This window comes from Leopardus geoffroyi, chromosome C3, assembly GCF_018350155.1.
Source record: "Leopardus geoffroyi isolate Oge1 chromosome C3, O.geoffroyi_Oge1_pat1.0, whole genome shotgun sequence".
Taxonomy (NCBI): Eukaryota; Metazoa; Chordata; class Mammalia; order Carnivora; family Felidae; genus Leopardus; species Leopardus geoffroyi.
The window spans coordinates 71,475,898-71,612,218 of NC_059338.1; the positions used below are offsets into that span (position 1 = coordinate 71,475,898).

A 136,321-nucleotide genomic window follows, 5' to 3' on the forward strand; every position below is an offset into this window, starting at 1 on the left:
GAAACCTTAATTCCCTTCTCCTTCATAAGAGCCTGCAAGGCAGTTACAAAATATCCCTGTTCCGTTAGACTGTTTCTGTCCCATAGTTTTACTCCCGTCGTCTGTGCTGCTGGCACAGTTCCCCTACCTGAATTAGACGCCGCGTGGTCCGCTTTCGCTTTCCTCCTTGTTGTCTCAGGTCCCTGTTCGGGCGCCACTTGTCGCGACCGGCGCGACAAACACCGAGGTCAGGGTCCTGAAGGTAAGGGAATGCAAGAAAAAAGAGAGAGAAGAAAGTTTGGGAACAGGAGGGTCCCCTGGGCTGATGGCCCAAGTGATGGCTTTATTGTTTCTGTACACGATCTTTTATATCCAGACTCTTATGGGTCAGGCCATTCTAAGAATAAACAGGTTTCACATGATCACTGCCAACCAAAACATTTAGTTCTGTGTTTCTTGTGAATGTTCTAGACGGGTCACAACAAGACCTTGTTGATAAGATTGCTAGCAAAACACAGTTCCCATGTTTGTGTCTATCTGACTCGGGGTAGAAAAAGGGAGGTAGCATTACTGCCAACACCTGCAGACCACGGGCTTCAGGAATTAACTTTCTCAGCCTTGACAAGGCTTTCATATGCCCTTGAAAGTGGGGGAATGGGAGCAGGAACCACCGGGTTGGCTAAGTCAACAGGGAACCATTGCTCGACCCGGTCTCAGCCTGGCGCCGGGGCCCGGCCTCCCACACACACCTGAGATGCCACTTCACGGCCAGCGGGACCCCTGGGACAGAATCCACGAGCTGGGGACGGCTGGAGCTTCTGAAATCGGAGCCTCACACGCTGCTGGGGGCTGTGAGCTGGAGCAGCCCCCGTGGGGGACAGTCTGGCGGGGCTTGGACGGGTTCCACGGAGAACTCGCCTAACCCTCATCCACTCCACTCGTAGGTGGACGCCCCGAGGGAATAAGAACGCACGTGCGTACAAAACCTTGCACGCGAACGTTCACACAGGACCGTGCACAAGCACCAACACGTGGTGACTACCCAGGTGTCCAGCAACTGATACACGGGTACACGCGTGGGGAAACCCACACAAAGGACGACAGGTGACAGAGTGCTCACGGGCCGTGAGAAGGAAGGAAGTACTAACACGCAGAAAGGTGAACGAAGCTGACAGAGAAGACACATCCCCTGATGTGCGGACGTGACACGTCCACGAGCCAGGCCAAACACAGAAAGCAGGTGACCGGCTGCCCGGGGCTGGGGGTGGACAAGGGGGAGGGACACCTGATAGGCACATGGTTTCTTTGGACGTGATGGGAGGTTCCAAAATCAATCGTGGTGATGATTTCACAGCTCCGAATACGCTAACGCCCGTGGAGTTTTATACTTTAAATGGGTGAATTGTGTGGTATGTGAATTATGTCTCAATACGCTGTTATAGCGAAAATGTGGAGTCCAGTAAGGACATCCAACCGGTCACAAGGGCACTCCTCAGTGCCCTTCCGGTCCTGTGAATCACAGCCAGCGCAAGGCAGCCGGGAGCCCCACACCCTTCCTCCACCATCACATCCTGCCTCTGGGCTCTTGCCGTGTGCCACCCTGGAGCCCAGGGCTCCTCCGTCGGCCTGAGACTCACCCTGAAGGCTCTGCCACGTTCTTTCACTGACCCACGAGCCTTCCGTCCGGGGGGGGCGTAGGGGGAGGGGTAGGGTCTCTGTCTGGGTCTGTCCCCGGGCCAGGAGTCTGCGGTGCAGGCCTGAGGGCTGTGCTGGCCGAGGGCCCCTGGGACCGTGAGCACACCTTCAGCTCGGTGTGGGGCTCCCAGCTCCAGTCCAGCCCCTGGGGCCCATTTGCCAGTATAGACAGGGCGTTCTTGCTGGTAGCAGTAGGAGGCTCCGAGAGCCTGGGTAAGGCTGAGTGCACGTGTGTGTTCGTGCGTGTGCGTATGCGTCTCCACATGTGTGCACATAGTGTGCGCACGTGTGTTCACACGTACACACGTCCACCATGTGTGCCTGTGCGTGCACGTGTGTGCGCTTGTGATGAGGGAGCAGGGGGCAGGCTGGGGCCGGCGCAAGCTAGCACCCCCGCCCCCCACACGTGGGACATTCCTCAGGCACTCTCAGCTGCCCAAGGACAAAGGAGAGGACAGAGAACAAGTGGCCAACCGACAGAGATCCAGTCCTGCAGGACCTGAGTCTCCATCAGTTTACAAATATCTTAGTAAATTGCAAGAAAAAGGCAGTCTTCTCAGTAACCTCATCTCCAGAAACCCACAGACTCGGTTTCCTGGAGCCCCAACATCACTCCTCCGTAGTGACGTGGGGAACAAAGGCAGAAGGAAATAGGAGGTAAAACGAAATGTCCTTGTGACCTGCAGCCCATCGACAGGAAGCCGAGGCAGGTACAGAGTACAGCTTCTCCAGGAACAACCCTTCTAACTTCTTGTAAAGTTAATGTCTTACTAGGTAGAAAACCACCTCAGCTTGACAAGAGCCAGGCCTCAGGTATCTTAGGAGTCCTCTTTAGCAAATCAAAGGCCCTCTGGACGCCTCGCATTTGACCTTGCTCCCCCAACTTCATAGCATATGAGGAGCCACTCCTCACAACCCCAGGGCAGCTCTCCCTGCCCACGGGTCCTGGCCCCGTGCTTTAATAAAATCACCTTTTTGCACCAAAGACGTCTTCGAGAATTCTTTCTTGGCGGGGGGGCTCCAGACCCCCCACCGTCACCCCCAAACCTCATCACTTGTACATTTGTATTTGTGTCTGTACATGTTTGCATGTGTTGTGTGCATTTGTGTGTTGGCGGCTGCGAGGCCCACGGCTCCTACGTGGGGGCTCTCTCTCCTGCAGCCCTGCCTGTGTCTCTCCCTATTCCTGCAGGCAGTCCCCCCCCCCCACCCCCACCCCAGGGCACGGGGTCTGGAGCATAGGACCCAGGCAGGGGCCATCCACGGTCGGGCGAGAGGAACAGTGCCACACTGCCCAGGGCCACCACCAAGGGCGGCCCACTGTGAGCCCGGCTGCCCTGAGGCTTCCGGGGGCCACCGCCTCAGGTGGGGCGAGGTGGGGTGAGGCGGTGCGGGGCGAGGTCACCACAATTGCAGGTCCACATTTTCAGCTCTTCAGCAATAACCAAAACAGGAGGCCAATGCCAAGCGTAGTGCCATGACCTGGGCTCCTGACTCTATAGAGGACAGAAGTCAGCCTGAGAGGGCGGGGGTGAGCCTGTGGGGAGGAAAGGTGGAAAGAGTGGGAGGGGATGGCCCGCAGCCTATCCCCTCCCCTGGTCCCATTCCAGAGGAAAGGGGTGGCCCCCAGGACATTCTGAGGGCCAACGAAGTCTGGGGTGCCATTCTGTCCTCCTCCAGCCCCCTCTAGGTCACACTGAGGGAGATAAAGCCTGCCGTGGCCTAGGGGTGGGCGAGCCCTGGGGTCCGCAGCTAGGGCGGACACTGTGTCCCTGACAGCGTGCGGTGACCAGAGACTGGGAGCCTTCGTGCCTGGACAGGTCGGGGAGGCTGGGCCTGGGGGCGCCGCTAAGGTGCAGGAAGGTGGAGGGTGCTCGCTGCCACCAGGAACTCTGCCTGACCCCATCCAGGGGAAGGGGCCGGTGCAGGGGTGGGCATTGCTGGGGCAGGAGGGGGGATTATGGGCTGTTTGCTCAGTGCCCGGCACTGGCAGGTTTGTCTGGTGAGGTTCATCCATCCTGGTCCCGGAGAGCCTAGTGGAAATGCTACCATTTAGGGAACAGTAGACCAAACACTCTCCTCCCAGAAGGATCTGGCTCAGAGAGTATGAGGGTCGTGCTGTTTAGTGAGGGCTAGTGATGCTGGTGTGCAGCAGGGGTCCACAGGGTCCTCGAGGGCAGCTGTCTTCCACACTAACTTCCTGCTCTCTTCCCTCTGGGACGAAAGGCTTGGGGGCATCCATGGGGTAGCAGTCCCAGCCTGCCAACCACCTGTTCCCACCTGATTGGGTCACCTGACCCCCACCTGCCTGCAGATCTGGAGGGAAGGGGAGACCCCCAGAGGGGTGGGGGTGCTGGCTGGGTCGGTGGAAGGAGGGAGCGGCTCAGGCAGGACAGATTTGACATTTTGTGCTGTCCATCCTGCACCAGGCCAGCCCTGACTCATTCACAAGGTGACAGTTGTAGGATCCTCAAGAGAACCAACACAGGGCAAGTCCAAGAGTGTTCCCCAAGCTCCCGAAGGGGGATTCCATCTCAATCTTCAAGCACTCCCCTCCCCTGCCCTCATTTTGCCAAGGCCTCAGGATCTTACACCAGTCCCAGTACGTAAGTCACCCTGAGCCTGTCTCCATGGCCCCTCCCCTGGGGTGCCTCTGGCTGCCTTGTGGGAGAGGGAGATGTGAGCTCCAGTTAGAGTTCGGCAAGGACAGTGGCGGTGGGAGCGGAGGAGGGTAAGACAGAGCATGGACAGGGCTGGGCAGCACTTGGAAAGGGGCCAGAAAAGGCCCAGGAAGCAAAGATGGTTCCAGACAGATTCTACTTCTCAAAGACATCTGGGTTGGGAGGGATTCCCAGCGGGGTTCTGCAGCCTGAGTGCAGAGGCAGCCAACACAGGCTGGGTCCTCGGCCAGGCATGCCGCCGCCACAGAAGGAGCCCAGCGTCTGTCACAGTGCACAAGGTGGCATAGCACCCACCCCCCGGGGGCGCTTCAGCTGCTCACCTGGGAGGCAGGGCATGGCTCTCACCTCCAGCAGATGCACTTGAACCCCGTGCATGATCGTTGGCATGCGTTATATTTCCATACACGTTGTAAACCCACCATCTGTTGTTTTAATGAAAAGCTCCAGGAATTGCCTGCCATCCGTGTGCGGGGTTAAGGCACTCTTCTCCGGAATCACTGCAATTTTAGGCTACGTGCTGCCGCAGCAAGCACGCCTAGTACGTTATTAGCATCATTATTTATATTTTTATCGCAACTGCTTATTTTCATACTTTTTTTTTTTAAGGTTTATTTTCGAGGGAGCGTGAGCAGGGGCGGGGCAGAGAAAGAGGGAGACACAGAATCCGAAGCAGGCTCCAGGCTCCGAGCTGTCAGCACAGAGCCAGACGCGGGGCTCGAACCCATCAACTGTGAGATCGTGACCTGAGCCGAAGCTGGATGCTCAACCGACTGAGCCACCCAGGCGCCCCTCTACTTCTTTTAAAGCAAATAAGAAGTGAGAATTACAATTTACTAACAAATTTTCCATTTCCTGTTCTCTTTCTTCACACAGATGTTTCCACGTCCTATCATTTCCCTTCAGCCTGAAGAATTTCCTTTAACATTTGCTATTGCACAGGCCTGTGGCAAACACATTGTCCATTTCATTGTGGTAAAAAAAAAAATTACAACATATAAGCTGTCACACAGCTATTTCTAAGTGTCCAATTCAGTGGCATTAAGTACATTCACAGTGTTGTGCAGTCATCATTTCTTTCCAAAACTTTTTCATCGTTCCAAACAGAACCCTGTACCCACAACGTTTTAACTCTCCATTCCTCCTTCCCACAGCCCTTGGTAACCTCTACTCTACTGTCTCTAGAAATTTGCCTAGTCTAGGTATTTCACAGGAGCGTAGTCATACGACATACGTCCTTTTGTGACCCGTTTATTTTACTTAGCAAAGTGATTCTGAGGTCCACCGTTGTCACAACGGGGATCGAGAAGTAGTACATTCCTTTCCGAGGCTAAATCATAGTCCACTGTCTGGACAGACCACATTGTCCATCCATTAATCCTCGGGGACAGTTGAGCCGTTCCACTGACCATTGTGAATAGCGCTTCGTCCCCGCTCTCACTCCTCGTGGGTACACACGCAAGGTGGAACTGCTGGGTCATATGGTAATTCTAGTTTTGACCTTTTGAAGAACCTCCGGATTGTTTTCCCCAGCAGCGTACAACATTTGTACATCTGTTTTGCACTTGTTCCCGCTGATAAACCGGAATCTTTCATGTTTTCGGAGCTTCCCCGCCCAGGGACCCCTCGTTCCGGAGTTTCCTCTCCTGCCCTGGCCCACGGGGCAGCGTTAACAGAGAGCCTCTCCAGCGCTCGTGCCACCAGGTCCCCCCGCAGAGCCTCCACAGCGTAATTCTACGCGGAGAAGAAGCTGCGCTGCGGCCGAAGAGGGGTCCGGACTTCGGCTCCTCGCCTGGTCCCGCAGGGAACGAGAGCCCGTAGCACCGGAGCCAGCTACCGCCGCACCAGGTCCGAAACCACCCGCCTTCGGCCGTCTCCGGTCCCGGGCGCTCGCGCCCCCGGCCGGCGCGCCGTGCTGACGCCGCCCCGCCCCTTGCCCTGTGCGTGCGTGACCCCGGCTTTCCGGCGGCGTTGCCAGGACGACGGCGCGCTCCTCGCAGCCCGGCCAACGCCCTGGCCTAGCTGCAGTGCGCAGGCTCGGAGCTTCCGTGGGCCCCGCCCCGCCGGTGGGGAAACAGTCGCGCGGCGATGACGTCTCGGGGGCCCGGCCGGGCGTCGCGGACTCCGGAGATGGAGGAAAAGGAGCAATTACGGCGACAGATCCGTCTCCTGCAGGGTGGGTCGGGCCGGGCCGGGCCGGGCCGGGCCCGGGTCGCGCGTCCCTTTCTTTACCCTTCCTTACCTCACGGCGGGCCGCTGCCCGCCTCCCTGAAGGGGGTCGCTCCGCGCCCTCGGTCTGGACGGCCAGGTCGGGTCGGGTGGGGGCGTGGGTAGGGTCGGGGAGGCGGTGGGGAACCCGGAAGGGCATCCGGGCCGGCCGGGGTCAGCCCCTTGCCCGTTTCTCCGGACGGGTAGTGCGTGTCCTTCAGGCGCTGCAGCGGGTAGCGGCGGGGCCGTCGCTTAGTAACCGGCGGGAGGCATCCCCCCCCCCCCAACCCCCACGGGCGGGCACTTCCTCGGCGCCCTGTCGCTCTCGGTGCCACACAGTAGGGTGGAGAGCTTGACCTGGTGCCGCGTGGGAAAGCCCCTGGACGCCTCGTCTTGGCTCCTTCCCTCCACACAGTCACAGTTCTCTTGATATTCCAAGGCCTCCACTCGCCAGGCCTCAGTTTCCCATCTTTTCAATTTTTACACCCAAGTTGAGGTTTCTGTTCTGAAAAATTTCCGCATTTAAAGTTTTCCCATGAAGAGAAGACTTAAGGATTTGGAAAATGTGTATGGGGGAGAGTCCAGGCAGGCTGGTCCAGCCTGCCAGAGGCTTCTGTCACAGCTGTCCTGGAGTGTCACCAGGTCTGGACATGGCTTTTCTTGGGTCTGGGGACGGGACTTGTGGTGGGGAGCATTGTAACGGAGGACTTAGCTACTGGTTTGCTGGTTGAGGCCTAACTCCCTGGGGTGTTCCAGCTGAACCTGTACCCTTCCTGCCCCGGGACCGCTATCCACTGTCGGGCCTCCAGACAGTCAGGCCTCTTCTCCCCTTAGAGGAGGACGGTGTGACATTCCCATCAACTGTGGAGTGCCGACCCCTGTGTCACTTGTCTTACGCTCATTGTCCCGTGCGCCAGGCAGGGGGGATTATTAAGGAGTACTCCTGCCTCCTTTCCATCCGTGGAAAGCCAGAGGGCCTCCGTGGCTGACTGGCCCCCTTGTTGAGGCATTAGAGCATGGGGCCTTGCTGGTCTCTTCATATCAAGTGACATTTCACCTCAAAGCATTGTGGACCCGGTATAATACTCCCGACAGATTAGGAACATGAAGCCACAGGGGTGTGTTTTCAGTGTAAGCGACTAGGCTGGAAGCAGACTGATGGGAAAGGCTCATGGGAAAGATGGGCGGAGGGAATTCGGGCTGAACTGTCCTGGGGCCAGGCGGGGGCTCACGAGGGAGGTGGGGTCTGTGGGGTGTCTTGTCGGCTGACGCGCCTCCGGGGGACTGGGCTGTTGGCTGATTTTACTGTCAGCCTCTGGTTACTTGAGCCCGTGATTCTGCCTTCTCAGGTCTGATCGATGACTACAAAAACCTCCATGGCAACGCCCCTGCCCCGGGCACGTCGGCTGCTGCCCGCTGGCAGCCACCTGCTTACAACAGCAGCAGGGCCTTCGGTGCCAGCTACCCTCGTCCCGGCCGGAGGGGCTTCTCCCTGAGCCATGGGCCTGCATGGCGCAAGAAATACTCCCTGGTGAATCGGCCCCCAGGAGCCTCAGACCCGCCCGGTGACTGTGCCGCACAGCCACCTCTCAGGGCTGGGGGCAGCCGGGGTCCTGACCCCGCGCAGTATGTCCTGGAGAGGCAGGTCCAGCTGAGTCCAGATCAGAACATGGTTATCAAAATCAAGCCACCATCAAAACCGGGCTCAGCTAGCGCTGCAGGGGTCTCTCGGGGTTCCTTGGAAGGATGTGAGGACCCCTCCTGGAGCCACCACAGGCCTCAGGAGGGCGAGGGCGAGCCCCCTGGTGGGCAGCAGCAACCCTCGAGGCTGGGAAGAGCCAAGGGGAGCTGCGGTACAGAGGACCCCCTTCTGGTCTGCCAGAAGGAGCCTGGCAAGCCTCGGGTGGTAAAGTCTGTGAGCAGCGTGAGTGACAGCCCCTCTGAGCCCCGGCGGACTGTCAGCGAGAGTGCGGTTGTGGCCAAGGCACGCTTCCTGTCCCCCACCCTGCCCCAGCGCAGTGGCGCGGCTCCGGGCCGGACGGTGGGTTCACACTCTGTGGCCAGCTGTGTCGCCCAGCACCTTGGAGATGGGAGAGTGAATGCTGGCCACCCAGATCAGCCGGCTTCCTCCGGCTCGGTGGCAGGCCCAGCCAGAGCAGCTTCTGGACCCAGGCAGGCCCGGGAGGCCTCACTGCTCGTGTCCTGTCGAACCAGCAAGTTCCGGAAGAACAACTACAAGTGGGTGGCTGCTTCAGCCAAGAGCCCCCGGGCCACTCGCAGGGCCCTCAGTCCCAGAGCAGCCTCGGAGACCGTGTGCAGGGCCCCCTTTGGCACAGCAGCACAGGGGGAGAAGCCACAGCTCAGAGCTGATCCGGATGCCAAGCCCAGGAGGTCATCCGCGTCCTCCACGCTCGGGGCCTCCCCCAGCAAATACAAGTGGAAGGCGTCCAGCCCCTCGGCCTCCTCATCCTCCTCCTTTCGTTGGCAGTCGGAAGCTGGCAGCAAGGACCATGCCTCCCAGCTCCCATCTAGGTTCCCCCCAGGGGACAGACCGGCAGTGGGACCCAGCGGCTTGAAGCCCCTCTTCAGTGAGACCCCACTCTCGGCTTACAAAGTGAAGAGCCGCACCAAGATCATCCGGAGGCGGGGCGGCACTAGGTAGGTGCCCCTGCCAGCACCCCAGGGTCCTGTCTGGGCAGGCGGGGCAGGCCTGGGCCTGGCAGCTCCCTGCTGGGCATGCGGAGCGTGTGAGAGGGCTCACCTGCGGGGCTGTGGGAGGAGGAAGTGAAGCATCACCGGCTATGGGTCCAGCCGAGCGTGGCTGGTGGCGTTACTGTACCCAGTGCAAATGAGACTGGGGTTACTGGGGTAACCGGGGCTCAGCCAGTGACGACAGGGGGAGCCCTCCCATCTCCTGTTGGTGACAGACCAGAGGCTGCTGGGGCAGCTTCTGTTCCGGGTCCACTGGGTTTGCGGATGATGCTTTATACCCAGCTATGCACTAGGTGCGCAAACCCAGAGCGCACTGGGAAGTCTGCCTCCTTGGCAGCCAGGTGACCAGGGGAGTCACTGTTTCACTGAATACGGGTCGTTTCCCTGGCCCTCCACCTGCAAGGATCGTGCAGAGGCTAAAAAATGGCGTTGTGGCTCAGGTTTGGTCTGGGGTTCGGACTTCATCACGGCAGCTGGTAACTGCAAGGGCAGAGTCACTCTCACTGTGAGTCCCCTTTGAAGGTCCTTCCTGCTGTCTGACCTTGGTCCTTGGCCCTGCTCTCCCAGACAGTTAAAAAGTCCCCTGCCTTTTCTGGACGGTGGCCGGGGAAAAGGCACCTGTCCCTGATGTGGACAGGGGAGCTGTGAGCAGTAGCCTCTCCTGCAGAGGTGGCTGGGGGCAGCTGGTGGCGGCCCCTCCCCTGCGGTGGCTCCTTAGTGCTGTCCCCAGCCCCCAGCCCCACTGGAGAGTTCATCTGGCCTAGGGACACTGAGGGGACCTGGTGCAGATACACCGGGTGGGGGTCAAGGGTTGGGAGCAGCTCTCCCTCTGCCCCGGCTCCGGGCTCTGAAGTGGGGGAGGAGCGCACGGGCCGCTGCTGAGAAGGCGGGCAGGCTGGGACCTCCCGGGGTGATTCCACGGTGCTGGGGTCTGGATGGGCAGGGGTAGATGGGGAGAGCCGCCCTGCTGGGGGAGCCCGTTGGGAGCTGCCTGCTCTTTGTCTCTGCAGCCTTCCCTGCGACAAGAAGAATGGCGCCCCGCCTGCCGCCACCGCCAAGAGCCAGCTGAGCCTGCGGCGGAGGCAGGCCCCCCGGGGGAAGAGCAGCCCCGTCCTGAAGAAGAACCCCAACAAGGGCCTGGCGCAGGTCACCAGGCACCGGCTGTGCTGCCTGCCTCCTGGCCGGGCCCACCCCCCCACCAAGGAAGGTAGGCCCCGGGGGGAGGGGGTGCATCTTCTGCAGCTGCGCCGGCTCTGCTCGCCTGTTACGTACGAGCCACCTTCCCCGTCCCGAGGACGCTCAGCCTGGGGGGCGGCGGGTGGCTCGGGCCGGAGTGGAGGGGAGGTCCGGATGGACGTCTGTCCCCACAGATGAGCCGTCACACCGGGACGCTGCTCAGGGCTGGCTGTGTACACAGGCCCCTTTGCGTCCTGCCCCGGGTGCTGGGGGTCTCGGAGGCATGGGGCAGGGCGGTCCCTTCCACTCTCCTGCCGCCTGCATCCTAGCCCACGGGCACCAAGACTTTTCCGTAGTGACTTGCCACAAGGAGAGTGGGTCGGGGCAAGTGGAGATTGGGTGGCTGGGCCAGGGGCCTCAAGATGGTGATATTTCAGTGAAACTTGAGTACCAGGGATGTGGTGTGAGGCACCTTGGGGAAGGATGTCCCCGTCACAGGCGGCAGTGTGTTGAGTGGCCACGGCTATTCCAGATGCTTGCTCTGAACGGAGGTTGAGGGGAATCGGGGACTGTGGCTCTGGTTCCTGGTGGCTGACTGTGACCCAAGTGGGCCCAGCTGGTCCCAGCTTTCTGGGTCCTCCGTGTGCAAGCTCCCCTTCCTTAGCGGGTCGGAGAGCGAGCAGACAGTGTGATCTGGGCCCCAGATCCGCCCCTCAGGAAGGGCCGCCCTGGCCTGCTGCTCTCAGACCCGCCGGCACCCAAGCTGGGGTTTCTGCCTCTGGCTGGCCTGGGAGCTCCCTGCTTCCTGCCCTGCCTTCTTGGGGGCCAGAGTGCTCTGCAGAGCTGGGTTCCCGGAATGCCGGTGAGCATCCGCCGGGCGTCACCCCTCTCTGCTGGACCTGGAAACAAGTGTTCGTGGAGTTGCTGAGCCAGGTGTTGAGTGGGGCAGGGTTACACAGACCGCGCCCTGGGCCCCTCCATACCCTTCTTGTGTCCCAGGTGCAGGGTGTCCTAATGGAGGGGTGGGCGCCGAGGGGGTTTGCAGGGCATCCCAGGTGCACACACTTGACCTCTTCAGCCTGTGCTCTTGGTGTAGCTTGGCCGCCCTCCCAGGAGTCCATTGGGGCTGGCCTTGACTGTGGCCTGGCCAGGCCTCTGCTGTCCGTGTCCCCAAGGAGCCTGGTGTGGGGGCAGACAGGCCTGAGCCAGACCGTTGCCATTCCCCATAGCAGGCACCCCAGAGGAAGGAGCGCTATTCGTATGAACACTTCTCCTTTCTTGTTACTGAGGGCCTGCAGCCGTGGACCCCTCTCCAGATGGGGCAGGGGGCGGACGACTCTGGAGCCTGCCAAACAAAGCTGAGCCTTCCTGCCAGGCAGGTGGTCAGGTGTGCCGTGTGCACTTCCCTGCTCCCAGCAGGAGGACTCTGTGTGGCTGGGGGCTGGGGCGGGGGCTGCCGTGGGCGCGGACTGGATGGACCGGCGGGCAGTGGGCCTGCTACCGGAGCTGCTGGCTGAGGGGCCTCTGGGGAGAGAAGGACACTGGCCACATAGGCCGCGTCCTGGGGCCATGGCCTGGAGCTGGCACCCTCACATAGCGACCCAGGCCAGTATGTTCTAGGACACTCAACTGTGGCTGCCAGGTGGACAATGGCCTGGAGGAGTGAGGGGCTGACGGGGGTGCTGGGTCTGCGGGTTTATGGGCGGGGAGGGTCTGTGTGTCACCTTGGAGCGGTGCCCGCAGGCTCAGGCCCACGTGCTTGTGTACCTTGCTTATGGGGCCTGGGATGACCGTTCTCTGTCTGGGCCTAGAGCTTTAGCGGGTGTTGCCTGAGGACGTGGAGGTTGCCTCCTGCTGGTGGGGGTGTGTAGTGCTGTGTGAGAGGAGGAGAAAGGCTTTGGGCAAGATGGGGTTGGGGGGAGGGGGCTGACACAGTCCCTGCCTTGACGCTTCTCTCCACTAGGGGGCGAACGGATAAGTTTGTAGTTAGAGGAGAACCCTGGCTCCCCACTGCCCTGGCAGGAAAGAGCAGGGGTTGGGGGGTGGGGGTGGGGAGAGGCCTGTTGGGGGAGGGGCTTGGAGAAGCTTCCGCTCACTCATCCACTTATCCATCCCCTCCCTCCATCCTCTCCCCATCCATCCAACTATCTGTCCATTCGTCCATCCGCCTATCCATCCATCCACCTTCCATCCACTATTCATCAAACATCCATCAACCTGTTTATCCGTTTATCCGCTCACCCTCTTATCCCCCCCATCTGCCCTCCATCCCCATCCCCCATCCATCCTCCAGCCAGCCATCCTCCATTCATGTGTCCTCCACCGTCCTGCGTCTCCCCGCTTATGCCTCACCATCACCCCAACCATCCGGCGAGCATGCATCGAGGGCCTCTGTGCAGGGCAGTGTGCTGGCTCCCGTGGGCCCTGACGTGCTGGAGCCGCATCGTTGTCGTGAAGACAGACAGCTACTGGGCGTCGTAAACTAGCTGAAAAGCTCCTCTCAGGTGGTACAAGCGCTCAGAGGAAAGGGAAACGTGGGATAAGGCGGTGGAGAGCTGTTGGGATGGGTGGGTGGTCAGCTTTAGCCAAGCGGTTGGCGTCTCTGAGGAGGGGACATCCAAACAGACCGGCGTGAGGAGAAGAGAGGCGAAAATGCTGTGCCTGTCCGCAGGTGACGGGCACGGGTGGGAATGAGCTCTGCCGTGCTGCAGGAGCAGAGAGGGGTCTGTGTGGCCGGCTTCCCTGAGGGTGGGAGGGGCCGAGGCCAGAGGGAAGGCGGGACCCGATGATGGGCGGGTGGGGCAAGCCTCCGTAAGGCAGGGGGCGGTGACATGGGACCTCCATGGGACCTGCATGAAGATGCTCAGGGATGCGAGGTGGCTGTGTTGGGGGCCCCAGGAGTGTCCGGCAGGCCTGGAGGGGCAGTGAGCCAGGAAGAGCCTGTGGCCAGGTCAAGGAGTGGGGTCCTCATTCTCAGAAGTGGGCAGGAAGCTCAGGGAAGATGCTGGTGCACGGGCCTAAAACGCTGGGCACGTGGCTCCAGACATGCCACCCTGCGACCTGGAGACTGGCCGAGGAGGTTGTGGTGGGACCAGGAGTGGGGACGAGCATTCCCCTGGTTGGAGGACTACCAGGGAGTCAGTGGGTGGCTCCCCCAAGCACCTTCTTCTGCAAGGTCCACAGGCTTCCCTCTCTTGTGTCCCTCCTTCCCCTGCTGCACCTGCCTGTCCCCAGGCCAACCGCGAGCTGCCTCACACACAAGTTTCCGTTTACTGCTGTGGGCATTTGGAGTTCAGACCCTGGGCTCGGGCTCGGAGCCCTCCGGCTGTGCCTTCCTGTGGTGGACAGGCCGCTTTGAGGGTTCCCTTCCCCGTTTCCCCACACAGACCATTGGCTCAGGTCCAGACTTCCTTGGAGCAGTGTAGGGGAGGGACCTGAGCCCCTGTGGGCTCCTGCTGAGTGCGGGGGAGTGCGGGGACGGAGTGAGGACAAGGGTCAGGCTTCCTGAAGCTGCCCGCCCCCACCAAGGTCCCTTCTTCAGCCCTGCCGAACAGCCCGGTGGCCAGCAGAGGGCGTCCTTGCCCCTCTTATTCCTCCGTCCACCTTTTTCTGGTAATTGATTGCCTAATTTTCTCTTTATGTGAAAGAAAGCAGATATCAAGTAATTTGCAGCAATAACCTGCTAATGCTAGGCCAGTATCGAAACTCCCCTGTTCATTTCAAGTGGCAGATAAAACACTAATACATAATTATCCTTGCAAATTGGATTGTTTTAAATAACCAAAAGGCTACGGCCAGGAGAAAGCGATCCCATCTCCCTTGAGTTACTATTGCAGTGTAATTGCCGCGTTCAATCAATTTCCCTGGCATTAGAAATTCCATCACAATCAACATTAAGCTTTATTCATTGTGATGGCTAAGAGCCGGGCCATTTCTCCTCTTTTTCTTAACTGGCAAAATTAATCAGGGAAAAGATTTTAAACATTTACCCGTGCGAAAGAGGTCAGCTCTGCCACTATATTGCTCAGCAGATAAGGGGGCTAATAAAAAGAAAATTGAATTACTAATGATCACCAGGAACAGAGTATATAAAACCTGGCAATCGCCAGTTCAGGAAAAGGGAGAATCAATTTTCTTGGGACAAGGTGTGCTCATTTTTTATTTTGGCGCATATTATCAGCAATTTAATTTGAGAACGCATAAACAGGAGGAAACAGTTAGGGAATAATGAGCCCGGAGGTGTAAGTGCCGCAGGCTATATGCTGTACACAATTTATTTGGCACAACAGATAATCGCTTTAATTGAATTCAAAACTGCATTGTTCAGCAGCCGTGTGGCCGCTGGTGCCTTGGGCCTTGGGGACTGAGCATTATGAAGATCTTGCCCGACTCCTCCTCCTGCTGTCTCCCTTCTGCCTTTCCCTCGGCCTCCCCTCCCGGGCTCCCCTGCCCTCCGACCCTTCTGCCCGGTTCACCCCGAGTCAGACTTTGGTGGGGGGGGTGGGCCAGGTGGCCCCTTGGGGGCACCGTGTGACCCCCCCCTTCTGTGCTCCCCACCTCTCTGCCTCTCACCTCCCTTCCTCCACTTTTCTTCTGGGGATGAGTCTGTTGGCAGCTGGGGTATCAGGAGGTGACACTTGAGGAGGGGCCCAGGGGAGCTTCGTTTGCTGAGGATTGGTGGGGTCTGCCCCATTTTAGCTGCACAGAGACCCTGCTTGATCCGTCTCAGGGCGTCCAAACAGTGGAGAAAGCAGAGAGAAGAAAACCTCTCATAGACCTCAAGAACGGGTTCCGATTTACCACCCATGTAATTGTGGCAATTGGTGGTTCCAGCTTGTGGTGGTCACAGCGCACACGGCTCACGTTGGCTCCTGCTCTGTTGCAGGGTCTGGGTGTCTGGGCCAGCTCGGCTTGTCTCTGTCCACGCCGGGCCCAAGGCCGTGACTTGGGCCACCCTGAGGCGGCAGGCTTGGTGTGCGCCTGGAGTGTGGCTTGTATAGAGTGGGTATTTCCCAGCCCACTCCCACCCGTGCCCTGGGCCAGGGGGCTTCAAAGTGGCCGCAGGTCATGGGGTCCCTGCCAGCCACTTGCAAATGTTTGCTGTCGTGTGCCAAGGAAAAGCCATGGGTGGGTGGGCAGGTGGGTGGGTGGTGGTGTCACCTCCCAGAAGCCGCTTGGGTGGGAGGGCCCTGTGCCTCACCTGCTCAGGATGACGGTATTCTGCCCTCCTCTCCCTCCCCTGCTTCACAAGCCTGGGGCCTTGTGCAGGACGCCCCGGACCGCACAGAGGAGGGGCTGCTGTGGTGGGTGAGGGTTTGGCGGCCACGCAGGGCTGCGGGGGCAGGGATGCAGCTGGTGGGAAGAGCCTAGTTCTCGCGGCGGCCTCAGGGACAGACCAAGGCTTTCCCAGAAGCCAGGCCTCACCCTGCCACTTTGCCCCCAAACCTCTGTCCGCCGTGTGGGCTGCGTGGTCTGGAGAAACTGCTATCACCTGTTGCAGATGAAAGTGGGGTGTCCGCTCGCCTTAGGTCACTGGCAGAAAAGGCAGCTGTGGTCTAGGACCCTTGTTTGGGTCTTGCCGGGTCTTCACCATGCAGCCCGTGACAGTCCCCTGGAGCTGGTATGCAGCTAGGGGGATCTCTGGCTGGGACTGCCCGGTGCTGGGGGGGACCACCCCATGACCCCAGCCAGAGGTGGGGCACCTATTCCCTCGGTCCAGGTTTCTCTAAGGAAGGGCTCAGGGCGTGTCTCCCCACACGAGCTCCCTCGGGCCCTGCACCCACCCTTCCCCCAGGACCTGGGCGCCTCAGCAAGCCCCTTGGGTGGCCGTTCTACCTTCCTCCTGGCCCCGGAGCAGGGACACAATGCATGCTCAGTGGTGGACCTCCCTACCCCCCCCCCCCCCTCCCCTGGCTGGAGACGCTGCAGGCTGTCCTGCCCCTTGCCCATCCCCTCCTGGCTCCTCAGGCAAGTGCACCTGGCCCGCTGTCCTGGGGCTTGAAGGGCTGTCCCGTGGCTCCTGGAGAGGTCAGAGCAGGCCCTCTCAGACTATCTGGGTGTGCCCAGTTTGTGCAGAGACGTCTGCGGGGTTCTTGTTGAGCAGGCGCCAACCTGGGGGACTCGGGCTGTACCTTCAGGGGGTCCACCCATTGCCGGCTCGTGCCTCCAGCAGCCACTTGAGCAGTGGCCCGGGGAGTTCTCTAATGCAGTTCTCCCTTTGCTTCCTTCTTGGAAGGCCTGTGGCTCCCTGTGCATGGAAGAGGCCGGGGCTGGGCAGACAGGGCCCCCCTCTGGCCAGGGTACCCAGTGACCGGGACAGGGTGCCGTGGGGCAGGCAGTAGCACTGCAGCATCCCTCTTGGGAGGCAGCCCCAGGCCCGCTCGGTGCTGGGCAGGCCCGTGTGTAGCGTGTGCCGGTGTTAAGGCTGCGGGCGGGTCGGTGGGCAGAGGGAGCAGAGGGAAGTCCCAGATGTCGCCCTGGGCCCCCACGGGGAGGAGGCTCATTCTCACCACTGGTGCCGATGGCCATTGGGAGGGTGGGGAGCAAGGGGTCTGGCCAGCTTAGAGGGGGTGCGGTCAGGCGGCTGGGTGGGCCCTCCGAACTGGGTGGCCTCCCTGGGAGGCTGTCTGGTAGTGCCCAGACTCTAGGGCACGGTGCCTGAGGAGCAAAGAAGTTGGGGGCAGGGGCGTCACTGCCCACCCGGGGCTCGCCTCCTGGACGTGACATGGGCCTTTTGTGGTGGTTGGCTAGCTCTCCTCTACTGAGCTAGCCCGAGGCTGCCCGTTCCAGCCTTGGGGCATGGGAATCTTGCCGTTGACACCAGGGGCACCTCTGTCGGGCCCCAGGCCCTGTGCTGTGGTCAGGGACTTGGCACTTCTGGCCCCAGCCTCAGGAGGGCCCTGGCTCCTGCCCCCCAGCTGAGGGGGAGGAGGGAGGGCTTCCTGTGTCGCGGCAGGGGAGGGAGGGGGGCCAGGGAGGGCCCGGGCTGGGTGATTTTAAGGAGGGGTGTCCCTCCTGTGTCGCTGGGTGCTGGGAAGCCAGCCCAGGGGTTGGGGCCAAGGGTCGTGTCGGGGGGGGGGGGGGGGGGGGGGCGCTGCCCTGCTGGTTGAAGGAGCCGGGAGGTCAGGGGGCTGGGCGGGGCTTGGTGGGGGCTGGCCGGGATGGCTGCGGCGGAGGGGTCTGCCGTGGCTGGCGCTCACTGGTGCGTGGTTGTCTTGTTCGGCTTTACCAGGGTAGACGCCGTAAAGAGCAGTTAAATCCAGAGTCCTGCTTTCCTAAGGAAAAGAGAAAGTGCTGAATTAGGCGCTGCGAGAGGCAGCGGCAGCGATCCTGGAGCCTTGCATAAATTATCAGGCGCATCGGAGGCCTGGATTTCAGTTTGTCGCGGCCGTGCTAATGAATTGCTCCGCAAGGACTGGCGTGGGAGTGCGCGCGCGCGTGTGTGTGTGTGTGCGCGCGCGCGCACCGCATTTGCCTGGCTCCTGGGCAGCTTCGGAGCCCCGAGGGAAGCCGTGACCACCGCAGAGCTGGGGGGTTCTCGAGTGATGCCGTGAAGCCTGCCTGGCTGGGGCAGGAGGAGTGGCGTCCTCAGGGCGGCGGAGCTTGTGTCCCTGGGGAGCGGGACACCCCTCCCGTGGGCCTGGGGCTCTGTGTCTGGTGGTCGGACGCGCTCCGGGCCTCCTCGCCCACCGCTCCCAGCCCGGTGTGAGGGTCCCTCTCAGCCTGGTGGGCTCGCGGGTGCCCGCCCATCAGCGGGCACTGGGGTGCGGGCGAAGGCTCTTCTACCCCCCTGTCCTGCCACCTTTCCTGGGCCCAACCCCTCTCACCCCTAGGAAAGGGGGCCAGCTTCAGCGGGGGCCTTCTGGTGCAAGGGTGGGGGTTCGTTCACTTCCTGGAGGTGGGGCATGACCTTCCAGGTCTCTGGAAGTCGACACCTCTCCACAGCTGTCAGGATATTGTTGGGCACACCCTCTCTCAGGCCTGGGGTCTTGTTCCTCCCCCTGGGGCCCTGGGGCACCCCCCCCATGCCTCTGTCCCCCCCCATGGTACCCTCGCCATGGACACCTGCGGTAGCACCAGGTCCTCAGTGTGCTCAGGCCGAGCAGGGCCACGAGTGGCCAGAGCTCCACACGGATGTGGGTCCTCGTCAGGGGGCCCCCGCGTTCCCCCCTGACCAGCAGTGTCCCGTGCTGGGTGTCCACTGACGTCCCGGGGTGAGGTCCTGGTGGGAAGGAGGCACCGGTTTCCTTTGGTGCCCCGGCGCGGTGCCAGGCCGTCATGGCAAGGGCAGGGGGCCGGGGAAGAGGAGGCCTCTGGGAGAGGAGACAGCTCAGCCAGCGCCTCCTGCCCCTGCCCATGGGGCCCCGTGTCTTCTTGCCACTTTCTCCTCTCTGCCCCCAGGAAGCGAACGTCACTGAGTGTCTCCGAGCCCTAAGCTGGGCTAGCTATGCGGCCTGGCAAGGCCCCAACAGCAGGGGGTGAAAAGGAGGGGCCGACAGCCCAGGTGTGACTGCTGGTGGCAGAGAGAAGACAGAGAGAGACTGGCCAGCTGGCAGAGAGGCAGGGAGGGGGTGCCTGGCTGGGCAGGGCTTCCAAGGCCCAGAGGGTGGAGAGGGGCCCAGGACGCCATGGGGGCGCTCTGAGCAGAGAGAGCCCAGCCTCGGCTTTCTTCATCTGGGATTGCCTGGAACAGGGGGACAGAGGGCGCGGGACGCGTACAGCGGCAGGGGGCCTGCAGTCTTCTGACGCCTGCCTCTCCCGGCCCCAAGGGGGACTCCGTCAGTTCCTCCCGCTGCTTCATCAGCGGAGTGCTGGGAATGTCTTCCTGTTCCACCTCTGCCGTCAGGCTGCCAGTCTCCTGAGCCTTCCTGGCGCTGGGCTCTCCGGGAGGCTGCCAGAGGAGAGGAGAGAGCTAAGTTTACTGAGCGACTGCTGTGCAGACGGAGCTCGGGGTGACCCAGCTCCCGGAGGCAGAAAGTGAGGCCAGGGGTGGGGGTGGGGGTGCGCTGGGCCTTCCCTCTGTGGGCAGCAGTCTGCACCTGACTGTGGGCCTGTGCCCACTTCTGTGGCCTGCGGAGTCACGCCTCGGAGTGTGCCAACCCTCTGGGCTGCGTGCCAGCTGCAGAGCGAGTACTGGGTGTCCCTACGGGGGTGGGCCCTGGGCTGGGGGGAAGCTAACGGCCCCGGGTGTGGTGGCAGGCACAGGGGCTGCTGTGTGACCAGAGAAGTCCAGCAGGTGAGGAGGTGGGCCAGGAGAGCCCTGCTCTTGTCCCCAAGCCCTGCCCTGGGTCTGTGGTAGGAATCTGGTGCGAGCTGATGGCCAGACTGGCCGCCGTGAACGTGTCCTGAGTGCCAGATCCTAGCGCAGCGTCCGGGAGCAAAGCCGGCAAACTCCTTGTAGTCGCAGACAGACGGAGGACACAGAGGTCCTCAGGCTGAGTGGCACCCGGACTGTGGGTAGCCCCGAGAGGCCTGGGCATCCAGTTGGTAGTTGGCAACGGCCTCAGCAGGTTGGCCTCTCAGTGCCCCTTTTGTCCTGTGGGCACCAGGGCTGAGGTAGACCTGTCTTGACTGGAGGCTCATACCTTGGCCCTGGGGGGGCCGGGGGCTGTGGACCCCGCCTGCTGTCTGTTGCCCCCTGTGGCATTTGGGGCTGGAGCCAGGGCAGTGGGCTGGGGGCGTGTGCCCCAGCTGTCCCCTTGGCACGTCCTGGCCCAAAGGTTTTGCCTAACAGAGGAAGGGCAGGTGTGTGATTTGGAAGCTCCCCAGGAGCTCTCCCAGTGGAGCACCGCCCCCCACCCCTGGGCTACTGAGATACAGAGCAGAGCAACAGCCAGGCTCTTGCTCAGGGACGCTCGCCCCAGGGACAGGCGCTCACCCCCAGGGACGGGCGCTCACCCCCAGGGACAGGCGCTGGGAGCTGCCTGGGAGGAAGTGCCCCAGAGGCCTGGTGTTGGGGGTGGGGTTCTTTCCTGCTAAAGGCAGCTGGGTGAAGGAATAGGACACGTGGGGTGTGGGACACGGTGTCCCCAGGCTGGGCCTTCTGGTCTAGGCCTCTGGAGAGGGATTGGAGCTGAATTTAGTAGGGGACAGCAGTCCTGTGGTGTGTCCCCTTCTGTGGGCTCAGCTTCCTGATGGTTGTGTGCCTGGCTCCATCAGGGGGAGCAGGGCGAGGCTGCCGTCGCTCGCTCCCGAGGAACCCGTACAGAGAGTCCCCTCCCCGGCATACCTCGGCCGGCCCTGTGCCCACCCGGCAGCGGCATACCGTGGGACTCTTGAGAGCAGGCGGTGTGGCCCCAAGTCAGACCCGAGCTGCCCTTTGTGGTTCCTCTGCTTGGTGTGGGGCTTGGAGGGGCAGGTGGGCACCTCATGGAGGAAATGTGGAAGCGTGTTTTTCCTCTGGAGCCCTCCGCAGCCTGGCTCTCCTCGCTCCTCGTGTTGTAAAGGGGGCAAGGTGCCGCGTGGGCTTCCTTGTCTGGACCTGGCTCGGGCCACTTCCCCCGCACGGCATTGCCCCCTTGGCTTGTGAAGGATGGGGGAGTGGACCTACCGCGTCTCAGGCTGTCCTGGGCACTGGAGCTGGCTGCTGTGTGCGTCCCTGACTCTGGGCCCTGTGCCTTTGACTCTGAGGGGCAGCGGGTGGGGAGCTGGGGAGCAGAGACTGGAGGCAGGGGCCCCTGTTCCGGGTGCGAACTGCCCACACAGGCCACGGTGGGCCTGAGCTCGGACGCAGTGCCAGGGCACGGTGCCAGTGGCCTCAGGTCTCTTTTTTAAAATAGGCACGTGTTATAAGTTCCTCCTGAGCGTAGCTGTATCCTGCAAGTTAATTATTCATGTTTTCTCCAAATTTTTTTTCTAATTTTTCTTTGACCCATAGGTTATTTGGAAGGGTGTTCCTTCATTTCCAAACTTAGGAGGGCTTTGAAGTTCTTCGTAGTTACCGCTTCTAGCTTAGCCCCGCCTGTGTGCAGTGTGTGAGTTCAAGTTCTTTGGAGTTTGCTGAGACTCGTTTTAGGTCCAGCTTACGGTCAGTTTTGGTAAAGCTCTTGAGGAGAAGGGAGTCCCGGTCGCCGGCTGTGAGGCTGTGTGGCGTCGGGTACCCACCGTGCTCGCGGCTTCCGTGCTCACCGATGAGGCCGCAGGGAGGGGCGCCTTCTCCGCCCAGCCCCTGTGGCACCTGTGGTTGTTAATCTGCCCATTTCTCTAGTTGTCGACTTTACATTAAATATTTCGAGGCCGTTTCACTGAGCGCAAACCAGTTTGGAATCGCTGTACCTCCCTGGTGCACTGGATCTTTGCAGGTTGTGAAACGTTCTCTCTTGTTCACTGCAATACTCCTTGCCTTAGAGTCTGCCTTCTCTGATGCAAGTGTAGCCGCGCCTGGTTTCTTTTAGATGGTATTGTAAAATGCACGTGCATACGTGCACGTGTGCGTGCACAAATATCGTACGTGTGCCATGCATACCTGTGTTTACATTCAGCTTCCTGTGTATCACAATTAGAGAGTTTTTGTATCCAGCAAATAGCTGGATTTTAACTTCAGTCTGAGATTGTCTTTATTTAAATTTTTCTTTATTTTAAATATTTTTTTTTTCAACGTTTTGATTTATTTTTGGGACAGAGAGAGACAGAGCATGAACGGGGGAGGGGCAGAGAGAGAGGGAGACACAGCATCCGAAGCAGGTTCCAGGCTCCGAGCTGTCAACACAGAGCCCGACGTGGGGCTTGAACTCACAGACCGCGAGATCATGACCTGAGCGGAAGTCAGACACTTAACCTATTGAGCCACCCAGGCGCCCCTGAAATTGTATTTTTTTTAATTTATTTTTATTTTTTGAGAGAGAAATGTGAGTAGGGGAGAGGGGCAGAGGGAGAAAGAGAATCCCAAGTAGGCTTCGTGCTGTCAGCACAGAGCCCAATGCAGGGCTTCATCTCATGACCATATCATGACCTGAGCCGAAATCAGGAGTCGGATGCTTAACCGACTGAGCTCCCCAGGCTTTCCTATAATGTGTACTTTTTACTTAGTGATATCGATACTGCGAGATGTGTCGTGTGATTGCTTCCCAGGCAGCAGAAGCAGCGTGGAGTCCTTAAACTCTATTTCCCTCGCTCCCATCTTCTGTTCTAGAGCTATCATGATTTTAATTCTCTTCGTATTTTAGATTTCACAAAACGTTCTACGCATTCAGATTTACCTGTGTATTTATTTTTCACCTTTTCTTTGTTCTTTCTCCTGTTTGAAGAACACCTCTTAACGTTTGCTTGAACACCTGCAGGTCTGCTGAGGACCGTGCCTGTCAATAGACGTTTACGTGAACAGTGTTTGTTTCTGCCTCCGTCTCCGAAGGGTTTTTGCCGTGTGAAGCATTTGAGGATGGCAGGCGTTTTCTTTGGCGCTGGGGAAGGGTCTTCCGTTGCCTTCTGATGCCAGCTGTGGCGTGCGGGAAGCTGGCTGGCTTTTTTTCGCCGGCACCCGGGCTCTTCCCTCTGGCTGTGCCACAGCCCTCCTTCGTCTGGCTTGCGGCAGCTGCTGTGGGATGCTTAGTGTGCTTTTACTTACTCTGCCGGGGTTGGTGGTGTTTCTGGATACTGCAGCTTGACAGTTTTCACTTTTGAAAGTTTTCAGCCCTCCTGCCTCTGGTGTATTGCCTTTGCTTCACTCTTTTTTGCTTTTGGGGTCTCCGCTACATTTATATTAAACCCTTTCACCACATTCTGTGTTTCCTGTGCTCTTTTCTGTATCTGCCATATTTGTCTTTCTGTGCTTAAATCTGGACAGTTTCTTCTGACTCATTTTCTAGGTTGCTTGTTGTCTGTCCAGCTCTGTATAATCTGTTGCACCGTCTGGGGAGGATTGGGTAGCTTCAGTTATTTTTAAATTCCAAAGTTTCCATTTGTCTTTTCAAATAGTGTCTAGGTCTGTGCCAAAATTTGCAAATTTGTCTTCAAGCCCTTGAATACATCAGTCGTATTTAAAGTCCATTAAAAAAAATTTTTTTAGGGGCGCCTGGGTGGTTCAGTCGGTTAAGCGGCCGACTTCGGCTCAGGTCACGATCTCACGGTCCGTGAGTTCGAGCCCCGCGTCGGGCTCTGTGCTGACAGCTCAGAGCCTGGAGCCTGTTTCAGATTCTGTGTCTCCCTCTTTCTGACCCTCCCCCGTTCATGCTCTGTCTCTGTCTCAAAAATAAATAAATAAACGTTAAAAAAAAAATTAAAAAAAATTTTTTTTATAAAGTAATTTTTGCACCCAATGTTGGGCTTGAACTCATGACCTTGAGATCGGGAGTCACATGCTCCACGGACTGAGCCTGCCAGGAGCCCTCTAAAGTCCATGTTTGATCAGTCAGTCATCTGTTCAGTCCATTGCCTGAACAGATTTTTTTAAATATTGTTTTTTTAAATATTTGTGTTTTTTTTTTGTTGTTGTTGTTTTTTTTTCAATGTTTTATTTTTATTTTTGGGACAGAGAGACACAGAGCATGAACGGGGGAGGGGCAGAGGGAGAGGGAGACACAGAATCGGAAACAGGCTCCAGGCTCTGAGCCATCAGCCCAGAGCCCGACGCAGGGCTTGAACTCACGGACCGCGAGATCGTGACCTGGCTGAAGTCGGATGCTTAACCGACTGCACCACCCAGGCGCCCCGTTTTTTTAAAAAATTTTTTTTTTAAATATTTGTTTTTGAGAGAAAGAGAGAGAGCATGAGCAGAGGAGGGGCAGAGAGAGGGAGACAGAGAACCCCAAGTAGGCTCTATGCTGTCAGCACAGAGCCCAATGTGGCTCAAACCCACAAACCCTGAGATCATGACCTGAGCCAAAATCAAGAGTCAGATGCTTAACTGACTGAGCTACCCAGGCACCCCTAAAATTCTTAGTTCTGGGTCATGTCTGATCTGCTCGTGTGTCCGTGATTTTGTTTTTGTTTTTGGATTCTTTTTGTTTCTTTTTTGTTTTTAAGTTTATTCATTTTTGAGAGAGAGCACACGCGAGCAGGGCAGCAGGGTGCAGAGAGCAAGGGGGCGGAGGATCTGAAGCCAGGATCTGAGCGGTCGGCACAGAGCCTGACATGGGTCTCGAACTCACAAACCTTTTGGCTTTCGTGACCTGAGCCGAAGTTGGACACTTAACCGACTGAGCCATCCAGGTGCCCTGTTTGTTTGTGTATTTATTAAATGTTTATTTGTCTTGAGAGAGAGAGGGTGCATGTGTCTCATGTTGGGGAGGGTCAGAGAGAGAGGGAGAGAGAATCCCAAGCAGGCTCCACGCTGCCAGCGCAGAGCCTGACACAGGGCTCAAACCCACGAACCGTGAAGAGTTGAAGTCAAGAGTCAGACGCTCAACTAACTGAGCTACCCAGGCGCCCCTGTTTTGGTTTTGCTTGTTAGTTTTGGAGTTTATTTATGCAATCTCTACACCCAACCATGGGGCTCAGACTCATGTCCCCGAGATCAAGAGCCACCTGCTGTGCAGACCAAGCCCACCAGGCACCCCTGTCTGGTTATTTTGTGTTGAGTGGTGGGCATTGTGGACGGAGTTATGGAGATAATTCAAGGATGGATGATGTTTCTTCTCCCAGACGGGATATGGGGCCCTCGGGGAGGTAGGCCTGCAGAGTTAAGGGCAGTGTTGGTGGGGTGGGGGGTGCTCCAGGGGTAGAATGCCCCAGCGGGCTGGTCTGGCAGAGCAGGGTCTGTACAGGAGGAGGGGTAAAGATGGGGCACTGGGAGACCACACAGCCCATCCCTGCATCTGGTGGCCCACTTTCCTGTCTGCAGGATGGGGGCGCTGGAGTGCCCGTCCCATGCCCAGTGTGTGGCTGGGTGGGGAGGACGGGTGGCTCAGAGCATCAAGTGACCTGTGTGTTGGGGACAGGAGCGGCTCACTCACCTGTGGCCTCTGAGAAGTCTCTGGGGTGTAGTGTCGACAGGGCAGCCTGTGGGCCTCCTGGACGGTGGCCTTGTGCCTGCAGGCGTCTCCCTGCCCCAGTTCCAGGTCCTGAGAGGGACCTCCAGTAGCCATGCTCAGTAAGGATGTGGAGCCTGAGTGGCAGAGCTGGGCAGGCCTGGCGTAAAATGGGGGCAGTGGAGGCTGGGTGAGGGGCCTGGGGGGGGGGCACACTGCCCAGGGGTGGGCACTGAGCTGCTGAATGGGGTTGAGTGACAACTGGGAAGGTGGTGCCCATGCAGGCAGGCCCCCTGGGGACAACCAGGGAGAGTCTTGGACTTCCAAGGGTGGCCCTGGGGGAATGGCCCCAGTGCCCAGCCTGCCTAAGGGAGCTGGGCAGGGTCTCTGGTTCTAACCCAGGTCCTGACAAAAGTTGACTGCCTTCGGGGACACTCCTTGGCCTGGGTGGGTGGGGCCCCCCTGCGCGCAGGGGACGGCTCTGTTGGCATGAGGGGACCAGGAGGGTGGAGGGCTTCTCCCCTGCGGGACATGGGGGCTAGGGTGGGTCTTGGGGTTCCCGAGAACTCGGCCCTGCTCTCAAAACCTGTGCTGGGCCAGAGCTGTCAGCGGCTAGGAGACCGGGGTCTGGGGGATACTGGGCCCATCACCTCTGTGCACCCGAGGCCCCACTTCTCCTTGTGGGAGCCTCTGGGACACAAAGGTGGGAAAAAGGCTCTTTGCCAGGAGCCGGTGGGTGGGCGGGCGGGCAGGTGGCGGTGCTGTCCTTGGAGCCCCCCGGGCTGTGTCCCTGCAATCCACCCTGCTGCCGTGTCCTCACAGGACCACGCTGGGACAGATGGAGCCTCTTAGGATGGGTACCGGGATAGGCCTCCCCACGCCCCTGGGATCCGAGCTGGAACCCTTTGTGCTGCTCTACCAAGGGAGGGATCCCTCAGTGGCCCTGGAAAGGGCAGGGTCACGTGGCCCTCCGTGCCTCTACAGCTGTTGGGGCTTCCAGATGGTGCCTGTGTCCGTGGGGTCCTCTGCTGCTTATGACCCTCCTGCTTTCTTGTCCCCCGTCTTGGGTCCATGGGAGGTGGTAGTGGCCTCCCCTAAGGCCTCTTGACATTGGCCTGTTTACCGGTAGGGGCCCTTGCTCCCAGACAGGCAGCTAGGATCTCCTGAGGAGTGGTGGCAGGTGGAGCCCTGGGTGGGAGGAGCCTGAGGTAGCACCATTGCCGGGCCTTTTCTGGAGCCACCCAGGGCCACGCTTGTGACCTGGGGCTCTCCGTGCTCATCCACGTAGCCTTCCAATGATGAGATTTGGTCTGAATGGACAGAATTGATGGGATTTGCGAAGGAAATCTGTAGCTGCACGCACACACCGACCGTAAATCCCAGTCTCTTGTCATTAAGCGTCCGTTATTTGGTCTGTGGATGGGGAGACCGCCGCGCACCTCGGCTGCCCGGTGCCCTGGGTGCCTCAGTCTGGAACGGCTGGAGCCTGGAGGCTGGCTCCCGTTCCGAGGCAGGTATGCGGGGCCACCTCCTGGCCGCCGTGGACCCGCCCCCGCCCCCCCAGCGCTCACTGGCCTGTTTGTTGTCATTCTGCGGGGCTCTGCGCTTTCTAAATTAATTCTGGAGCTGTTGTGTTTCCTTTCACAGTGTATTCCGAGCCGCACGGATCTGTGATGGGCTCTGGCAGCTTTTCTCCTAATTGCCCTTTCCGCATCAGCGGCAGAGCGATTAAGTGGCGGGGTGCGAGCCTGAGCGCGGCGGGGTGCAGCAGCCTGAGAGAGCGCGCTCAGCGCTCAGCGGTGCGAGCCGTGCCCGCGGCCACTGCCCCGCAGCCCCGCCCCCGGCTGCCCGGCGGCGACCCGGCGGCTTCGGGGAGGGCGGTGCCTGTGGCAGCGGGGCGGGGGCGGTGAGGGGGGCCAGTGAAGCCTCCTCCGTGCCGTCGGAAACCACCTTCCCGACGGCCCCCCCCCCCCCCCCCCCCGGAGAGCGTGTGCCTCTTGGGCCGAGACCTCTCGCCACCGAACGAGGGATGGCCCGTGTCAGAGGTGCTTCCCGGCCAGCGACCGGTGTGCGGGGAAGCTGCTGGCCGGGCCCACACTGTTGTGGCGGGTGGAGATGTGCTAGATGGGTGGCGGGCCGGGCCTCTGGCTTCGTCCGCCTGTGTGGGGAGATGCTGGGGTCACCGGGTGGCCTGGTTGCCGGTCCCCTGGCCGGGCGTTCTCGAGGGCCTCCTGCAGGGCCCTGCTGCCTGCCAGCTCTGGGGAGGCCTGGTCCTAGGTCGCCCGTGAGCAGGGCACAAACCCGAGGGAAGAGTACCCCCCTCCCGATGCCAGGCCTGCCCCCCACGGTGCCCGGAACTGAAGGGACCAGGGTTCCTGCCCGAGTGCAGTCTGCCTGCAGGCTGTGGTGTGGCCTTGTCCCTAGAGACACGCTAGTTGGGGCCCTGCTGAGTGACAGGCTCTTGCAGAGATCAAGGGCCAGCAAGTTTTCAGCCAACTGAAGGAAACAGGCCTTTAGTCAGAGAGAAGCCCCTGTGGGTCCCCCGAGGCGCCGCGTGCCCTGAGCACTCAAGACACTTGCGGAGATTGGGCTCTGCTGAGACAGAGGTCTTGGGCTTTATTTCAGGGTTTCCAGTGCTGTTTCTGTCCCTCTCCCTCCCCTGTTCTAAGCAAAGGCTGGCTGGGAGGGGGAGCAGCTCCCACAGTCAGCACTGGAGGAACCTTAGGGGCCCGTGGCCGACCCCTTCCTAGAAGTCCCCCCACCCCCCCCCCCCCCAGCCAGGACCTGTGACCACAGCTCAGAACCACGGTGCCTGTGCTGTCACTGGTGAGCCTGCCGCCCCCCTGCTGTGCTCCCCTCTCCGGGCTCGCGCCCCGTGGGACCTGTGTGCGCATGTAGGGGACAGCTGGGCAGTGAACCTGGTGGCTGGCCAGCTGCCTCCTCTCTCTGGCTGGGGGTAGGGCCAGGTCCTCGTGTCTCAGGAGGGGAATCCAGGCTCAGAGGATGAAGGCGGGGAGGCTGAGGTGAGGGCCGAGCAGGCTCCATGGGGGCTGGGAAAGCTGCCCTGTGCCCCTGGATCCCCACCCACGGGAGGCCAAAGACCCACCAGATTCAGCTGGGTAGGGGCCTGCTGCCTCCCCATCTGCATCCCCGGGGGTCCCGGGGGGCACAGTGTGGGCCGGTGGAGCCTGGTGTGTCTGGGGGGTGGGGCTGACCCCACTGCATCTGGAAAGACAGGCTTGGGGCCTTGTGGGAAAACGCGAGCTCCCCAGCCGCAGGCCCCACTGCAGAATCTGGGGAAGGATGAGGAAGGGAACCGTGCTCTGTGCCAGAGCGTTGCTTGTGTTGGGAGGTGTGGGGAAGCCGGGACAGGCCCTGGGCCCCACCAAGCCCCCACGTGCTGGGGCGAGCCCTGCTGAAGCCTGTGGCTGTCCAGAAAATCACCGATGCCACGTGTTCCCGTCGCTGCTGAGTCTGCAGCTTGTGCAGCTCTGGAATGCTGACATGGGGGCAGGCCGGACTGCTGGGGCGCCCCCGTGGCTCTTGGGACCTGTTCTGCCCCGGCATTCTGGCCGCAGCGCAGTGGGGAGGCGACACTGAGCGAGGCCGCCTGTGTCCCGTGCCCCTCTAGGAGACGCCCCTGGTTCCTTCTCTTGGTTCTCTTCACTGCTTGCTCGTGGCTGCGTTCTCCTCAGCCTGGCCTCCGGGTATGTGCGTGTGTGTCCCGGTGGGGTGACGTCACCCGTGGGAGGCTGCAGGCCCTGGTCCCTGCGAGAAGGCCGTGCAGACGTCTGGCAGCTGTCAGGGGCCTGTTCGGGGGCCGGTGTGCCGTGGTGCGTCCGCCAGCCCGTCCCTGCAGCCGCCTGTGAGACGGAGTGGTCTGAGAGCAGCCCCTGTGGGCCGGTGGGCCTCTGTGCTGTGTCCCCACCTGCCCCTCTCTCCCTCGTCCCTCGCCTCTCTCCTCCTTACGCCCTCCCCAGCGCTCCTCTCCTTCCCACTCACAGAGCACCGAGGCCTCTATCTGTAGGGGAGCCCCCCTAAAGCTGCCCCCTGGCCTTACGTTGCCTCCTGCGGAGCCTCCCACGTGTGTGGCCCATGTGGCCACGGGGCCATCACTGAGGCCCGTGCTGCTGCTGGCCTGGTGGCTGCACCCTGTGCCGGGGCTGGAGGGCCCTGGGCAGAGAGGTGGGCCGAGCACGGTGGGGTGCCACCTGCCGGGCTGGTATGGGCAGTGCAGGTCCCGCTAAAGCCAACCGTGTCCCCAGCTCCTCCCTGCGGTCCCCTCCCCGGCCAGGCCCATGTGGCTCTGCTGGGCAGTTCTCTCTGCATGTGCGAAGCACGAGCCAGTTTGTACAGGCCTCCCTGTGCAGTAATGGAGCTAGGGCCCCCTGGACGTGTGGCTCCCACACTGCTGTCTCCGGCTGCCGTGGCGAGCTGTCTCTGGCCCTGTGGCAGCCGCGACGGACCCCCAAGCAGGACTCGGGGTGAGTGAGGCCGGGGCACACCCACTGCCCGGGTGTTCGCCTCCGTGGCCCGCTTGCTGCCCTGGCGCCATAGCCCTGTCACTGTGGCCACCAGAAAGGCAGTGGCCCAGAGGGAAACCGGGGAATGTCAGGAGAGGGTCCTGGCAGTCTGGGTTTTGTGAGGGGGACACATGGTTTTCTGTGAGTGACAGCTGCTCTTTCTAGAGGCGTTCTTTGCAGCCTCCCTGGCAAGCATCTCTCTTTAGCCCCAACACAGAGGAAGCAGGGGAGGGACCCTGAGAGAAGGTGCAGCTGTGGTGAGCGGGACGCTGTTCCCTTGCAAGAGTCCCCAGGCCCGGGCTCTGTGGGGAGCTGGGACCGCCGGCCCCTGTGAGGTCAGGCTGGTGGAAGGGCCCCCGGGCCTGGGCGGGTGGCCCTCATGAAGCTGCGGTTCCCTGGGGGCTGGGGCTGCTGCGTCTGCTAGGGAGACTCCCCTCCTGGTGCTCCCATCCCTGTGGGCGAGAACAGGGGGTCACTAGGGAGGAGGCAGGCTCTGCGTGCCCTTCCTCCCCCGTGGGCGGTATGGCTGCATTGGCTCTGCTGTTGGGATCGCCGTCAGCGTCCACAGGGAGGACAGGGCGCGCTCTGAGCCTTGCCTTCCCCCACACCAGCATCATTGCGTGTCAGACCTGCACCCGGGACAGGGAGCTGGGCCCTTCCCCGTCTCTCATGGCTCAGAATGTGGGGTGTCTGTCCATCTGGGAGCGGTGGGCCCTTCCCATCACTTTCTTGCCCACCCAGAAGTCCCCCCAGCAGCAGCTACCAGGCGGGGTAGATGGGCCTTCGTTTCATGGGCCAGGCTCTGCCCCCTTGGCTGGACTGGCCCTGCTTGAATGTGGGCCCCGGTGCTGTTGGTGAAGAGTGGACGTGGCCCTTCACCTGTCCCTGGTGGACTTGGGAGCCCCCACATTGCTCCCCAGAGCCTCTGGTCTTCTGGGTTTTCAGCCTGGCTGTGGAAGCGAATGCCTTTGTACCTGGTAGGCTGGCCTTCCCGTCCCTGTCTGGCCAGGCCCCCAGATGGAAGGGGCTTCGAGATGACAGAGCACTGGACTTTGGTGAGGCCACAGACCGCACGCTAGCCGGCCCGGTGCGGGGGAAGGTGTTGGCGGGCACCGGTCCTGCCTAGGTGGTGGGGCCTGTGGCCTCAGGCCGCTGCACTGGGCACATGAGCCCTGGCAGTGGCATAGGTGAGAGGCCTTGGGAGGAGACTGTGGCCCGCTCCTGGGCCTCTCCTGCTGGGCTGGCTTCAAGTCCCGTCCCCTGGCAGGTGTTAGTGGGGGGGGAAGCAGTGCTGGGCTCAGCTCCGTGTTTACCGACACAGGGGCTCCGGCAGGCGGCCCCCACCCTGTGCGTCGTCGCACCTGGGTCACAGGGAGGACGGGCCGCCAGCACCGGGCCCTGCCAGGCAGCGAGGCCTGTGCTGGGGTCGAGGGAGAGCAGTTGGCATTAGGCCGGCAGGACCGTAGGGTCATCTAGGCTCTGTGTCAGGCACAGGATGGGCTACCTTGAGAGGAGTTCAGGCATTTCCTGTGGCGCTGGCCCCGGAGTCCCTGCAGCTCCAGGTGGGAAGGCCTCGCGCAGGCTGGGCCCTGGCAGGGACCCGGGGGTCCCTCCCTTCCTGGGGGCGGGGTGGGCTCGGGGCGGGGGGGGGGAAGGCTGGGGGGTGCCCACCTGCCAGGAGAGGACCTTGAGGGGCTCGCTGAGCTCCCTGCTTCTTCCCAGTGCACGACAGGTCTTGCCAGAAATGCGTTGAATGAGCGAATGAGCAAGTTCCTGCCAGAACCTTCTGCAGGGGACACAGCGGTGTCGGTGCTGCCTTCCATCAGAGCCTGGCCTGTGCGAGGAGCTGGGGGCCGGAGTCCGCACCCCTGTGGCAGCACGCCCCGCGTGGAGTCCGCTTCCTTCTCAGGCCTCTTCCCTGCTCTGCGGTTGCTTTCCAAACGCTGTTTTCACTGTTCGCGTCTTAAACTTTCCTGTTGTCCTTGGCTGCGTGATTCCACGGAAGTGGTAGATGGACCTCAGGCCACCTAATCCTGGGGCTGTGAGATGGGCTCGCCCGGCTCGGTGCCTGGCTGTAGACGACGGACCTCGAGTATCATGGCTGTCAGCGTGGGCCTGGGGGCTGGGCCTTGTGTTCTGGGGGCTCCACGACTTGGGATCCAGAGGCCTGCACGCAAGCACGAGCACCAGTTGTCCTCAGAAGGGCTGAGGGGTCCCCAGGGTTGCCAAGGCCAGAACTGGGTTCTGAGCACAGGAGGGCACAGGCCTGTCCTGTGACCTGGGGCCAGGGGAGGAAGGGACCAGAGTGGGCCCCCTGGCCACGAGCTCTGCCTTCCTGAAGCTGGAGCTGAGCCCCCGGACCCGCCACGTACCATGGACAGACTCTGGTGCCCTTCGGGGGCGCCGGCCACTCCCTGACGCATGTGTGCTTGCCTGAGGCACTGGTGCTCCCCGTGTGCTGTCCTGGGGTGCTGGGGTCCTGCAGGGCGTGCTGAGCCAGAGTCGTGCCCTGCCTGGAGTGTCCTCTCCCTGCCTGGATTCCTTAGCTGCCTGCCACGGTGCCCCCGTGGCCTTCCCAGTGTGTGGGGGTGCCTCCTGACTTCCCAGGAGGTGCTGGGTCTCCCTGCCCCCCGTGCCCATGCCTGCGGCTGGGGGATTGGTGAGAGGTGCTCAGTCTCCCCCTTGCTCTGGTAGGTAGCACCGTGGTTAAGAGGGGAGGGACGACCCACCCCCATAATCTATAGCGACTGTCACGGAGCAAACTACTCCCATCTCATACAGATGGGTCAGGTGTCGGCACGATCGATGGCTCACGCACAATAATTATAGGAACTAGCGGCTTGTGTTGCTTGAGTGAGTTTAAGAAGAGTAGGGTCTCAATCTTTCCTCTAATAGGGCCCTGACAGTCCGTGGCGGCGTTGGCGCTGCGTCTTGGGCTGACAGTGTCGTCATTAAACACCAGGTAGTGTGGGACGACAGCGAACACGGCCCGCTGGGGGACAGGCAGCTGACAGCCCTTGTTTGTCATCACCGAGCCGCCCACGCTCCTCAGGCTGCAGGGCCGATGGCTGCTCGGTGACGTATGGCCTGTCGGGCTGCCTCTGTGATTTGATCATTGCTAACCGTTTGTCAGCGGCCGGTCCCCGGCTTGGATGACGGTGCGGCGGAAGGCTGGCGGCGAGCGCCTGCAGGCCGCGGGGTGCACGTGGGAAATCAGTGGGGCTGGATGGACTGCTGCCCCTCAGACCCCCCTTCCCGGGCCCTGGGGTCCCTACGGCTCTGTCACAGAGGGGTGTGTGGTCGGGTCCATGCTGATTTGGCCGGGGCGCCCTTTCCACGGGCTGGCCTCTGAGCAGAGGGAGCACAGAGCCGGCCTGAGAACTTCCGCGGGGGCCTGTGGACGCACTGGCCTCCGATGGCCCCAGGGTGCCCGGGAGGGTCTCCAGCTGCCCTGGCTCCTTGTCCCCGGCCACCAGCAGAGACGAGGGTCAGACCATCTGATGGCAGCGGGGCTCTTCCAGCACTGGAAGTGCTGGGAACCATCAAACACAGGAAAAGTGGAGTGATTTATTAGACTCATAAAAATTCATACTTTGTGATTCCAGTCATCCCACCACTGAAGCTTGTTAGAGCTCAGTCCTTGGCAGCTCCTGGCGGGTGAGTGCTGGGCGGGGCGCGCACTGCCTTCTGCCTGGGCTGCTGTCACGCCTCATTTGGAGAAGTGGACGGGCCCCTGCAAGCACATGAATAAGTGTTCACAGGGTGGGGGCTCTGTCACGGTTCGGCCGTGCTCTCGCAGGTGGGAACACGGCGGCCAGGTCCTGTCACCCGTGTGCTTCCTGCACCTGCGGGGCCTGGGTGGACAGCAGGGCACCTGTGCGACGGTACAGGTGGAGGTCTGTGGGCATGTTTATAGCGGTCTTTATGGGGCAGGATGACGTCTGCCTCCTGGCCGCTGTTTTCCAGGCTGGCGTCAGTGAAATCGAGATCCTCTCCTGTCCTTCCTGAGGGGCCTTGGGCAGAGGCCCCTTGGCCTAGTGCCGACCTGCCCCAGCGGGGCTCCTCCCTACATCTGTACCCCGAGGGGCCAATGTGCCCTGTCAGCTGTGCTGTTCGTCGGGCTTTGTGTGTCCTATGTGGAGGGCAGGAGGGAACAGAGGCTCCCCCTTCTGATGAAGATGTTCCACTAGAGCCGACCAGAGCCAACCCTGCCTGGGAATCAATGCCCTGCACACAGTGGAGGGGCCTAGGGGCCTGGGAGCATGTGGGGGGGGGGTGCAGGGAGAGAGGCTGGGAGCCTCGTGGGGGAACCCGGGAATCCCCTGCTCACAGTGGAGGGGCCTGGGGGCCGGTGGGGCGGGGGGAACCGCTTCTGTCTGCCTCCTGGCTTGCAGCCTGCCGGTGCCCACCTCCGCGTCACGTGGCCACCCGCAGGGAGCTGGCTTCTCGCTTGGCCGGCGGGAAGTGGTGCCCAGCAGCGCTAATCTCCCGCGCCCTTCGCCGCCCCGAGGGGCCGTGCTGCCGACCCTCACCTCCTGCCGCAGGTGGGGTGCCGCTGACAGAGCAGCTGGGAACAGCCTGGCGCGGGGCCTGGCGGGGGAAGCCAGTGGTACTTTCTAAGCCGCTGTGTCTGAGGCAGCGGCGGGTGGGGGGCGCCGGAGGTTCCCTGAGCACCCCGGCGTCCGGGCAGGGGGTGTGCTTTCGTGGGGCGGTCTGGCGGACGCTGCAGCTGAGCTCGGCTGCTGAGGGGCCTAGACGGACGGGCGGGGGATCAGGGAGGAGGTCGGGGCTGTTGACCAGAAAGGACGCGTGCTTCTAGGCTCACCAGAGACTAGTCTGCAGACGGGGCTGGGGGAGGCCGGCACGGGACCCCGCTGGCGCTCAGGCAGAGGGGCCCCCAGTCTGCAGGCCTGGGAGGCCCAGACGCCACCCCCCCCCCCCCCGCCCCGGCAGCCCCGAGCGCTCCGACACAGGTGTGGCAAGGTGTCCACTTACTGCCCTAAACGCGCTGAACCGCGAACTCAATTAGAAGGCAGAGATCATCAGACTAGAAAGGCTGAGCCGAAGCCAACGCTGCCACAGCGGTAGCACCGCCGTCCGAATGGGACCCGGATTGGTGGGTTCTGCCCGTGGTTCCAGCTGGGAGCAGGCCCAGCGGCTTCCTGGGGAGAGCAGCCCGCCCTGTTGCCTGGGGCCCTTGGCTGAGTCTTTCCCATGTGGTAGGCCTGGGGGGGGGCGGGGGGGGGTGGGAGAAGGGCAGTCCAGCCCAGTGTGGAGAGATGGCCAGGTTGTTCCTCGGTGTCCTGGAGGATCCCCGAGGCTCGCCCCCAGCCAGGGGGCACCGGCATCAGTAGAAACTGGGGCGTCGGTGTCCTCGCCCCAGGTCCCAGGGCTGGGTCCCATTCCGGGTGCTGATCTCCTAGTAGCACAGAGATGGGGGCCCATCTGAGACGGGGCGGGGGGGGAGGTGTGGACCAGCCCTGTGTCTGGACACATCCTTCCTGGTTAAGCGCATAACTGAAGGGTCTGGGCTTGTGCTGCAAAAGCCCTGGTGGGTCTCGGAGGGGCTGGCAGGCGGGCCACATGCGCAGGAAATGACCGCACACGGTGTGCGCACCTCTGTGCCGGCCCCGTGCGGAGCCTCGGGCGTGTGGGCCGGGCCGTGCGGTGGGACTGCGGTCAGAGCCGGGGGCACAGAGTCACCAGGGCGGAGTTCGGGCCAGCGTTCCCTTGGCAGCTACTGCGGACGCTGGGGAGCAACCGGCCTGAGGCTGAGTAGGGTGGGGAGGGGAGAGCAGGCCTGGGACCCCCTTCGGCGGCACCCGACCACCAGAGCCCGGACCCCACAGGCCTTCCTTCTGGCTGCTTCCTGCAGATGGTGTGCATCCACGGACCTTTCCTGGTGGCCTCTGGGGTCGGCTCACCCCTCCTAGGAGTGGGGCCCTTTTCACCCCCAAATGCGGCCCCGGTTCCACCGTCTCCAGGACCGTGGGGGTCACCGAGAGGACAGCTCAGATGACGTTGACCTTCAGAAATTCCGTAGTGGACAGGCGGTGTCTAGAGAGAGCAGGCACACCTCACTGTCCCCTCTGAGGCCAAGTGGGGCTTGGGGCCCACCCCACAGCCCTTCTCCGGGCCCCAACCCCCGGCCCTGCCCCAGGCAGACAGGACGTGTTGCCGCCGTTCGCCCCGGTCCTCTCGAGCACTGCCCGTCCTGCCCGGCCCAGGGCTCCGCAAGCAGCTCAGCTGCCCCGCGGGGTTTCAGACGTGAGGACACCGTTGCGCATTGAAGGCTTCTCAGCCGGTGCGCCTGCTGGTCTGCTTATGTTGCCGTGGCCGTTTTGCCAGGAGTGCGGCACACCCGCTGTTAGGACGGAGCCGGCCTCTGCCTGCAGGGTTGCTGTGACGTGTGGGTTTGTGGCCACTGTGCAGCCCACCTGCCACCAGCGGGGAAAGCGGCCCGCCCCTGCGGCACCTCCCGCTGCCGAGAAGACCAGGCGCCTCTGGGCTGACCTGCACCTCACCTGCCCCTGCCCCCTGCACCCACAGTCTTTCTAGTGGCTGGTCTCGGGTCAGGGAGGTAGGGTAAGGCCCTGGAGGGCTGGGAGATGCACCTCGAGCTGGGTGCGGGGAGCCTGCCTGGGCCCAGTCCTCCCGTTGGCTCTCTGTGGGCTCCTTGTTGCCTGCGCACTCTCCAGACCCGCCTGGCTTGCTTGGCCCTCACTTCTGTCCCTGTCACCGCCCCTGGGGTGGTACAGAGTCTGAGGGTGAGGTGAGGCCTTGGCCGCAAGTATGAGCCTTTTGCCAACCTGGAGGCGGTGTGGGGAGGCCCGGACCCCGTGCTAGCCGGCTGCTTCTTCATCCCCCGGGAGCCCCCAGGGCACCTCCCCGCTTCCTCCAGGAGAAGCCAGCACCCTGCTTGCCTGGAGCTGTTCCCTGCTTTTCACTGCCTGGGGCCTGTGGCTGTGCTGTCCCTTCTGTTTGGACCCCACTCAGGCCCCTCCCGGTCCTTCCAGGCTGGCGGTGTCACTGCTGGGGGCACTCGTGACAGGTCCTGCCTGCCGTGTGCACCTCTTTGCACCCCTGACCACCATCAGCTGCGGTCACGACCGTAAGCTGGCCGCTGATCTGAGAGCCTTGCTCTTGCTGGAGAGCAGAATTGTGTCCGGGGCCTGCCCCAAAGGCCGTGGCTCTCAGAAACTGCCCAGGGAAGAGGCCCCACAGGGGACGGGTTTGTGGGCATGCAGGTGCCCAGGTGCTCACAGGGGCCTCCCACCCTCTCTCTCGGGCACATCAGCGACCCCACTGCCAGGTGCTGTCCCACGTCCGTGCCAAGAAGGGGGCCAGGCTGGTTTCCGTGGCGCAGCCCCCTCCCTGCTCTGGCCCCTCTTGTCTGCCTTAGGCCAGGCCTCCCTCACCCAGTGCCAGGCCCTGGGCTGGGTCGAGTTGGCACCGTATCAAAAACTCCAGTTAAGGCTGGAAGGAAGACCTTCCGGAGTGAGTTTGGGTGCACAGAGCTTGCCAGTGGTTGGCACCCACGGGCCCTGGTCAGGTGGGGGCCCTGTGCCCATTTCGGTTGGGGGCTGTGGGCGGCCTGACGGGAGGCAGGTGCGGGTGGGTGGGGGCACTACCAGCCTACAGCAGGGTGACCAGCTGGGACCTGAGCCGACTGAGAGTGGACAATGGCTTCTGTGGCAGAAGAGCAGAAATCCCTGTGGCTTCTGAAATGCTGAGCCGCAGCACGGCCTTTTAGAGCTGTCTGAAGCCTGTTCGCAGATACTGACGCGTCAGGGTAGCTGTTGATGAAAAGCGGATCAGGCAGAGGAAGTTGAATCTCCCTGGACTGTGAACTGGGGAGCCTGGGCTAGCAGAAGCCCTTGGCCCCATGGCCACCCCACCAGCCGGGCTCCCCACCCTCAGCCAGAGGGGTCCCCCCCCCCCATCCCCCGCCCCATGCTGCCGTGGTCCCGAGAGGCCAGGGGTCTGGGGCCTGGCCTGGGGCCCCTCTTCCAGGAGCATGGCTTGGTTTTGAGGGTGCACGACAGGCAGGCTGGATTCCGTCTGCGGGCTCTGTCCAGTCCTGTTCACTGGCACAGGTGAATTCTGTGCTCAGGTACCAGTCACTCGCTTTTGCTCAGCTGTCCTGTCCCCCAGCAGGGATGGAGGGCTGGAGACAGCCCTGCCCTTAGTCTGTGCCTCCACCAGCAACACCCCCGCTGCCTCTTCACGAGGCCAGACGCTCAGGGAAGAGGCTTCTGGAATGGGGTGGGAAGCCGCTGTGGACAGGTCTCCCATCTTCATGGGGCCTGTCTCTGGAGGCCCCAGTGCCCCTGTCTGTGGGCCGTTGCTGGGCGAAGACCAGAGGCTGCTGGATGGGAGGCCACGGAGCCAGGGGCGCGTGGTCCCTGCCCTGCCCCCCCACCAGGCCTTTCCCTACGGGGCCGGACAGTGGGGTGCTGCTGGGGACACTCGCTCAGCCCTGAGTCTGCCCGCCTGTATGGGGAGCAGCCTCAGGCAGCCCTTTGCACAGTCTTCGTCTTCTCCTTATTCATTAAACAGTTGTGAAATTAGCAGCTCATTTTCTACCTAGTTATTGCCCTTTGAAGTTCCATAAAAATCTGAACTCCGTCTCAACTCCTGCTCTGCACTAAAACAGAGAGCTGTGACCTCCGTCTGATGGGCTCTCCTGTCTGGTGGCTGGTCAGGAGGGGGACTGGGGGAGCCGGGACGGGGCATGGCCCTCCCTTTCCTGCCATCTGCCCAGTGCTCTGGGGCCCTGGGAGGGGCTGGTGTGTGCCCCGCTTCCACGGCTGGATCACGGAGGGCAGGACGTGCTGGGGGCAGGAGCCAGGCTGGCTGGGCTCCGCTGCTGGATGGGTGTCCCGCCTCCCTGGGCCTCAGTGGCCTCCCTCCCTGCCACCACGCCTGCCCCGCGTGCCGGTGCTCGGTGCTCAGGAGGGCCCCTGGCTGCAGCCTAGTCCCCCCACCCCGTCTGGGGCCCCCGAGCACGGGCACGCGGGGGAGGCCAGCCCCCGGGCCGACTGTGCAGGCGCGAGGGCTCCGCTGATAGATGGGCTCATATCCCACTCAAATATGATGCCAGCAGTTTTCTGTAGTTCGTCTTCCATTGCGGTAGTAAAGTTTTTAATTAGGAAAGCTAATGAGATCGATTAGTCATTAGAAGTGACCTCTGCACGGCAGGGCGGAGAGGGCTGTGTGTGTGGGCCTGATAACGTGGCGCCCGGGCCTCGTTGGCAATAAAGGCACGAAGGGTTTGATTTGAGTGAAATGTGCCACAGGGAATACATCATGCGGAGAAAAAAAATTACAACCCTGGGAGTCTGTAATGAAGGGAATTAAACCCACATCCTATCTAAATAACATGATTATCTACACAAACCCTCCGCCAGCCGGGGGGAATGGCCGGCTGCTGGGGCTGCCTTCCCAGCCGCGGGGTCGGGGCGAGGCCTGGGCTCCTGAGCCACGGGGAGCAGGGCGGGAGTGTGCCTGCCACCTTCGCCCTGGGGCGGGCCTTGCTGCCTCCCACCCCAGCTTCCCGGTCCCTGTGTGCAGGCACAGTGTTAGGATCCCTGCGCCTGTTGGCCACGGGGGCACACACCCACCTGTGTGTTCTTGGCATGGGCGCCCTAGGCGGTCTCTCTGGGGTCACTGCCGTGAACCCTTCCGCTGCCTGTGCCTAAACTGCCCATTGAGGAAAGATGGGGGCCAGGAGTGACCAGCAGGCCAGGCTGTAGGGGTCACAGCCCCGCCGTGGGGCAGGGTGTGCCCTGCTGTGCCCTCCCCTCCCCTTGTTGCTCAGGACCATGGGGGGTGGGGCCTCACAGATGACAGTGTGAAGGAAAGGACACCAGGCTGACTGTTTAAGAGGAGATCTGCCTTGTTACTTTGCGTTTCCCAGAAGTGGTAATTGGGCACTAATAAGTAAAATGCAGTAAGTTAAGCAAAAAGTTGATTTTACAACAGGCCTGCGCTTTGCAGGAGTGCATCCTGAATACAGTTGCCTGTTAACTTGAATGCAGAGTCCAGGCCTTTGGGCGTGGGGGCGGGGGAGGGGGCTTCCTAGAGGTGGCAGTGCTCACATCCGGAAGAGGGGAGTGGGGCTGGGCCAGGCCTGGGTTCCCTATGCTCAGGACGAAGGGGGTGGGGCTGGTGAGTCAGCAGGGCTCCCGGGCAGGAGTCCAGCTGCAGAGCCAGGGCTGTGTGGCTCCAGCCGTGCCAGGGCTGTGTGGCACCTCCCATCCCAGAGCAGCCAGCGGCCGCTGCCTGGGAGGTCTGGGGTCAGGCGTGCTGTCCGGATGCAAGGGCCGAGGGAGCAGGGCGGCTGTGAGGGTAGCTTGGGGCCCAGATGACTTAGAGGAAGGCTCTTAGTTGGAACAAGCCGTTATTGATTTTCTGTGGTCCATTCTTGCTTGTAAGACCTTGAAAATTCAATTCAGCAAACATTTATCTATTGATGCCCACTGTGTGCGAGGCTCTCCCCTGCGTCCCAAGAGCGTGTGGGGTGCTCAGAGCTAAGGATCCACTCACTTTGGTCACTCAGCAAGATCAGGTGTCCCTGGTGATGCCATGTCGCCCTTTGGTTTTGCTGACCTTCTGTTTTCTCCCCAACTCCCTGGAGCTGCTGCTCTTGGAGGGAGGGAGAACTGAGGAGAGACAGAGACAGACAGAAGGGGTGAGGGGAGAAGGGGGGGGTCTCCCCTGTTGCCGGGGCGTCTGTCCTGGCCTCACCTGGATGTGTCGTGGCTCCCTTTGGTGGGCAGCTGCTGTGCGTCCCTGCGCCAGTCTGGTGACCAGAGCTGTGCCCTGCCCCTGGCACTCTTTGGGCCTTGAAGCCCACGTCCACCTCTGACAGGTGAAAGGGCCCTGCAAAGTCTCCTTGGTCTGGCAGCAGGTGTGCACCCTCTAGTCCGGGGCACTCGGGAGGGCTCTGACCCATGCCGTGTCCTGACCTTGCCGTGTGGGCGGATGGGTACCCTGGCAGAGGGTGAGGGGACACGTGGAGGAGGGGCTCTTCCGACATCCGGGCAAGGGGCACGGTGCCAGATACCAGGCTTGTCCTGCTTGTTCCCGGCCAGGTGTCCCCTGGGTGTAGTGGGTTCTGGCGGGCCGGGCAAGCCTGGAGAGGAGGTGTGTGGAGCCAGGAGCTGGTTCGGGAGCCTGGCTGTGGGCTGGAGTCTGTTGGGTCTAGGGCTCTGAAAGATGGGTTTTAGATGCTGTCCATGATTCGTAACAGCTCCTTGCAGGCCGGCAACGGGGAGGTTCCCGGTCTGGTTCGGGATCTGTGGGTTCTGGGAGGGTCTAGCGGAGCAGGCCCGGGTCGTGGAGCGCTGGTCCGTGCTGTCGGAGGAGCCAAAGGACTGGCACCTAGCGGACTAGTGAGGGGATGTGGGGGTTTGGTGCCGCCCCGTGCACTGCTCCCTCCGGGCCACCTGGGGCCCTGGCAGCCTTTGGCTGAAGGGTCACGGGTCTGCTCTGGTGCTGATGCTCCGGCAGTGAGACCCTGTGCGTTTTCCTGGGGGCCTCACCTGGCACGCACGCCGCCCCTCCCCCCCCCGCCCCCCCCTCCCGCCCCCGCCACTGCCCGATGGCCTGACCCGGCATAGCGTCTCTGTGAGTGGGAGCCCCAGGAAGCTACCCATGCTGGGGTGCTGTGCAGGCAGGTTGGATGGGACGAGGAGGAGCCCGCAGGGAGCCTGGGTCCCAGCGCCGGTCCGAGAGGGGAGCTTCCGGAGAGGCTGCCGGCCGTGGGCTGGGTCACGAGAGGCTTCGGCGCCCCCGTCCCGCGCTGCGTTCGCTTTAATTATCTGGGCAGTTAGAGCTGTATATTATGCGAGCCGGGCAATTAGGTACGTTCCTCGAAGCTGTGGAGAAATTGCCGGCTATCAAGTGGAGGGGAACTCGGGCAAAACAGATCCCTGTTAATTGCATGAACCATTCAGCAAAAGAGAAGCTGTGGTGTACGTACATCCCCCGCAAGATGTTATGAAAACATTGGTGATTAAATACATAAATCTGCGTGAGCATGTGCTGGGGGTGCCCGGAGAGGGAGGCGAGCAGTCTGCACCCCGGCCTCCTGCGCCCTCCTGCGGCCCCCTCCTCGCTACTCCTGGAGGCTCTGGGGAGTTGGGGCCAGAGTGGGGGGTCCTGAGTCTGGGGGCTGCCTGCTGAGGGGCACCAGCCCATGGTGCCGCCCCAGTCAGCTGGCCCCGGGGCGCTTCTGCCGCCCCCCCTGCCCACGTGTCACTCGGCATCCCCAGTGCCCTGTGTCTCAGGACTCCAGGCCTGTGCCCAGCCCTCTGGAGCCTCGGGCCCCTGGGTGCTCTGGGGCTGTGTGGGGCGGGGCTGGAGTGAGTCGAGAGGCCCCCTGCCGAACTGCACTGACCCCCTCTGTGTGCGTTTCCTCTGCAGCGTCCAGCGTGCACACCCTGCGGACGCCTCCCACCAGCAAAGTGATCAAGACCCGCTACCGCATTGTCAAGAAGACGCCCGTGTCTCCTCTCAGCGCCCCCCAGTCTCCCCTGTCCCTGCCCTCTTGGCGGTCACGGCGGCTCTCGCTGTCCAGGTAGGACGCCCTCATCCGGGCTGCCGTGGGCCTGGGGCCTGTAGGGGACCGAGCTGGCCACACAGAAGTGCTCGGTCAACAGTTTGCCGGCCGTGGAACAGGCTAATTTTTCTGTGTAGCAGTTTCTGCAGCAGACCTACGGCCAGCCTGCGCATGCCGCATGCACTCACGGACGCACGCGTGCACTCACGGACACACGCGTGCACTCACGGACACGCGTGCACAGACACGCATGCCCTCCACTGCTGTCTGTAGGCTGTTAGCTGGCAGGGGACGTCCGTGGGGGAAGCCACCATCTGGACAGTTGAGGCCACACCGGGCATTGTTCCACTTCATGGAGAAACTTCTGGTTAGAGGTAGGGCCTGAGCCGCCCTCTGGGAGCTGTGGCCCATCTTTCCTTCGGCACACGGGGCTACGGCCCTCTCCATGTCCCCCGCAATGGGTGCTGCCTGCACCCCACCCCCCAGTGCTGCAGCCTTGCTCTGGGTGGGCCGCTCCTGGCTGAGGGCATATAGAGTGGGGACGGTTCCACTTATTTTCTGGGTGCCCTGGCCCAGAAGTGGGGAGGGCTCTGTTGGGGCAGCAGCTTTAGGGGATAGAAGTCGGGGGCCCCTGTTGTGAGCCTGCTCAGCCCTGGGGCCTCAGGAGGCCCGTCGTGGGGGGCATGGCCCCTTCCTTTGCTGAGGTGGGGGGTGGGGCGGCAGCTCTGGTGGGTGAGTGAGAACGGGGCGCCCTCTGGGAGCCTCTTCCTAGGGGAGCAGAGTGGGAGCTCCCTCATCCAGCGTCAGCCTCCACCCGGGTGCGGTGGGCACTCTGGCCGAGGGCTGTGGACAAGGGACCATTGTGCCCCACGGGACTGGACTACACAGTATACTGGGCAGGGGCTGTCCTGCTAGCCCACCAGGAGCCCCACCACCTGCTGGCCAGTGGCTCCCTGGCTCTGGGGCTGTGAGAGGAGGTGCTGGCCCGCTGGCCTATGGCAGGGCGATTGGCCCACCCAGGCCGTGGCACCCACTCCCTCCTCCACTACCGCGAGGCTGCACTGAACTTGGCCCTGCTGCTGGTTTTTCTGGAGGCAATAGCTGCAAGTATATTTTAAATTAATTTTACTGCACTTTTTGTAATATTTTTGTTTTAAATAGATTTATAAGTATCTTGGGGGCTATTTCTACAAATTTATGAAGATAATTTTCACTCTCTCGATAAGGTTAAATTTACACCTGCTATTTCCATATTAATTCACAGTGCTAAGTGGGTCTAATTTTCTTCCGTTCTCCTATCTAGTGAGCATGGCCTTTCCTAATGCAATTTCCCCCTCACTAAATCACTGTGATCGGGAGTCATGATCGAGCTAAATTAACTTAAATTAATTTACTTAATAAGAGCCCCAGATCATCGTGAATGAGGTTCAGATTTATTGATCTTGCTCCCGCCTCCCCTCCCGCGGTCCGAATTCCGGTCCCGCCTCCCCCAGGGGGCGTGGCGGGGGGCTGGGGAGGCCCTGTGGGGGTCACTGAGCAGAAAGGGGTGGCAGGCCCTGTGGGGCGAGGCCTACTGGGGGGGTGGCTGGGTGCACCCGCCCTGGGCTGTAGCCGCCTCATAACCAGGCAGAACGTCAAGTCCATTAGGTGGGGAGCAGCCCAGTCGGCAGCAGGACAGGGAACACTTGCCTGCGCCTCAGTGTGGGAGTTGAGCAGGTGGGGGTGGAGAGGGCGCTTGTCCATATGCCGTATGGGCAGGTCTGCGAGGTCTGACCTCCCGGCTCAGGTAGGTGGGATGGGCCGTGAGGGGAGGTGGGCCTCGTGCTGTGGGCGCCGTAGGCCCGGCTCAGAACGGACAGGCCCGGACCCAGCTGCCCACCCTGCTTGGCCACGGCTCCCCCCGGGCCGGCTGCCTTGCAGGGAGGGCCATGGCTGTGTGGGTGCCCCGGCACAGGGGCCCGGCTATGGGTGGGGCGGGTAGGTGTGGTGAGGACGCCGCTCTGGTTGGCTCTGTGCCGCCCTGTCCCAGGCCGTGCTGGTGTCAGACGGCTCAGGTCCTGTGGCCCTGACTCGTGCGCGATGGCTGCGGGCTCAGGTCAGCTTTGCGGGTGCTCGAGGCTTCCAGCGCTCCCTGTGCGTGCAGGCGTGACTGGGCCCTACCCCCCAGGACGGGTACACGTAATCTGAGGCCACGTGTGGAGGCTTTGCTTAGTGGGGTCTCCCTCCACCTGACCGCTTTACTCCAGGTCTGTGTTACCCATTGCCAGGGCTCCGGGACACACCCTGAGCACAGAGTCCTAGGTTCTTGGGGGCCAGGCCCCCGGGCTTCGTGGGCCTGCAGAGTAGGGTGTGGTGGAGGCCGAGGGCTGAGCGGCTCAGGTCCTGGGAAATGTGGCTGCCAGCGGACTGGGCTTCCTTTGCCCAAGGTCAGCTGGACCCTGGTGGGGGGTGGGCTTCCTTCTCAGCAGAGTGGCCGCCCGCCAGCTTCCCGGCCTGTCGGCTGCGCCCGCCTGGACTTGTCTTGTTGAGGCAGCGGAAAGGGCCTGTCTCCAGGGCCGGCGGCCAGTCTGGTGCCCACTCACCTGCTACTTTCAGCTCCATCAGAGCTGGGGGCTGCCTGTGTGCGGTCGGTGGGTCCCGGGAGGCTCTGGCCGACTGGCCTGGCCTGTGGCCTTGACCTCCACCCTGTGCATCTGCAGGCTCTTCAACTTTTCCCTGGGCATGAGGAGGGGTTGAGCCGGTGGCTGGGCGCAGGGGTGAGAAAGCAGGTCTTCCCGCCGGGTGGCCAGCCTCAGCCCAAGGCCCGTGAGCTCTCCTTGGCCCTCCTGATCCAGATGCACCTCAGAGGGGAACACCCCTGGGGGGTGTGGCAGGCAGGCCCCAACAGTCCTGGAAGTCTCAGTTGGCAGTGTTGGGGACTGGGAGACACAGGCGGGAAGTAAGTCAGGTGACCCGGTGGCCGAGAGTGCCGGTGTTGGCCTGGGTGGCCCTGGATCCCACCCTCCTGCAGACGCCCGCTGTGGAGAGAAAGCTGTGTATATGTGTGTGTGGAAATGCTGCCGTCGTGGGGGAGCCTGGGGAGCGCCGCTGGGGAACACACGCCGTGTGACCCTGAGCGGCAGGAAGGCCGGGGGGCATAGCTCCCAGAGGCCCCTGGGGCTGCCTCACTGAGTGGCCAGGTGTTCTGAGCAGGGCCGGGGCGGAACCTGGCTTATCAGCTAGATAGATGGCCAGTGGTCGTGGCAGGTCCGTGCCCTCCCTGTCCGGAGGGATGATACCCCTCGTTATGGCGAGGGGTTGCCACATTCGGTCCTGTGCCACAAGGGGCCTGGCATCAGAGCGAGCGTGGGGGCAGCAGGGCCGCTGCCACTCTTGCTCCAGGCAGATGGGGCCGCTCTTCCCGACTGCCTGGGACTATGGGGTGCAGGCCCCTCCTGGCAGTGGCTGGTGGCCCCAGGGACTGTGGGTGGGATCGCTGCGGGACCCGCAGGATGTACGGCTGGGCCCTGAGGACCGCACGCCGCTGCTGCCCAGACCGGCCCTAGGGTGTGGGGTGTCTTGGGGGGCGGCGGAGGCTCCCGCCGAGCGAGGGTTTAACGTGTTTGTTCTCAGGTTTGTGGATTTGCCTGTGCCCTCGGAGGCTTCCAGCAAGTTCATTAATCTGAACTGCAGCTGAAACGTGACTTATATCCCTAAACCGCCTGTCACTTTTCACTCCTTCCAAACTCATTTGACGTGAAAGTGCGGGGTAAACAGAAGCCGCTGAGCTCAAGCAGATGAGTCTGGAGGCCGCTCCGTCCCAACTACAAATGGCGCTGTCACAGGGGCTGCCGCGCGCAGGCCCGCCTTACTTTATTTTATTTTATTTTAGCGCCTGTGCGGTAAATCTTAAGTAATCTCTGGTTGGTTTGACGAGGCTCGGGCTGCGATTTTGAAGGCTCTGAAATGTGTCTCCAAAGTGATGTCTCATTAAAGAGGAATTCAGCCTGAGGATGGGCTGGGCAGCACCCCCCACCCCGGGGGGTGGCTGTGGGGTCCCGTGTGCTTCCCCCTCATGCCCGGGCCCCCCCCCCCCCGGACGCCCAGGATCTCCCTAGAGGCAGCGGGGCCCGGCCCCGGCCCTCGGGCCACTGACGCGGCAGGCTCTGCCTCTCTCTCTCCGTTCCGGAGGCTGGCTGTCTGAGGTGAGGGTGCCGGCGCCCTGTCCACGCTGCAGGCAGCTGCTTCCTCAGCGTGTCCTCGTGTGGCGGGACGGGGCACTCTCTGAGGGCGCCAGTCCTGTCGGGGGGCCCTGCCCTCATGACTTTGTCCAACCCTAAGCACCTCCCAGAGGCCCACCTCCGCGCGCCAGCCCGTTGGGATGAGGGTTTCAACATAGGGATTTGGGGGGGCACGGCGTTCCGTCCATCCAGGGAGCATCTGCTGTGAGGGAGCCCCCACGTGAGGTGGGTGCCTCCTCCGTGTCACGGCCACGCCCCAGGCCCTCACGTGTCTAGTGAGGGCCCTGCTCGGCCGTGTGCACACAGGCCGCTCCCGCTCAGCCCAGGCCAGGACCCGTGATGGGACTAGTAGAGAAAACTGGGCACCCCGTCCTGGGCCGGGTGCCCTCTCTGCTCACGGCGCTCTCCTCCCGTCAGGAGGAGAGCGGAGAAATGAGGCGGGAGCCCCCACAGGGTGGTGAGTGTGGTGAAGCGCCAACAGTGTACCCGGGACAGACGGGTGCTCAGGGAGCCCAGAGAAGGCCGGTCTCGGGGTGGGGCAGGCGTGGTCAGTGTGGGCCGTGTTGCCAGGGGAGGGAGCCCTGCTCCTGGGCCGGCAGGGGTGTGGGGGTACAGCAGGGGGGCTGCGGCCCTTTCTCCTGCCGAGCCCCTTCCCTGGCTGTGACCACGGGGTTCGGGCCCAGGGCGTGTGCCGCGGCCAACCTTCTCTTGACTTGGCTGCCATGCTCCTGGGCATGCCTTCCCGCACCCCCACCCACTCTCTGACATTCCTTCTCCCCCGTGCCCCAGCCGCGCCGTGTGGGCTCTGTCTGTGCACAGCCTGTACCGACAGCCTGAGAAGGTGCCAGGCCAGGCACGGCTCCCACTGCCCATGAAAGCGCTGAGTGACCGTGGCCAACGCAGCAGGAGTTTGAGTTGGTTCTGGTACGAACAACAGTGTCTACTTCAAGCGAAGAGAGATACCTGGCTGATTTCGCACGGGTGCCTATTTGGGCCCGGCCCGCTCTGCGCGACGGGCAGTCGGCGCTCCTGGTCTCCTGTCAGATGCAGGGGAGGCCTGGCCTGCGAGTGTCTGGGGTTCCGCCCATCTGGTGTGCCCGGGGAAGGGAGGGCACCTCTTGTGCCGGGAGACAGCAGGTGGGGAGGAGCCTCGGCGTGTGCTGCGGGGACTGCCCTCTGCCCCACACAGGGCTTTCCTTGCTGGACTCAACGGCGGGTGTGCGCCTGCGTGTGGCGGCTTGGGCTTCGTGTGTGTGACCCCCGGGAATGGCCTGTCCTGTGGGCCCTGGGGAACGGCTGCCGTGCACTCTTCCGCTCGATGGTGACAGGAGAGCCCACGGCAGCTTGCTCACGGGCCCCTGACCCTCTCCAGCCAGGGAGAACGGGGCGGGGGCATCACCGTCCACACTTGGGGTTCCCAGTACTGATTGGGGTGGCCAGACCTGCGTGAGGTGGGGAGCTGCCGCGTTGGGCCCAGGCCCGGGGCTGGTCCTGCCGGGGCGACCGGCGCCACACCAGCCCTCCTGGTCCCTGTCGCTCACCTCCGTGTCGGCAGTCCCCTCAAAGGGCAGTAGGGAAAGTGAGGTGAGCCACCCACCTGGCATGAGCCGCACAGTTGGCTGCGTTGACATCCAGGTCAGGAGCTCTGACTACACAGTGACACCGCGAGCCCGGGGCTCCCGATGGCTCTGATGGGGGCTTCCGAGCGCTGCGTGCTGCAGAAGACAGCCCCCCGCCCAGGCTGGAGCTGGGGGGGTGGGTTGCGGCTCTCAGCTGGGCGGTACCTTGGCTCCTGGGTGTCGCGGTTCGGGTCGGGCCCTGGCAGAACAGGCGGAGGCCCCTAGGAGGTGGCTGTAGCGGCCCCTCCCAGCCCTTTGCCTTGTCCGCCCGCTGTCCGAGGTCTGTGGCGGCTGCCCTGGATGGGGTCACCCTGCCTGTCTGGAAGCTGTGGCCCAGGAGAGGACAGATCCTGAGCTGGTAAGTCGCAGAAGTGTCCTGGGCCAGCATGCCCGGAGGTCCGGCAGGCCCGGGCGGTGGGCTCTCCTGGGCCTGTCTGTCGCCGTGCATCTCAGCCAGGCCTGGCTGTGGTGAGAGGGACGTGGCCAGGCACGGAAGGGGTCTCCCCCGGCATGCACAGCATGCAGGAGACCCCGAGAAGCCTGAACAGGCAGAACAGGTTCGAGCGCAGAGGCTTGACGAGGCCCCAGGGCCTGGCCTGGGGTAGTGGGTGCCATACTCTGGAGCCCATTGGGCAGCCTAGACTTGGCGGTGCTGGGCTCCTGCTCCAGGGCGTCTGGACTTGCTGACTGCATCTGCCTCTGCCCAGCCCTGCGGATGTGTTCTGTGGCTTGTGGCCTGAGTGGGCCGTGTACTGCCCCCCTCCTGCGTCATGCCCAGTACGTTGCCTGGATGGTGCCCGTTGCCGCTGACCACCCATTGAAGCCCAGATGGTGAATTCCAGGGGCCGCCGTGGGGGTCGGTATGTTGGGGAGGGTCAGGGTGGGTCTGGGGCTGTCAGAGAGGGAGGTAGGGAGAGGATAGTCACAGCATCCTCACAGGTTTCTTGCATCTAATTTTTGGGGGTAAACACTTTGGGTAAAAAATTTTGGGGTATGTCATTTTGATATACTTTTGCACGTACAGAAAAGTTGCAGACCTTGTATTGTTCGCCTCAGTTCACTGACTGCTTATGCTTTGCCCCATCGGCTGTGTCATATTTCCCCTGTGTGTTCATATACGACCATTTGGGTGGAATTTGCAGACCTGGTGCCCCTTGACCGGGCGCTGCAGTGTGGTCCCTGAGATCCGGGAGGGCTGCCTGGAGGCAGAGCTGGTGTGCAACCCCACGGCGGTTGGGGGTTGCATCTTTTCAGCATCCTTGAGGCCGGACCGGCCCTCAGCCTCGCTCCGTCTTTCCTGACGCTGATGTTTTGGAGAGCGGAGGCCAGGTGCTTTGTGCAGCGTCCCCGGGCTCGGACACCTCCTTGTGAGGAGACTCAGATCTGCCATTTCAGCAGCAATGTCACGGAAGTGCTGGGTGGCCTGGAGGACCTGGCGTCTGGCTGCCTGGTGCCGGGGGGGGGGGGTTGGATGACCTGACTGCCTGGCTGGCGGCCCGTGTGGGTCCTCAGGCGTTCGTGGGGAGGCGTTGGCCCTGCGTACGGCACCCTGTTCTCTGCTGGGCTTCACCCGTGCCTTCTAGACCCTTCGTGACTTTAACCCTGTGTCCTTTTGTACTGGCTGTGTGGCATCCTACCAGGAACCGCTGTCCCTTATCCCCCGTTGCTTTATGTATTTGTTCATCTGTTTATGCTAGCGTGGCATCGGATTCGTACTGTATCTGATAGGCTGTAACCTGTCACCGTCGTGACTCGTCCGGCCCTCAGTCTGTGCCAGCCTGGGCTTCGGGGCCCCTTCTGTGGCCCGGGTCCTTTCCACACGGGGCGCCCCACGGAACTTTCACTCTGCCAGCTCGGAACCAGCCGCCTGTCACAGAACCTGGCTCCTCGTGGTGCAGTGGCTCTTGGCTGCCCTCAGTCCCCCACAGCCAAGGGTCTCATGGGCCTGGGGTGACAGGGGCACATAGCAGGGCCGTCCCGGCTCAGGGTGTATGTCTTTGCCCCCTGGCCCCGTTGAGTGCGTGTGTGGACCCAGCACCCGGAATTCATGCCATACTGCCAGTTCCGGCTGGGCACACTTCCTCCTGCCTTCCCCTGGGGCGTATCTGTGACTGTCCCCCATGGGGGACACCTGCTCAGTAGAGCTTGACGTCTGTGTCTAGTTCTTCTCGGCTGACATGGACGCCCGGGGTGGCGCACGAGGCTAAGTGTCCGGCTCTGAGCTTTGGCAAACGCCGCCCCTGTGCGGCTCGGCCCTCCGTCGACGTCGGGGTGTTCTGTCGCCCAGAGTGCTTCCGCGCTGTCCCCGTCGGCAACCCACACCCAGGAAGCCCGTCCCGCCTGTCCGCACCGTGGATTTGCAGACTCTCGAGGCTGGATCTGGAGCGCTCCGGCCTCTGACCCTGGCATCAGCACCACACAGCTCGTGGCCCAGGCCCTCCTGTTGCTCCCACCCCTGCTCGTCTGTGCTCCTCCCGGTGGACGAGTGAGTTATTCCCACTTCGGGACGGGAACCAAGGCAGCCGACTCTTCTCCCCTGTCTCTGTGTAGACCCGTGTTCCCGTCTCCCCTCAGTGCGCGCCCGGGAGTGGGGCTGCGGGGACGCGGGAGGGTGTGTTTGACTCCACGTGAAACCGCCAAGCCTTCCCCAGAGCGGAGGTGTCCTTTCTGTCCCCATTACGGCACGCGGTGTTACGGTCTTTCTGATTTTCACATTTTCCGTGGCAGCATCTGGTTGTGGTTTAATTTACATTTCCCTGACTTCCCACGATGTTGAGCACTTACTTGTGGGCTTACCTACGGCCGTTTGGGCTCCTTGGCCCATTTTTGAGTTGGTTTGTCCTTTGTTCTTGAGCTACGGGAGCACATTTGTTTCCGGCTGTGTGTCTTCCCTGCCAGTTCAGGCCTCCCTGGTTGAATGTGGCCTTGTCTCTTGTCCTGGAGTCTGGTGGTGGGTGGTAGGGGGGCCCTCAGTCCTCTGGGGGTTGTGCCCCCGTGGCTGCCGTGCTGCCGGTCTCAGCCCCGAGTTCCGTGTGCAGAGTTAGGGACACCTCCCCCCGGGGGCTCTCACCTGGCCCTGGTCTCTGTCAGCATGGCTGTGCCCCGATTCCAGGAGCCTCCCAGGAGCCCTGGAGGCTGCGGTCTCCCTGGGGGACCTGGAGCTCCCCAAGGAAAGCCCGGCCTCTCAGGGCTGCACACAGGGGAGGGTGGGCTCCCGCGTGGTGCTTGCGCACAGGGCACCTTTTTTTTTTTTTTTATTTGTTAATGTTTGTTTATTTTTGAGAGAGAGAGAGAGAGAGCGAGCATGAGAGGCGGAGGGGCAGAGAGAGAAGGAGACACAGAACCCGAAGCAGGCTCCAGGCTCTGAGCTGTCAGCACAGAGCCCGACGCGGGGCTGGAACTCACAGAGTGCAAGATCATGACCCGAGCCGAAGCCGGAGGCTTAACTGACTGAGCCACCCAGGCGCCCCAGCGCACAGGGCACCTTTGCTGGACCGCACCCTCGGCCCTCACACACGTCCCTCTCCAGCCCGGGGCCCCGGCCTGGTCAGAGCACAGCCTTTCTTCCACGCACGGGGACACCCGTCCACTACCGCCTGTCCCACTGCCAGGCAAAGAAATGAGAGCGGGAAGTTTGGCCTGGGGATGACAGGCGCTGAGGCTCTGGCCAGAGACCAGGGCAGGGCCTCCCGTGGGCCCCAGGGCAGGGCTCTGGGAGGGAGCCTTGGGGGTGACCCCCGGGCCCCGCCTGCTTCCCCATGCCGTGCTGAAGCAGGCCTCCTCCGGCAGGTTTTTTAGAATTTTATTTTATGAGAACAGGCGGTTACGGCTCCCCAAGTACCGTAAAAGTTAATGTGATGGCCTCCCTGCGCCTGTGCTCATTTTTATAATTTTTTATTTTATGAAACAGGACAGGGAGCTTAGTGACTTATTACTATTCATTTCGTTTCAATGCAGTAAATATTGATTCAGTTGGGGGTTTTCAATTTAAACCACTCGGCGATTATATAAAATATTACTGGCCTCTGAAATTATGCTTACCGATCCCTTCGGCTGCTCATTAAGGAAGGAGTGCAATTGTAGGTCCCTCTGCCTTCATCATTCTAATAAATGGGCTGAGGTGTGCTTCTGCTCGGGAGGTGCTGCAGAAACCGCTGGCGGGGGCCTGACAGCGAGGATGCAACTCTTAATTTGGAAGTCGGTTCAAAGCGCGCCTCGGTTATTTATTTATTTCTCTGTCTGTTTGAAGCACGCAGGCCTTTCAGCTGTCAGCAGCCCCGTGGCAGCAGGGCTGAGCGCGTCCTCCGGAGGCCGGGACACCTGCTTGTGCCCCTCGGCACAGTGTGGGGCCGGGGGCGGGGGTGGGGGGGTGGGGCGGGGGTGGGGATGTGGGGTTGGCCCGGATGGGCGCTGAGGCCGGGACACCGTCAAGGGACACCTCATCTCCCTCTGGAAGCTCATCCAGAGGAGGGGACCTTTTCCCAGTGACACTGGTGCCCAGCCCCTCGCTGCAGAGCCGGGCCTGGGACGCAGGACCCCGAGGGGTGAGGAGAGGGCGTCTGGGTGCCTTCCTGCAGCCTGTGCTCACGGTCAGATACCTGCCCAGTGTCGGACAACACGTCGAAGCCTCCCCGGAGCCCCCGTGGCATCAGGCCCTCGGGACACCAGCACAGGCCAGCTGGTCCCTCTGGGTCTGGGATCTGTTCACACGTTTGGTCCCTGTCCCTGCTTCTAAGATGGCCCCATGTGGTGATGGAGGACAGTGAGAGGGTCAGGAGTCCAGGTCTGCAGCCCCCAGGAGAGGCTGCGCTCGGCTGGGCCAGCACAGTGCCCCGTGGCCCCTGTGCCCCCCCAGCAGGGGCGCCTCAGCCCTATTCCAGGCTGCTTCCTCCTTGGCTCTGTCGGGGGTTGGCACGGGGGTTGGGGGGGTATTGGCATCAGTTGGAGGATGTTCACGTGGGGTGGGGCTGAACTGCCATATCCTTGTCAGTCTGAGCCTCTGCCCGTTCTCCTTAGTGGTCACGTGGCCCCTGTGACCGATGTCCCGTCCCCCCCCGCTCCGGTGTTTGTGTCACCACTTGGGGCGTCGCTAGCCTTGGGGATTGCTGGTGTCCGGCCTGGGTCACAGACATCGTAAAAAGTATTTGTGGTGAGACCATGTCAGAGGTGGCTCCTGGGCTCTGTCTGTGGATGGCGTGGGCGGGGAGGGGCCCCAGAACAGGCCTGATGCGGAGGCCTCGTGGGACAGGAGGGTGGCAGACACCATGGCCCCCCGCACCCCTCCCCCCATCTGCTCTGTCTCAGGCTGGGACCTGCCCGTCATGCAGGGCTGGTCACCTCCTCTGGGCCCGTGGTGAGCTGGTCCCTGGTATCTGTGTCCCAGAGGGCCATGCTGCTGGGTTGGAAGCCCTGGTGGAGCTGGGGCGACGGTCGGGGCAGTGGGGCACTCATACCAGCACGGCCTCTGTCATCGCCAGCCCCCTGGTCCTGCTGGTCTCACGTGTGTGAGTGTGTCTCTGGTCTTCTAGCCTTGGCCACTCTGTCTTTGGTCTCTGCCCTTCCCCTGTCATCGCCTCCACATGTCTGTGTCCCTCCCATCCCTCCTCTCTGTCCCTGCTTCTCCGCAGACACATTTGTCCCCGTCTTGCTCCCACTGCCTGGCACTCTTTGACTCTTACCGTGGGGAGCTGCATCCTGGTACCTTGGCCATGCCGTGGGTTCCAGAAACAGGGAAGGCGGGCTTCCCAGTGAAGGAGGGAAGCCAGGACAAGTAGGTGTGCGGGGATTTCGGGCCTGCGTGCGCACGGGGCTTGGCCGTGGCTGTGAGGCGGGTTCTAGCCCCTCTGGTGGCCCTCCTGCCTCCCCATCGCTGTGCCAGCCCTGACGGGTCCGCACTCTCCCCAGCTGTCTCCCACCCCTGACGTGCATGGGCCCTGGGCCATCTGCCCCTGGGTGGCCCTGTTGGCAGGCTCACTCCCCCTCGCCGGGGTCAGCCGTGTTGCCTGCTGTAGCGCACGCACTGTGTTCTTGATCCGTGTGACACGCATGTGGCTGCTTTCCTCTCTGGAGACTGGCTTGAGTGGCCGAGTCCTGCCAGCAGCTCTGGGGGAAACGGTAGGAAAGGGGCTGGGCCGCAGGCACCTCGCCCCCTTGGGAGCAAACCCTGAGGAGGACAGGACCCTCTAAGAGCTACTGCTGCCATGGCTAGCCCACAAGCCATGCTGTGGCCTCCTGTGGGCCAGCAGTAACCGCATCGGCCAGGTGTGTTTCATGACAACATGAGACCGTCCCTTGGTCTGCCGGAGGGAAGCTTCATTCTGAAAACAGCAGGACCGTTGGGAGGGGAGCCTAAGAAGGTCCTGGCAGGTATCTCCCCATGGAACCTGGGGAAGATTGTCCTCAGGTTGTGCCTGGGCCCCTCGGCCACGCCTTGCCAGCACCGCGGGCCCTCGTGACAGCACTGGTGACCCCTGATGTCCCTGCAGATGAGGAGCAGAGGAAGCTGAAAATACTGCCTCTGACAGGAAGAAATAAAACGCCCGTGTCATCCAGTGGTACCTGGGTGCCTTACACAGTCAAACACCGTTTTAAATATCACTTTCATCCTGGTTTTAGAGGTGGTAGTAAAGCATCACTCGCATAATCAATATCATATTCAACTCTTTGCATATATCAACTCTTCAGCCTGCTCTTACCCCAAAATATGGCTCCCCTCTCGGGGCTGGGCCAGGGCCTGTGGAGACGGCGAGGGAGACACTGCTCCAGGGGCTGGGGGGCACAGGAGAGCGGGGTCCTGTGTCAGCCGAGGTGTCGGGGCTCACAGCCACTGAGGACCACGGCCAAAGAGCTCCGATAAGCACGTGCTGGCCTAGGTGGCCCGGCTGCCACCGCATCCCAGGGCCGCACTGTGGCACCCACAGGTTCTCTGGGGGGAGGCTCCTGTGGGGTGCAGGACAGGGCCAGGTGTCTTACCTGTGCCAGGGCTCTGGCAGTTAGCCTCACCTCTGCCTCCCTGCTCCCCACCTACCTTCCCCACTTCCCTCCCCCACCCCCACCAGTGGCATGGGGCATTGTCCTTAGGCATGGGACTCCATGAGCCCCTCCTCTACTGCCCTTCCTTCGGGGGCCTTCCCTCACCCTTCTGGGCTAGGACCAGGGTCTGCATTGCTGAGGCAGGATACAGCCCATCCATCGCCCATCCCCTCCTCCCCTCCCACCTGGCACCCTCTTAAGGCTGTCCGAGGGTCTCTCTGCCACCACACGTGCAGACTGGGAACTGGGAACGGCTCAGGGGTCCTGGGGATGTCTGAGAGGTGTTCTGTTTGGGTGGATGGGGGCCGCAGCTGCAGAGACCCCTGCGGGCCCTTTCTCCAGCTGCCCCCCCCACACCCCCCCACCCCCCGGCAGGGTGACCACCATGGCCAGGGGGAGCCCTGACCCCAGCTTGTGCTGAGCCTGGCTCGGGGCCCGCACCTCTGGTGCCCCTATCTGAGAGCCAGCGGGCAGGTGCAGGGTGGTTTTATTTTCCTCTGACTTTCCTCGAAGTCAGCAAGGTTTCCCTGGCTGCCCCGCCCACTCCCCAGAGTAAGGAGCCCCGGTTTAATTTGCGGTTAGATGTCTGTTAAGATTGCGTCCACTTCCCAAGTCAGCACTTAATTGGCAAGGCACTTGATTTAACAGCGTGGGAGCCTCCACCGGAAAAATGGCTTGAATAAATCACCGCCTGACGCCAGAAAATAGATATAATCTCAGCATTAACTACATTAATAGTAGCAGGAGCCGAATTAAGAAAGCCATAAAGCATAGGCGGGGGAGCATAAATTATGGCCCCAGCTCTGTCCCCTAGGCGGGCCTCTCTCTTCTGGGGGCGGGGCAGGCCGAGAGCCGGTGGGTCTCGCCCGGCCCCGCCGGCCCCGCCCCCCGCCTCCCCCTCCCCACCCCGACTGCGGTGGGCGGGGCCGGGCCCGAAGGCTTAGCGCCCCCTTTGCCCCCCGCGGGTGCTCTGAAGCATTCCGCACCTTGCACACACGCACACCCCTCCCCCTCCCCTATCCCCAGCTCCTACTTCGGTTCGGGCCTGGCCAAGTGCTTTCCACCTGGAACGTCCTCTGTCTAAGGCTGTACCACCAGGTGCTAGCGCCTGTCATCCACACAGTGCTAGAACAGGGAGTGGGCGCGACTCGGGCTGGTGCCAGACTCCGCTCCCACCTGACTCACGACCCCCGCTGCCTCCACGTCCTCCCTGCGACACGTGGCCTTTGCCCTCTGGTCTGCAGACTGGAAGGCTACTTGGAGGAGTGGACATTTGTCTTGCTGGCTAGGTGGACACACCTGGATCACCAGCTGGGCACCCTTCAGGCCTGGCAGCTGCAATTCCTGCTGTCATTGTTCTTCTGCCCGCCAGGCTTAGGCTGGTTGGGGGGGGGCCTGCAGCGCCCCCACGGGCCTTCTCCCACCCTTTTCTGCCCAGCGCCCACCCGCTGCCAGAGGCTTTCCAACTGTACTGGAGGAGAAAGCTGTCCGATGTTAATTTCAGTTTTACTTGTATTCTTTGTCAAGTTCAACATTTTAGATATTTACCGTTCATTTGTCTCTGGCCTGTTTCTGACAGGTTTGCAAGGCTCTTTGAGTGCTCAGGCTGTCACCCTGTTTTATAGACGGTCCATCGTTTCTCAGTTTGAATTCTGCCTTCCAGTTTTGTTCATGAGGATTTTTAACAGATCTTTTTGCTTTTCCGTGTACTTAAATCTGCCAGTCTCTTAAGACTTAGCCTGTTGATTGGTGTAGAACAGGCTTCCCCACCTAAGATTACACAAGTTCAGTTACATTTTCTTCTAGTGCTAGGGTTTCAGATTTTACACTTAAAGCTTTAACCTACCTGGAATTTATTCGGGAATATGCTGTAAGATTAAGGTTCAAATTTAATTGTGTTTCATGGCTATCTGGTTGTCTCAGGACCATTAAATATCAGACTTTTCTGTTATTTAAAAATGACGCCTTTATTGTGTGGAAATGCTTGTTCCTAAACTTGGCTTTCTGCACAGATCTCTCTCTTTAATTTTCCTTTGCAAAACGTTCGTGGTTTGTTTGTTCGGTGGTCGGTTCTGTGGCCTTCTGTCCTGTGTACCCACCACTCAGGTCAGGTCTCCCACCCCGGCCCACATGGTACCCCCGCCCCCTCGGCCATTGTCAGGCCACGCCAGCCCTGCCTCCGAGTTCTCGAGTCCCGGGGGAACGGAGTCACACAGTACGTGCTGCTTGGTGTCCGGCCGCATTTGCTCATGTTCGTTATGGCCTGAGTGACCCCACGTGTGGCTGTGTGTGGAGCTGGGGCCTTACAGAGGTCATTGAGGTTAAATGAAGTCAATGGGGTGGGACTCTTATTTGACAGGATTGGCGTCCTTCTCAGGAGAGGAAGAGCCACCGGGGCTCTCCCTGCAGACTTACAAAGGACTTGGGGACAAGGTGGCCTGTCAGCAGCCAACCATGCTGGATCCTTGATCTTGGACCGTAAGAAAAGAACTGAGAGAAAATCGATTTCTGTTGTGTACGTCGCCCCGTCTGTGGCTTGAGACCCCGTCGTTCCCGGGCCCAGACGCGTCCCCGTGGGTAGCAGTAGCTTGTTCTCCGTCCAGGCGTGTGGACGCACCACGGTGCGGTCACTGTGTTTTCAGTGGGTCGTTCTAGCCTTGCTGGGCGTGTCACCGAAAGCTCGGAACCCTCGTTTCCTTGGACTTGCTGCCTCAGAGGGTGGGGGTGCTGTGTGGTCGTCGTAAGGCCGCTGCCCTGCAGGGGCTGTCCTGGTCGGCACAAGAGCCCCCCATCCTCACCAGCACCTCCTGGGCCCTGTCCTCCCCTTTGTGGCCACGCTGGTGGACCGTGCTGGTCTCTCACAGAAGTCTTAATTCGTGTGTCCCGGTGACTTACAACGTCGAGCATCTGTCCCACCTTAATGTCCGCTGTTGTGCCCCTTTGTGAAGTGTCCCTTGGAGCCCTTTGTGCCCCTTTTTATTGATCTGCTGGAGTTCTTTACATATTATGGATCGTTTCTCAGATCTTCTCATGGTCTGGGGCTTGTGTTTTAACCGTGTCTGATTTATCAGTCTTTCTTTTATGAGCAGTGGTCTTGTGTCCTGTGTAAGAAATATTTGCCTACCCGAACGCCATGTTTTCTTCTAGAAGTGTGACTAGTTTACCTGTGATTCTTCTTGAAGTAACTTCTACTTGTGATCTAAGGTAGGGGCCACGGTTCCTTTGTGTCCCCACAGAGACATATTTATTGAAATGAGCCCTCGGCTGTGCCAGAGTCCAGGGGACCAGAGACCGTGCCGTCTCTGGACTCCGCGTCCTTACGACTAACCTTCCTTGCCTTCATCGCTCCTAAATGTTTGTTCCTCCAGATGAACTTGAGAAACCTAAGCTCAGTTTCTCAGCCTTCCCCAGCCAATCAGCCTCCAAAGCAGCAGAGTTGCATTTAATTTGTTTTTAGGTTTATTTATTTATTGGGGCGCCTGGGTGGCTCAGTTGCTCAAGCGTCCGACTTCGGCTCAGGTCATGATCTCACGGTTGGTGAGTTCCAGCCCCACATCGGGCTCTTCTCTCACAGTGTGGACCCTGCTTGAGATTTCTTTCTCTCTCCCCCTCATTCTCTCTTCCTCCCCACCCAAAATAAATAAATAAACTTCTTGTTTTTGAAATTTTTTTGCTTATTTATTTTTGCGAGAGACAGAGTGAGCACACACGTGGGAGAGGCAAGAGAGAGAGGGATTGAGGGGATCCGAAAAGGGCTGCCCACTGCTGGCAGGGTGCCCTGCATTTCATTCTCCTAGCCCACCCACCGCGCAGGAACCCCGCCCACCGCGCGGGAACCCCGCCCACCGCGCGGGAACCCCGCCCACCGGCGGGAACCCCCGCCGCTGGGCTGCTTGCTTATCCCACCTGTTCGAAGTGTTGCGGGAGCGATGTTCTAGGGCTTCTGCACCGCCGCTGGGCACACCTGCTGGGGTTGCCCCCATGTTTAAGTGTGTTGCTTTCTTTCGTATGCTCCAGCCTGCTCTTGCGGGGGTCTTGGAAGGCTGTGCCTCTCCCGCAGTCCCCCCGAAGGCAACTCCCTGTTCGCCTTCTGGCTCTCGAGCGTTGGCTGTTGAGCTCATGCGCCTTTTCCTGATGTTTGTGTGGTGTCTGCGTGGCCCGCTGAAGACACCGGCCCCTTTCCAGGGGAGCCAGGCTGCACTTGCTCTGTGATCCCCTCTGGTTGGGGCGGGGGGGGGGGGGGAGGCACCTGGCTTTTCCACCCCCTCAGTCCATGAGTCCCCTCAGGTGGACACGAGGGCTCCACGACGGTCAGGGCTCCTGGCATTCTGTGTGGGTCTCGCTATGTTTTCATTTTGTCACGTGCCTCTGGCGTGGGCTGCTCCCTGGCATCCCTCAGCCCAGCTGTGTCCAGATGCTAGGGCCCCTTCATGACACATGCAAGCGTGGATGCCCTAGGGGGCCACCCTCGAGGGGCAGGGGTGGCTCATGTGTGAGACCAGGGGTGAGGAGGGAGTGCTGTTCCAGGTGGAAGGTGCTGGAGGCGAGGGGCACAATCTTGGGGGTGGAGCTTGCAGGGGGGATGTGGAGCACGGGTAGGGGTTCAGCCTGGGTGTGACTGTCCCTGTGGGTGTCCTCAGTCCTGCACTGCGGTCAGGAGGGTGGTGGACAAGACGGGCCAGGTGGCTCAGGCCGGGTTCCCTTAGGAGCTGTCAGCCAAGGAGCCAGTGAGCCAGGTGGGGTCTTGACCTCCTGAAGTCTTCGCAGAGAATCCTGGGCAGGAGGTATGGTGGGTGTGCTGCTGCCCGAATCGCCCTCCGTTGGCTTGCCCCTAGCGTGGAGTGTCTGCCTGATGCAGTTCTGGGGGCTGGGGGAATGGTCAGCCTGAACTGCACATGCCCAGCAAACAGGGCGGGGGGCAGGGGGGCAAAAGAGAGACGGTGAAGGGGCAGGTGGAGAGAGAGGTGCGGGGGGTAGACAAGGAAACAGAGAAAGGGCCGGCCCTGCCCCTCACCCGCTGTCACGGGCCAAGGCGGGCCTGGGCCGATGACCTCGCCGGTCTGGGGCCCTGCCCCCGCCCCCAGCCTGGGCGCCCGCCCTCTGCCCCTGGAGCTGGACTCTGCTCCAGAATAGGGCCACTGAGGCCCAATACCTGGTTTTTGTAGCTAACGTACAAAACGCCAATAGCTTCAGCTGAAATGGATTTTTAAAAGTGTCATTTTATGGAGAATTTTACTTTCCATCTTGTTGTTTATTAGGCTCTTAAAGGGAAAGCTTGTAATGCATCCATTGATCGAAATACCAATTGAATAGATGTGAGCGCATAAAACAGTCCCGGCCCCTCGTAATGGAGCCGCGGCATTTGTAACGGAGGCAGCACAATTAGCACTGCCCACCGGCACGCCGCTGGCCAGGGGCGCCCTGAATCACTGCCGTCTGTTACTGGGGAGACACGGACAGGGGGTTCCTCAGAGCAGCAGCACCTCAGTGATGAAGCCCTCAGGTCAGCCCCCTGCCCATACCCCCACCCACCCTCCGATTCCACCCAGGCCTCAGCCTCCACCCCGGACCGGCCCCTCCCCACCAGACAAGGCTGCCGCTCCCCCGCCCCAGGTCACATAGTGCCACCCCCCCCCTCCCCCCCCGCAGCTCCCACCCAGGCCCCTGGCCCCTTGTCTGCTGCGGGATGTGTCCCGGAAGGCCAAGCCGTCGGCCTGCCTCTGCCCCATGGTGGCCCGAGGACGTGTTAGGAGATCAGCGCGCAGAGCCCCCGGCTAGGCACGGAGCCCCAGCCCTGACTCACCGGGATTGGGGGTCCCTGGAGCTGGCCGTGGGCCACATCGCCCTGGGGGGGCCCGTTGTGTGGCTGGAGGAGGATCTTAGGAGACCAAGGTTGCCACGGTGGTCATGAGGCCTGTGCCATCTGCCAGGTCCCTGGCACTGAGCCCTGTTTCTGAGACTCCTGCCTCTGGCCTGCACTTTGGCCCAGCCTCTCACCTCCCACCCTGCCGGTCCTGCCTGGGCCCCTCACCTGAGACACTGAACCCCTCCCCCTCAGAAGTCTCCCCATAGACCGCCCAGCATTGGCGGCCCCCCCGCCCCCTGCCCTGGCTCCGGGCCGGGCACACGTGTGAGCGGGGCGCCGGGTGCTGCTCTGGGGGCAGAGTGGGCCGCGGCCGGGCGGGGGGCAGGCCCCTTGCAGGCCCGTGTGGGCGTCCTCAAGCCCCCCGAGCCGAGCTGAGGTGGCGCCCGTCAGCGTTTCCGTGGAAAGCCCACTTAAGCACTTTGCAGCCTGTCACGGTGGCGGCTGAGCCTGACCTACTTGGGATTCGCTGTGCAGAGCCGCCTCCCCCGGGCACTGCTTCTGCTGACGGCGCACTCCCTGCTCGCCTCGAAGCTTCGCAGAACCGTGCTCCATTTCCTGAAAAATGCTTCCCCGGTTGTTTTCTCTGCTCCCCAGCCCGCCTGCCCGCCTCCTGCTTGGTCACCACTGGCTTGGAAGGCCTGACCTAGAGAGGCCGCCGGGTCCTCGGCCACGCACTGACCCTGCCCCAGCCAGCGGGGGTCGGAGGTTGAGTTCTGGCCAGGAGCCTAGCGGAGCCCCTCTGCTGGCACCCGCGCCCACGCTCCTGTGTGTGGTCACCTCGGCCCTCTGCCTCCCCCAGCTCTGCCCAGCCGGCCCCGGACAGTGGCCACAGCCTCCTGCACTGCACCCACCCGCCGTGCTCACGCCCGATGGTCTTTCCAAAGGTCCGCGCTCCCGTGTGCTCCCGCCCCCGCCCCCAGCAGCACCGCCTGTGCGTTCGGACCCCTTTGTTGTCAGGGAGCCCCTGCTGCCCGTTCTCCCTGCCCGACTCTTACCTGAACCGACCCCAAGAGGGCCACGGTGCGGGGGACCCCAGGCAGCACCCAGCCCCTCCCTCCTGGTGTACCTGTGCCCAGGTCAGGGGCACCGTGGTGAGCAGGGCCCGGTGCGCCAAGCTGTGATAGAGCACTGTATGGGGCTGGCGGCCCGTGACAGCAGGCCGTGGGGGATCGGACAGGCTCCCTGAGGTCCTGACCTCTGAGCTTGGTCTCAGGGATGGCCCGGAGAACAGGCCTAGAGGCCCATGCAAGGAGGGGCCACAGTGCCTTCCAGGAAGCAGAAGTGTCTGGTGTGTCTGGAGTCCTGGCTGGTGGGGGGGGGGGGGTCTGCGAGCCCAGCTGGCAGGGTCTCCTGACGGAGCTCCCCATGAGGAGAGCGGGGGCCGCTGCAGCGGGTCAGGGGAGTGGGGGCAGGACTTGGTCAAACATGCTGTTTTCAAACCAGCTGGCGGGACAAGGTGGTGCAGGGACCCCAACAGGGAGCTCTGAATCAGGGTGGGCACCCGGCTTGCATCTGGGGGGTGAGAGAGCGGGCCAGCTCAGGTGAGGCGGGTCCCTCGGTGACTGCGGTCACTGGCTGGGTGAGGGTCCCTAGGGAGGGGAGGGGTCTGTGTGGAAGGTGGGGGGGCAGTCTGTGGGGCCATCCCGACTCCAGGAGCCCTCGCTGAGGGAGGCAGGAAGAACCCACTGGCAAAAATGCCTCCGCGGGCCTGACAGCGTTCACTGCGGGCAGGTGGCCACCGGTTCCCACCAGTGACTTTCCATCCAGGTGCGCGGCCTCCGGTCCTGCACACGGATCTGTGCGTAGCCTTTGTGTGGCCCGTTGGCCTGGCCCTGTCCCCCAGTCTCGTGGGCCCACGTGGGCTGTGACGTGTGGTTTCCTTGGGGAAACCTGAGGACTGCCGGGAGCCTGAGTGGGGGCTGGGGTCCCCTCAGCTGCAAGGTGGCTGTGTGGGGCAGCCTGAGATGGTATTTGTTGAAAGGTGCCTTTGGGCCTGGTGGGGAGGCTCCTAGTTTGGGACGTGCGCTGTCCCGGGCTTCTTGGAGGTTGGGACCACCCCACCTCTGCCCCTCATCCACTTGCACCTGAGCCTGCCCCTGGCCTCCCTGGCCTCACCGGCTGTGTCCTCAGCCCCGGGTCTGGGGGCGGGGGAGCCGGGTGCGCCAGGGCCTCAGGAGGGCGGGCAAGGTCCTTGTGCTCACGTGTTTGGGAGCCTGTGTGCCTGTCTGCCCCTCACGTGCACGTGCTCGCTGGAAGACACCATGAGTGGGCCCGTCTCCGCAGGCCCAGCAGGCAGGGGCGCCCACATACAGTGTTGGGGGCTGCGTGGACCCGTTGTAGGCAGTGTCCACAGGAGATGCCCAGAGGGTGGGGAGTGTGGCGTCCAGGGTCAGGAGATGGGCGAGCACCGTCCTCCCTGGCTTCTCGGGAGAGCGGCCCTCTCTCTGGCCCAGACCCTGCCGTCCCTCCTCTCGGGCGCCCCCGGGGGGTAGCCTCCGTGGCCTCAGGCTGGAACTTGCCAGCTGCTCCCCAGGCAGCAGACACGTGGACAGCTTTTCTTTTTAAACCTACTTCTGTGGTGTGTGTGTCTGTCTCCCCATTACCACTGCTTTTCATTTAAAATGTTATCTCCCCCCACCCGTTCCTCGTGCCCCCCGGGGGGGGGGGCGACGGGGCCCAGCCCTCACCCTGGTGTAGTCAAGGTTATGGTGATAAATCCTGGGGCATTGTCACTTCTATTCGGAGTAAATTGGCTGGCCGCTTTCGGGCTGAAGGAAAGATAATTTGCTGTAGTATTTCAAATGGATTAGAAATGGATTTGAAGGGAAAGTTCATGCCTCCCATTACAAAGGCGAGAAAGAGGACTATCTTAAGGCACGGTTCCCTCCCTGGCCTTCATTATCCACGCTTAATACCTTTCCTATTTTCCAGCGTTAATGAAATTTCCTGGCGGCGTGGGCCTGCCGGACGGATGGGAGAAGCCTTTAGATCTGAGGCTCCTGTTGTAGAAAAGGAATTACAGGGCCCGTGCCGCGAGGGCAGGCGCGTTCTCCGGGTCCTTGGCCCGGCTATTATCTCATTAATTTTATCCCCTCTTCTCAATACAGTTGGTTTCCAAAGGCTGTCCTCTCCATTAGGGTAACAATTTACTGGAGTGCCGTGACACCCAGGCACTGAACAGCTACAAGGCAGCCCCTGCCCGCCCGGCGCCTGCCTGGCCACAGGTCCCAAGTCAGCGAGTGGAACCAGCCGGGGTGAGGGAGGGGGTCCTGTGCAGCTGCAGGCTGGGCTGTGTGCGGGCAGGTGGGCTTTCCCCAGCCCAGGCCAGCCCTCCCCGAGTTCTGTGGCTGCGTCCACCTCCTCCAAACAGTCCTGTGGCACCATGGGGCTCCTGCGTGGGCCCCTGGAGATGGTGGGCCCTGGGGCTGTTCGTGGGGGCAGCCCCGCACCCTGGGCCGTGCGCCCACCTGTGCATAGACCATCCACTCTGAGCCAGGGCGTGAGAACCGAGCTGCTAGGCCTGCAGCCCTGCCAGGTGGCCCGTGGTCGTCCCAAAATTGCCATTCAGACCCAGGGGCGTAGTTTTCTGGGGGGAGAGGAGACCGATCTCTCAGTCTTGGTCCTCCATAAGAATAAGTGTGGGAATAATCAGCAATGTGTGAGGTATGCCTTGTAGCCAAGAAAAACCACGGAGGGCACTTCTCCCAAGCAGGGCGTTGGGTGTGTCCAGTGCCTAGCCGGAGCTAGCACTAGCTAGCTAGGAGGCTAGCTAGCAGGCTAGGCTCCTCCTAGCCAGGAGCGTGTCCCTGGGTCCCACTCTCAGGGGGAGCCGTTAACCCCCAGACTGAGGCTCTTCTGTGTACAGAGCTGTGGGATGGGCCTGGATGGGACCACCCTCGGGGCTGGAACACAGTCTATCCTGAAGCTTCTATCTCCTTCTAAACTGAGAGCCTGCCAAGCCTCCACCTCCACAGGTCCCTGCCTGGGCCTGGTCCCTGTCTGCGGCTTCACCTGTGTGACTGCCCCAAGGAGTGGTGGGGTGTCCCTCGGCCAGGGGCACGTGCCTGGGGGTGAGCTCCCTCACCCCTCGAAGGGCTGGGTTTCTGGGGCATCTGGGGAGGGGGGTGGATCCTGAGGTGCCGGGCCCAGGGAAGGGGGTGGGGCACGTGTCTGCCTGCCCACCTGTCCCTCATGATTTGTGGCGTCCTGTGGTGTGGATGGGGTGCAGGTATGGTGGCGGCCCAGGAGAGGAGGGTCTGTGCCCCGAGGCAAGAGGCAGCTGAGAGTGGTGCCCTTATTCTGGTAAGCGACAGCTGTGCCATCTCGCTGCGCAGCCTGCTGGGCCGTCTGGGGTCTGGCCCTGAGGGCTGAGTGTGCTGTGTGCGCGGGCTGGGCTTACTGCCGGCGCACTCGAGCCCCGGGGCTGCAGAGCGGAGGCTTCCCAGCTGCCCCTCCCAGTAGTGACACCGCTGAGGGTTCTGGACGTCGTGGGGCTGGGGGCCAGGGCTGTTGGCGGCCCGTTGGCCTGTGGCTGAGCCAGCTGTGGTGGCCACTCGCCCTGGGCTCAGTTCTCAGTCGTGGGGTTAGGACTCAGGCCAAGCTGTGCCCTGTGCACAATGACCCCGGCGCCCGCGGAGGGTCCGGAGCCACCTCTGAGCTCACAGCGTTCTGCGGCAGGTGCAGGCACACGGGATGGACCTGCCCGGCCCCACCCTCCTCATACCCCGGCCTGGCCTCTGAGCCGGCCAAGGGGACAGGCAGGTACTCACTGGACACATCGATACCCCGAGACCAGGGTGGGTAGAGCTGGGGCCCCAGGGTCTGAGGAAAGCCTGAAGGTCTGTCTTCTCCCCCCAGAGGACACCCCCCCCCCACCCTGCCCTCTTTCTGCCAAGATGTACCCTGTGCAGGGACAGCTGGGGCCTGTAGGGCACGCATGGCACGAGCCAGGCCGGCCGCGGTCCCTTGGCAGGACTTTTTCCCAAGATTGGTGTCTGTGAACTTGAGTTTTAATTAAGGGAAACTGGGTTAAGTGCCGTCGGGCTGCGGTGTCCTCGGCCCTCGCTGCCTGGCCTGTCCTCACACTGAAGCTGTGGGTCTCCTGAGCTCGGCTCGCTTGCGCACAGGATCCGTCTAACGTGTCCTCAGAGGCTTTGGCTGGCGAGAATCACCCCCGAGTTGCAAAGAGACCAAGGCCCAGGGGGCCATGGGGCCATGTGGCCATGTGGTGAGGGTGGCGTCAACCCCCCAGCCGCGATGCCACCACCCCTCCACCAGCCTGGGTGCCGCCGGGAGGCCCCGCCCCACCCTGCCCCGCCCGGAAAGGGAGCTGCAGGGTCGTGGGGTGCGTGGCGGCGTGAGGACGTTGGAGAACCCGAAGGGAAGGCACCATGGCGCTGCTCTGGGCCTGTTCACCAGGTCCCCGCTGCCGGTGGTGGTGGTGGTGCCCGCGGCCAGGCCCACCCTCCTCACGCCATGCCCTCCTGCTGCTGGCAGGCACCGGCACTCACAGCCCCAGATTTGCCAGCGGGGTGCAGTGTGGACGCTCGGTGGTAATAACATTATGAGCAGAGCCTGAGCTAATATGGAATTAAGGTCAATTTGCATAAACAAATTGCTGCTGAAACGTGTCCTGAGGGGGAAAGGCCCCACACCCTTCTGGAGTCATGAAGCTGGCTAGTCTCCATGCCGGGCGCCCTGGGTGGGAGGCCCTTGTCCCCTCATTTGGGTGGCAGCTTGCCCGTGTGACCCCTGGGGGGGCGGGGAGCGGGTGGGCCAGAACAGCCTGGGGGCCTGCGGCCGCCGCCCACCACAGCTGTGGTGTCTGCAGGGGAATGTCTCTCTAAGTGGGGGCATCCAGGGCCTCCTCCCGATCCACTCCGCCCTTGGCTTCCCCGGGGGCTGCCGGTTTCTGGCAGGACGGGGCCCAGGACCCTGTGGGAGGAGAGTTTGGAGGGAAGGAGTGGGCAGGTGGCCACCAGGGCCTTCCCTGCCCGGGTCATCCACTCAGCGAGTCCCTCAGGCTGTCCCACACCCCTTCTAGCATCTCCCGTCCTTCCCCCACATGGCTTGCCTGCGTGGGGGTCTGTGAGGGTCTCGATGCTGGGCTCTCGTGTGGTGGATAGAGGGGCGGGGCAGGACTGGCCTTGGGGCCTGCTGACACCAAAGCACCTGCTGTCCCAAAGGCCAGGCTGACGTGGGCTGGAGCAGCGTCTGGGGGAAGATGTTCCCAGGCAGTGGTGACGGCCACCAGTCTTGGTGTGGACCTCAGGAGCCTTCCCCCCGCAGTGGACCTCCCTCAAGAGACGCTGTCAGAAGGCCAGGGCCTGGACGGTCCCGTGCAGCGCTATACATGATGGAGGGGGAGACTTGTCCCCTACCTGTGCCCCTTCAGCCTGGCTGAGTGGGGTTGGGGACAGTGGGTGACGGACTGCGGGCGGCTGGGGCCGGACCGACTGAGCATTTCTCTGTCTCTGCAGGTCTCTGGTGCTGAATCGCCTGCGCCCCACCGCCGGGGGTGGGAAAGCACAGGCCAGCCCCCCTCGGTGGAGGAACAAAGGCTACCGCTGCATCGGAGGGGTCCTTTACAAGGTGTCGGCCAACAAGCTCTCCAAGACCTCCGGCCGGCCTGGCGGCGATGGCGCCACCAGGCCCCTCCCGCGCACAGGTGAGGCTCCTCGGAGGTGGGGGCCAGGAAGCCTTTGGGTCTGGCTCCTGACTCCCCACCACGCGTCGTCCATAGTGGGCAGCTGCTGCGGCTCGCCCATGACCCCATGCTCCCAGGGAGCCAATCCCCGTGAGCGCTTCCCAAATGGGCCACGGCCCGGGCCGGGAGTTCATTTTCCCCTTCAGTGCTTGCCGGGCCCCCATAGCCGTCCCTGTCGGAGCCGACGGGGCAGCCGGAGCAGCCCGGGCACGGATGGGGAGGCCTCTCAGCCCCCACGTCCCCTGGGGAAGCCCCCGCGTGCACTGCCTCTCGCTCGGCCGAGCGGGCCCTGATTTTCCACGTTTTGCTCCTGGACAAAGGAGATGAGCCAGGTATGGTGAACACGGTCCTGGCGGGCGAACACCTGGGGCCACGGCGCCCCATAATCTCATTGGCAATGCCTCCCGCTGTGTCTGGAGGCAGCCGCCACTGCCACCACCACGCATGCCCCCGCAGCCTGGGGAAACAGGCCGAGGAGAAGGAAATGCTTTGGATTCGCTTATTATACAAATTAACTAGAAAATATTTTGGTTTCAGTCCAATTTTACCCCCATCCTTTTCTGTCAAGAAAAAAAGGGTGAGGTTGCAGGCAGTGTGGGGCCTGCAGAGACCCAGCTGCTCCTGGCCCCCACCCCCCAAAGAGGCCTGGACCAGGGGCGAGGCGGGCGTTGGGACCATCTGTAGCTTGGGGGCCCTTCCCGGAAGCCCTGCCCAGCTGTGTCCCCAGGGCCTCTGTACGTGGGACTAGGGGGTGGGTGGCGAGGTGCACTGGGCTGCCCAGGAGAGGCACTGGGGGGCCCGAAGGCCACGGCTCTGCTCTGTCTCTCTGCCTCAGTTTCCCCATCCCTTTCTCAAGGGACTGGGCTGTGTGATCTGAGGGCCTTTCCACCTTGGCCTCAGCTAGCTGCCCAGCGGAGGAGCAGGTACAGAGCCTCGGCTGGGCCTCCTTTGGGGACTCAGGCCCCAGGGCATGCCACTGTGGGTGAGCAGACAGCCTCCTCCCCCTCAGCCAGCCCATGGCATCCGTGCTCATGGTCTGTGAGGCCCCACATGTGGCCGCCGGTCCTTCTCTGGGCTGTCCCTCCCGGGCTGCTGTGTGGGGTGGACGGAGCCACAGAGGGCTGCTGGGCAGCCTTTCTGCGGAGTGATATTCTGGTTGGGCCCGAGCGATAAGGCCCGTTCTGCTGACATTTCCTCAGCACCCTCACCTCCTGTCGGCCCCGGTGATGCGGGGGGCTGCTTATTCACACCGGGTGTGAGGGACTCCTCCCTGGCCCGACCAGACATCATCATTGGCCATCCTGGCATTCACACTGTCTACAGCAGGGACCCGAAGTGGGTTGTGGTTTGGGGCTGCGTGTGGGCCGCTCCACGTGGGCCCTGACCTCAGGCGGGCTGGTTGGGCCTTTGGGGGTGGGGCCGCACCCACCACCCGGCCCCTCGAGTCCATGGTGGGAGGAGGGGCACCTGGAGGCAGAGAGGAAGAGGCGGGTCTGTGCTGCGTGGCAGCCGCTTGAGGGAGGGAACAAGAGAGGCGAGCCAGAGCTCCCGGGAGACCCCTGGCCGCCCGCCGCCTTGAGGTGGGAGAGCAGAGAGCAGAAGGGGCTGTGGGGCTCCCCCTCCCTTCCCGGCATAGGCTGCACCACACCTGAGCAGACGGCTGTCCTGTGTCGTCTCACTGCGGAAGGCGCCTCGCTGAGCCCATGCCCCTGCAAGTGCACAGCCACACAGCATTCCAGTCTCCTCGGGACACAGAGCGGGATAGAGCTACGGCCTCACCGCGCCGGGTGTCCCGGCCACCTGGCCTCGGGCCATAAAGAGAGGACGCAGGCCTCAGGGTGCAGGCAGGGTCCCGGGAGCCCCCCCCAACCCCAACTTCAGGGCAGGCGGGGGCCGGAGGCGGGACTTGGAACGCAGACCACTGGGTGGCGTGTCCCGGGTATGAGGCAGAGCTGGAGCCAGAACCCACCGAGGACCCCCCCCGTGCCCCTCCCCCCCCCGCCGCCGCCTCCAGCTCCAGCCACCCGGACCCCTGACCGCTTGCTGTGGAGAAGGTAGGCCGCCCCCAGCTGCAGGAGCTCCCGCTGGCCAGTGGCCTGCTTAGACGAATAATAATCAAAGAAAGAAATCTCTCCTTTTCTGTCAGCAGAACTCTAACCCCGGCAGGGAGGTAACCCGCCCCCGTCCTGACTCTGGCTCCCAGCTGCTGGGCCTCTCTGGGACAGTGTTGGCCCCTGGTTGGGGTCCCCCGAGCCACGGGGAAGGTGGAGGGCACCCTCCTCCCCCCGAGCCCAGTGACCACGGACTTCCCTCCTGCTTCTCAGGCCTGCCCACCCGCAGGGCCCAGCCCTGGGGGCCTCTCCTTGTGTGGTTTGGCCCCTGACCTGGGTGCACCCGGGTGTGGGCTGCGGCTCGTGCTCCACCAGGCCTGGCGTACGTCGCGGACCCAAGAGCCCGCTGGTCCCTGCCGTGGAGCAGAGGCCCCAAGTGTGTCTGCCAGAGCCACCTCCCCCGGCCTAGGCTGCGGGGCCGGCCCCCAGCTCCCCGAGGGAGGCAGACTGGGGTAGGCTCCCTGCTGCTCGTCAGCCACCACACACCCCTGGGCAGGTTATCCAGTCATTTGTGACCTGCTGACCCCGCCCTGTGCTAAGAGGGCACAAGAGAGGGCTGGGAGCCACGCACCCAAGGCCCCACCCCGCTGCCTGCCTCCCTTCCGGATGCCTCTTCCTGGGGCCCCCTCCGCCGAGGGCCACGATTTCCTGGGAATGGCCAGGCCAGCCGGGGTGCCACGGGGCTGCAGAAGCTGGCTGTGCTGCCTGGCCACTCCCTCTGACCCCAGAGCCCCTGCCGGGGCTCGCTGGCCTGTGAAGGGGGAGGCGCTGCCCGGTGGGGGCTGGCAGGGGTGGGGCCGCGATGCCAAGCTCGCCGGGTCTATTTTGGGAAGATCCCCGGCAGTGCAGCTCTCGGAAGGCTGGGCACCGCCTGCTCCGCGGTTGCCGACAGTTTTCAGCCGAACCCTGCAGCGCCCGCAGCGCCTCGCGGCATCTTTTCCAGCAGCTGCTTTATGTGCATGTTTTAGCACCGCTCGGGGTTTGAACAGTGCCTCCCGCTGCGAGCCCCACACTGGTATCTTTTTAAGAGCAAACCACGGAAAGGGGAGTAAACCTGTCCCTTCCCCGCCCCGCCCCCTCAGACACCAGGCCTGACAGGCAGACACATGTTGACCGTGGGCCCTGGCAGGAGCAGATGGCGCCACAGAGGCACCGGCAGCCTGGGTGGCAGCCCGGGAAGCCGCGCTCCCAGCAGCGATCAGATTGCACTCCGCCATCCCCGGGGCGGGCAGGTGTGCGAGCACCCCGTGCCACCTGGACTGGCCTCCAGCCGGTACCCCGGGACCTGCATCCCCAGCTGGGGAGCCGGGACTCCGCTGTGGCCCCGGGCCGCCCAGCTCCTCTCCGCCCTGCTCCCCACTCCCTGCTCTAGAACCGGCCCCGTTCCCGTCTCGGCCAGCCCCTGGGCCTGGGCCCCTGGGCCAAGAAGTTCCTTCTCAGTGGGGGTCTCACCACGCAGCCCTGGAGCCACCCCGCTTCAGCTTGAGGGGACCGAGGCTCAGAGAGGGGCAGACACTGGTCAGGGGACGGTGGCCCTGAGAGGGCACATGGAGTGTTTGTGTGGAGTGTCCACTGAGTGGTTAGGGCTTGGCAGCAGGCTAGATGTGGAAGGGGGTGCCTGAAGGTCCAGCCCGGGGGCCACATGCAGTGTCAGAATGCTTGCGTGACCGGGTCTGGAACTCTGGACGGGACTGAGCCGAGCGGGTCCTGGCACAGGTCGTCCTGGGGAGGCCGAGGGAGGGGCCTCTGGGTGGCTGGAGGGCCACCTGCCCAGGCCTCCCATGCAGCTCCGATGGGGGCGGCTCAGAGCCAGGCAGCTTGGGGACATCCCTTTTTAAGCCTGGGATGCTTTGTCATTGCCTCAAGTCCCTAGAATTTCTGAGTGATGTCACTTCTGCCTCTTGCCACCGGATCCATTTCAGCAGCTGCCTGTGGGAAATGGAATCTGGGAAGGTTCACATGCGTGTTTGAGGAACATCTGAGCGGTCTTGGGCCCTGCCCGGCCCACCCTGGTCCTGGGGGGCAGTGACCTCATCCACAAAAGGGAAGCAGGGGGCTGTACGTCAGTCTGCACTCCTGCCCTCTGCCTGCACAGGACAGACATTGCCCACCTGCCCCTTGTCCCCTGGCTTTGAGCATCCTGTCACCTGCTCCCTTCTCATCACCACCGTTCACTTCATGAACAGCTCCCCTTTGGGCCACAGTCAGTGACCTCAGAGAGGACTTGACGGGTCTTTGCACTTAGGGTTTGGGGGAGTGGGCACCCGCCATGGCCCACGAAGGCCTCCGGGCCGGATGTGCTTGTCCGGGGCCTGTGTAGGCCCAGGTTGGCACGTACGTCCCTGTAGAGCCTGGGAGTGAGGACGTCAGGCTTTGTGGCCACGTACTTACTATTATATTTTCATTTAATCCTTTAAATTCATAAGAATCGTTAGTGGCTACTGTGAAGCCAGGTGGAATTTCTGGACCCCACTCAGGTCTCGTAGCCCCAGCCCCTGCCCCCGGCCAGGAGGGCAGGCAGTCTTCCCTGGGAGGCAGCAGTGCCTGAGCCGAGAGCGGGGCCCAGGGGGGAGCTGCGCCCAGTAGGTTGGTGGGGAGCAGGAGAGCCAGCTGCCCGCGGGCCTGACGTGACCCGGCCTCTTGCCCCACAGGCCGGTTGGACCCTGCCAGCAGCTGCAGCCGCTCCCTGGCCAGGTACGTCCCTCAGGGTTGGGCTCGGGGCTCACGGGATGGGGGTGAAGGGGTCCCCTGGGCTCACGCACCTCCGCCCTGTCCACAGCCGGGCCGTGCAACGCAGCCTGGCCATCGTCCGGCAGGCGAGGCAGCGGCGGCGGAAGCAGCAGCAGGAATACTGCATGTACTACAACCGCTTCGGCAGGTGCAACCACGGCGAGCACTGTCCCTACATCCACGACCCCGACAAGGTGGCCGTGTGCACCAGGTGAGCCTCTGGGGCGGGGGCCGCAGAGGTCCCTGCCCACGCCAGCCCCTCTGACCCTGTTCCTCTCATTTGCACAGGTTTCTCCGGGGCACGTGCAAGAAGACAGACGGGACATGCCCCTTCTCCCACCATGTGTCCAAGGAGAAGGTGAGCCCCCCCCGTGCCCCCCGCAGGCACTGCCCCACGGGTCTCGGCTCAGGAGCCAGCTGTGTGGCCACCGCTGCCACGTGCCCAGGAGCAGCGGCCTCCAGCCGCCCCCCTGGGGTGGGTGCCCAGCAGCGGGCTGAGGCAAGGTGTGCCGGAAGGAAGGGCAGAGGAGGACAGGCAGGTGCACCGCTGGGCCCCTCCGTCCCGGGCCCCTCCCCTCGGCCTCAGTGAGCACGGGGAACCCCTCTCAGCCCCCCACCCTGCTTTGGGGCCGCGGCAAGGTTAGGGGAGGCGGGGTCGGGCCGAGGCTGCTGCCGCTACAACAGCTTTTCCCCTTGAGGAACTTGAAGAGAATCAGCATTTTTCTCCCTAATAGAGCTTCGAAACTCTGTTGTGAGCAATTTGGAAATTCACGTCGAGTTTCAGGTTCATTAGCTCCGGCTCCGAAGCTGGCGCACATTCCGAGCTGTCTGATGTGGGCGCCCGCACGAGCGCCCTGAATTAATGTTATTGTTATTTGTGTGGACGTGGTGGGTGCAAACAAGGTTAATTGAAACGAGGATGCAGCTTCCTCTCGGTAACGGCCGTGCTGACAGCTAGGAGGGGCTCCGTTGGCTGTGAGAGTTGGCTTTATTATCCCTTTTTATTAGAGCTAATTTGGGCTCTATATCAAAAGCCACATTAAGGGAATTGTCTGCAGCCGCACCACCAGCAGCCCCAAACGGGCCGGCCCTTCTCCCCCGTGCGCTGCAGTTAAAAGACAATTAAAAATAAACTCTTGCACGTTAAATCACCCTTTGTTTCTTTGCTTTCTCCCTCATTCCCTCACTGGCCTCCCCTCTGCCCCCCACCCCGCAAGGCTCCTGTGTGGGGCCCCTGGCAGGCCGGCACCAGACCCCGGAGTGCCAGCTGGTGGAGACCGACTGGGGGCCGGGGGCTGCGGTGGGGTGCATGAGGGGCGGGTCCGACAGGAGAGGAGAGGAGAAGAGAGGAGATGTCCCAGAGAGACCCCCTGGAGGGTCAACAGGCCTGCCGAAGGTGGTGGGGAGACCCCCTAGGGGGTGACCAGACGGCCCAGGAGGTGGCCCGGGGAGGGGCCCCAGAGAAGAGTTGCCTGGCAACTGCAGAGGTCAGGGTGGGCAAGATCAGAGACCCCTCCTTGCTGGCCCTCAGGCTTCGGTTTCCCCCTATGGGGAGAAAGTGGGCCGCCTCTCTGTGTCCCAGGGGCCGGGGGGTGCTGGGCCACACGGGTCTGCCCAGGCTGCCCACTCCATACCCACCCCAGGTCCCCCTGGGCTCACCTGCTGGTTTCCGGGGCACTGGAGCCAGGCCCCTTGCCAGGCCTCCGCGGTGCCAGCCTGTGGTCAGCGCAGCCCAGGCTGCTCCGGGGCACCTGCCTGCCTCCCCAGAGTCCCTCCACAGGCTTCCCTGGGTGGAGTCAGGCCTCCGGCCCACAGGTGCTGCCAGGTGCCCAAGCAGTGGGGAAATCTGCTGGACCTTCCGGGCCCTGTCGGCCACTGCTCTACCTAGAGCCCCCGTGCTCTGTCTCCCCCTGACCCTCCAGCCCCTGCGCTTTTAGACGCCTATCCCACCACGGCCCCACTGCCTGGAAACTGGGGCCGTCTCAGAGCAGGTGACAGGCTCAGGTGACAGCACATCTGGGCCTGAGCCCCGCCTGGATATCCTCGCCTGTGCCCTGCCCCGGCGGCCTTGCCTTCTGGGGAAGCCAGGGGTCTGTCTGCCTTTAGGGCTGGCAGCCCCCACCTGGCCTGGCCTCAGGTGCTGGCCAGCACTGCGTGTCCCATTTCTCCCTTGGGGGTGCGGTCTCCAGCCACAGTCTCCGCACGGCTCGTGCCTGGCCTCGGAGCCCCAGGCGGTCGGTCCTTCAGGGGGGACCCACTGCCTTACCTGTAAAGGGGGGCAGGCGCCTGATGGAGGGCTGGACAGGCGCTGTGGTAGTACCGGGCAGACGGGGCCCGTGTGCCCAGAGGTGCTGCAGGGGCCTGCGGGTCCTCACCACCTGCTCCCTTGCCCCCACAGATGCCCGTGTGCTCGTACTTTCTGAAGGGGATCTGCAGTAACAGCAACTGTCCGTACAGCCACGTCTACGTGTCCCGGAAGGCGGAGGTCTGCACGGACTTTCTCAAAGGCTACTGCCCACTGGGCGCAAAGGTGAGGGGCGCGGGAGGGTGGCCGGCAGCCCCCAGCCCCCAGCGGTGGACCAGCCACGCTCCTCCGAGCCTTCCTTGGAGCGCATGGAACCCCAGGGTGGCGAGGGTAGAAGGGGCCAGTGTGAAGGGATTAGGGAACTGGGTCGCAAGGGCCACCCGCAGGCTAGCGCCTGCTTTGCCTCCTGTGTTCGGGCCCATCACTGCTGCTGCCCTCACCTGTCGGCGAGGGGCTGCTGTGCTGGGGCTCCCCGGCAGCTGAGCACCCCGGCTCCGTCCCGCTCTCCAGAAGGAGCCCCTCCTCTTCTCTGTGGCCCGGGCCTGCCAGGGCAGCAGTGCCCTGGGCTGGGAACCCCAGGACGGGCCTCTCTAGCCCCTGGTGCCCCGAGAGGGAGCCTCCTCGCCAGTGCTGAGACCTGCAGTCTGGACTGTGGGGGCACTGGAGCTGGGACTTCCTGGGGACCGCCGGTGGGCAGGGCAGCAGGACTGGGCCTGGGCAAGGGGAGCGCGCGTCAGTGCGTTTCACACCGCGGGGCCCGTGCCCCTTCCCTCCCCGCGTCCTCTCCCTCCTGCCGCAAGGCCAGGGCCCAGGCCGGGCCGGGCTTGGCAAACCTGGGGACCTGACCCGCAGCTGGTGGGTCACTTTGAAGGACCCCCAGAACCCTGGTGGAGAGGCCGCGCCCCATGGGGCGGGGCCTGGGAGCGGCTCAGACCAGGGCCGGGTGGGCTGGGGTGCGGTGGCAGGACCCCCGCGGAGGCTGTGCGTGATTACTGTAAGATATTCCAATTTAAATGAAAGTATCAAAGTGATATTTAAGTTCTGCTGCTGTTAGTGGAAGTGCTTACTGTGTCCCTTTCGGCGTGTCGGTGCTGTGGCTGCCACATGATGGATAGCAGCTTGTAATTATATATGGGGGAAAGCGCTGAGCAGGCCAGATCCAGCGGCAGGAGCGGCAGCAGCCTGGGCCGGTGAGGGTTAATTTTATTCTCTAAATAATATAAAAAGTGCTGAGTCGTCGCCTTGTGCCTGAAGTACAAGTCCTCAAATGGGCCCCAGAGAGTTTATAATATTCCACTGAATCAAGTGAAATTGTTAACCTTGCTTCATAAAGCCACGGCTTGTTAAAGAGGCGCGCTCCCTTTTCTTGTGAATAATTTAGGCCGGGAGTAAATCTCTGCTCCCTTCCCTTTTTGGGGGCCACACCGCCGCTCTGGACAGCTCAGAGGTCAGCCTCCGCCCCGCCGACCGGGCCCTTGGTCTGACCCCTTGCCTTCGCTCAGGATGCACTAGCCAGACGACATGGGGTCGCAGTGGGTTGTCTCTCCACGGTCCCAGTGGTGGGTCCCCACGGCCGCTCGACCTAGCATCAGCCAAGGTGCCCTGCTTGTCCTCTCTCTGGGTAACGTGTGTGTGTGTGTGTGTGTGTGTGTGTGTGTGTGTGTGTGTGTGTGTGTGAGAGAGAGAGTGAGTGCCCGGCCTGCATGGGGTGCCCAGCCTGTGTGTCAGTGCCCGGCCAGTGCATCAGTGCCTGGCCTGTGCGTCAGCGCTCAGCCTGCGTGGGGTGCCCGGCCTGTGCGTCAGTGCCCAGCCTGTGTGTCAGGGCCCGGCCTGCGTGGGGTGCCCGGCCTGCTTGTGGGGCTCCTGGCAATCAGCTGAGTTGCTGGGGACACTCCCACCACGGCCCCTCCTGTCTCCTGATGTGCCCTGCCTCACAGAAGCTCTCGTGTCCTCTGGCTCCAGAGTCACAGGCTGAGTTTGCATGGCTGTCATCAGCGATTGACTCTGCTGGCGTACTGTTCTTAGGCTGAAATCTGTCCGGTGTGTGTGGGTCAGAGTCCTTCCACCATCCCCCTGCCGTCCTGTTCCAGGACCTGCCCCCTCCCGGGGCCACTGGGACCCTCTCCATCCTCCTCCTGGGTTCAGCTTTGAGGCCACAGTGTGGGAGGCCTGAGGGAGGCCCTGGGGCAGGGGCTCAGGCCCTGGCCCCCCTCCCCGCACCCCCCCCCTTCATCCTGCAGGGCCTCAGTTTCCTGTTCGGCAAGATTGGGCTAATGAGGGTCTCGAGGGTCTGGGGGACTGTGGTGATTAAGGCCCCATCTGCCCCCTTCCGAGTAGGCCTGGGGCAAGAGCAGGTGTCACTGACTTGGCTGTGGTGTGAGGTAGGACATCACTTAATTTTCTTCCACACGGGGGGTCCTGTCCCCCAAAACCACCCGTGAAACCACCCCTGTCTCCACTCAGCTTTCTGTGCTGACGGCTCGGAGCCCGGAGCCTGCGTCGCGTTCCGTGTCTCCCTCTCTCTCTGCGCCCTCCCCCTTCAAAACTAAATAAACGTTAAGAAAAATGTATTGAAGCCCAGCTTTATTGAGGCCCAGTGCACACATCACCTGGTTCCCCCGCTGCAAGTACACAGTCTGCTTGCCAGAATCCAGGTTTAGGACGCACGTGTCCGTCGCCCAGCAGCCCTTCTGCCGTCCATAGTCAGTCCCACCCGCGCCCCTCTCCTGCCAGGCACGAGGAACCTACCTCCTCTCTCCGCAAACTCGTGTGTTCCTGGGCATTTCATATATTGAAATCTGCGAACACATAGACTCTTGTCCAGCTTCTTTCCTTCCTTTTTTGTTTTGTTTGTTTGTTTGTTTCTTTGTTTTTTGAGAGAGAGAGAGAGAGAGAGTAGGGGAGAAGGGGAGAGAGAGAGGGACAGAGAATCTCAAGCAGGCTCCACACTCAGCATGGAGCCCAGCACGGGGCTTGATCTCACGACCCTGGCATCATGACCTGATGCTTAACTGAGCCACCCAGGTGCCCCTGGCTTCTTTTACGTTTTTGTTTTGGGGGGGGGGGGCGGGGGGGGAGGTTTAATTAAAAAAAAAAAAGTTTTTTTTTAACTTCTTTTAACGTTTATTTATTTTGAGAAAGGGAGTGAGTGGAGAAGGGGCAGAGAGAGAGAGAGAAAGAGAGAATCCCAAGCAGACTTCACACGGTCAGCGCAGAGCCTGACACGGGGCTCTATCCCACGACCCTGGGATCATGACCCGAGCCGAAACTAAGAGTCAGACGCTCAACCACCCGAGCCACCCCGGCGCCCCTTGTGGCGCCCCTCTTTTAACATGATTTTGAGGGTTGTCGCATTGTGGGCTAGATCAGGCCTGTGTTCTTTCTGTGGCTGAAAGCTGCTCCGTTGTGCTTGGACCACACCGTGGCATTCGTCAGTCAGTGGGTGGACATTTGGGTTGTGTCCAGCCGGGGGCCATTTGGAACAGTCCAGCTGTGAAAGGTGTGCACAGGTGTCTCTTGGGTAGACACCCGGGGGTGGATTTGCTGGGCCACGTGGCGACTGCGGGTTGGACTTCCCGAGAACATGGCCACGGCAGTCCACGTTCCGACCAGGAGCGGATGAGGGCTTCCTTCTGTCACGTCCTTGCCACCACCCGTCCCTACCTGTCCTGCGGCTTCGGCCTTGCTGATGGCGGGAGGTGGCTTCTCACGTGGTTGCATTTTGCGTTTTCTTGACGGCGCGTGATGCTAGACGCATCGCCACCCCTCCATCTGGTCTCCAACAGCTTTGACATCTGATTCACAGAGCATACAATTCACCTATTTAAGTTACAGTGCAGTGGGTATTAGTATGTTACGTCATTCATTTTTTTTGATTGCAGTAAAATAAAGATAACATAAAATTTGCCATTTCTGTCTGTATGATTCAGTGGCATTAATCGCATTCACAGTATTGCCCAGCCGTCACCAGTGTCTATTCCCAGACCTTCTCCGTCACCCCAAACAGAAACTGTAAACGTTCAGGGGTGCCCCCCCCATTACTCCCTCTGGGCCTTGGGCGCTGACTAATTTACGTTTTGTCTCCGTGAATCCTCCTGGTCTCAGATACCGGATGTAAGTGGAGTCATACGGTGTGTGTCCTTTTGTGTCTGGTTTCTTTCACTTCACGCAATGTTGTCAACATTCATGCACAGTGCGGTCTGTCGGTGCTTCCCTCCTTTTCGTGGCCGAGTAACATCCCAGGGACGCCTGGGCCACTCCTCTGTCCATTCGTCTTGGGATGGACACTTGGGTTGTGGCTTTTGGATACCGTCGCCGACGCCGCTGCGAATGTTGTCACGTAACGTCCATTCAGATGCCTGCTTTCGCTTCCGTTGAGGGGACCCCCAGGAGTGGAGCCGCAGGGTTGTGCGGCAGTTGTGTGTTTAGCATCCTGAGGAACCGCCATACTGGTTGTGCTGTTTTGCGTCCCTACCAGCAGTGTGTCGGGTTCTTGTTTCTTCGCATCCTCACCAAGGCTTTGTTGGCCTCACCCCTTTTCCTAAAAGCCACCTTCGTGAGTGTCTGCTTTCCCCTGGCAACTGATGATGGGGGCGTCTTGTCAGCTTGCTGACCGTTGGTGCATCTTCTTTGCAGAAATGTCCGTTCGGCTCCTTTGCCCACTTGTGAATGGGGTTGTTTGGGGTGTTTCGCTGTTGCTATGGACTTCTTTTTTTTTTTTTTTTTTTTTACGTTTATTTATTTTTGGGACAGAGAGAGACAGAGCATGAACGGGGGAGGGGCAGAGAGAGAGGGAGACACAGAATCAGAAACAGGCTCCAGGCTCTGAGCCATCAGCCCAGAGCCCGACGCTGGGCTCGAACTCACGGACCGCGAGATCGTGACCTGGCTGAAGTCGGACGCTTAACCGACTGCGCCACCCAGGTGCCCCGCTATGGACTTCTTTTATGTTCTGGAAATCAAACCCTTACCAGGAGAGGATTTATGACTGTTTTCTCCCATTCTGTCTTTTTATTCTCTTGACAGTATACTGTGAGGCACAAAAGTTTCTCCTTGATTGAGAACACTTTATTTTCTTCCTATTGCCTATGCTTTTGATGTCATATCCGAGAAATACTTGTCAACCTGATGTCGCTGAAGCCTCTCCCCATGTTGTGGTTGTGGTTGTGGTTGTGGTTTTTTAATACGAGTTTAATAGTTTTAGTCCTGAAATGCAGGTCTTTGACCATTTTGAGTCCATTTTTGTGTGTAGTGTGAGATGAGGGCCCAACGTCGGTCTTCCGCTTGTGGACAGCCGTGCACCTTCCCCTTTGAGTGGTCCTGGCACCCTTGTTGACATTCAGCTCATCATATACATGGTGGCTCGTTTCTGGGTGCTGGGTCCTGTTCCATTGGTCTCGGTGTCTGTCCCGAAGCAAGTATTTTGATTACTGTAGCTTTATAGTAATTTTCGAAGCCAGGAAATGTAAATTTCTCAATTTTGTTCTTCTTTCCCAAGATTATTTTGACCTTTTGGGGTCATTTGAGACTCCATATGAATTTTGGGATGGACTTTTCTATTTGTTTTTTAAAGACCTTTGGGGGGCGCTCAGGGGGCTCAGTCGAGTGTCCAACTTCGGTTCACATCACAATCTCACAGTTCATGAGTTTGAGCCCCAGGTTGGGCTTACTGATGTCAGTGCAGAGCCCAACTTCAGATCCTCTGTCCCCCTCTTTCTCTGCCCCTCCCCTGCTCACTCTCTCTCTCAAAAATAAATAAAACATTAAAAAAATAAATAAATTTTATAAAAGGCCTTTGGGATTTTGGTAGGGATTGCATTGTATCTGTAGATCACTCTGGGTGGTATTGTCATCTGGACAATAGGAAGTCTTCCAGTCTACGAACATGGGATGTCTTTCCATTAACTTAGACCTTCATTAATTTCTTTCAGCAGTGTTTTCTTAGTGTATCTCTTGCCTCCTTGGTTAAATTTATTCCTAAGGATCTTACATTTTTTGATGTTACTGTAAATGGAAAATTGATTTTTTAATTTCCTTTTTTTTAGATTGTTCATTATAAGTGGGTTGTGATACGTTGATTTTATGTGTGTGTTGATTTTATATTCCAGAGTTTTGTTGAATGCATATATTAGCTCTTACAATTTTTTGTGGATTGTTTAGCGTTTTCTATACATACGATCATGTCATCTGCTAACAGATAATTTTCTTCCTTTTAAATTTAGGTTTGATATGTATATACATACACGTGTATGTGTGTTTTCTTTAATTTTTATTTATTTATTTTGAGAGAGAGAGAGAGAAAAAGAGTGCATGAGTAGGGTGGGGCAGAGAGAAAAGGAGAGGGAGAGAGATAGCAAGAAAAGAGACAGAAACAGAGAGAGAGAAACAGAGACAGAAAGAGAGAGAGAATCCCAAGCAGGCTCTGTGCCATCAGCACAGAGCCCAGTGCGGGGCTCAGTCCCATGAACCATGAGATCATGCATGACCCAAGCCAGAATCAAAAGTTGGATGCTTAACCAACTGAACCACCCAGGCATCCCTATGTTTTTAATATTTATTTAGCCTAATTGCTCTGGCTAGAATTTCTAGCACTGTGTTAGATAAACGTGGCAAAAGGGGGCATCCCTGTCTTGTTCTTCATCTTAAAGGAAAAGCTTTCATTCTTTCAGCAGTTAGTACGATGGTAGCTGTGGGCTTTCAGGTATGATTCTTATCCTATTGAGGAGGTTCCTTTTCTAGTCCTAGTTTATTTGATGTTTTTATTATAAAAGGTGTTGAATCTTGTCAGATCTTTTTTGCATCAATTGAGATGATCATGCGGTTTTTTTTCTTCCTAAATTCTACCAAAGTGGCCAATCAGGCATACCGACCACCTCAAATCACAGTTACATTGGCTGGGTTTTGTATGTTGAGCATCCCACTGCTGAATTCAGCTTTCTAGTATTTTGTTGACGATTTTTGTATCTGTATTTGTGACGAGCATTGATCTGTGGCTTGCTTTCTTGTGGTATTTTTGTCTGGTTGTGGTATCAGGGTAAAACTAGCTTCACAGATTGTTTGGCTGTTTGTTGTTAGGAAGAATTCCTTACTCTTCCGTTTTCTGGAAGAATTTGAGAAAAGTAAGTGTTGGTTCTTCTTCACATGTTTAGTAGAATTCACCAGGGAAGCCCTCTGGTCTTGGGCTTCTCTTTATTGGGAGGTTTTTGATTACTGATTCGATCTCCTTACTATATATAGAGCTAGTCAGATTTTCTTTTTCTTCTTGAGTCAGTTTTGGTGATTGTGTATTTCTAGGAATTGGTCCATCTCATCTAAGTTGTGAAAATTACGTGTGTAGGGTTGTTCGAAGTATGCCCTAATTATCCTTCTGATGTCTGCAGGGTCTGTAGTGATCCCTGTTAATTCCTGATATTGGAAATTTGTGACTTTTATCTTTTTTCTTTGCTTTGCCAGAGGTTTGTCAATATTATTGATCTTTTTAAAGAGCCAGCTCTTTGTTTCATTGATTTCTCTTATTGTTTTTTTTTTTTTTTCTTTTTGGTTTTATTGACTTCTGTTCTTATCATTACTGTTTCTTTCTGTTGCTTTGGTTTTATTTTGCTCTTTTTCCCCCCCTAGGGTCTGACGGTGGGAGTTAGACTATTGATTTGAAGTTTTTCCTTTTTTTTTTATGTTTGTTGATTTTTGAGAGAGAAAAGAACAGGGGTGGGGCAGGGAGAGAGGGAGACAGAGGATATGAAGCGGGCTCTGCACTGAGAGCGCAGAGCCCAACACGGGCTCAAACTCACAAACCATGAGATCATGACCTGAGCTGAAGTCAGATACTTAACCAACTGAGCTACCCAGGTGCCCCTGGAATTTTTCCTCTTGTATATGAATTTAGCTAGCTGAATCCTACCAGTTTTGAGATGTATTTTCATTTAGTTCTGGTTGTTTCTTGTTTGTTGTTTTTTTCGTTTTTGTCCACCGCACCCCCCCCCCCCCACCACCACCGCCGCCACCACCTCGAGACTTTCTTTTTGATCCACAGGTTATTGTTTTATTTCCAAGTGTTTGGAGATTTTCCTAATATCTTTCTGTCATTTTTTTTTTTAAGTTTATTTATCTATTTTGAGAGAGAGAGAGAGAGAGAGAGAGAGAGAGGGAGAGAAGCTTCCAAGGAGGCTCTGCATTGACACAGTGCAGAGCCCAAAGCAGGGCTTGAACTCACGAACCGTGACATCATGACCTGAGCCCAAATCAAGAGTTGGCTGCTTAACTGACTGAGCCACCCAGGTGCCCCTCTGTCATTGAGTTTTAATTTGAGTCTGTAGTGGTAAAGAATACCACTGTATGATTTTAATTCTTTTAAGTTTCTTGGACCTTGTTGTATGGCCCAGGATATGCTTTATCTTAGTATATATTCTGTGAGCACTTGAAAAGAATATGTATTCCAGTCTTGTTGAGTGAAGTGGAGAGTTTTATAAATGGCGATTAGATTTTGCTGGTGAAAGGCACTTTTGAGTTCTTCTATGTCCTTCCTGACTTTCCATTAATTGTTGGAAGACTGATGTTGAAGTCACCATCTGTCATTTTGGATTTGTCTCTCCTTTCATATCTATCAGTTTTTATTAAATGTATTTTATAGGGGCGCCTGGGGTGGCTCAGTCGGTTAAGCGTCCGACTTCAGCTCAGGTCATGATCTCGCGGTTTGTGAGTTCGAGCCCCACATCGGGCTCTGTGCTGACAGCTCAGAGTCTGGAGCCTGCCTTGGATTCTCTGTCTCCGTCTTTCACTGCCCCTCCCCAACTTGTGCTCTGTCTCGCTTTCTCAAAAAATAAAATAAAATAAAATAAAATAAAATAAAATAAAATAAAATAAAATGTAAAACTTTCTGAGGGTTTTAACAACAACAAAAAAAATGTATCTTATAGCTCTTTTATTTGGTGCATGTAAATTTAGGATTGCTGTTTCTTCTTGTTGGATTGATCCTTTTATCAGTATGAAATGTGTCTCTCTGGGGTGACTGGCTCAGTCGGTAGAACACGTGACTCTTGATCTCAGAGCCGACCATTGATCTCAGGGTCGGCTCTTGATCTCAGGGTTGTTGAGTTCAAGCCCCACATTGGACATGGCATAAAAACATGTCTCTCTATGATTTTCTTTACTCTAAAGTCTGCTTCAGGTGGTATTCATGTGGCCACTCCTGCTATCTTTTGATCCATGTTTGCATGATATACCTTTTTCCATCCTTTTACCTTAAGCCTACCTATAATATTGCATTGGAAGTAACTTTCTTATAAACAGCAGATAACTGGGTCATGTTTTAAAATTTACTCTGCCAATCTTTTAATTTGTATATTTAGGCCATTTACACTTAATGTGATTATTGCTATGGTAGGGCTTCAGTCTGCAATTTGACTTCTGTTGGTTTCTGTTTTTTGTTCTACTTTTCATTTCTGTCTTTTTATGGGTTACTGGAACAATTTTAGAATTTTGTTTTGATTTATCTGTAGTGCTTTCAAGTGTGTACATCTTTCTGTAGCTTTTTTAGTGGCTGCACTAGGCATTGTGTTGTGTATCCATAACTTATCACAGTCTACTGGTGTAGAAACCTCACCTTCCTTTATGTCCCTTTACCCTTCCCGTCTATAACCACCTTACATGTGTCCTCTACAGACATTTAGAACCACAACAGACACTGATAATTTTTGCTTCCGTAATCAAACATAATTCAGGAGACTCGAGGAAAGTCTGGTATGTTTACCCGTGGTTTGGTTATCTTGGCCTGCCTTCCTGTCGCTCCAAGGCTTGTCTTTTATCGTCTCCTTTCTGTTTAGAGAATGTCTATAGTCATGTTTAGGGCAGATCTGCTGGTGACAAATTTTCTTGGTTTTCCTTCATCTGAGAATGTCTGGATTTCCCCCACATTCTTGAAGGCTATTTTTGCTGAATATGAGATTCTGAGCCGATAGTTCTGCCCCTTCAGCTCTTGTAAATGTTATACCGCCTCCTCTGGCCTCCATGGTGCTTTAGGAGAAATCCACTGTCATTTGAACTTTCCTGCACAGGTAAAGAAGTGTCACTTCTCTCTGGCTGCTTGGAGGATTCTTTATAGCTTTTACAAGTTTGACTATGATGCAGGGTTTCATGGATTTCTTTGCTTTTTACTGATTGGGGTTCGCTCAGCTTTCTGAATCTGTAGGCTTATGGTTTTTGCCAAGTTTGGGACATTTTCATCCATTACTCTTGAGTTCTTTCTTCTTCCCTTCCACAGCTCTGGATGCATGAGAGTTGTGTTCCCACAGGCCCTTGAGGCACCATCCATGTTTTAAAGTCTGCTCTGTGTCACTCAGATTGGTTAATTTCAGTTGCTCTGTCTTCTGATTCACTGACTCTTTCCTCTGTGCCTCCCTTCTGCTGTTGAGCCCTTACAGGAGTCTTTTTTATTTCGGTTATTGTGCTTTTCAGTTCTAAAATTTCATTTGGTCCTATCTTACATCTTCTTTTTCTTAGTTGAGACTTTCTATATTGTCATCGTTTCCAGCATGTCTTTAATTGCTTGTTGAAACACGTTTATGAGGGTGCCTGGCGGGGTCAGTCGGTGGAGCGCGTGACTCTCGATCTTGGGGTCGTGAGTTCGAGCCCCACGTTGGATGTAGAGATTACTTAAAAATAAAATCTTAAAAATAAAGAAAAGAAACACATTTATCATGCTCCTTTAAACTCTTCATCAGATAAGCCCAACACCTCTGCAGTCTCATCCCGACAGGCGCTGATTGTCTGCAATTGCAATTCCATTCAGTCTGAGGTCTTACCTTTTTCCAGTATGCTGAGTCCTTTTCTGTTGAAACCTGGACATGTTGGCTGTTACAGGGGTCTGGATCTTGTTTAAACCTTCTGTTTCAGCTGGCTTCCTGCGACACCAGGGGTGGGATGGGAGTGGAGGTGGTGACGCACCCCTGCCAAGTACAGATGGAAATCCAGGTTCCCCACTTGATCTCCACTGGGAGGGGAAAGGGCCCCGCAGCCCTGATTCTTCAGGGCCTACTCTGGCCCCACCCCAGCAAGGCAGGAAGGAAATCCTGGATCTGAAGGTCCGTGGGCCCCCAACAGCCTTCTGTCCACCTTCAGAGTCTTCCTGTCCTTGTCACGTGTGTAGACGTCAGAGCCCAGCACAGACAGTCATTTACCGTGTTTAATAAACTTGTCATTTGTAGTAATTGTGGATGTACCCAAAAGCTGCAGAAATGGTGCAGAATCCCCACACACCCTTCCCCCGGCCCCCTGCTCTGAACCTTCACCACAACCAGCACCCGACCATCAAAACTAGAGAGGTAACACTGGGCGTATTGCTCCCGGCTTGAGTCCAGGCTCTGATTGCACCTTACCCGGTCTTCCACAATTTCCATTTTCTGTTCTAGGATATCACATTGGATTCGGTCACCAATTTGGGGGTGAATGACTGAGTGAATGAGGCAGACCTTAACCTAAATAGCCAGGGAATGGATGAGGTAGATGCCTTCGAGAAGGTACAGCGAGAAGGAGGGGTGGAGAGGGAGGGGAGTGTGGGACTGTCTCCAAGGTGGGGAAGGGGTGGCTTTGGTTCTGGAGGGTGGGAGGGAAGCCAGTGAGTCACTGGGGACAGGACTGATGAGCCGGTTCTTTGGTGTTGCTGGCGGTGGAGGTGGGACCCGGCCCCCTGGAGAGCGGGGTGGCAGTCTGAGGACGGAGATGGGCTGGCACGACCCGGGAGGGGTGGGAAGGCTGGTGGCTGCCGTGGACGAGCTAGGTGGCAGATTTGGGCCGAGCCAGCCCACCCGAGTCCTGTCCCTCCCGCACCAGCTCTTCTGCAGTCCTGTCTGGCCTGGAGCAGGCAGCCGGTGGGGCCGGGGCCTGGGAAGGGAGCAGGGACCCTGGGAGCCCCTCGGTGACTGTGGGGGCAAGCACAGGTGGGCAGTGCGGTCGGTTCTCATGGCCTCTCATGGCCTCACCCCTGTGAAATGGAATGTGCTTCACCAAAGGCAGGCCGGAAGGCAGGCTGGCGTGATGCAGGCTCCGCCTCTGGCCCGCGGGGATCGGGGCTGTAGCGCGTCACTGGCAAGGCCCTGGCCCGGGTCTGGAGGGCACTGGTCTGCTGTGGTGGACAACTGAGATGGCTTCCAGGCGGCTTCTGCCCGTTCACACTCATAGACCAGTTTTCTTGCCCGCACTTGGTGACGTTCAACCTCTGTTTTTCTTTTTGACCGTTTGAAGGACAAAAGGTTACCTCATTGCATTTTTTAATTTGCCTTTACTGGATTTGATGAGGCAAAATGCCTTCCCTGCGTTTGAACCTTTTCTGCCTCCCTTTCTGAAAACTAGGTGGGGTTTGTTGGGGTTTTTTAAATTTTTAATTTCTCTTTAAATGCCTATTTTATTTTTTGAGAGAGAGAGGGAGAGAGAGCACAAACAGGGGAGGGGCAGAGAGAGAAGGAGACACAGAATCCGAAGCAGGCTCCAGGCTCTGAGCTGTCAGCACAGAGCCCGATGCGGGGCTCGAACTCACAGACTGCAAGATCATGACCTGAGCCGAAGTCAGACGCTCAACCGACTAGGCCACCCAGGCGCCCCCTGGTTTTTTTTTTGTTTTTTTTTTTTGTTTTTTTTTTTAAGTGAGGGTGGGGACGTTTTTCCTCTGGGTTGGTTTCCTCTTGTGGATTCACAGGAAATTTATAAAATCTAAATATGAACATAAAAATACATAAATATGAAACATTCTGGACGTTAATCTTTTGTCAGTCATATAAATGGCAATTATCTTCTTTGTAATTAGTTTTTTTCCTTTTTTGTGGTGTTATTTTGAAGAACAAAAGTTCTTAATTTTAATGGAAATGACTTTATCGGTGGTGAAGGTTTGCACATCTGTGTCTTGCGGGAGAAATCCTCCTCCTTCCCCGAGCCCCTAGGCCGGCCTTTCACATGTGGGCCCGGCCCCTCTAGTCCCGCCTGGGACAGCTGTGCTGTAGGGTCGGGCCCAGGGCCGTCTGTCCCTGTCCCCGGGGTCTGCAGGCAGCGCCGCGAGGCGGGCTTCCTGCCCTGTTCCTTATGTACCCTTGAGCCGGCTGGTGCTCCGGGATCACTTGAACTTCGCGGTAATTCCTGGTCATAGATTCTTTCACCTTGTTCTTCTCCACAGCTGTTTTCACTCTCCTTGCCCTTTTTCCTTCCAGAAATATATTGTAGATCCAATGTAGGTTAAAAAAATAAAATAAAAAGTTGGAATTTTTATGGAGATTGTCCTGAATCTCTGTCTCGGTTTGGTGAGAATTGGCCCTTGTCTGCCGGCCCGTGAGTGAGCCGGGCATCTGGCTCTTATGTAGGCCACTCGTGTGCTGCCTTTTACCAAAGTTCTTCTGTACCTTTGTTAGATTTATTTGTCACTTTTATTATTTTTATAAATAACAAATTAAAAATTCTTATTTTCTGAACGTTCATGGGTATCTAGATGTGGAATTCTTTATATTCATTTTGTTTCCAGGAACCTTGCTGAGCTGTATTAGTGATTGTTATAATTTATCCATAGATTCTTTTGGGTTTTCCTAAAGAAATGTATCTTCTGCAAATAATGGCCATTTCTTCCCTCCTTTGAGTTCAAACTTCTTCTCTTTCTTTTTCTTGTCTCTACTCTGGCTATGACCCCAGCACCATGTACCAGTGATGGGAGTGGGCTTCCACCCTTTCCCTGTGACAAGTGATGCTTTTGGAACATTCTTCTCAGAAACCCTTTATATTAAGCTAAGAAAGTACCATCCAATCAGTAATCTGTTAAACTTTGAATTCATGCTGGATTTATTAAATACTTTCTGTAGCTGTTGAGGTGATCATATGATCCCATGTGTTGAGTCTGTTAATGTGCAAAATTCTGCTTGTTGATTTTCTAATGTTAAACTAACCTTGCATCCTTGAGGCACACTCATCTTAGTCCTGGTCTGTTAGTCAGGATACGGCAGGACTCCCATTTGTTTATAATGTGTGTGTGACCTTTGAACCCTCAGGCATGAGTGCAAATGGCCTCTGGTCGTTTGTGATCTCATCGGTCAGGTTTTGTTTTTAGGAGTGCCCCAGCCCTGTCACCGAGTTGAGGAGCGTCCTCTCATCCCTGTTCTGTGGACCAGTTCCTGCAGGGTTGGGTAGTACACTGAATATTGGTAGAACTTCCAGGAAAACCCTGGGCTGGAACTTGCTTTATTTTTTAACTACTGGTTCACATGCCTTTATGGCCATAGGAGTATTTGTCCAGGTTTTATTTTTTTCTTGACAGTTTTTCTGGAATTTGTCAGTTTCATCTGTGTTTTCAAGTTCATTCGTGTAAAGTTTCTTCTTGATGTTGTATCGGTAGCGTTTTGTTGTTCAGCAGGGTCACCAGCTACGGCCCGTTTGTCCTTCCTCGTGTTCTGTGCTGACCTCTTCGTCTCCCAGTCCGTCTTGTTGGACAAATTGGTTCATTTCTTCAGAGAACCAACTCTCGGCTCTCTTGGGTTTGCCCCTCTTTTGGTATTTCTTTCCTTTCTGTTTTTACCTTCTGTTTCCTTCCCTCTGCTGGGTTTGGGCCATTCTGCTGTCCCCGCGTGTCGAGCAGGAGCCTCTCTGCTGACAGAAGCCTGCAGGCTGCGACCTGTCTCCCGGCGCGGGAGCTGCTCCTGACGCGTGGCTCAGTACTGGCGCCCAGTTCTCACCGTTACCTCATTTCCGTGATTTCTTGTTTGACCCGTGGAGAATTTAGTAGCGTGTTTCTTCATTTCCAGGCCTTTGGGGGGTTTTCTGGGGCTCCTGCGTGGTTGTTTGGCTTTGCTCCCGCATCTGTGGGCTTGGTCTGGACGAAGATGTCCGGCCTTTGAAATTGGAGACTCCGTTTGTGTCCAGTGTGTTTCTGAGTCTTTTTGTCCATCATTTTCCTTTCTTGACGGCCTGTGGATGGTTTGGGAACATTCTGTACCTTCGACCCTCGAGGTGTGGCTGTCCCAGGGAGGGGGCCAGCTCAGACCAGCACCATCCAGTAGGCCAGATGTGAGCCACACGTGAGATTCTGAGTTTTCTTGTGGCCACCTTAGAAGAGTAAAGCAGAGCAGGTGAAATGAATTGTATTAACCCGACCCGTCACACCTTTCACCACACAGTCACGGAGGAGACATCGGTGTGGCCTTTTACGTTCACCCTTATCTGCCGAGCCCGCAGCACCGCCGTGGCTTGGAGCCTCCGTGTGGCTCGTGGTCTCCACACGGGACAGCATGGGCCCAGCCGCCCGCCGGCTGCCCCCCGATATGCACTCGGCATCCGGGTCATCTCTTGTCTGGTGCCAGGCTCTCTCCACCCACCACTCCCCTGCAGAAGGGCCCGCCGCCCGCCCTTGCCCTGGTACACCAGTGCCCTGTACTCTCCTGGTCTTAGAGCGGAACCCACGGCGGCAGGGCCCCTGCGTTTCAGGACCCTGTGTCCTGAAAGCAAGCGAGCACACATCAGCCTTCTCTCGAGGGCAGGGGGGGCTAGCTGGGAGGGGGGTGCAAGTGTGCGTTTGGGGGTCCTGCTGCCCAGATGGCCCCACCAGCTCCAGCCCCCTGGCATGAGCGTGAGGGGCTTCCAGTCCATTGGTGGCAGCCGAGGGGCAGGTGTGGGGCCTGAATGGGGCCAGTGCCCAGATTGTGCTCAGAGAACGGGCACGCACTCCGCGGGGTCCTCAGCCAGGCTCTTTGTCCTGGGTGCTGGGAGCAGGGACCAGGTCCAGGGCTCCGGGGACGGGCTTCCAAGAGGCAGGTTTCAGAGCTGTTGCCACATATTTTCAAGTGGTTCAGCCAGCACACAGCCTCCCGGACTGGGTGTGAGCACTGCGGCCTGGCTGCTTGAAACTCGGCTCTGGGCGGATTGGCGGGGCCCCTGCAGTGGGTCCTGTCAGGACAGTGTCTCTCCCGGTGGCTGGTCCAACACGAGGGACACTTGCTACATTCCACACACACACACCCCCCCATTGTGCCCCCTAAGACTGGCCATGGGCAGGGGCTTCCTGGCTCCCTGTGGGCCTGGTGGGCGGAGCTGAGGCCCCGTGCCTCACGGAGCACCTGCTGGATGGCGCGTCCCAAGCCGAGTATAATTAGCCGCCGTGACAGGTGGGGTGGATCGGGTGTGCGGCTGGCCTCGGCCGACCTGGGCACCCCTGGGCTTGGAGCCTAAACCCCATGCATAAGGTCCTCCACGCATTGAGCCTCCCCCCACGTCTCCATCTTCAGCCAGGATGGGGTGCTGCGGTCCAGAGAGGGGATTAGTGGCCTGAGAATTCCTATACCAGCCTAGGAGACCCCTGGGCCAGCCCGGTCCCTGCCCTCAGTCCAGCCCAGGGCCCTTCTGATCACCCAGGGGGCACGGGTGGGTGGGGGCGCAGGCTGCTCTGGCCTGGGGGTTTCAGCCTTCCAGCAGGAAGTCTCTGGCCCTCGGGCCCCGGGGGACTGAGCAGGCAGGGCCGCCCCGCCTGGTGCAGAGGCCTTGACCTGCTCACCCGGCTGCCCTCTTCCCCCCCGCAGTGCAAGAAGAAGCACACGCTGCTGTGCCCCGACTTCTCTCGCAGGGGCGTCTGCCCCCGGGGCGCCCAGTGCCAGCTGCTCCACCGCAACCAGAAGCGCCCTGGCCGGCGGGCGGCCTCAGCCCCGGCCCCGGAGCCCAGCAGCACGTCACCCAAGAGCAAGGCCGCCTCCAGCCACGGACCCAGGTGACGGGGCCAGTGGGTGCTGTGTGTGTAAGCTTGGGACAGTGGCGGGGGGGGGGGGGGGGGTTCCGGAAGCAGTCCCTCCTCACGCTGGGAGACCATCCTCATGGGGAGACCCTACACCCCATCCCAGCCCTTAGAGCTTCAGACCCAAAAAAAACCTCAGTTCAAAGTTGAGGATCCAGTGACCTCCAGAGGTGCCCCACCCTACACCTCCAGGCTGGACAGAGCCAAGGACATCCCTGGCCCGGACCAGCCTATGTGGGAATGCCCAGTCCCTGTCCCATGGAGGAAGGTGGTGGCTTCTCAGCTACCCACTCCCACTCCCCAGGAAAGGGAAGATTCTGGGTGATACTCGTGGCTGGGGCCCCATGTGCTCACCTGTCCCGTGAGTGGACTGTGGCAGGTGAGGGCAGGGTCACTGGGAACCAGGGCTCACCGGCCAGGCTCACCCCAGCTGCCTCAGGCCAGAGGCCCCTTGTCGTCACCGGCCTGCCCTCTGGGGCCGAGGGCTGGCCTCAGACCTGGATGGCGACGCCCGGTGGCTGCTGGGACAGGTGCCACATAGCTGGTCGGCTAGTGCCCTCCGGACTCCAGCCCTGCCGGGCAGCCACCCACCCTCACACTTCTGCTCCCCTTCCTTTCCCACAGGAAGTCCTCGGCTGCCCAGCGCCCCACCAGACAGACGCCCAGCTCCCCCACCTCCGTGGCTGCTGGCTCAGCCTCCCCTCCCTCCTCCCCAAGGGTGTTAGCTGCAGCCTCGGGCTCTCCCCTGTCAGCAAAGCCTCCCTCCTCCCCCTCCTCTTCCTCCACCCCCTCCTCTTCCTCCCCCCTCTCCCCCTCCTCCCCCACCCCTCCTTCCCCCTCCCTGTCCTTGGACCAAGAGGAGCTGTCTCTCCGGGAGGAGGCTGCCTCTGCGGCGATGAGCTCCAGCAGCCTCTCCAAGCTGCCTTCCTTCATCTCCCTGCAGTCCTCGCCGAGCCCAGGAGGCCAGCCCAGGGCCCGGACCCCCAGGAGCCCCCCAACTAAGGACTCAGGTAGGCAACTTGGCCCCTTGAAGCCCGGCGTGGCACGGCCGGGGGCTCTCTTTCAGTGCTTCCCACAGCCCCACCGGGTCAGGACTCCCAGGTGTGGCCCGGATGGTTCGTGAGCGCCCTGCATGGGCTGGGCGCTGATGGTGCCGCGTCCGCCCCCCCCTTCCTCCCCCCCCCCCCCCCCCCCCGCTGGCAGGGGTGCGCCTCGGGCCCACGGGGACAGAGCTGGCCAAGGTGTGAGCGCAGTGGCGGCCGCCCGCACAGGCCACCCCAGCCGAGGGCTGATTTAATTAGAAAGCGCCCATTTCTGTTAATTTGTTCTGGAAGATCACCGCACACTCCTGGAGAGAACAGATGTTCCCTCTCCCCCGATGAACGTTTGGGGCTTGGTAAATGGCTCCACTCAGCCTTGTTTAGGAGAGAAAAGAGGATTTTATGGCTGCAAACGACCCTTTCTGTAAACATTTTACAGCTCTCCGCGCGTTTGAGTGACGATAAACCCCACGCAGCTCGGCGGGCTGCAAATTTGCGACCATACGGCCATCATTTTATTGTCATATTTCACGGTCGTAACGTTAATGGAAGATGCTTGCCGCAGCCTTCCCTAACGGCCCCGCTGAGCACGCTCAAACGCCTGCCTCTGAGGGGCTGGGACCCGCGGTGCCTGTGTACAGCCCCTCGCCTCGGGGCCGCACAGCCTTGGCCAGGCCCTCCACCTGCCCGCCTGGGACCAGGGCACCAGCACCTTCCGTCCGGGTGGGCCTCCCTGGGGTGGGGACGGGGCGGATGGGGGCCCTGAGGCAGCCAAGCCCAGTGCCAGTGGAGGCTGGCCCGGGAGAGGCCGCAGAGACTCCCGCTGGCCTCGGAGGCCCCATCAGCCTTCATTTCCTGCCCGGGCCTCCCCCACCCTGGCCGGGGCCAGAGCTAGAGGGGCAGGCGGAGGCAGGCCCAGGCTGGCTGGCTGCACCTACTCAAGCAGTCACCCAGTAGGGGTGAGGCCTGTGGGCAGAGGCCAGTGCAGTGTGCAGGCCTGGAGCCCCGGCTGGGTGGGCCTGGCTTCTGGGCTCTGGCTCAGCCCAGCCGGTGACTGGAGTCCTCAGCCCTGATTGGGGGCCCAGGAGGAGAGGCAGGCTCCCAGGGGCACATAGAGAGTGCCGTGCCTGTGGGCAGCCACATGGAGGCGCCCGTGGGCAGGGGGGGGATGCCAGCCTGAGCGGGGGCCTGGAGCCCTCATAACAGTGGGCGGACACTGACTCCCAGGGAGCGCGGGGCCCACAGGGTAGGGACCCCCGCGGACGTGACCTGACCGTCTGCCCCCAGGCCCCTGCCCACCAGACCGCGGCCTCTCCTTCCCTGGCCCTCCTGCCCCCAGGCCCTGTCACCGCACCGGAGACCCAGGTCCCTTCCCCCCTGCTCAGCCGACGGCTCACACGTGTGACTTTTGAGGTTGAAGGCACAGCTCAGCCTCCACGTGTGCGTCTGGCAGCCGTGTTGCAGGTGGGAGGGGAGCGGCGTGCACCTGTTATTTATAGCTCAGCCGGCAGATCGCTGTGGCTCCTGCCTGGGACCGGGCCTGCACACCGCGAGGCTGCCGGACCCCAGGGTGGGCGGGGCCGGACGGCAGCCTGATCAGAGCTGCTTGCCCTCGTTCGCAGTCCCGCTGTGGCTGTGCAGGCCGTGCAGGCCGGGGCTTGATGGAGTCGCCCCCCTCCTCACCCAGAAGCTTTGGCGGGAGGGGCATTCCTCCCTGGCTGCGGGGGGTGGGGGGGGGGGGTCCTGGCACCTGACCTTTGCCCTTCTCGGAACAGGGAAAACTCTGCACATCAAACCCCGTCTGTGAGGGCCCAGGGGGCCAGCCCGCGCCTACCTCAGCCCCTCCTTCCTGGAGAGGAAGGAGGCTCCGCCTGCCACCGCCCCAGAGGAGGGGCCACCTGCCACCAAGCCCCACCCTGGGGCCCCGGGTTCGCCGCTCTGCCTGCCTGGCTCCCGGCCTTCTGTGACCAGTGCGTGCCCAGGGGCTCACCTTCTCCCCTGGGCGGGGCCCTGCCCTGCCACCCCTCCGCACACTCACCTTCCCACCCCTGGGCCCTCAGCCTCGCACCCGGGTTGGACCCCGACCCCCAGCCCAGAGGGGTGCCGGGCAGGGCTCGCCGCAGGGCCTGTGCCTGCTGTGGGTGCGGTAGCCACCGCGCAGCACACGCCCTAGCCCTCCCCCCGGGACTCCCCGGTGGGTGTTTTGTGTTCAGCAATAAAGGTCCTGTCCTGTGTCTGCTTGCCTGTTCTGGCTGCTGTCACGTGTCACGCCGCCACCCGGCCTTGCTGCGCACCAGCGCAGATGGACGGCATTGGGCCCTGGGGGCCAGATTTTGAGGGGCTGGCCACAGACTCCTGGCAGCTACGGGGCCTGTGGGCAGGAATGCGTGCCCTCCTCCCCGCCTCCCTGAAATGGCTCCCTGAAGTGGCTCAGAGGGTCGGGGACAGCCTCTCCCCTGAGGCCAAGCCAGCGTGATTTGTGGTGAGGAGAGGCCCTGGAGGGAGCCCTGGGGACGTGTTGGATGCAACAGGCTGGGGCCAGGGTCCCCCAAGCCCAGGTCCCCCCACCCCCGGCCCCTCCCTTGGGTGTCTCAGGACAGTGGCTGGGCCGAGGCAGGGGCAGGAGGGCAGGCCGGGGCGGCCTGAGCCATGAAGCAGCTTGTCCAGGCTCACCCCTCCCATGCCAGAAGTGTCTGTGCTTCTGGAGGGAGTTGGGGCCTCCTGGCGGGGGGTCGTAGCCTCAGTTCAAGGGCCTGGGTTGGAGTCTGGTCTGACAAGGATCGAGGGGCACAGAGCCATTCAAGGTGTTTCCCCGGCCGCTCCGGGGCTGGCCACCACACTCCTCCCTCAGTCGCTGCTGCCCCGGTGGCCTCGGCCTGGAGCACCCACGAGGTGGTGGTGAGGATCGGAGTGGGGGGGCTCCTGCTCTCCGCCAGTCCCCGTCTGTGAGCTGTGCCAGCCCCAGAGGTGAGGAGGACCAGGGCTGTTCAGGGCAAGGCACCTGGTCAGTCGGACAGAACAAGAGTCTGGCGTCCTTGGGACCCCACGCAGCTGTCCCTGGGGCTCCTGGGCCCTGCTGCAGCCGACGCAGCAGGGTGGTGGATTCTGGGGTTACACCTGGCCAGAGAGAAAGCGACTCCCCATCAGTAAACGGCGGAGTCCCCACTGCGGGCCGGCTCTCCGCCCCAGCCACCCCTTGGGGTCCATCCGTGTCAGCCTCAGCCCGGGCCCTCGCAGGAGCAGGGCGGATGATGCAGTGGGGGCCACAGTCCGGGCTCGGTACCGACAGTGGGGAGACCGCAGAACCGGGGGCGCCAGCCTGGGACCATGGCAGTCCCGGGGGTTCTCAGCCGGCACGACACAAGCACAGCACAGCCACGGGGGCTTCCTGCCCCCTCCCCCTCGGGGCTCCCTCTCGGCACCCACCATGACCTCCCCACAAAGGTTGAACTTTTGGTGAGGGGAGGGGCCTGGGGAGTAATCCTGCCTCCTTTCCCAGACAGATGGACAGACGGATGGACACAGGGTTGTTGGTCCAGCCCGATCCGAGCGGTGGCCGCCTCAGACCCTCGCCTCCTCCCTGCACTTCCCTTCTCAGTAAACAAGGGCGACACAGGCCCCCCAGGCTGTAGAGCAGGTAGCTGTGTGTGCTGCAGGGGGGCTCCCCCAGCCCACCGGGCGGCCCCACACTCACCCCAGCACTGCCTGCTGGTAAAGCCAGTGTGACAGTGGCTCCCACCCAGGCCCCACTGCCCCACCATGCAGCTGGTCTGACGAGGGCCAGTGTGGAAGGCTCCAGAAGGGCTGGGCACTCCAGGAAGCAGGAGATGCCGGGCCAGCGGCTGCCCTCTTCTGGGCCGAGCCCACCTCCTGCACACTCCCTGTGACCCATGTGGGGACCTGGTCAGCCTCAGCCTCTGCCTGGTCAGAGTCCCTGCTCCTGCGCCGGGTGAGGGGGCAGTTCCTTGGACCTGAGTGACCGCTGGTCACTGCCCACACCAAGCTAGACAAAGTAAGATGCCAGCTGAGGGCACAGCACGGACTCCTGCACACTTGGGAAGGGCCGCCCCTCTCCTAGACCCTTACCGTCCTTGCCCCGGGCCCACGCCCTCCCAGGGACTGCCCTGGTGCGGCGGGGCACGCGGCCTCCCTCTCGGAGATCCGCCCCACGAGGGCCGCCTGCCCCCCGGCCCTGTGCCCCTCACTCTGGCTGTCCTGCCGCTTGCTGGTGGCCGGGGCAGAGCTGGCTGGCGGGGGGAGCCCTGGAGTCCTGTGGCCAGCGGTGGCACGGGCCGGTGGGCCAGCTCAGACCGTGGAGCAGGGCGGGGAGGAGACACTTCACTGACCCTCTGAGCTGGAGGTGTCGGGCTGGGCCCCAGAGAGGTGGGCTTTGGAGGTCAGAGCCATGGGCCACGTCTAAGCTCTAAGCTGGCGGGGGTGGGGGGGTCTCTGGGCATCTGTCTGGGGTTTCAGTGTCAGGGTGTAGTGGGGTAGGTGCCTGAAGTGGGAGCACCGCCGAAGAGGCGTGGACTGGGGCAGGGTGGGCCCGGCCTCACCTGAGAAGTGGGGGAGCGCCCCTGGTTGGATGGGCATCCCAGCCTGGAGCCCTGCCCCACGGAGGCACCTGCCACCCTGCTGAGCGTGCCCCCCCCACCCCCGCCCAGTGTGCCTGGCACACAGCAGGCTCCTTGTTTAAAGTACAAATGAGCCCCCTAAGTGGACAGGGCATGACCCTGGACCCTGCTGTCACTGAGCCCTGGAAGAAACGGGAGTGGATGAGACCCTGTCCCGGGCTGAGCGGTGGGGGCAGGACAGAAATGACCCATCCAGCTGACATTCTCTGTGGGATCAGACGTCAAGGACCCAGTGGCTCCACGTGACACAGGACAGGCAAGGGTGGAAGGGTGGCTTCCTGCCGGTAGATGAGGTGCGTGGGGCAGGGCGTCAGGCGGCCCGCCGAGGCTGCCTCGCCCCCCCTCCCCCCACACCACCACCGCAGCAGGGCTCCCTGCTGACCTCAAACCTGCTCCCACCTGGCCTGGCCCCTCCCCCTGAGGGGCGGACGGGGACATGCTTCCCACCCCAGAACCCAGCTGACTTGTCCCCTGATGCTGTAAGTCTCCCGGGGCTCTCCTCCTTTGGCCGAGTGGGAGCAGCTTTGGGGTCGGGGGAGCCGAGGCTGCCCCGCCCTGCCAGGCGTGAGCCCAAAGATGCTGCCGGTGGCTCCGGCCAGCAGCTGTCCCCTCACCCCCTGCTTTCGTGTCCTCCCAGCCTCCGGGGTCAGAGACCAGCCCTCTCACGCCTGGGACAAACCCAGGCAACACAGCCCACTAATGTGGTGAAAACCTGCCTTGTGTCGTCACCCTCCAGCGGGCTTGTTTTCAACCAGAGATCTCTGGGCCGCCTTCCCGATGGAAGATGCCCCCGGGGCCATACAGCAGGTACTCAAGGAGTTGTAGGGTAGCATTTATTTGTTTGAGTTTATTTTGAGAGAAAGAGAGAACATGGGAGGGGCAGAGAGAGAGGGAGAGAGAGAATCCTAAGAGCCTGATGCGGGGCTCGATCCCACAAACCGCGAGATCGTGACCTAAGCTGAAGTGAAAAGTCACTTAACTGACTGAGCCACCCAGGCGCCCCTGGGGTGCATTTAACGATGAGCCACGCTGTGGTCCCCACGGAAGTCCATTGCTTCAAGCACTGATTGTCTGGTGGGTGTGAGGCCCTGCGAGGGCACGGAGGTGTCAGACGGGCAGAGAAAGAGGCTTTTCAGGAACCACACGGAACCGGTGTCTCCTCTCCCGGCTGCAGACGGGCCGTTGAAGGGGCCGAGAGGACAGCACGCCCGTCCGCTTTCTCTGTGACAGGTGGGAGGGCGGGCCTGGGTCCTCAGGGACTCGGCCCCCAGCCCCGGCTGTGAGTGCCCTCCCAGTCCTGAGGGGGGAGCAGCAAGCTTGGAGGCTGCTTGCTACCTGAGCAGCAAAGGCCAGCACCTTCCCCGGGCGGAGGAGCCCATCACGCCCATTCTGCGCGGCACCTGCAGGCGTGAGCCCTTCAAAGCCTGTGTGCAGGGACTCTGGGTCACTCCCCCACCCAGCCTGACTGTGACTAACCAGCGGGAAGAGGGCTCTGCTGAGGCCACACAGAGGTCAGGGAGCAGACCGAGAAGGTGGTAAGAGCCCCAGGAGCGGGCAAGAGCTGAGGGCAAGCCTGCTGGCCCAAAGGACTTCTAGAAAGCTAGTCTGACCCCAAGGCCAAATCCAGGGCTGGGGAGCTTGCCCAGTGCCTAAGCCAGTCAGGGACATAGGTGCCCTGCTTGGCCCCAGGAGCCTCTCCCCCGGGGCAGTGAGTGAATGAGTGGGGGCAGGAGTGACCGAGAGCCGCACGCCTCGTGAAGGGGTCTGGTCTGTGTTCAAGGGCCCAGCATCCTTGAATATCACATTTGGGGGCTGGATGTGGGGAAAACTGTCCCCGCTTAGCTGGACTTGGTGATGGCTGAGTGTGGGCCTCCCTCTGAACACCGGGGGGCTTTAAAGGGAGGTCCAAACCCCGCAATGCCTCTGGCAACCCGTGTAACCCGGAGCCCAAGCTCCCAGCCACTGGCTGAACCATCCCTGCAGCGATGGGAGGACCCTCACGGTCTGCCTGGCCCTGCCTGCCCAGCAGAGCCCAGCGAGCCCTCCCTGGAGGACGATGGGAGCAAGAGGAAGGGGTGAGCGGTGTCCTTCGGGCACAGTGGGGATGGGCCACCCCATGACATCTTAGGAAGTGGGGTTTCACTCTCAATTGTATGAATTTTTGTTACTATAAACTAATACACATTTATGCCTGCAACAACCTAAAAAGCAAGCTGCCCTGGGGACTTCCTGCCCAGGTCCTTCCAGAATTTTCTTTCTACGCACAGATGTTAATATTTAAGATCGAATTTGTTCATTGTAAAAGTCCTATAACAGCAGTATAGCAGTTGGGGGGTGGAGGGGACAGAGCGCTCTCGGTCACGTCGCAGCACGGTGCGTGTGCCAAGGACCGCTCTCTGCTTTGGGGGCGCGCACAGCCCCACAGCCTGGGGCAGCCGGACGCACCTGCGCCGCGGGCCCCGGTCCTCGGCCCGGCGCCCCGCCCCCGCCGGCACGCGCTCTTCTTCCCCACCTGCGCCGCGCACCCTCCGAGCCGGGTGTCCCGCGGTGGAGCCGCCGAACGGAGATGCCAGCAACTTTGTTGACTAAATTCCTGAACCCGCCCGAACCGCAGGGCTAAAAATAGCCGGCACTCCCCTCGCCGCGCCCGACCCGGCCGCGCAGTGGCACCGGTGTCGGCAGGCCAGAAGGTCCAGGCGCCGCCATGCTATCGGGGCTGCGGGGTCACGGCCCGCGGGGCGGCGGGGAGACCGAGGCACCGAGGGGCCTCGTCTGCTCCCCGAGACTCTCCGGCCTCCCCGTCGCGGATGCGAGGCCCTGGAGGCCGCAGGCCGGGCCCCGCGCCGCCCGCGCTCCGCGTTCTCCGCACCCCTCTGCCCCGCGCTCTCTGCGCGTGCAGTGCCCCCCGGTGGCCACCAGAGGGCCCTGCCCCCTCCTCTCGCCGGCGGCCAGTCAGCACCCCTTCCCACAGCTGTTCCCCGCAGGAGATTGACAGCTGGGCTCCGGGTTGCCATGGGGATAGGCAAATGAGGGCGGCGGGTCCGGGGCTCCGATTGGCCTGGGGGCTCGCGCCCCGCCCAGAGAGGCGGGACCGAATGCCCTGCTCTATAAAGAGGAGCGCGCGGCGCGGCGCTCAGCTGTGGAGGCGGGGCCGGTTGTACGCGGGCGGAGCACGGGGAGCCCGAGCAGCCCGAGGCGGCGGCCGCACCGCCACCCTCCCGGCCGGCCGCCCGCCCGGCCGCCGACGCGGGCACTAAGAGCGCGGCCGGCCGGCGCCACCCCGCCCCGGGGTGCGGCCGGGGCCGCCCGAGAACCCTGCCCGGCGGCGTCCCCAGCGGCCGCCCCTAAGTTGGCCGCGCGAAACTTTTCCCCCGCCGAGACCCGCCGCCCGTGGGAGTGAAGGGGGGGGAGAGGCCCTCGGCTCCCTCCCCCCCCGCCGCCCGGCCTCCCGTCGGGGCGCAGCCGGGCGCGGCGGCGGCGGGGCCGGGGCCCCGGGCGATGGCCGCGGAGCTGGCGATGGGCGCCGAGCTGCCCAGCAGCCCGCTGGCCATCGAATACGTCAACGACTTCGACCTGATGAAGTTCGAGGTGAAGAAGGAGCCGCCCGAGGCCGAGCGCTTCTGCCACCGCCTGCCGCCCGGCTCGCTGTCCTCGACGCCGCTCAGCACGCCCTGCTCCTCCGTGCCCTCCTCGCCCAGCTTCTGCGCGCCCAGCCCGGGCACCGGCGGCGGCGGCGGCGCGGGGGGCGGCGGCGGCGCGGCGCAGGCCGGGACCGCCCCGGGGCCGACGAGCGGGGGCCCGGGCGCCGTCGGGGGCGCCTCGGGGAAGCCGGCGCTGGAGGATCTGTACTGGATGAGCGGCTACCAGCACCACCTCAACCCCGAGGCGCTCAACCTGACGCCCGAGGACGCGGTGGAGGCGCTCATCGGCAGCGGCCACCACGCCGGGCACCACGGCGCGCACCACCCGGCGGCCGCCGCGGCCTACGAGGCTTTCCGGGGCCAGGGCTTCGCGGGCGGCGGCGGCGGCGCGGACGACATGGGCGCCGGCCACCACCACGGCGCGCATCACGCCGCGCACCACCACCACCATGCCGCGCACCACCACCACCACCACCACCACCACGCCGGCGCGGGCCACCACTCCGGCGCGGGCCACGGCGGCGGCGGCGGCGCGGGCCACCACGTGCGCCTGGAGGAGCGCTTCTCCGACGACCAGCTGGTGTCCATGTCGGTGCGCGAGCTGAACCGGCAGCTGCGCGGCTTCAGTAAGGAGGAGGTCATCCGGCTGAAGCAGAAGCGGCGCACGCTCAAAAACCGCGGCTACGCGCAGTCCTGCCGCTTCAAGCGGGTGCAGCAGCGGCACATTCTGGAGAGCGAGAAGTGCCAGCTCCAGAGCCAGGTGGAGCAGCTGAAGCTGGAGGTGGGGCGCCTGGCCAAGGAGCGGGACCTGTACAAGGAGAAATACGAGAAGCTGGCGGGCCGGGGTGGCCCCGGGGGCGCGGGCGGGGCCGGCTTCCCGCGGGAGTCCTCGCCGCCGCAGGCCGGGCCGGGCGCGGCCAAGGGCGCCCCCGACTTCTTCCTGTGAGCGCCGGGCCCGAGCCCGCGCCGCCGCCGCCGCCGCCGCCGGCCAGAGGCTCGGACTCCGCGCTCGGGCAGGCCCCGCGCGCCCCGCCGCCGCGTCCGCAGGCGCCGGACCGGAGCCCCCCACCCCCCACCGCCCCCACCCCCACCCCCACGTCTCGCCGCGCGGCGCCCCTGCCTTCCCGGCTCGCCGTCCGGACGTGGCCGCGGCCGCTGTGCGCGCGGGGCGCGGGGCTTCCCAGGAAAGTTGAGCCGGATCGAACTTCCTTCCAGGCGTCCGCTTGTACATACGCCGAGCGCGGTTCCCCGCCGGACGCCGCCCCGCGCGACCCCCCCTCCCGCCTGTCTTTGCCGCCCCACCTTCTTGCCCTTTTTTACTACTCCTTTTTAAAGCGATCTTATTTTCGAAGTATCTCTATTTATTTTGCTCGGTGATTAGGAAAGAAAACCCCAGAGGAAGCCCCCTCGTTCCCGGCCGGGGTCCGCCCTCGGACGTCCGCGTGTCCCAGCATGTGTCGCTCGCTCGGAGGGGCCCGGTCCCTGCCTGCCCTCCTGCCCGCCTGCCCCCCACCCTGCCACCGGCGTCCCCTAGAGATTGAAACCAAGGAGTATTACCTATGCCGTGTTCAGTCCTGCTGCCCTACAGTACTCACGGGGGGGAGGGGGGTGGGGGGTCGCCGCGCTCTGCGGGTGGGGGCTGGCCCGGACCTCCTGCTGATATTTCTCTATGCACCAGATCGTATTTATGACTCCTGCGGAAATATATCTTATTTTAATCTTCAAGAGAAGTGAAAGAGAAGAAGAAGAAAAAAAAAAGTAATGCACAGTATTTCTAGCAAAAAAAAAAAAAAAAAAAATTTTTTTTTTTTTAAGAGGAGGTTTCAGCCTGAACCTCCCGGCATGGGGGCGAGTGAAGAAAGTGTTTTTATTTTAATTTAAATTGCGTTTCGTTTGTGGAATCTTTTAAAAAGCCCCAGTGGCTTTTTGGACTAGCCCGCGGAGAGGAGGTAGCGTGGCCACTGGCGATGTGAGTCCTGCAGACCGCCAGGCCCCCGGGCACCCGCGGGGCCTGCACTCCTCCCCGGGGCCTGCTCCTGCCTGGCGCTCTGAGCAGAGACGCCGTAAGTCGTTCAAAGTTTTCTTGTGTTGTTGGGTTTTGTTGGATCATTTTTTCATTTGCTACGAAGCTGAGGAAAGGGGGAAAAAAAAACACACAAAATAAATCCGTTTAGATCCAAAAGTCACCGGAGCCTGGTTGGTTTTTCTGTGGCTTTCATTTTTGCCATATTTCTCCCTGAATGGAAAGAAAAGGGGGTCCCTGGACAGGGCCCTGCCTTAGCTCTGGGCCACCCGCCTGGGCCGAGCGGAGAAGCCGAGCAGAGTGGTGGCCGAGGCTGCTGTCAGCCGCTGGGCCCCGAAGCCGGCAGCCCCCTCACCCTCTGGGGCTGCCCCGCAGGGAGCCAGGCTCCCACTGAGGCGGGATTGAGGGAGCAGGGCCCGGGGCCTCGGTGGTGACTCCACGCGCAGCGACAATGCATGCTGGTGGCAAGTGCTCGTTCGTCCCCAGTCCTTCCGAGCCCCCGGTCTCCCGCCCGAGGGGTGGCCTGGCCTCTGTCTTCTAAAGGGCAAGGCCCGGACCGTGGGGGCACCCGGGAGGAGCAGGACCTCCGGAAACGTCACCCTAAAGGGTCCTGGGCAGCCGCCGGACCTCGTTGACTACCCCCAACCTTTGCAATGGGACCGAGGCAGGTGAACGTCTGTGGTCCGCATGTTTAGAAGGACGAGCTCTCGGGCGACCACCTTCAGCAGGGCGCCCCGGGTGCGCGGTGAGGCTCCCCTGTTGGAGACAGCGAAGGCCTTCCCGGGTCGGGGCAGCTGCAGTTCCGTGCAGGGCGCAGGGTCCTCTTGTCTCCATCGGAAGGTGCTGTCGCCTCCCCGTCTGCCTTAGAATAAAACTTGTAGCAAGAAGGTTGGGTGTCTGTGGGGGGTGTGAGCAAAGTCCCCCCGCCCCACGGCTGAGATCTGGAGCCCTCAGGAGGGGAGCACGATGTCTAGTGATGCGGAGACGAGTGGAAATGTGGGGGCGCAGGAATGAACTCAAGGACCAGGTGCGGAGGAGGCCACAGCATGGGGGCCACCAGCACCCCACGGCCCAGCCCGCTTTAGGACGGGGACCCCAAGGACTCAAGAGGACCACCAATGGCCGGGGGTGTCCCTTCCCGCACGGGCGGGTCTGCTGGCCGGTTCTCGCAGAGGACACCTTAGTTTTCGCTGTTGCTGCCAGAAGAGCGAGTTTTCCTCCGGCAGAGAAAGGATCGAGGACCAGACGGGAAGCCTGGCTCAGGAACTGTCTTTTCCAGGAGGTAGTGGCAGGCAGGGAGCTGCGCTCAGCACTCTCCCCGCGGCACCCCGGCCTGCCTCCCGGATCCCAGCACCTGAGAGCCTGGATCGGGCTCCAGGCCCCGGGGAGAAGAGGGCCGTCTGCACATGCCGTCCTGGGTCACGACGCCACTGGCCTTGTTTCACTTTCTTCTCTTTTCTTCCTCCCCCCATCCTCTCCGTTTCTCTTTCATTCCTTCCTCCCCCACGCGACCCCCCTTCCTTCTTTCCGGTTTTGCCCCAGGATAAAATGCGGCTGGAGAACAGGGAAACCATTGCGGGAGGCAGGAGGTGTGCTTATTTTTGTGTTTAGAGACAGATCCTTTCCTGGGCAAACAGCCTATTTGGGGAAAGCCCTCTGGCCGCGGGGCTGTCCTGTGCCCACTCGGTAGGAGTGCAGGGCTGACCGGTGCTGGGGCCCCAGCAGGCCAGGCCTCTCGGGAGGGGCTAGACTGGGGGCCTGGCGGGCACCGGAGAGGGTTCGGAACGGTGAGAATCAGAGGCCTCACAACTCTGCCCCCCTTGGGGGGTCCTGGGTGTGATGGTGCATCTGTGAGGAGCCTGCAGGCGACAGGGGAGGGGGGCAGGGGTAGCTCGGAGCCGCTGGGCCAGAGGTGTGAGAGGAAGCAGGGCAGCCAGGGGGCCTGGGCCAGGAGCAGGAGTGACAGCGGTGCCCAGGCTCCAGGACAAGCCTCCACTCAGCACCCAGGGCCCGGCGCCCCCCTGAGAGGGGTGACCGGCACCCTCTGTGTGGATGTGGAAGGGGGCCCTAGTGGCACCCTGGCCTCAGCCACTCAGCTCACCCTGTCCATCCTCTGCCCTCCCAGAGGAGGCCCCAGGAACCCTCTCTCGGGTGGAATGGGAACATCTTGGCCTTGGGGCCTCCAAGCACCCTGCCCTCCTCCCCCGCGCCCCACCCCCTTCCCCCCGCTGCTTAGGGGGCACTCATTCATTCACTCCTGTGTCACTTCATTCTGTCGAGAGTCCCTTCTCTGGGCCAGGCCTTGCAGGGACCACGGCGGGGACCCAGATGACAGCCCTGCCCAGAGCTTCAGAGGGAGACTCACTCGGCACGTGAGTGGGTCAGACTGGAGAGCCTGCCAAAGGGAGGAGGGGGGCTGTGGGTCTGCCAATCAAAGCCATGGGCTGGGACGTCTGGGCACATCCAGGCCACCTAGAAGGTGACAGGAGTATTCCGTTCCCAGGGAACCCTCAGGCCACAGGGAGGTGCAAGAGGGACCGCGGGTGCAGACCTGAGTCGGGGGGGGGGGGGGGCTGGGGGAGTCCATGCTTGCCGTGCGTGCCCCCGTCACGGACACAGACTCCACGTGCATAGGCTCGGTGCCACGTGTGGTCACCACGTGTAAACTGGTCCCCTGCCCGCTGCCCCACCGGAGGTCCCTCTGCCACACCCTTACCTGGGGCAGCTGTGCTCACGACCCACTGGAACCACCTCCCCCCCCCCCCCCCCCCCCCCCCCCGCCATGCTGGGCCACAGCCACCCCGCCAGGAGCCAGGGAGCTGCCTGAGCTGAGACCACCCACCCGTCCTGGCTGTGCCCCTGCCCAGCAGCCTCTGGGGGCAGCGTTATCCCAGGCCCCCCACCCCCACACAGAGTTTCATCCTCTGCACGTCTGCAGGGCACCTACACCCCAAACGCGCACACACACAGCACAGTTGCCCCCTGGTCCTCCAGCTGTCTGAGGATTCCGGGGAAAACTCTAGGTCTGAGATGACTGAGCCCAGCCCCGGCCCCAGATCCCTGCTGCTGGCCCTCGGTGGGCCCCAGGTCTGCTCTGTACTGGGGGCCCCCCACTTCTGTCCGCGGCCTGCAGCCTCTCTCCATGGCCACACGAGTCCTGCCTGTTGTAGCCAGTGCCGTCCGAGGGCCCCTGCCTGGTTTCCTATTTATAGCTGGCTCCGAGGGTGGCCTCTTCCCCAGCGTTCCCCCTTGAGGACGGGCACACACAGGCAGGCGTGCAGAGATCTGGGCGACAGAAACAGACACGTATGTGCGTACAGACGTGGCCATGTGTGTAGGCAAATGCACAGACCTAGACACCCCTCCCCTCGCCACACACACACGCACACGCACACACACACGGCCACATGTGCCCAGGAATACACACATGCTCACTCATGACCTGCACACACGGGCCCCGTGGATTTTGTCTGTCCTGGTCCCTTCACCCCATATCCTGGCCATGTGGCCTCGTGGGCTCTGACTCCAGCCACCCAGGGAGGAGTCACCCTCAGCCACCACCGGCTTGGTTGCCCCTGACCCCGGGACCCCACAGCCCTCCCCACCTGCCCTGGGCTCTGCTGCCTCTGTCCCAGCCCGCCTCCTCAGAGCCACCAGTGCGGGCCCAGACACCCTTCAAGAGAGAGGCCCTGTTCCTTGCCGCCTGGCTCCAAGAGCAGAGGCCCTCCCTAGGCTCTCCCAACCCCTGGGAATGGATGTGCCACAAAGCCCAGCCCAGCCCCGCCTCCGTTGGGACCATCACCAGTTGCGCTGACTGGAGGCCGTGTGTCCAGGGCTCACCCACTCAGGGGGTACCGGGTGCAGCCCTGGGCCAGGCCCATGCGGCAGCCTGGAAGGGCTCAGAGGCCTGCCTGCAGATGGGAAATGGGCAGGGGCCAGGGCTGTGTGACCTGCCTACCGGCCAGGACCTGGAGCCTGGGGCTGGTGGCCCCTCCTGGGTCTCAAGGAAGGTCAAACCACCCCTAGTCTGTGGCCATGCATGGGACCCTCTGGCCCAGGGTCTGGGGACTTGGGAGCGCTGTGGACATTAGAAGGAAGCTAGCCTGTCCCCAGAGCCCAGTGGAGCCTGGGGTTCCTCCCCTCTAGCTGCTCCGGGAGGCTTTGAGCCAGCCGCGGAGGTGGGACAAGCTGGGTTGTCCCCAGCACTTGAGGGGACGGCGGGCGGACAGGGAAGGGCCCCCAGCCCCGCCTGCTGCTCTGGACCTGCTCTGTCACCTCCCTGGGCCTGGCTGCACGCTCAGCTCAGCAATTACCGAGCCACGGAGTCCAGCCTCTCCTCTCCCGGCCCAGGCCGGTGCCCACGGGGACACCTGCACCCCGCTGCCCCAGGAACGCTGGCCTCGAGAAATCTGTTGGCCATGACAGTGGGAGGAGGGCTCATTCATTCACACAAAACTATTGATTAGGCGCCTACTGTGTGCCTGTTCCAGGAGGCAGGAAGAGATTGGGAATTTGTCAGTCGGGAGCCTCCGATGCGGCCCATCCTGGAGGGCGGCAGCCAGCTGGGCCCCAGGGCAGAGGCTGCAGGGAGGCAGCTGAGGAAAGGGCGGGTGGCAGAGACCCAGCCCCGTCCCAGCAGGAACAGGTGGAGGGACCTGGCGAGGATGGTTAAGAAGAGAAGAACGGGCTGGACACTGACTGGGGCCCAGAGGGGCGGCGGCGGCTCTGAGCAGGGAAGGGGCAGGGGGGCGTGTGAGCTGTAGGGAGCAGCCTGGCTGGTGGAGGAGCAGGGCGGCGTCCCCTCCCCTCCGCTTAGAGAGGGTGCTTAGAGTCATAGCTCCCTCAGGAGGGGTGTTGGCCTGGGCCCCAGGGTCCCAGGACACTTCCCTGAGGGACGGCTCCGGAGGGCTGGGGAGCGGGCAGGGCCAGAGGAGGGAGGCCGGACGCGGAGGTCAGGGAGAGGCTCAGTGTCCCCTCTGCTGGGACGGGCGAGGGCGGAGGTCCGCAGGGAGGTGCGAAAGGCTGGGAGCTTTTCACACCTGTCCGGAAAGACGGGACGAGGGGGCTGTGCACGGACGCCCATCCTGCGCGCACGCGCACACGCACACGCGCGCTCGCGGCCCCTGCACCAGCGGAGCAGTGCCGAGTAATTTGCTGTTGGCGGGCTCAGCGCCTGCCTAATTCGCAGTGACACCGCTCAGCTGCCGAGGGCTCCAGCTGTCACAGCCGATTAGCCTGCGGCGGCGGAGAGCCGACGGGGACCGGGGGCGGGGCCGGGGCAAGGGGCGGGCCTGGGAATCCCGGACCTGCCCGGCGTCCCCGGGCTCAGCCAGGCCTCCCGCCCCGCGGGGCGCACCTCACTGGTCCGCCCCCTCCGCCCTCTCGGCTCCCTGTTCGCCCACCTCCCCCTTACTTCCTCCTCTTCCTCTCCCCTTCTCTCCCTCCTCCACCTCCTCCCGTGTGCACTGCTGCCGGATCCTGCTAAAATGCACATTCCTGGGGCCCCTGGGCGGGCCGAGAACCTGGATTTCTAGGGCACTCAGACCCGAGCCTCAGAGGCCACGGCTGCAGTTTTCTCTTGGGGGCTGGGGGGGACGGGATTTACGAGGAGGCGAGTGTCTGGGCGGCGGGGGAGGGGGCGTGGGCTTTCACGCTCAGCCCAGCGGCCGAGACGCCCCCTCCGCCCGACCGCCCCGGGAGCCCAGAAGGCTGGGCCGGAGGGCGCGGAGGGAGGCCGGGGACCTTCCAGCCGCCCAGCGCGGCGCCCTCCTGCTGTCCCTCTGGGCCCTGGGGCTCCCCGAGCCTCGCCACCTCCTCCACGCGGGCCTCCCTGACTCTGGCGCCCTTTCCTGGCAACACCCTGGTTAGGTGCCCTGAGGCCCGCTGGGGTCAGCATTCCAGGGTCAAAGGCTCCCCTTCACTGGGCCGCCGCCTTCTCAGACAGACGCACCGGCCGCCCTGGGACTTGCTTCCGCCGCCCGTCCCACCCTGCCGGCAGTTCCCTTCGCAGCCCCCCTGGGGGCAGGCTCCTCCCTCTCCAGCCCTGCGGCCACTTCATCCTGGTCCTGGCTGGCCGGGGACTGGCTTCTCCGCCTCTCCTGTGGATCCTCCCCTTACTGCCCTCCCTCCCACCATGTCCCCCGAGAAAGACCAGAAGGGACACCGTGAGGTGTCCAGCACGCGCCAGGTGCCAGATCTGTGTGACCTGGTGGTCTCCTGGCAATAGGCCTGGGGGTGGCAATGACCAGTCTTACAGAGCACGGCGAGGGTGCAGAGAAGCTCGGGACTGGCCTGAGGTCACTGGCGCGGGGTGGGGGTGGAGGGTGGCGCAGCTGGACTGCGGAGACCAGGGTTGGCCCCTTTTCGGCAGGGCACTGGCCCCAGGGGGCAGAACCCACCACTTCCAGAGACGGGAGGGTTGGTATTTATTTTTTATAAGTTTATTGATTTATTTTGAGAGAGAGTGTGCAAGCAGGGGAGGGGCAGAGGGAGAGGGAGAGGGAGAATCCCAAGCAGGCTCCGCGCTGTCGGTGCAGAGCCCGACACGGGGCTCGATCTCACGAAGCGTGAGATCACGACCTGAGCCAAGATCGGGAGTCGGAGGCTTAACCGACGAGCCTCCCAGGCGCCGCAGGCGGGAGGGTTTTAACACAGCCGCCAGGGCGCCCAGACCCCCTCCCCCGCGTCTCCGGTGGGGGCCTCCGGGCCTTCCTTTTCAACCCCAACGGGCTGACGCCCCTGTGGCTCCCTAGTGCCCTCAAGCCCCAACCCTGGAGGGATCCGACCCTTGCCCTGGGCCCTAGCACTCTCTATTCCCGTCCCAGCCTTGCCCCTCCTTCCTGACCCCTGCATCCCGACTCCCCCCGCCCCCCAGCAGTGGAGACACCCTCTGGGTTCCACCCCAGCTCCAGTCCCACCGCCTGGGGCCGCCACACCACGAAAGCCTCCCCGCCCTCTGGGGCCCCCTTGGGAGGGGCCTGGGGGCGTGGCCAGAGGGCACCCCGGGGGGCGGGGCGGGAGGGGGGGCGGGTGAGGGCCGGGCAGCCGCGGGGAGCCCTACCCTGCGCCCTCCAGCCGGTGCGGCCGGGGGTGGGGGCTTTGCCTTGCCGCGGTGGGCACGTGACTCTGCTGTCGCGAGTGGCGGAGGGTGTGAAGCGGTGGCGCTTCCAGATGTGTGTCTCCGTGTGTGACACGTTGCGGGCCGTTACTCCGGGGTGGGGGGTGAGAGTGCAGTGCGCGCGGGGACAGCGCTGGCGGCACACGGGGGGCCGCTCTCCTGGGGAGAGAGCCAGTCAGCAAATTAAATAAGCAACTGATAGAGTAACTGGGAGAGGGCCGCACGCGCCGGAGAAAGTAAAGCAGGGGAAGGAGGAGCGAGCAGGGAAAGGGGGAGGGACGGGGGGAGAGCAGAAGGAGGGAGGTGGGGGGGGAGACGGGCGGGGAGCCCCCCACCCCCACCCCGCAGGCGTCCCGGTGCCGGAAGTGCTTGGCCTGGCCTGAGCGGAGAGCAGGGAAGGGGCCGGGGAGAGGGCGCAGGGGAGGGCAGGTCACAGGGCCCAGTCGGGTGGGGACAGTGTACAGACAGATTGGCTGCGGCGCAGGGAGAAGCCAGCCTGGCAGCGAGGCCTCGATTTCTTCCTCCTTCACCTGCGCAGGGGCTTAGAGGAGCCCAAGCCCTCAGTTTCCACGGCTGCAGCATGGGGATGAGGGTAACGAGGGGCGGAGAGATTAAATGGACTGTGGCCGTGTGCGTGGGTGAGGACACGCTGTCACCTGAGGGCCTGGCCCTTCTCCTCCTTGTTCCTGAGGACAGGTGCTCATGGGTCCCGAGCCACCGTCATCTTAGCCCTCTGGACTGTGGGGTGCCCTGTCTGGGTAAGAGCTGGGTGGAAGTTTGCCGCATTCCGGGCTCCTCATTTGTGGCCTGGGGGCGACAGAGAACCTGCCCCTCTGGGTGTCATGAGGTTAAATTTGGCCCCAGCGCCTCCCCCCACACCCCTGCCTGGATGACCAGCCCCAGCCCTCATCCCACCAGCCTCAGAGGTCGTGAGAAAGCAGAGGCAGGAGGCGAGTCTGGCAGCCCCCGGGGGACACCCCATCAGCACCCCAACACCCTGAGGCGCAGGGGATGGGGCGGTGAGCCAGGAGGGGACGAGGTGCCCCTTCTCTGGAGGGGAGCAGGGACTGCCCTTGCCTTGGAGGTAGGTGGGGCAGAGCAGGTGGGTGGATGCCAGGCCCTGGGCGCTGGTCAGACCGGAGGGACGCCTCCCCCCGCCGGCTCCCTGGGCTCCTGCACCTGAGCTGCTGCCCCATCCACACCAAGGCCGTGGCATCCCGCCCGGCCGGAGTCAGGCCTGATCCCACTCCCACATCTGCCCCCTCACTGGTGCAGGTGAGGGGGCCAAACTTCTCTGGGTTTAGTCGTGTCCTCTGTGAGAAAATGAGTTCCCCTCGCCCACCCCCTCATCCACAAAGGGTGTTGTGGGGGCAGATGAAAAAAGGCAAGTCCTTTGTCAGTCTGGGAAGGCTTCCTGGAAGAGGCGGCTCTGTATGGGGCAGGGTTTGTGGGGAGGTTGCCCCCTCATCCGTAGCCAGAGGCATCTTGGCCACATTTATGGAAGCCATCACCTTGCGGCGGCGGGGGTGGGGTGGGGTGGGGGGGGCTGAACCTTGGGCTCCTGGTCCCCGTGAGAAGGGGCGGGGCAGGGGGCCGCACAGAAGGGGGAGTTCAGAGCTGTCCTGACCTCTGCTGCTCAAGTCACCTCCATCTGGGTCTGTCCCTGAGCTGCCCCCACACCAGGGGCTGTTCTCAGGGGACAGGCACTTCCTGCCAAGGTAGGGGGCCGGGAGCTGAATTAAGCTGAGTTCAGAGAGCCTGGGGCCTGGACAGGGTGCTTAAGCCACATCAAATTGATGATCCGGGAAAGCATGACTGTTAGTCCTGAGCAACTGGTCCACAATGGATGCCTCGGAGCCTACGGCCACAGGCCAGGCCGCTGCTGGGTTCGCAGGCGGAGCCCGGGGTCAGGACTGGCCACCTGGGGTGGCTGGCTGGCTGGACAGACGGACAGAAAACGGGACGGATGTGTGGTGGGAAGACCCGAGGGAGGATGCTGCCTGGTTGGTGACGACAGCGGTGGGGTGGCTTGTGAGGGAGGCCGATGGGCGGTGACCGTGCGGGTGGACAGGAGGCTGTGGGCACCGCGCCTTCACACCTGTCCCCTGCCCTCCTGTCTTCGGTGCCCCCCTCAGTCTTGCACCCCTGGTTTTCAGGAGCCCGTGCCACTACAGAGGAGCCGAGCCGTCCTCTCCCCTGCCAGGCTGGCTCCTCTCTACACCCTATCGTGCACCGACGTCACCGCGGCTCCTGACCACGCCCACTCCGCGCGTCCTCAGTGCCGCGTCCCGGGCCGAGGACAGGGCCGGCCCGGCTGGGACAGCTGTTGGGGGGGGGGGGGGGCAGAGGGCAGACTGCTGGAGACACGGCCCCTCGCCCCTGCCCCAGCTGTCTTTCCCACCCGCGCCGGCCGCTGCCTCCTGGAAAGCCCGGCCGCTCCCAGGGCCCCCGATACCCGCCCGCCCTCCCCGTCCTCGGCCTCGCCCGCCCCCTGGAGGCAACCGGAGCCACTGTCCCTCTGCGGCTGCCTCTTAGACTGAACTCTGGGTCTTACCTGAGGCCCCCTGGCGGGCCGCAGAGAGCGGTGGGCCCCCCGCAGGGGAGACAGTGCCCCCCTGAGCTGTTTTCTGCTCCAGGCCAGTGGAGGGGACCCCTCGTCCAGTAGGTCGGTCGCGGTCCCCTCTGCTCGCCCAGCCGGGCGCACCGACTGCTGCCGTGTGTCCTTCCTGTCTGTCTCTGTCCCGCACGTCTCTCTCTGTTCCCTCTGGAGAGACGCCTGTGCCCCAAAGCCATGTCCAACAGAAGTCTGCGCTCCTGGGATTTGAAGGGGCGGGGGGGGGGGTGTCTCTCCACCGAGCCAGAACCGGAAAAGCTGAGATGTTCTCCCAGTATGGGGCTTGACTCGGGACCGGGACGCTAGGGGTGAGGGCGGGCGGGGCTGGAGCAAGGGGCTGGGGTGGCCAGGTGGAGGGCAGCCAGTGCCTCCCCTAGCTGCGCAGGGCTGAGGCCTAATCCCAATCCCAGGCCCTGGCCTCTGGGCCCGCAGGCAGCGGGAAGGGGTGACGCCGTTGCAGGAGTGCCCCTGCCTCCCCAGCGCTTGTCCCCATTAAGGGGACAATGGGAGAATAAGCACGTTCCCTTCTCCGTGTCCCCTGCTGTCTGCTAATATCATACTGATGATAATTTCTCTTTAATGGGCTATTTGCGGTAATTATGATACACTGAGTGAGTAATTGTATCTGACTCCCAGCGCCCACCACTGGGGGCGGGCGGTGGTTCACAGCCTTTGGCCCTGTCCGCCCAGGTAGCTCTGCCTTCTGCCTGGGACCCCCCCCCCCCCCCCCCCCCCGCCCATGACCCTCTGGTGCCCGCGTCCTCCTCGGCCCCACCGTGTGGGCAGTGCACGTCTCCTCCCCGAGCCTGACTCCGGTCTCTTAGCTTCCCAGAGCTTATGGGGCCTGCTGCCCTCTGACTCCTCCAAGGGCCTGTTGGGAGGGCTGGGGGGAGGGGGGACCCTGTCTCTTCCGCACCATGAGCTCCGCAGGCGGGAACTTCCCAGCCCGGCTCTGGCCGCATCTGGGCAGAGGCGCACGGTGCGGGAGCCTTGGGCGGGTGCCTGGGGCCTTCTGCCCCATCCTCCCGCGTTAGGGAATGGCCGCCAGCCCCTCAGACCCACTAGGAGGCCCTCTGGCCCACCAGCCCCCACCTCTTCTCCACGCCCCAGGAAAGCCCCTCTCTCTTTCCTCCCCCCATTCTTGTCCCTCTAGCTCCCTAACATCTACCAGGCCAGGGCCCGGCTGGACAGAGGACAGTGGGGTCCCCAACAGTGACTGGACCCTACTGCGTGCCTGGGACGTGCCAGCCCCAGGAAAGGTCAGAGGTCAGATAGAGCTCTGCCCTAAGGCTCCCCGTGCAGATGGTGAGGTCAGGCCCAGGTCTCAGGAGACACAAGAGCCCCAGAGCCCCCCTGAGTCTCTGACGAGGGTCCCCCGCCCCCACCAAACCTCCTTCCAGGCTCTGTGCCCGGCACTGTGTTCGGAGTTCAGCAAGAACACTTAATGGGCTGAGCGGCGTGGCCAGACGGGCCAGGGGGTGTGCTGGGGGAGGGCACTCCCAGCATACCCATTGGCTCCCGGGGACGGGGGCTACGGGCCCCAGGCCCCAGGAGAAAAGGACGGGGTACAGGTGTGGCCTCCACTCGGGGGGAATCCAGGCCATGCACCCAACCTGCCTGGGGCCACTTTGGGTAACCGCGGTCTGTGGGCAAACTCGAAGGCTAGATGTGCGCAGTGGGGAGGGCTCAACCCCCGAGACCCGGGAGAAGTGGGCCGAGAAGGTAGGAGCCCCCCCACCCCCGGGGCCGAGGGTCTCCTGCCTCCCTTACTCCTCGACTTACCCCCCCCCCCCCCGCCAAATGCCGATGGCCAGGGTCTCCCCGTATGTCTTTTCTGGTCAATAAACCTCAGCCCCTGGGGGGCCTGGGGGTGTGGGCTGATGGTGCTGCCCCACCCCCACCGATGCACTCTGTCATAATTAAGCACGTGCAGTCTAATTAATTGAGTGGTCAGGATGCTAATTAGCAGCTTGATTGAGACTGGAGGAGGGTGAAGGGCAACCTTGGCAGTGAGCACTCCTTCCCTGCCGGGGTCTGCTCTCCCGGCCCCCCTGCCCTCAGCCCCTCTTCCCCTTCCTCTCACTCCTCCCCAACCCACTCCTGCTCTCTCGCCTTTCCCTCTCTGGGTCCTCCCCCAGTCCCCTTCCTGGCCTTCTCCCCATCTCCCAGCCCGGCCTCCACCTGGAGGCCCTGATCCTCAAGCCAGACCTGTATCCCTGTCCTGATGACCCTGCTTCCCTCTGTGCCCTGGCCCTGGCGCCATGACCCCCCTTGTCCCTCTCTGACCACCTCAGACAGATAGGCCCTCGGCCGCTCTGTCCCCTGCTCAGCATCCATCCCCAGAGGACAGCCAGTGTGACTTGGGCTGGTCCAGGGACAGCCCAGCCCCTCAGACAGCCTTCTCAGGTAAGGTTGTGTCCCAGAGCCTGTGGCCACTGGCCCCGGCTGACCATGGCTCCCAGCCTTAAGGACAGGGCGCTCACGCCTCAGGGCAGGGTTCTCACCCCTATCCAGGGTCCCCGCCCATCTGTCACCACCCAGGCTCCTCCGGGCTGTGGCACTCCCTCTGGCAGCTCCATGTAACCACAGACCGTGGGGGGTCTGGACACAGTGGCCCGAGGGGAAGGTGACCATGGCCAGGCCCGCGTGCCACCTGAGCCAGCCTCCTTTGAGTGGCTCCTCCCGCAAGGCTCACCGGGTGAGTAGAGCCCTGGGAGCCAGCAGGGAAGCTGATGAGGGAGGGGAGAAGGGAAGGCTGAGGCCAGGAGGGGAACTGACTGGGGTGGGGGGGGGTCTGTCCCAGAGACCTTGGCCATCCTTGTCCAGCCCTAGGCCTGCCCCGCCCTCCCGGATGAGAGGATCCTTCCCTTCCTTTCCCTGAAAGAGCCAATGTGCAGGAGAGGAGGGGGAGCTCTGACGTAAGATAGCCACGCTCTCTCTGAACCTCAGTTTCCTCATCCGTGAAGTGGGTGGCGGTGACAGGCCTCCCTCCCAGGGACGGTAGAGCTGGCATGGGGTCAGGCCCCTCAGGTTTCTGCTGATGGCCTGAGTTTGCTATGCTGGTGGCAGTGGGGATGGAGACGGGGGTGGGGAGCCCGCAAGCAGCCCAGAGCAGGGGTCTCCCAGGGTGAGGAAGGCAAGCCCCTCCGGGGTCGAGCTGTTTTGCCTGAGGTGCGTCTGGGGCGTGGGGAGGGGCAGTGGGGGGGCTCCAGAGGCCACGGGTTGCAAATGGGAGAGGAAAGGTCCTTGGGCACCAACCCCAGGAGTCAGGTAGTGTGGGGAGGGCCTGGGGGCCAGACTAGGCAGGGCCAAACGCAGGGGCACCGGTGGCGGTGGGGCGGGGGGGGGCGGCGGCTGGTGCTTGAACCTGACCCGGAAGGCCCCAGAGGGCCCACTTCTGGGGAAGGGGAGCCAGGTGGCTGTTCTTTCTGGGGCTCCACGTGGGGGTCAGGATAGCGCGCCTCTCTGCACCCTCCCCTACCCCGGTCCCCCCACCCCAGTCTCTCCCCCATTCCCTGCCTTGGTCCTGGTCCTGGGGGCGTCACCCAGAACCGACAGGGGCTCCACAATCTCGTCCAGTGGTGGCGACCGCGGACTTGGGGAGGGGGTGAGGACGCCCCTAGGTCCGGGCCCCGTAACTTGGCGCGGCTCCACGGCCGACAGATGGCGCGGGCGGGGTGGGGATGGATAGGTGGGGGGTGGGGGGCGTCAGATGGCGCGGCCCCGGGCGGACCCCCCGCCCCCGCCCGCCGCCGAGGAAGCGTGCTGGGGCCCTGGGCTCTGCGCATCTGGAGGGGCCGCGTGCCCGCTGCGCCACGCGGGTGGCAAGGGAGGTGACACGCCGAGCTGCCACCGCCGGTGCCCGGGGCTGTCCCGACATGCGCGGGCGGGGCGAGGTGGGAACCGCGCGGGCGGGCGCAGCTGTCTCCCGGCATCTGCGCGCCGAGACGGGGCCGGAGCCCAGAGCGCATGCGCGGCAAGGGTTCCTGGGGCAGGCGGGGATTAGCGCCGGCGCCCCCCCCCCCCGATCCCCCCCCCCCCCCGCCGCCACACGGTTCTGGCGTCCCCACCCCCAACCGGCACGGCCCCTCCCCACTGGCCTCCCCCTCCCCCACCGCCCCCCCCTCCCCGGCAGCACTGCCTCCCCCTCCCCCCCCCCCCCCCCCCCCCCCCCCCGCTCCGCTCCACCTGCCCAGGGTGCCCCTCAGGCCCAGGTGAGCTGGCCAAGCCAGGACGGTGGGGGGTGATGTCAGGATTTGCGCTAATGTACAGGAAACCCAGAGGGGGAGCTAGAACATGGAGAGTCTTGGGGATAAATCATATAAAACGCAGATACAAAGAGGTGACGGGCGTCAGGTTTTTACCAGAGAGATAGGAGCGTGCTTGCCCTGCCCCATGAGGACCCCTCTCTGCGGCTCTAGCTTCCGGTGGCCCAGCTGACCCAAGGGTCACCCTATCACCCTTGTCTCCATGTCAGAAGTAGAAAACACACCTGTTCCCCTGGGGGCCTGTTCCCACCAAGACTCCTACGCCAAGGACCCTACTGGAAGGTCAACCCATAGAGAAACTTGGGGTGTTCGTGAGCTGCCTGGTCCTAAGAGGAGGGCACAGATCACAGTGCACGGGCAAGGTGGGCTCCAGAGGGTCCCATGGAAGCTTCCAGAAGGTCCAGCTTAGCCCAGCAGGAAGTTACTGCAGGGAAGGGCTCCTGGAGAAGAGCGGGCAGGGCAGCTCGGTGGCCGTTCTCGGGGCAGGAAGGAGAGGGGCCTGTCTGACTTGCTCACCAGGCCCACCCTCTGCACAGGGACCCAAGCCTGAACCAGGTGGCCCTGTGAGAGGCCCTGTGAGAGGAGCCACTCATTCCATGAGGGGGCCAGCTCCCAGATTTGCCCCAGTGGGGCAGGGGGCTCTCTCTCCCGCTCAGGGCATGGGTGCCGGGCGCTCACTCCAGGCCAGCCACACCCAGCACGTCGGGAGGTGGGTGTCTGATGGTGAGGGGGGAGCGGGTGCGGGACACACAAGCAGCAAGCACGTGACTGCGGGGACATCCACGGGATGAGGGTGGGGCCCCAGAGCAGTGGCCCAGGGGAAGCAGCCCCCCACCTCTCTGAGCGAGGCACTTGTCTGCGAGCACCTGTAAGGCCCCCCGGTCTGGGGTGGGGGCGGGAGGTGCGGGAGGGGTCACTGTGGAGAGGGGAGAGCAGAGTGCTCTCCCTGCTCGGTCCCGCCGGGGAGGCCGGGTCAGCCTCCTGGGGCCCCAGGCCGAGTGGACCCCCTCACCGTCCCGGCCGCAGCCGGTGGGCCCCGTGCCGGGTGCTGTGGGCAAGGTGAAGGGGCGCAGGGGTGAGGGTACCATGCGCCAGGGCCTTGGGGGTGGGGGTGGGGGTCCCCAGAAGGGTGGCGTGCTGCCAGGCCCTGGAGGAGATGTTGGCAGTGGGTTTGGGGAGAGCACCCCAGCTGGTGGGGCCCGAGGGAAGCAGGCATGTGGGTGCTGTGGGCACTGGGGTCAGGCTGCAGAGCGTCTCGGGCGCCTCGGGGCCTCATCCTGTGTCTTCTCCTGAGCAGAGCGTCCCGTGGCCCTTGGCTGCCATGGGGACACCTCAGCCAAGGCTCCCGGGAAGGGAGGCCAGCTCGGAATGATCTGAATGCTTGGGGTCGGGGTGCAGTGTGGCCGATGGGGGACGTGCCTGGAGGCAAGTGGCTGGGGTGGGGGCTGATTGCTGTGGAAGGGGGCGCCTGGAAGGGCTCTGGACCGTGACCTTCTTTTAAAAGCCACTTGCGCCGCTACGTTTTTATGAAAACAAATAGAATTTAATTCCAAACTTCATTTACTTTGTTCTCTCAAAGCAATGAAATTCAGCTCAATATGTTTTCCCAATCAAATCCATTTGACCACAGTGGAATATATTCATCACAGATAACACATTCTGGTGGGGGGGGGGCGTTGAGTAGGGGGTTCAGCTGGGAAGGGGTGTGGGAGGGAGGCCAAGGCTGCAGACGGGACTTCTGGCTGTAGGTTCCCGCCCTCCCAGGTGGCCCGGTTCTGGAGGGGCGGTGGCCACGTGGTTAATGGGTGGCTTCTGCGACAGCCTTCTTCGGCACTCCCCACGGCAGTGTCCACCCTGCTCCAGGACAGTCCCAGCCGCACACTCCAGGCCCTGCCCTGGGGAGCCCAAGGCCCAGTACAAGGTCTGAAAATGTGCATTTTTCAAATACCCCAGAGGCCCTACTACTACTCCCTTGGGGACACCTGGCATCAGGCCAGGCACGCAGGAGGCCAGTCGTCGGGGTGGAGGTGGGAAGGGGCCAGAATGGGAAGGGGTGGTGGTCTTGCTGGGAGTGGGCATCCGGGGATGAGGGGGCGTTCCCAAGCAAGGGCGCCAGGTGCAGTGGTGGGATGGTCCAGTGGCCGGGGGCCTGCCCAGAATCTGCCTTCCGGGGGGTGGAGAGGGGTGGCAGAGACAAGGCTGAGCATGTGGCTAAGTCACAAGGGCCTCGGGAAGGGGGAAGGACAGTGGCCAAGAGGAAAGGCTTCCTGGGGAGGTGGCCTCTGAAATGGCCTCACAGGTGACCCACAGCCAAGGCAGAGAAAGCAGAGGCCAGCCAGGGGACGGAGAGGGCAGAGCCCCGGCCGGGTGACCGCAGAGCAGGGCCCCCCCACCATGCTTTCTGACCTCGCCTATGCCTGCCTCGCCTTTCTTCCCTGCGGAGGGAACTGGAGCTTCGGGGTTGGATTTCAAGCCACTCTGCTGGCCGTGAGGAATGCAGATGGCCAAGATTGGAAGGTGACCTCAACCCAGGGTTTGGGGGCACCCCCAGAGCCTCTTGCCCGCCCTAGCCTCCCCACTGTAAGCCCAGCCACTGGGATTCCCAGCCCCAGCCCTGCCTGGGGACCTAGCTGGTGGCCCATCTATGCCCCGGCCCCCCTCAGCCACCAAGCCAGGGACCCCTCCCCACCCCCCCCACCCCCCACGCAGCATGTGGCCAGGGCCACTGCGCTGAGGCCGCAGGGCAAGCATGGGGAGGACAGCTTGGGGGTAGGGATGGCCTCCTCCACATGGAGAGGTGGGGGCCTCCCCAGTGGGCTCACAGCTGGTCCCCCAGACAACTGAGGAGGGGCCAGGCCCACCAGGCTCTGCTGAGGCCACACATCGGCAGGAAACTTTCTGACCTGAGGACTAAGAGAAGATCCTAAAAGCCCTAGGGGTGGGGACGGGCCACACAGGAAGAAGGGAACGACAAAGGGAGGTACCAGAAGACAGCAGAGTGGCCCCCACGGCCAATTTGCAACCAGAATTCTGGGAAATAATATTTTAATGCATGCAAAGTCCCCAAAGTTCTGCCTGCTTTGTGTCTTTTCTGAGGAAGTATGCATTCTTTGTTTTTTTTGTTTTTGTTTTTTTTTTTTAAGTTTTATTTATTTGGTGAGGGGGGTGGTGCAGGGGCACAGGGAGGTAGAGAGGGAATCCCAAGCAGGCTCCATGATGCCAGTGCAGAGCCCCATGTGGGGCTTGAACTCACAAACCGTGAGATCGTGACCTGAGCAGAAATCAAAGCCGACGCTTGGTCAACTGAGCCACCCAGACGCCCCTGAGGAAGTGTGCAGTCGGTTAATTCTGTCGCTATTAGAAGAAACAACGTGATGGTGTGGGGGTGGGGCCATCCCCTCCCAGTGGAAGGGAAGGGGGGTCTCTGAGGGGCCAGGATCCACTTACCCCAAAGGGACCCAACCCTCCTGCCAATGCCCAAGTCACAGGTGGGGAAACAGGCGGGTTTAAGGCCTGGGGGGCAGGGCTGGCTCTGCCCCTCCCTTGTGTCTCTGTCTCTGTCTCTCCCTCCATCTCCCCCACCTGGGCCCTGCTCCCCAGACAGGTCAGTTGCTCATTCCTGGCCGCAGGAGGGTCTGACTCAGGTGCAGTGCCTTCCTCAGCATAGTGGTCCCTGGCCCACTGTCCGCCCACCCTGCAGACAAATGAGCCTGCTGGCTGGCCCCGTCTACCCCAGGTCCTTGACCTGCCACCGGGTAGCCCCTGGGTAGCTGGAGGAGGGGCTGGGAAGGGCTCAAGGGGGTGGGCCCAAAGGTACAGCCCAGGAGGCCCTTCCGGCAGAAGCAGCTCCCCATCAACCCCGTCACCCCATCTCAGGCCAGTTCCTGGGCTTTGATATGCTCAGACCACACCCCCAGGCGGCGGACCCCCTCTCCTACACCCACTTGATCTCCCTTCAAAAGACCTAGAGACTCACCTTCCCCCCCTTGCACTGGCCTGTGTGCCCCGGCCACCTGCGGGTCCACGCGGCCTCCTTGCGGGCCCCTCCCTGGCCCCCCAAGCCAGAGTTCACCCCCAGCAGCACAAGTCGCAGGGCACTTAGCCCACAACACGCCAGTGCGTCTCCCTCGGGCTCCGCTGGTGATGATCCTGCTTTGGGACCCTCCCACTTGCCCAGAATGTCCTTCCTGCCCTGTCCCTAACCCTGGATGGGTTTCCACAGACCCCGAAATCCCACGTCTGACTCCCTGGGGCCAGGACGAGCCTGGCCTGTGGGGGACTCCGCCTTCAGGGCCCAGCTGTGGCGCGGGCCTGGAGGCCCCGGTATCTCAGAGGCCTGCACTCACCCCTGTCTCCGCAGGACCTCACACGCCTCTTCAGCCTGTCACTCAGGCTGATGCTCTCTGCCCCCTGGCTCCTCTGCCCCTCCAGGCCCGCAGGTGGTGGGGGACAGGGTGCTGTCTCTGCAGGGGTGAGGCCCTCTTCAGTCCTCCCACCCCTGTCGCACTACGCACGGTTCTGGTTCCGGCCTCCCTGGGGCTGAGTGGACGCCCGGTGAGCTTCAGGTCCCGTAGCTCCCAGGCCCCCCACCTTCTTGAACCTCCTGTGCCTGACTCAGACCCCTGGCCTGTGGTCAGTGTCACCCCCAGCCGTGAGGGAGGGTGCGGCTGCTTAGGGGGCCCCAGTGGCAGTGGGGTGCGGGGTCGAAACCCAGCTGTCCCCTCTCGTGCCGTTCCCACAGCCTCTCCTGGGAGACCCCAGCCCCCAGCAGACTGACAGGCCCAAGGTCAGCGGTCTCCTTATCGATGGCATCCCTCTACCCCGGGGCTGGTGGAGGACGGAGGGAGGTATTCGGCTCAATAAGGCCCATCTTGTGAGACAATAAATTTGGCCATTGACCCGGCAAGCAGACATCGATAAATGAATGGTTAATATAAACATTGTCCTTCTCAAATTAATCCGGGCTGCAGGGGCGGGGCGCAGGGCAAGGGGAGGCTGAACTAAGAGGAGAGGGCAGAGCAGGAACGGGCCTCCGCAGGACTGCCTTCTCCTCGGCAGGGTCCTGGCTGGTGCTGGTCGGCCGCCCTGAGGTCAGCCGGATTTAGCAAATAAGAGCCCAAGAGGCCTACTTACGTTTAGATTTCAGAGCAACAAAAAGATCTCTTTATTACAGGGATCTCGCGTGCTCAGTCTGGGAGATGCACGAAAAACTCCTCGCTGCCTGTGTAAAATGCCTGGGTGACCTGCGCTTTATCTGGAGACTCTGGCATGACTGCAGAGCCCGACACGGTCCACGCGGCTCCCGCCCCCGCGGCCCGGTCCCCAGCGCCGGCCCCAAGCAAAGACCAGCAGTGCGCGAGTGCTGGGGGCGGGGCCAGGGCGCGGGCGTCCCATAAACGCAGGTAACTGTGGTCTAGCACCTGGGACCTGACTCCCGTCCACAGCCCTCCCCTGTGTGGCCCGGCTTCCCCACCCAGCAGGAGGACCGCTTCGCTTCCCGGGGTGGCGAGTGGGCCCCTCTCTGGTGGGGCCTCGGTGTCTCTGGGCCTCGCCCCTCCCCGGGGCTGGAGTTCCTGGGCACCACCCAGCAAGAGCCCTATAAATAAATAAACTGTGTCATATAAATAAACCGCAGCCTGCAGTCTTGACCAGACCATCTCTTGTGCCCAGGGCTTGCCCACAGTCTCCGGGAAGAGTCAGGGAGCTGGCAGCCACTTTCCCTGGCCCCTTCTCCCTGGCGGGCACCCCACAGTCAGCAGTGGCTCAGCCCAGTGAGGCCAGTGGCCAGACCCTGTCCTAGGCTTCTGGGGGCCCGGCTGGCGTCCCGTGCCCTCTAGCCGGTTACTGGGCAAACTGAGGCTCAGAGCCCCCAGCGGGGTCAGTCCCCTTCCGGTGGGTGGGCCATGAGGGCTTGAGGTCACCAACCAGCCTGACCCTGGCTCCCCATGGCCCAGGCACCTGCTCTGGCCGCCAGCAGGGAAGCCGCCTCCTTTCAGCATGTTTTCTGGGTCCTAAATGACATCCTTCTCCAGCCAACAGTCCTCTGGAGGGCCCATGGTGGGGGGGGGGACTGCCCTCAGAAGCCTCCCGGCCCTGACCAAGGTGGGGGAGCCTGCAGACCCCAGGGTCGGTGATTGATGGGGACCTGGGGGGGCACAGCCCCGCCCTGAGCTGGGCAGATGGAGGGGCAGCTGTCAGCACCTAATAGGCCCTTGACAAATAGGATGGGGGTCTGCTGAGGGAGTTTCCGAGCCGTCCCTGCCCCCACCTCAGCAGCACCCGAGGGCAGGGCACTTCCAGCCTGGCAAGAAGGGGTCATCCGGGGGTCTGCACTGGACAGGGCATCAGGGGGTCTGCGCCCCCCTCCCTAGTTCTGAGATGGGTTGTAGTGGCCCTGAGGGGGAGGAAGGAGGCTGGGAGAAGAGGGCTGAGGCGCCCCCCCGCCCCCGCCCCCCCCCCTCACAGGGGGACGCTGAGCTCAGCGCTGGCTGACCTAGGGCTTTGGGGACCATTAAAGATGCTCTGGGCTGCTGGCAGCCTGGAGACATCAATTTGCTGCTGCTGCCCTGTACTCACCGCTGAGGATCCCCCTCCCCCGCCCGCACCTCCTCCACCTAACCTTCCACTCCTGGGGTCGCCCTCACTACCCCACCCCTCCCTGGGTGAGGCCCACCACTCTGATATCGCGGGCCTGGGCAGGATACCCACCCCTGGGGGACAGGCCACCAAGTGGAAAGTGGCAGCCACAGGACAGGGACAGATGGAGGTGAGCGGAGGTGAGCGGTGTGTGTGCTGGGGGGCGGCGCTGGGGAGGGATCCGGGAGGTCGGCGTGGCACAGTCTGGGAGGGTGGAAAAGTTCTGGAGCTGGACAGTGACGAAGGTCGTGGGACAGTGGGAAGGCACTTGCGGCCACTGAGCTGTGCACTTAAAAATGGTGAAGACGAGGGTCACCTGGGTGGCTCAGTCGGTTGAGCGTCTGACTTCGGCTCAGGTCACCATCTCGCAGTTTGTGAGTTCGAGCCCCTCCTCGGGCTCTGTGCCAGAAGCTCGGAGCCTGGAGCCTGCTTCGGATTCTGGGTCTCTCTCTCTCTGCCCCTCCCCTGCTCATGCTCTGTCTCTCAATAATAAATAAATGCTAAAAAAAACGAAGACGATGAATTGTATGTCTATTTTACGAAATAAAAATTTGTTAAAAATCTAACCGTGCTGTCTTACCCCCACAAGGCCATCCCGGCCACTGAGGAGACTGGACTGAGGGAGACTCTGTCCTGAAGTCCCCCACCCCCCACCTCCTTCCAGGGCTCTCGTGGCTGGTGGCAGTGCCCGAGGGGTCCCGGGAGGCGACGGAGGGTCCGGCAGGAGGGGCGCTGCCTTGCTGACTCGGCTCAGAGATCCCGGGCTCGGTGATAGCAAAACGCAGGCCGACTTTTAGCTGGTTTATTTGACTTTTCGGCTCTGCAGGGAACGCACCCCCCACAGGCCGGGACCCAGCCACGAGGGGGCTCTGACCACGTCCGCCCACCCAGCCCATGGGGTACAGGGTATTGGGGGCCCTCAGGCCTGGGGAGGGGGCCTCGGCAGAGGGTGTGAGACGGAGCCCGAGGAGAAATTCTGTCCCAGGCCGGCCGCCCCGAGGCAGCGGCCCCCTGTCCCGACAGCGGGACCGATCGGAGCCCAGCGGGCGCCTGGCCCGCCGGCTCGGGGAGGAGGCTGCCCGCCCACAGGGGATCGGAGCCCAGGGCCCTCGGCCACCGCTGCCCGGAGCCTCCTCCAACGTGCAGAAACCGCTTGTTCTCCCGGGCAGAAGTCCCACGTTCCGGGATAATGTATTGATTTTCCTCTTCAGGAATATTCATAAACACCAATTCCAAGAACAGGTAAACCCGTCTCCACGCCACATCAGTCATGTGGGGACAGCTGCACGCAGCCCCCACACAGTCTCCTTTCTGCGCTGTCCCAGCTCTGGAGGTCACCCGTGGCAGGGACGTGGTGGCAGAGACTGGGCCTGCCCTCGGGGGCCCCCGGTCAAACCCCAACAGATTGCCTGAAACAGGCTCAGAAGTTAGTGTCTAAGTCCACCATGCCCTGCCCAAATGCTGTGTGACCCTGGACAAGTCTCTGAACCTCTCTGGGCACTAAAACAGAAGCTCCCGCCTACCCGCGCAGACCCGGGAGGCTGTGTCGAGGTCCCAGGACACCTCCCGGCTGCCCCTTCAACCCACAACGCGCACCGGGGCCTCTGGCCTGCCCACGCCCCCTGTGGCCCCGTGAACTGGCGCTCCCCTCTCCCCACACCAGGCTGCCTCAAGCCTCGTCATTCAGCCTAGAGAGAGTCTTCATGCTTTCAAACCGTCTGCAGCGCCACTTTCCAGGCAGAGCGGGGCCTCCCTTTGGGTGATTCCGTCCTGGTGCCTGTCACAGCGAGCACCTTGTGCTATACTGGCCCCCGTGCAGCTCCCGTCTGCCCCCCCCCACCGCCCACCCCCATCAGAGCAGACTGCTTGCTGAAGCCCAGGCTCTCCCGAGGGGCCAGCAAACCCATCCCGAAACGTTAGCTCGTTTATTACGTATCCGTATCTGTTGGACTGAACAGTAGGTCACGTACGTTCAAAAACACACGAGCCCAGACACTGGGGTGCCTGTGAGCCCGGCTGTTCTGCCCCATCCCCATGCCTCTGCTTTGGAGTGGCCAGGACTATCCCCAGGCAAGACCAAAAGGTCAGCTGTGTTCAGGGCTTGGAGCAGAAACGGGGGCTTCTCCGTCAGGGATGCCGCCCCCCCACATCCTGGGAGGTGCCTGAGAGGCCCCCCCGGGGAGTCAGGCCAGGTGGGAGAGGCGTGGAGCAGGGAGGGGGCTCCTGGGCGCCGCCTCCCCCTTCCTCCCCCAGAGCCCGGATTTGTGACCCGTGAATGAGAAACCGGAGGGATGATGGGGGCTGTTGAGGGCGGAGGGCGCTGAGGGCCAGAGGGGACTGGAGGCAGGGGTGGAGGTCCTGGTTGGGGGAACCCGAATGCCCGCACCCCACAGCCCTGACTCACGGCTCCACTGCCCTGGCCGTTGGCCCGCCGGTGGGCCTGTGGGAAGGCCTGGCGCTAGACAGCCCTGGCCGCAGCGGCCCCCTCACCGGGGCAGTGCCAGGCTGGCCAGTCGCTTCTCAGGAGGCCCCTGTCATGTAGGCAGAGGGCCCACCTGCCCGGCCAGGACTGCCCGTGGGAAGTGGGAGAGGTTGTGGGCACGCTGAGGGGGGAGCTCCGTCCCCCTTTCTTGGGGACCATCGGCACCAGACCCTCTGACCAGGCAGGGCCATTTGGCTTCTACGTGGACAGTCCTGTCCACAGGGGAGCTCACTCCTCCGTGCCCCCACGTTATCTAGGACAGCCTTGCCGGTTAGAAAGCTCTCCAAGCTGAGAGTGACGAGGGTGACCGGCCTAGGACTTCCTCCCGGGGCCCTGGAAGGATGCTGAGGCCAGGTCAGTCCCTTCCAGCTCACAGGGGAGGCCTCCGAGGTCAGAGGTCAGCTGTCCCAAAGGGAATGCAGGAGTCCTGGGAGTGAGGCCTGTTGGAGGCCCCAGGTAGCCTTGGGGGGCTACCCTGTGGGGCCACCCTGTGGGGCCTTGGAGGCCCCCTGGGAGATGGTGGGGTGGTGAGGCCAGGGAGCCTCCAGCTGCCCGCTGGCTCTGCTCTCGGGCTTGTGCCCCCTCGTGGCTGCAGGGCCCAGCCATTGTCCTGCCGATGCTCCCTGGGGGGCTGAGGACAGCACGCAGGATGATCCGCTATTGATGAGGTGGGGACAGGATGGGGCAGGCTGGCCTGGGTCAGCAGATCCGCCCCGGGCTCAGGATGTGCCTGGCCATTGATCTGATGGACGCTGGCCTGTCTGGGACCTGAGGGAAGTGGGGGGCCGCCTGCGCAGCATCGTCGGGGGTGAGTGCAAATGTGGAGATGAACGCCCTTCCCTGCCCCCACTGAGTTCTTCTGGGTCCACCCTGAGCCCCAGGGGGTCCCTGATGCACAGTCCTAGGGTGCTCCTGGAGCACTGTCTCTGTTGGGAGGGGGACCCTCACCCCAGGCAAGGGACGGGGCTATGACCCCCGCACCTTAACAGGCACACTGGTGGCCTATTCTGAGGGGCTCCCTGACCTGAAAGGGCTGAGTCCCCTCTGCACGGGGCGAGGGCACCCGAGACCATCTCAGGTATGAGAAACTACAGGGAAGCAGCAGAGACAGAAGCCCCCAGGGCAGCCTGAGGGGAAGGTGGCACCCAGGAGACAAAGCGACAGGCCAGGAGGGGGAGGAGCAGGGGCAGGGAAGGAGGACAGACCCAGAGACAGAGAAAGGGTAGGGCTGTGGCCTGGGCCTCCACAGCTCCTGGGTGCCCCTCAGAGGTGGCACCAGGCTCAGGTCACCTTGGGCCGGCCCCCACCCAGGCCCCCTCTCGGCCTGTCCACCCTCCGCCAGCCTGAGTGATTTATGGTTGGCGCGTGTCAGTCACTGGATTGATTATCGGAGGCAGGTTCACTTGGTGGGGTCTGGGAGCCTCTGGAGCCAGGCGGCCAGGCCACCCGGAAAACCGCAGACAGGGCCTCGGCCCCCTGCCTACACCCACCCTCCCGCCCCAGCCTTTGCCGCTAATGAATTGGGATTTGGTCCACAAAACCACAGCCCGCCACACCAGAGACTGTCTGGCTCCAGCAGGGCTGGGAGAGCGGTGGGCAGGGCAGCAGAAGCCCTGGGCCAGAGCCCCCTGAGTGGACTCCCCCACTGGCCAGGGCCCTGCAGGGCTGGGGAGCTGGGCGGCCCGCCGTCCCGTGTGACTCCTCACAGCCACCAGGTGGGAGAAGCCCCGAGTGAGCCCCCCTCCTGGCTCCTCCTGCAGGGAACCCTGCCCGCAGGCGAGGTGGGGGGCCTGTGTGCCTCCTGCAGCTGCCACAGCCTCCCTGGGCTCCGTCCCGACCGGGACCTGCCCCCACTCCTAACACGGTCCCCCCACCCACACCCCCAGGCTACCACCGCACCTGCTCCAAACCCACCCCTTAGCTGCAGCCCCACCCTGCCTCTCCCCGGCCGGACTCCTGCCCTTCCTGAAGGGCCTTGCCTCTTACCTGCCAGCCCCCGAAGCCCATCCACTGCCAGGGGCCAGCGGCCGAGACTGGGCCTCATTTGGGTGGCTGGTGCCCGGTAGGGCAGGCCCAGGAGAATCAGATGAATGAATGAATGAATGGACGAAAGAACGAATGAACGAGGTGAGAAGAGACCCAGGAACAATCGGAGGGCAGCCCCCAAGGAGCTTCAGGGAAGAGACTCCTTGTAAATTTCCAGACCGGCGGGAGCCGGAGAGCCCAGGCCGTGTGGCTGGGGTCGGAGCAAGGTGCCCCCAGGAGAGGGACCCAGGCGAGGGGGCCGCCCTGCCGGGCCCTGGGCTTCCCTGGGGGTCCTGCCCGCCTGAGCCCAGGCCCGAGGGAGGTGGGTGACCCGGGACAGGAGGGGAGCTGGCCTCGCCTCCCTGGGAGGAGGAGGGCCGCTGCGAGATCTGCTGTCAGGCCAGCGGTTTTAAGGCAGGATTCCAGCAGAAAAAGAGAGATTTGCCAATTTAATGGAAAATCGATCCAGCCTCTGGCCGGTGCAGGCCCTGCATCAGGCACAGAGGGTCGCAGCAGCTCACTCTGGGGCCTAGCCCCTTCCTCTTGGTGAGGAAGGAGTCCTCTCCACAGCGCCTGAGTCTGGGGTCAGCTGGGACCTGCCTGCTGTCCCAGCCTCCGGTCCCTGTGGCGTCCACGAGGTGACAGAGCCCTGGACCTGCCCGCCCCCACGAGGCTGTGTGTGAGCTACTGGGGCATGGGGCCTCCGGCGCAGACCTTCCCAGGGTCCTACGGCCCAGCTGTGTCATGGGAGGAACAGAGGCCTTCCTGCCTCTTCAGGGAGCCCGTCCCTTCTCTTGGACCATCGGCAGCTCGGCACCGTCCCCACAGCTACTGGCCGTATGACCGCAGCCCGCACCCACAGCCAGCAACGCCGCCCCTCGCGGCTACAAGCTCCAGGCCGTGCAGCGTCCCCATTGACCACCCTGGCCATCACACAGCCGGCCCCTGGGCCCACGTGGCCAGTCTCTGTGGACACCACCACCACCCGCACACCACCGGTCAGCAACCCCCATCCCGTCTGGACCACCCTCAGCGCCCAACCTTCAGGGCCCCTGCATCTGTGTGTCAGGGGAACCCACGCTGACCCCACCGCCAGTGTCCAGGGCTGGGTCCTCTGCGGGGCTCTGGGGTCGAGAGGCTTGGACCAGCCGAGCCTGGGCGCCCGGGGGTGGGGGTGGCAGGTGTCACTCTCAGAGGTAAACACCACGGGGTAAGGAACGGCGGGTGGGAGGGGGCGCCACGGTATTTAACAGCTGCTATTGGATTGTGCGGCTCAGCCTGTAACCGGCACATTATGAAGGCTAATGGATTTTTGAGGCCAGATTGATTTTTCATTAATTTGGTAAAAATCTTTTTCCTCTCCCCTATAATTCTGTCTTAAAACGCTCCTCCTGACAGCTCGATAAGTCACTCTTGCCTTAATGCACGTCTGGCTCGTCGTCGGGCGAGGGGTGGGGGGTGGGGGGAGGCAGGGGAGCTGAGGAGGCTGGGGGGGGGGGCTGCCGCCAATCATCTCCAGGTAAATACTGCATTATGTATGGCCCCCGGGGCTGCGGCCACCCTGCAGGGCCCTCTCCCAGGGGGGGCCTTGGCCGCGGCTGCTGACAGCACAACCCCCCTGGCAGAGAGAGAGTGTGCGGGGGACGGGGAGAACTGGGGGCAGTGGGATCCCGCTTCCGGAAGGGCTGGCCTCCCCTGACTCCGGAGGAGCTGAGCTGTAGTGGGACCCACCCAGGACTTTGGTCCAGCCTCCTCCCGCCCGCCAGGCCTGTGTGGCCTGAGAGCAGGGCCCTGCCCTCCTAGGCCCCATGGCCATCTCCACCCTCCACAGAGGGCCCCCAGCTGTCCCCCGGGCCTCCAGCCAGTCTACCCCTCCCTGGGCTTCGGTTGGCCCTCCCACCCCAGGCCATGCCCAACAGCCCTGTTGTGTCCAGGACTAGTGGTCCTTGCCTTAAACTGACCTGGTCTCGAACCCGCTTGACCTCCTGGAATCACAGTCCAACTGTATCCGACCCCGGGACCCTTTGGCCTCAGCCATGCTTCTGGGACCGACTCTTGAGGTGTGGGTGGAGGGGAGAGGCAGTGGCAGAAGGCAGATGCCTGCCCCACTCTGCTTCTCTAAATGACCAGCCTGCTGGCCCTGCCACGGCCCACACGGCTGTGTGAGGACCCGGTCAGCGAGGACGCCCCCCCTTACCTCCCCGGGACTGACCCCGTCCTCCGGCCACACTGTCTGCGGGATCCATGTGGGCCTGGAGCCTCACGCTGGGCCTGGGGGGCCGTGATGGGTGGGCTGACCTCCAAGACGCAAAGAGGGACTCCGCCACGATACGCCCCCTCCAGGGGTCCAGGACTCTCAGGGGCACCGTCCCCCTCCAGTAGAGCTCCCAACAGCCTGATCCCAGCATGAGCTCAGGCAGGGAAACTGAGGCCCAGTGACACACCCTGAGCTGCTTTCTCTGCAGTCTGGGAGAGGGGCGCCCTCTGTATCCCTGGGGATGCAGGCTTCGGCTAGGTGGCTCGCCCCCTCCTTCCCTGCCCCGCTTCAATGCCCCCCTTGTGCTCCCCCCCCCCAACCCCAGGCTCATGCTCAGGTGCCGCTGAGGGTCCAGGCTCCCTGGAGGAGAGGCTGGGAAGGTGGAGGGGTAAGATAGGGGAGAGCGTGGGGTCCTCAGCAGCAGGAACAGCACAGGAAGGGACAGGGCTTGTATGAGGAACTGGGACGGCCCGGTCTGGGGGTGGGAAACAGCCTCACAAGGGGCAGGCTGGGGTTCTGGTGCCCCATCACCAATGTGATGCGTGCTTTGGGTCAGAGGCATGGAACCAATGGCTTCTGGCACCTTTCTGGAAGGGATGTGCTCCTGGGGGGCAGATAGGAGCGGCCCCTGAGGTAGGAGCTCTTCCCCAAAGGGTCAGAGCACGGGGTGCGAGAACTCGGGCGAGTCACTGTCCTCTCTGCCCTGCCCTCGCTCCTCCTGGACTGTGAGCCAAGCGTCCCTCTGTCCCCAGGACAGGCCAGGTCTGCCCTACTCCCTCCAGGCAAGGGAGCTGGCCAAGGCAGATGGCTCCAGACAGCCAGGAGTGGGCTGGAGGTCGCTCAGGGAGGCTACAGTCAGGCGTCCATCCTGTTTCCTCCTCGGGCTGGGAAACGGAGGCTCCCAGTGGACAGCAGGGGCACAGCCCAACACTCTCTGGCCCGCACACGTTGTGTTCCCTGGCCAGGGCCCCTCCCAGCCCGCTGGGACGGCAGCACTGACCCGGTACCTCCCAGGGGGGCCCAAGCCTCTCCTGACACGTCTCCACCCTCCGTCCTCCAGCTAGCGACCACGTGGACGTGCTAAAACTCACGTCCGCCCCTGGAAGCCCCCGTACCACCTCCGCGTGCTCCCGCCTGGCGGCAGCCTCAGCCACCCCCCCGGGCTCCCCTCTGCCCACACTGGCCACCCCCCTGCCCTCCCGCGTCTGCAGCCCGTCCAGCAGTTCCAGTCAGGGCCTCCCTGGCCGCGGGCTCCACCTTTGGGCCCCAGCCCAGCTCCTCCAGCACCCGGAGAGCCACACTGAGCGCTGGCCTCGGCCCTCGACCCTCCGCCCGGGCCATGGGCCCCGTTGGCATCTCCGCTCCACCCCCAATGGTCCCAAACGGGTCTGCGTCTCCGCACGGGAGCCGGGTGGGGTACACTGTCCCGCAAGGCAGGTGAGTGCATAGACCCCGCGGCTGAGGAGGAAGAAAGGAGGGGGGCACCACCTGGCCATGGTGGGGGGCCACCGGGCCGAACGCGGGCATCCCCGCAGGCCTCAGACCCCCTAAAACACGCAGCCGGGGGTCGGGCCAGGCTGTTCTGAGGCCCTGATGGAGCTTTACACAGGCCCGGTGACCCCACAGTCCTGGGCCGAGGCCGCTCTCAAGACCTTGGCTTCTCCCTTGTCCTCGGTGTCTGCTTCCCACACGCTCCCCAGCCACCCAGCCCAGGCCCCTCTGTGCCAGCCTCAGCCTCAGTCTACCCCCAATCCCCTAAGAGGCAGGGTTGGCCCGGGAGCCTCCAAAGCTGAGCCCGGACCAACGCCACCACCCAGCCAGAAGGAACCCCGCCGGGCGGTGACCAGCCGGTGCTCCCCACCCGTGCCCCGCTGGACCCTGACGCCGGGCTGAGACCTCGGGAAGCAGCCCTCCAGGGGCCCAGTCTGCAAGGCGGTGAGACACCACCCGGGCGCCATGCCTGTGCTCTGAGGCCCCGGGAGGCAGGGTGGTGGGGCAGGGAGGGACGTCAGTTTCCAGCTGGACAGTCCCAAATGCAGATGTTCAGGCCCCGGGACTCAAAGTGCCTCGGGAACCGGGGGTGGGTGGACATTCCAGGTGGGGGGGCGCTCCTCCTGGGCTGAGCCCACCGCTCTAACCGAATGCCTGCCGGGCCGCGTCCCATCCTGCAGAAGGACCCACTGAGGCCCAGAGACACGAGGCTGTGTGTGAGGTCGCTGTACGGTTTCCCGTGGCCACCCTAATAAGTGACCATAGACCTGGACACTTACAACACACTTGTTCTCCCCCAGTGCCGGGGCCCAGGAGTCTGCAGTCAGTGTCTGCAGCGGGATCCCGCCTTGTCCCTCCCAGCTTCTGGTGGCTGCAGACCCTCTCTGGCTGGTGGCTGCAGCCCTCCGGCCTCTGCCTCCAACTCCCCATGGCCTCTTCTGTCTCTCAAAGGCACATGCATCAGGGGGCCCATCTGGGTAACCGCGATCACCTAATCCGGAGATCCTTAACTACACCTGCAAGGAACCCCTGCAGACTCTCCAAACAAGGGCACATTCACAAGTTCCGGGGGGACGTACTTTTGGGGTCCACTGGTGAACCCACCGTAGTGACAGGTCCCACAAAGGCCCCGCCTGGGGAAGCCAGGAGCACAGCTGCCTTGGGCTTCCTGGGCTCTGGAACCCTCCCCACCAGCCTCCACAGAGGCTCCTCGGACCTCTAAGCCAGCCTCCCCCGTAGGGCAGGGCCGGGAGTTCAGCTCTCCCTGATGCCTCTCCGGCTCACCACCGCCCACATACCCCGCTTCGGGATCGCCAGGGCCCCCGGGACCACCCAGCCGTCCCCACGTAGCTATGTGAGGTCAGGGCATCTGACCGCCTTGTGAACCGACGGAGGGTTCCTGGAGTGCTGCCTCCTGTAGCCTCAGCCCCGGGCTCAGGGGCCAGTGGGACTCTTAGCGGGGTTCCTTTACGCTGGGCTGTGGCACCGATGCGGGTGCAGCTTGGGAGGATCCTGGGCCACCCCCACCTCTTAGGGGATCAGGGGTAGACCGAGGCTACTGCGGAGGAGCCTACGCTGAGGCTGAGCTGGTGGGGGGCGAGGTGGGACAGGAGCTGGAGGAGAGTGACCGGGGAGGGACAAGGGAGCAGAGGGAAACGGGCCCCCCATCCCTTGGTGCTCGCCCCTGCCCTCTGCCCCCAGCTCTCCCCTGTGGACCGCTGGGCCCCCACCCCCACCCCTCGTCCATCCCAGCCTGCGCCTCCCACGCCTCCAGGGCTCCCTTCCGCCAGTCTCTCCTCACATTAATCTCCGAGCAGCTCACTGCTGACCCAAGCGAAACAGAGTTTGCCTTTCCCCTCTCGGCAGTTTTCTGTTGGCAAAGCAAAAAGGATCGAGGCGCGCACTCACCCCCGACCTCCCCGCCCAGGGGGGACTGCTCTGGAAAATGAGATGTTCCTGCGTGGGCCGCGGCGCACACCGGACACCCTTACGCACGCATCTCCGAGCCGCTGCACACGCGCTCGCTCCTCACGGGCCCTGCTCTGTGCCAGGAGCCAGGGACACGGCAGCTCCTGGGTGCTGACCCTCCCCCCAGGCGGGGGTGGGGGCACACGTGTGGGACCCTCACACCAGGTCGCCAAGCCTTCCCAGGTATTCTGGGACTCGGGGGTGAGCCGCTGTGGTCTTTGGCCTGCGGCCCATCTGTGACACAGACACAGGTGACGTGGTCAAGCCAGAAAGGGAGCTAGAGCCCAGAGGGGGGGCCGTGTCGAGGATGGCCGACGAGGTTCCAGCCGGACTGAGGAGGCCGGAGAGCACAGGCAGAGGGCAGGAGCGACGCTGGATGACCGGTGTGGGGCAGGAGGGTGGGAAGACACTAGGCTCCTCACACATGTCAGAGCAGTGGATGGGCCAGGCAGGCACACGCTGTCCTCACACAGGCACGTGGCCCAACCGGGACAGCCACCGCCACCTGAGAAAGGCTTCGGTTGAGGTGGCTCTTGTGGGCATGACCCTCCCCCCCAGCACACGCAGCAAAGGCCTGGGCCTCCTGGTTTAGCTCCCCGGCTGACACGGCCCTGAGCTGCCGAGGTCCCAGGGTGCAGGCCATGACTGACCATCGGGGCCAAGCTGAAGCTTCTGCTAGGTCCGTGAACTCATTCGCAAGGGCTCCTAGAGCAGGCCTGGGACTCTGCCTGCTTCCAGCTCAGCTGCCTAGCTGGACTAAGGACATGCCAGGGAAACGGGACAGGGAGGTCCGTTCCCGTGTGCCGGGAGGCAGAGGCGAACCAGCAAGGTGTGGGTGGACACAGGGTGGGCCTCTCGAGTGGCTGGAACGTGCAGCTGAGCCTCCTAGCTGGCCCTGTGCGACTCGAGCTGGTCTGTACCTCGCTCAACACCTTTCCCACGTGGAAAAGGGGCTGGTCGCTGCCCGGAGAGGTGAGGCCCCCTCCATGTCTAGCCCTGCCTGGCCCAGGGGTTAGCACTGGGCCCAGCCTGCGCCCCGCAGCCTGGAACTCGACTGTAGGACGGCCGACCAGGGAGGAGCACCTTGCCAGCCAGGCCTCAGAGATGCCCCAGAGCTCCCTCACCCCCACCTGCCTCTGAGGGAGAGGGAGCCTGCTCCCAGCCACCCCTGCCTCCAGCCGAGGAACCCCCGGGCACAGGGCGCTGCAGGGCAGAGACGGCAGGCTGTCTGTGGGGGGCAGGGGTGCAGTCTTTGGGAAGGGCACCCCCTCCCCACCAGCCTGGCGCAAGAGGCCAGCGGCAGCTTCTGGCCCCCAGCCCGTGCGCCCCTCTTGGGTCCAGCTTGGCGGCCAGAGGCAGGGGAGTCGCAGCGCCCTCCTGGACGAGACCTGCCAGCTCTGTCATCCCTGATTAGCGGGTAATGGCCTCCTTGAAGCACAATTTTATTAATCAAATTAGTAAGCGCCGAGGTGACCTTGGCTGGTTCTGCTGAGAGGGGCGTTCTCCCAGGAGGGGCAGGCGGGTCAGCAGGGACACACCTGGCCGCTCTCAGCCCAGGCTCAGGCTGGTGGGGCCGCCCTCCCCGACCATGAGGTCTTCGAGGCCACCTGCCTATTCACCCTCAAGGCCACCTGCCTATTCACGCCGGCCCCCACCTTGACGGTAACACGACAGCAGGAGGGAGGCGAGGCCAGTGGGGACCAGGACTCGGCCACTCCCACCGAGGGGCGGGACGGCGCCAGCAAGGAGGGGGCGGTCCTGGCCTGCAGGTAGACCTCCCGCAGCCGAGTCCTGCCTGCAGAGGCTGCTCGAGCGGGCGGCGGCCGCCCCCTGGTGGCCCTGCGCACTCCCGGCCGCCCCGGCCCCCACGCCCACCCTGCGGCCGCTCCGCGCCTGCCGCCCCCAGCCCTCCCTTCAGGGCCAAGTCCAAACCAGCCCCCCTCGGAGCTTGGCAGAACTGAGCGGGGCGGGTGGGCGTGGGGGTGGAGGGCCAGGCCCGGCCCCTGGGGAAGCACGTGAGAGGACGGCAGCCGCCGGGCCGGTATGGGATCTATGCCTGGAGTGTGGGACACGGGGAGGGGACAGCAAGAACGGAAGTAGAGGGATCAAGGAAAGGTGTTGCGGGGGTTGGACTGGCTGGGACACTGGTCGGAGGGCAGGCCTGTGGGGTGCCAGGTGGGCTGGGTCAGTGGTGGGGTCCTCGGACGGGTCAGGAATGCAAGCTTGGTGTGAGGCTGACCCAGCCCGAAGGTAGGGTGTGGACAGGATGTGGATCGTTGAGGGGCAGAGGAGAAGGGCGAGTGAGGATGTGGGCCACAGCCTGCCCGGCCCTGACTCCAAGAAGCAGCTGGACGGC

The 136,321-nt window shown here is 62.1% G+C and overlaps 2 protein-coding genes and 1 long non-coding RNA gene across 4 annotated transcripts in view; 2 read left to right on the plus strand and 1 right to left on the minus strand.

Moving 5' to 3' along the window:
* The window catches only part of LOC123585357, a 7,196-nt gene extending 6,740 nt beyond the window's left edge, over positions 1-456 (minus strand). The window contains exon 1 of the long non-coding RNA XR_006706109.1: positions 128-456. This is a non-coding gene — a long non-coding RNA (uncharacterized LOC123585357). The remainder of the gene's footprint in view (positions 1-127) is intronic.
* A 5,941-nt stretch (positions 457-6,397) lies between these two features.
* Positions 6,398-95,043, plus strand: ZC3H3 (zinc finger CCCH-type containing 3). 2 transcript variants are annotated; one of them, XM_045453413.1, is made up of 12 exons: positions 6,398-6,528; positions 7,910-9,218; positions 10,283-10,479; positions 42,304-42,457; positions 67,656-67,843; positions 72,645-72,687; positions 72,773-72,934; positions 73,012-73,081; positions 75,122-75,253; positions 91,561-91,745; positions 92,713-92,779; positions 94,585-95,043. In XM_045453413.1, the coding sequence occupies exons 1-12, from the start codon at positions 6,441-6,443 to the stop codon at positions 94,774-94,776; spliced, it is 2,787 nt and encodes a 928-aa protein (XP_045309369.1). In that variant the 5' UTR covers positions 6,398-6,440; the 3' UTR covers positions 94,777-95,043. The 2 variants fall into 2 exon arrangements, with proteins under 2 accessions (XP_045309369.1, XP_045309368.1); XM_045453412.1 differs by having other exon boundaries at positions 6,399-6,528; positions 92,394-92,779.
* A 5,551-nt stretch (positions 95,044-100,594) lies between these two features.
* MAFA (MAF bZIP transcription factor A) lies at positions 100,595-103,275 on the plus strand. The gene has a single exon (XM_045453414.1). It carries the CDS (start codon positions 100,942-100,944, stop codon positions 102,028-102,030), a length of 1,089 nt encoding a protein of 362 aa, XP_045309370.1. The 5' UTR covers positions 100,595-100,941; the 3' UTR covers positions 102,031-103,275.
* Positions 103,276-136,321: the final 33,046 nt, after the last annotated feature.

Bases quoted from the DNA above. Each gene is read 5' to 3' on its own strand.
- ZC3H3 (XM_045453412.1), top strand. From the start codon at position 6,441: ATGACGTCTCGGGGGCCCGGCCGGGCGTCGCGGACTCCGGAGATGGAG. The intron at 10,480-42,303 runs GTAGGCCCCGGG...TTTCCTCTGCAG, and splicing joins CCACCCCCCCACCAAGGAAG to CGTCCAGCGTGCACACCCTG. The intron at 42,458-67,655 runs GTAGGACGCCCT...CTGTCTCTGCAG, and splicing joins CGGCGGCTCTCGCTGTCCAG to GTCTCTGGTGCTGAATCGCC.
- MAFA (XM_045453414.1), top strand. From the start codon at position 100,942: ATGGCCGCGGAGCTGGCGATGGGCGCCGAGCTGCCCAGCAGCCCGCTG.